The sequence below is a fragment of the Melanotaenia boesemani genome, chromosome 21, assembly GCF_017639745.1.
Source record: "Melanotaenia boesemani isolate fMelBoe1 chromosome 21, fMelBoe1.pri, whole genome shotgun sequence".
Classification (NCBI taxonomy): domain Eukaryota; kingdom Metazoa; phylum Chordata; class Actinopteri; order Atheriniformes; family Melanotaeniidae; genus Melanotaenia; species Melanotaenia boesemani.
The window spans coordinates 6,869,374-6,989,030 of record NC_055702.1 but is presented as its reverse complement, the minus strand read 5'-3'; the positions used below and the strand labels follow the sequence as shown (position 1 = coordinate 6,989,030).

Below are 119,657 nucleotides of genomic sequence, written 5' to 3'. Positions count from 1 at the left end.
ATGCTGAAGAAGTGAATTTATTCTTGAATCTGAAATTCTTACATTTATTTAATGTCTGCACATCCGCTGTAAAAGAAATATTTTCCAAATTTAAAATAGAATAACCATACAATACTTAAATTACACGAATAAAAAAAATAAGTCCATAACATATAAAAAGTCTAGAAAATCTTTAATATGTGTGTGTGTGTGTGTGTGTGTGTGTGTGTGTGTGTGTGTGTGTGTGTGTGTGTGTGTGTGTGTGTGTGTGTGTGACTTGAGGGGCAGACTGGAGGGGCACTCTCTTTTTGTATAATGAGATACTGAGTTGTTATTACAACTCAAGTGGTAACAAGTAAAGAAAAATAGTAAAAGAGAACTGTGCATATATATATATATATATATATATATATATATATATATATATATATATATATATATATATATATATATATATATATTGTGCCAAATCACAAGTTTTCGTATGACAATTTCATTTTCATTTGGTCCTAAAGCATTAAACTCAAAATAAGAAGTAAACATATTCATGTTATTCATGCCACATGAATACTCTTGCATACAAATATGACAAGAAAGTCTTTAGTCGGTTAGTTACAACAGGTCATAGAAGCAAATAAATACATAAATAAATCATGCTGTTTCTTATTCATTAGATGTGTGATGGAAATAGCGCAATCCTCTTTAAAGTTATTGGATTCAGCTGTTTTTGAATAAATTTACTGTCACCGCTTAGGGTGCACTTGGGGGTTGAAGACTGTTGTAGTCTGTTTTGACAATATTAGACAATCAGCCACAGATTATCGTGTCTCTCCCGCCCTCCACTTTTTGTAGCCTAATTAATATAATACATCCTTTTATTTGAATCTGCAATATGTGCATTTAGTGTGTTTAAAAATGAAAAAAGACACTATTATTTTCTCATAGTAGGTATTCAACAATATGTCACTTTTATGATGAAACCTTCTGCACAATGAACACTACATCCACAAGAAGTGCCACAAGGGAAAGTGAAAGAGTGAGACTGGCCGACGTGACGTCACAGTGGCGCACCTTTACGCTCAACCTTTTCAAACTGCAATTTGAAAGTCATCCATGACGTTTCAATAAAAGCAGGTAGGCATGGAAAACCATGGAGGCTTTCATTCTTTACTACTTTAATTTGCACTCATTTCCTTTCTTCATGTCTAAGACTTTCGAAATACGTGGGCAACAAACAAACAGACGCAATGTAATTAGCAGATTTTTGTTTACATTTATATAAAAAAAATAAAATAAAAAAATAATTCATTAGGGTTGGGATCATTTGCAAGTTGAAGAGTGAATGATTGATTTTTTCTAAGACAATATTATGTCAGCCTGTCTAGGTTGGGAACATGAAGTACTCACAAGTCAGCAAGCGGAGCAACAACAACAGACCTCAGTAGATGTGCTGCCTTTATGTAATACTCGTAATTTTTCATTTTCAATGTTATCATCCACTTCTTTATGGGTGTTGTCGCTGTTTTAATTGGCATTAGAGTAGCCAGTGTCGACTCAAACTACTGTTTTTACAGTAAAGCATATGTATGGGAGAAAAGACTATTTATTGTGTTTTCACTAGATTAAACGACAAATCAACAGCGGCATTTATGCATACATTTAGATAATTTTGAAGCGCTACAGGAAATTTTGTTCTCTATATATTTTTTATGGGACAGAAAGTGATCAGAGCAAGTATGTAACTAAAAACGTGGTTAATATTAGAAAAATATCAGTCCTGTAAAGCTATGTGGGTCTTCAACTGCATTTTTAACATAACTTGAACTCACCACGCCTTTATGATTTCCCGTGATGCATCGCTTTTCAGTTGTACAGTGACAAGAGAGCGACTCGTTTAGAGCAAAATTTATTGTTTTTAATTTTGTTTTGGGAGTGTTTAAACAGAGACAATGGAGAGCGACTGTACGGACTGACGCGTAGAAACTAAATATAAACAAAGTCACGGTGAGTACGTCCTTGTTTTGGACAGGAATGACAAGCTAGCAAACCTGTTTCGGTAAGGAAGCTAGCTGTGTACTAAACTAAGATTGTAGTGTGTGGTTGCTGTTAAAACTACACATTGGCTCCAGGATTAGGTTTTAATTTTTAAACGTAATTGTTGTGAAAATTCTGGTTTAAATAACCTGTTTTTATTATCTGTTAGCAATTGGATTTTTGTCTTTGTTGGGGTTGAACGCTCACATTTGGACACAAATCAGTAAAACAGTAGCTACCACCTAAACTGGCCATTTAATATCATTTAATGTAAATCGCGTTAAGAGACTAGACAAGGCGTTTACATGACACTGAGTTATTTAAACTGTAACTTACACGTGTCCGCCACCTTAGTTTTAGCATTCAAGTAGAGATTATCTAATTATAGCTTCGTGCTACTTGATTTAAAATCAGTTTTATCTGTGTGATCGTAAGGGGAACTTGTTTGCTATGTTGTTCTTATATAATTTGTCTCTAGAATTTGATAGCTTTCCCACATGTTCTCATAAGGGAAGTTATTTGCAACTTCTCTGCAGACAGTCTGCTTTAATCTGTGTCTCACATGACTCTGTTACAAAGTGGTTGCTCACTCAAACCCTGAAATTGCAGATACATCAGTGTACAGTCTCGTGATAAGGAAGTGTGTCTTGCTATGCTCGGAACATAAGCTGAAGAAGGGAGAAGCTGCCAATCTTAATTGAAAAGTGGAGCTGTGGGGACTAGTGTTGAGTTGTGCTGCGTTGTTTGTTTATTTACTTTTTTTCTTTTCCAAGTGAACAATTTTCCATGTGCGTGTTTTAGTGTGCCATGTGGGAGTAAATCTTCCCAGGAGGTACCATGCTTGCCACGCAAATGCCCGACACTCCTCTGGAGGCTAAAGATGTCAAACAGGTAAGATGCAAAGGTCTTCTTACATTGGAAACTACAATATATTCTATTAGCTGATGTCCCGCAGATGAAAAGATTATGGCACTTAAGTAGAGCATGTTCTGGTTTTCATGCTGTAATCATATGCATCAGGGTTAAGCAAACCTAGTTTGTATTTGTGCCTTATTCACAGTTTTGTTGCAGTATTATTCAACTTCCTGTCTTTTTCAAAGCATCACAAGGTGCTGATGTGATTGTTAAACAACAGCAGGACACAATAAAGCATGTAAATATAGAGCAGTCCTTGCTTCACACATGATTATTGAAATGTTCTCACATTTCTGTCTACTATCTACAACTTTTATCTGGTTTTTTTTTACTACTCGCAGCGCGGTTGTCTTCTCACTAACTTCTTACTGATAAGTTTAGGAGCACTGCTTTAATTGTCCCAACACATTTATATTTATTGATTTACTAAAACCTCTGTGACAAGTAAGACAAGGCAAGTTTATTTGTATGGCTCATTTCATGTACAAGAGAATTTAAAGTTCTTTATATAAATCATTAAAAGCCTTACAGATGGTGCAAAGAAAGCACTAAAACGTAGTAAAACAGCACAATTTTGTTTCACTTTTGTTTGTTTTTTGTTCATTGATTTAGCTTTAGTCATTATATCCATGTGTATAAAATAAGTTACAGAAGAAAAAAACTGTTTTTGTGGATCCTGATCTAAAATAAAATAAATAAAGATAGGCATTACTAATAATTGTGTAATTAATATTTAGTTAAATCAGCAAATAGCTGAAAAGTAGCAGCTAAGGTTGTACAGGCTGATACGCCACTGTTAAGGACAGGCAGTGAACTGCACACAGACTGCAACATTTATTGGATTTCTTTACTTCTTTTTTTTTTTACAATTCAGTGTGACCTGTTAATTTAATAAATGGAAGCTTTTCTTTTTTCTACTGAGCACTATTCAGTTTTTCTTTTCTTTTTTTTGTTTTTAGTCTTAATTCTTGCTTTCTGCCTTTAAGATACTGCATGCAAATGTGGTGTAATTCCTTCCAGGATTTTTTTTTTTCTTAATATAACAAAATATAGTGATTTTACGTATTTGCAAACTGCAGTGGCGACTCAATTTCCCCAATTTATCACCTGTTTTGAAAAAGTGTCTAGAATGTGACTAAATAGTTGCTGTCTGGATGGCCATAGTTATGTTTTTATGCATATAACCAGGTTTGTATTGGAATTATATTATGATTACATGCTGCAGACTTGTTGCATTAATGAGCTCTTGGTGTATTTGGGAGCTTGAAAGACAAAGTAACGGGTCCTTTTAGATGTTTATTTGTCTTGAAATCCGGACTTGCCACAGCAAAATGTGGTTTCCTCAGAGCTCTGTGTCAGGAACTCTTGAAGACCAAGCTGTTACAACAGATTTTTTTCTGCAAGCCATTGCATAACATTGCTTTGCTTGTTATATATTCATGTTTTCTTCATTGCCATGTCAGCTGACAGCAGGTGACATGTGACAGCAGGTAATCTACAGCCTCTGTTTCTTAACAATGTTGACCCTGATCTCACTCATACCTAGTTCCTATTTCTCATCACATCCATGGTTTGGAATGCAGAAAATGGCCTGGCTGCATTCTTAAAGCCATTTTTTAAATATCCTGTTTGCCAGCTAGCTTTTTTATCAGACATACTTATTATTTGATTTTACTCCAAAACAGGAAGGAAACTAATATTTGCCTTTTTAAACATTGTCATGTAGATCAAAGAGAAGTTGAAACTGTCACTCAAGGCTCTGCAGAAACGATACGTAACCTCAGACGATGTGGTCACCAGTGACGATGGAGACGCTAACCTCCTCTGTTGTGCCCTGGAGGCCATCTTCATCCATGGGATCAAAAACAAGTACATCCGCACTGAAGCTGGAGGCCGGAGCAGAAAGGCGGACCGGGGACCCCTCCCTCAGCCTTTTTTCTGGAGTCTGCTCAAAACTGTCACCCACCGGTAAGTTGGGAAAGATTATAGGACACTGTTACAGCTATGATTTTTACAGGATCAACAGAAAATGACTCATTCATTGTTGGAAAATGACATTCTCTGTTGAATCCACAGGGATATCATCACTGAGCTGGAGAAGATCAGCTTCGTGGGGACAGACGTGGGCCGCTGCCGAGCCTGGCTGCGGCTGGCCCTCAACCACGGCCTTCTGGAGTGCTACCTTGCATCGCTCTTTCGGGAAGACTCCACGCTGCAAGCCCATTACCAGCCCTGTGCCTTGCTCCTGAACACTGAAGAGCGAGAAGTTCTGCTCAGCTACCTCCAGGGTCTAGCCTCGCTCACATTTAACCTGTCTTACAAGTCGGCTGTCCTCAATGAATGGACCACCACGCCTCTGGCTCTTGCTGGACTCTGCCCCCTGTCCCAGGCGGAGACACTAGATCTACCCCTCAATGGTGACCATGCCACTTCCAAGCCCACACGTAAGGAATCCTGGGACACAGCGTCTCAGTCGTCGGGCTCGTCAGATGCATTAGATACGCAGAGAGGATGTCCAGTGTTCCCTACCAGAGGGTCAGGTGTCTTTCAAGGAGAAAGGACTGCGCTTCACTCATCTAATTTAAGCTTGGACACAACAGGGTCATCTCAGCTCTCCTCCAGCTTGAGCTCTGATAGCCTCCTGCAGGGGCAGGACCCCCGCAGCCCGACAGGAGAGCAGTGGTCGTCAGGTGACTTGGACACAGCAATTCAAGTCAGCATCAGCAACAACAGGCCACAGCAAGAGTATGTATGTGTTATAGCTGTGTATTTAGTTATACTGGGTCATGAGATAAAAAAGGGCGTGGCTTTTTTTTTCCTTTACTTTCTAGTTTTTTACTAAAAAAAAAAAACAATGTAGTTTCGGAGAGTTAAAACCTTATCTTTTTTTTTATAATGTAAATTTTATTGATCTCAGGTTTATCAACAGATTGTATAAATATGTAATTTGCTGCATTTCTTAAATGCAGTGACATCAAGTTAAACATACTGATGTCACCAGGAGTAAAAGAGGAAACGTTCAAACAGTTGTTTGGACTAATTGAATTACATTTAAACATGCAAACATCACACCCAATTTCAAAGATTATCTTTGTGGTGATCAGTGATTAATTTATAACTGGAAATAATGGTCCCCAGCAAATACAAGTTCTCCCCTTTTTAACATGCTTTTTTTTTTAACAGCAATGCTGTGTTTTGTTTCCCTGCTGAGCCAGATGTCTGATTATTGTAGTTTGTCTGTTTGTTAGCAAGATAACATAAGAACTACTCAGTTTAATATAAACCTGGTGGTGAGTTGGATAAAGGTATTCAGTTTCGTTATGGATTGAGATTACTTTTGTTAAAACCCCAAAATTTATGCATAGAACTTGGTGGAGGATGCACTCTATAAGTGCTCATGTTTAAAATAATTACATTGATTGTTTTTTGTTAGTATTAGACTACGAAGAATGCACAAGTAACCATGTTTTATCATTTAAATCATATTGAGTTAGCATTTCTGGAAGAAGTGACTGATAACAGTGGATTTCAAGGAATATAAAGTGATAAAGACATCCCTTTAATTGCGAACTAACCGTTAAATATCTGTCCTTACTTGTTTGTATCTTTGCAGCGTGATAACTGATTTCCGGGAGAGTGGACACTGCAGTCAAGACTCAATGCGTGAAGACTCGTTTGTCTCCAGCACAGGAGCCGATCAGTTCTCAGAAAACGCCACATTCAGTGGCTCAGACAGTGAGACCCAAGCCCCTGCTTTGCCATCCCAATATTCTGTGGACCAACTCCTAAATTCCGATTCAGAGCCACCTCCATCATCTCTTGAACTACCATCCTGTGACGAGCAACCTGGTATCCAGGCTCCACTTGAAATCTGCAACAGTACCTCCTCTGAATTACATTCGGAGACAACCATTCTCTCCTTGGTCTGTGAGTCTGTGGAGTCTGTGAAGGAAACACATGCGACTGATATTAAGGAGCGCAGCGTGTCTGTCCAGGAAATGAAGGGAACAGATAATTCAGAGGAACACGACTTGAAATCTCTTGTGAATAAAGTCCCTCAGCGTTCTTCCAGCATCCTCAGCAGGAAAGTGTCCTCAGATTCACTTTTAGTAAGTATTCTGTATTTACAAATAACTCTTTGTTGAATGTCCATCTGAGAAAGTCACATGATGTAAGTCCTTGTCTTGTACATGCTCATCAGTTAACAGAAGCAGTGATTCAAGATTAGGAAGAAGTTCCAAAAGAGTAGTACATGTATGTAATGTGGATTTTATGGATAGGGAACAAGCAGAATGATGCTTGCTCCTGAAATGCTCTTTGGGTATTCCCACTGAGGAAATGACAAATAGGATGTTTGACTCTAAATCCTGGAAATCAGTGTGTCATGGTGGAAAATCAACTCAAGCTTCTCAATAATTTTGGGACAGGGAAGTTGTTGGTTCTGTCTGGCTAAGCCACCTTGTGGTTTTTAAAGGTCATGAAAGCTTGCCAGAACACCTACTCCTGGCAGATCAGAAGTGAAACTGCTCCTGTGGCAGAACGTGGTGGTTAAACTACTGAAAGTTGCTCTGCTTCACTGTCAAATACATTTTAGTTAAAACTGGAATCCCTTTTCTTGTGTTAACATGTGATTTTCAAACAGGAAGAGTCACAGGATGTGTTGTAAGATTTTCCCCAAATGCATGACATTCAGTGTTGCTGGTCAACCTGTAAACAGTAGTCAAGATATACAAATATGTGCTTATATTTACACAAACAAGGGGATCATTAATCAGTGGATTTTTTTTTAAACTACAAAGACACAAGATTTAACAGGAACAAATTCCACAGGACTGTGGTCTGCTCACTGAATGTTTTTACTGTTTGTGAACATTGATATGTAAATATGATCTTAAACCAATCTTTGTTTTTATATAGTATAAAAAGAACTCTGTCACTTTTTGCAGCACTCACATTCTTGGATTTCTGAGGATGATATCTACAAGCCTCATCTGGAAGAGGTGCCAGACAGTGATAACGTGTCTCCATCTGTTCCTACTGATGAGCTCAGGGCCTCGCAGTCGCCTCCCAGTGTTGTCCATCGCAGACAAATGGGTATTCCAGACAATCTCAATGTTTTTAAGTGTAAAACATAAAGTTTTGTATCGTGTCTTTATTTTGTTTTAAGAGATTAATGTTGTCACTACAAAGTATTTTTCAAGTGATGGATCGAAAACACCATATGTATGGTTCAGTCTTTATGCAGATTGTTTCATTGTCTAAAGCTCTAAATTTTAATGTAGTTTCTGCTGACCCCTGTCCATGAGAAGTTGAGCTGACAGAGAAGACCTGTTGGCACAAATGACAAATAGTCACTTCAACTTTACATGTTCACATGTCCTAATTAATAAAACAGATGTTGTTTTTAATTTGAACTATCAAACAGTGTTTACAAAATGTGGATTATATCAGTGCAGAAAGTTTGTTAGCTTAATAGAGGACTGTAAGGGGTCTAATTGGACTAATTCTAGTTGCCAAGGAACAAAAAAAAAATATTTTGTGAATAAGAAAAGCTTTGCTAAAAGTTTGGCTTTACTAAATAACAATGTTTAAGTTAAAAAGCAAAGCAGAGAAATAAACAAATGGAAATTGCAGCAATCACCAGCTTTGGCATTAAGGAAGTAAAACTAGTTTTTGTCAGTGGCATCTGGTGGCTGAGTGAGTGATGCCATTACTTGCTTGTATAAAATGGCTGCCTGACAGAAAAGAGCCTTACACAACCCCAGTTTAGAATAAAAAATAAAATTTTGGTTTGTGTTTGCCTTAGGTCTGACGTAGTCAGACTTGTCACAGAACGTCATGAAAAATTTACAGACACCTTCATGCTCTGTTACCACCGGAACAATGGAAAACGGAGCACTTTGAAATGAGACAGCTCTAAAGAACAGCTTTAGAGCTCATCCAGTGGTTCTGCTAGGTACTTTCAACTATGCTGCTTTAAATGTCAGTCACTAAAGAAAAGTCATGCATAATTACAAACTGTGGAATGAGGCTCCGACTTAACCTAAACTGAGTTATTCCAGCAGGTGATTTTCAGCCGGCCTTTAAAAGGAAAGCACCTGTTGTTCATCATGTTTGGGGTGTGTTCTGATTGCGTTGATGCTACTAAAACGAGTTTTTCTTGCATTGCACCTGAGTGAATCGCACACGTCTTCAACAGTAAGAATAATCTAAAGGAAATCAGAGATGATGAGGTTTATGAGGAACATGAGTGTAGACCATGAGCCCTTTGTTACGGTATTTTTAAAAAGGTTTTATTTCAGGAACAGCTTTGTGTGTACACGCACTCCACAAATACTGAATAAGGTGTGTAGTCTACCTGAATTATCTTCTGTGGTTTCTTTGTTCCCTAAAAGTTGCTTTGCATTTAGAGAGAACAAAAGCTACATGATGTTTACAGGGAACAAATAATTTACATTAACACTGATACTAAAAGCCAGTTTACAATATGTAAAGTAACTATCAACCACCCTCATTAAAGTTGATATACACAAGGTCGTGTGAAATGGTCCGTGCTGATCTTTTGTTTTTCCATCTTTCTGTCAGGGCTGTCCAACCCCTTTCGAGGTTTGCTGAAGCTGGGTCACCTGGAGCGGCGAGGTGCGATGGGAATGTGGCGGGATTACTACTGCGAGCTTTCGCCCTTCGAGTTCCGCCTGTATCTGAATGCAGAGGAGAGAATTTGTTGTGACAACTACTCCCTTTTGCGATGTGAGGATGCTCGCATCACCTCACCAGAGGGCCGCTTTGAGCTGGCCTTTCCCGGGAAACGTTTTCACCTCCGAGCTGCCAATCGCGATGAAGCCGAGGACTGGGTCGACCGCATTGTGGAGGCTGTCAACAAATGCCGACCAGCATCACGTGTTAACGAGCAGTGGGAGGTGCTGCATTCGCTCAGTGAGAATGGCTTGGATGAGCGCCCCGTTTCATCCGCATCCTCTGCTCCCTCCAGTCCTGAGATATGTTCATCATCCTCTGATTCAGCAACAAGTGGAGGACAGGAAGCAACTCCTCCACTGCTAGAATATAATTGGACTCAAACGGCTGATTTAGAAACAGATGCTCTTAAAGAGGCTGTTTTATACTTCTCCACAGATCCTGATGCCCGGGCTTGGGCACCTTTGGTCTTCTCCCTGTCTTTGGAAGCCTTGAAAGGCTTTTGGGTACAAGAGGGAAGGAAGTTATTACGGCTAAACTACCCCATTCAGGACATCCGGGACGTGGTTCCTGATGTCTCTCTGGGAGGACCGGCCTTTTTCAAACTCCTGACTTTGAAGGAGACGCTGAGACTCAGGGCAGAGAACCCAGAGGAAGCTCGCTCTTGGAGGATTTTAATCCGTGGAGCTCTGGACTCATACCTGGAAAGTGGGGAGGATGGGTTTGCAGAGGAGCCTGCTACAGTTTGGCGCACTGGGCTGACTGAAAATTTGCACAGACTGGTGCAACACAGACTGAAAGAAGATGGAGCACTTCTAGTTCATCTTTGCACAGTTCCATCAGAGAAAGGGCTGGATTCTCAAAGCTTCAGATGCGCAGGTCTGTACGTTACTGTGCATGTTCTTCCTGCTGACATAAGTTAATATCTGTATCCCAATTCAGGGTCTGCACACTTCGAAGTGCAGATTCGTCTGCTACATACGTCATTGTGGTGCGCCAAGCACTGTCCCAGTTTGGAGAATATGAAGGAGCCTCTGAATTCACCCTACAAATCTGCACTTTGTTTGGCCTCAAACGAAGGCTGCTGGTGGTGCATCCTTTGTGGCCTCTTTTCTCCCAGAATTCATTGCGCACAAGATGGTGGCGAATGAGCAAAAAGCAGAAGCTTTTGTGTGTTTGAGTGGATGTGAATCAGACTGATGTGTTAATGTTTTCATTTACAGACTGTCCCCAGCAGATCGGCCCATCTCTGGGCAGAGCCAGGTTATGCGGGTTTTCAGGCCTGTACTACTGTGAGTCGTGCCACAACGGTGACACCACCATCATCCCATCGCGCATGGTACACAACTGGGATCTCACGCAGCGAGAGGTACAGATCCCTTTCTAACATACAGCAGTGCACCTCAAATGCTGTTATAAGACGGTGGAATGAAACTTGAGTGAGTTATTGTCAACATTGTCTACATCCAATTAATAATTTGCACTCGTTTCAACCATAACTTTTAGTAACATTTTTGTGATAAATTATTTTAAATGTTTTTTAAGCTCCAGACATGTTGAAATATCTTCTTTGAGGCGTAATTAACCATCACCATTTAAAAGAACCTTAAACTCTAAACAAACTATTGGGAGTTGAATTGATTGAGTGCAGCTCAAAGTTCTGACAGGGATGAAGATTGTTCGCAGTAAAACAACACCTTAGCAGTTCTATTGCAGCAAATGCAAGAGGATACGGTCCAGTAGCATCAGACACTGCTTAACTGATGCACCAGTTATTAAGCCAGATAACGGGATGCATTTCTTCATCACAAGCAAGCCAGTTTGTTAAAAGGAGCAAACATTGTTCACTATCACGATCACTGAAACTCACCTGTTAATACCAGATGCAGATGATCTGAACTTTAACAAATACCTTTGCAAATCTTGCAACTGTCCATCTGCAAAACACAGGCAAACACACATTTCCAACAACAGATGGGACAATTGTGTTAACAAATATCTGTAACTCACAGACAAACCAGTGATATGCCTGCATCCATCATCTTAATGGTTGGATAAGACAGAAACCAGCCCTTGTGCACCTTTTTCTGAATGCTTAATATGTGATTCACCTATTTGTGACCAGTCCATCTTCTACGATGACAGCGTGAGGCCGTCATCTGAGACCATAATTTATCCCAGATTCTTCAACCACTGCCCTCATTGGACTGTTTCATCTGTGTTGATCCAGGTGTCAAAGAGAGCTCTACGTCTACTGGTCAAAGTGGAGCAGGAGCCTCTGTTGAACCTGGAGCAGCTGAACCCTGAGCTGGTGAAACACACAGAGTCCATGGCCCAGGCCCACAACCTGCGGCAGAGGCTCCATCTGCTGGGTAACTACCTGCTCACCTGCCGCAGCGGAGCCTGTAAGAAACTCCAAGCCAGGTTGGTTTGTTTTACACACAGCATCTGCAGGAAGTATTTTTTGATCCTCTCACGTTAATTTCTTATCATATGAATTTTATGTTTCTATCTTTCTCTCCAGAATGGGGCAGCGAACATATGTGTTGGAGTCAAGCCACCTGTACAGCGTCATGGACCTACGTCAGGTATCCTTCCATCTTATTAATGTTACAACAATTACCTACCACTCTGAAACATCTAAATGGGTTTTTTCTTTTTTTTTTTCCTTTTTTCTAGATAGCAGAGGGTGAATATGCAACCTTCCTTATCAGACTGGTGCAGCGCGCCTCTGATCATGTGTTGCACTGTGACCTGTGTACTCAGCGTGGCTTCATTTGCCAGATCTGCCACTCTGATGACATCCTCTTCCCCTTTCAGTTTGACAGTACCACCAGGTATGTTACCCTGAACAATCAGTCTTCATGCCACCTTCTTCCCTCATCTTTATTCTCTGCTCAGAAATATTTTTTTACTCAATTGTTTGAAGTTTGTGAAGTCAAAGATCAACAATTTATGCTCAATTATTGGCTTGTGAATTCTCAAGATTTTTTAGTCAAATAGTCTTGGTCATATCTTACATACACTAGCTTCTGTTTTGTTACCATTATCTTCAGTTTGTCTTGATATGCATTCACATGCAAATATAATATGAAATTAAATTTTTAGAAATTAGAAATCATACTAGTAGTGAAAATATATATATTTTAATGCTCTACTCATGCAGGGCTAATAAGTGTCAGGTGAAAATAGTTCATTTAAAGTTGCATTTTTAGATCAGTTCAAGTACATGAAGTAACCTCAAGTGCAATTATGATTAAGATGACTCTTAAAATGTTTTGAGAACATTTTCTTTTATGTGTTTCTTTTAATGTCTTTTATTTATTTAGCAATTCAAAAGATGTTAAAAACAAAAAAGGGAAATAGAAATTCAGTTCTCCATTTTTCCAGACCACTTCAGTGAAAAATGGATTCCCTGTAGTATTCAGTCAGTTAGTCATGTTTCTTGTTGCTTTGCAGATCATTCTTTCAGAAAAAAAATTAATAATAATTCATCATTTTCATTTATGTGTTAAGTTTTTCCTGTTGGACTCTACCCCAGCTACCCAGCTGGGGGAGACCTCAACCATCCACAGAACCAGAGCAGAACTGTATGTCACATACTACACTGCCTTAAATTAATTATCTAATAAAGTGAGTTAGTTTTAATTCCTCTGCTGCAAACAACATTGATGTTGTTCCTTATGTATAAACTATCCAGCCAGCTCTGATTGTAATCTGTATAAAGCAATGCTTCACAATCTGTATCCTGTTAACAACCACCGGCTTCATGTGCTTAATCTAGACAAGAGTCGTCAACCAAGCCTGTGTCATGGCACCAAGAGTGTTTACTTGTGTATCGTTTAGTGCTGAACATGTACTTCTGTTAAACGTTACTTTATATATTTAAGTGGGTTCCTCAAGTGAGGTCATATGTTTATGTGGAAAATATGGAAAAACATAGTTTGCAATGGACTTTTTGTACATTTACTGCACAGTGGCTACCATCATGTTTATGTTTGTAAAAGGGATCTTCTGTCTCTGCAGTTAGTGCAGTGCTTTATGTGTCTATCATGATTATAGTGTTTTGAGCACAGACACATTGATCTAGATGTTTAATGAGTAAATTATACTGATATACTGAGATACATGATACACTTAGTACTTCTTCAAAAGAATGTAACTGTAGGCTTGCAAAGTGCAGCCTGGTCATTTCAACTATTAAACCCTGAAATCTTTGAAGTCCTCATAAAATGGACTGTTGGTGTCAAAAAGGCAGCTTTTTAAAGTGTCACCTCACAGGTATTAGAGACTTTGAGTCTTTCATGAAAATGTCTACACCCCATATATACTATGCTAGTTTTATACATTTCATGTGCTTTTTTTATGTTTCTGAACCAGGTGTAAAGATTGCAAGGCTGTATTCCACCAGGCCTGCAAGTCTGCTGAAAGCTCCTGTCCTCGCTGTCTGAGAATGAAGAAGTACCTGGAGAGGGTTTTGCAGGACTGAGCACTGCAGCCCACTTAAGATGTCGCCTCTTTTATGAAGCTGGATGACTTCTGGTGAAGAAAAAAGTAACACGAATTCTTGCTTTTACATAAAGTAACCTCAAGTGCAATTATGATTAAGATGGGCCTGCTCTTAAGTGACTTTTAAAAGGAAGAGACAGAGGTAAGCGCCTCAGTGTTCCAGTAGTTCCTTGCACTAATTTAGAGGCAAACATACTGACGAAGTGCAGCAAAATGTTACTGACCAGTGATTTTAATACCTCTGTGACTTCTGGTTCAGCCATGACAGAGCAGGGCAGAGGCTTGGCTGCTGACATGCCTTGTATTCATCACATTTTTACAATATTTTTTTATTCATCTTGTGTCAAATACAACATTCTTAACCATTGCGTATACCAGACATTCTCCATATGTCTTGACACGATATTCAGCAGTGACGTTTGAACATAAAAATGATTAAAACGGTTCTTTAAATAATAAGCAAATTTTGATTGTGCCTTCTTTTTAATTTAAGCTTTACACTATTTTTCATGATGTATCACTATTACTGGGCCAAAATGCATTGCATAGCTGTTTATTTTAATTACACATAACAATCAAATACATGATGCGTTAGATATTTGGATGTAGTATAATTATAAAACGTTGTGGAATGTCCTTTTTTTAAAGCTAACAAACCAGCTCTGAAATGTTTGATTTGAGAGGTTCTGCTCTGTTTTCCTGAACTTGTAAAAAAATGTTTATGCTGCTTGTGTGGTGAGACACACTGACATGATTCATAAATTCACTTAAAGTAATAAATAATACCAAATGAGGCTAAATCTTGTTGCAAATTATAATTGTCGGGTAAATTATTGGATTTCAGTGAATCTGAAGTAAAGATATTTTTTGCTTATTTGCACTTAACTACGACTGTTAAATGGATATTTCGGCTAGAATGACGCTGTGATATCTCCATGCACATGAAGTGATCCCTAAACTAATAAATCCAACTGTGTTCCTGGTATTTTTGTCTTGAAATTTTGAATTAACAAGTTTAGTGAGGAAAATAATCACATTTATTCTTAAATGAAACTGCCAAGAAGAAAAATCATTAAACGTTTACTTGCCGAGGCCAAATTGATATATATGCACAACATATCATGCAAGAGGAACACTGAGTCCTGCAGTACTGTTATTCCTGGTTTGTATTTATTTCATGTCATGTATGATGTATAGATGGACCATACTGAAATAAATATCAGCATGTTGGATTTTGTTCCTTCTTTTTTCCTTTTTGAGTTTGTCTTAAAGTACCTGGCTTATTATCAGACCTGAAATTTGTGCACTTTTAGTTAAAAAGCAGCTTGAAGTAAAGAGTGCAGAGACTCAGAGCTGCAGGGGAGGAATTAAGAGAAAGGTGGAAGGAAAAGTAAAAGAAGAGAGATCATGCTTCTACTAGCCAGGCAGGTGATTATGGTCATCCCTGAGGCTCCTGTGTCAACCACTGTGATCATACTGAAAATATTCACAAGGACCTGTATGGCTATAACTTAAATATTTAGTCAAACCCCCGCCATTGTCACAAAATACAAGCACTGAAGGGGAATCAACTTTTAGACTTGAGTACATGCAACGCTGTTGACTGAGAATGCATACAAAACTTTTACTTTTAGATTTTTCTTTGAGAGATGATGGCGCATGTAAGCATAACTGAATTCACTGCACAGATGGCATCTGTAAGTGGCTCAGGTTAAATAAATCAGGATTTTATTTATACATTTATTTATTATATTTTATTGTCACATTTGGGTGGAAGCATCATGTGACGTGAGTAGCTGGAGTAATACATAAGAGCACACATATGAGCTTTATTATTCAAGCCTGTGATTTTAAAGGGTTGCTAAGCCACAGGTGCTGCAAATCACCAGCTTAGTACCAAACAAATGACGTCATTATTACTGCAACTGATGCCAGCCGTGTTTGACTAATCAAAATGTCACTTTTGTAGTCGGTTAATGCATCTTAAACTGGTCAAATGTACTTTTATAAAGATGTAAGTTGTGGAATTAAGTGTAAATATAAAACAAACATAAAATAAAGTCATAAAGGTCTCTTCATTTTAAGAACATATTTTGGTACTCTTTATCTTAAAGATGTGAGCCTCCTTCCCCTCCTCAGTGCTGCGTGGTTTACAGGCAGAGGTGAAACTTGCATAAAGGGATCGTGTTGATGGGAGGAGTACGAAAAGGATCGCAGCCTGAAAAACACGTTTCGCAAACTTTCCAGTCCAGTCGGCTCTCCTCCACTGAGCCGTAGCGGCAGGTTGGAGTTTATCCGCGAGACATTTCCTGCCACTGATCCGCCCCATCAGTTTTTGTCTGATAGGAGAGCCGCTGCCAGATAGACAGAGAGCCAGACACCGACCGGGGGATGGATGCAGCTCCGGTGAGCCGGCTGGAGAGGAGCAGCCACACGGCTTTCATCTACAACAACACGCTGTATGTGTGGGGAGGTTACCAGGTAAGAGGAGTCGGTGCGCGATTATACCTGTGCAGGTGGATCTACAAGGAAAAACAAGCCAAGCAGGCCTGTGTTTACTGGGAGATATTTGGGGCAGCGGATCAAATAACTTTTTCCCCCAAAATATTTGAGTATTCTCTATAATACTCATTCATTGGAGTCTTCTTAAAAATACGGTCATTCAAAGTACTTCTCAGTAAGCTACATCCTTCAAAGTGACTGTAAGATAACTAAATCAACATCTACTTTATTTAAATAAAACTTAGACTTGGTTGTTTATCTGTAAAATCAAGGGATCTATCCAAGTAAAAAAACTGTCTGCACGGAACACGTTTCAACAAGCTTTCAGATGTTTGCTGTCTACACATTATTCCATAGTTTGTACAGCAGCAAAATAAATACATTGCAGATAATATGAAAGCTTCTTACTAATGTGCATATTTTCAGTCATCAGAATGGCTGAAAACATGCTTATTTTCAAAGAAGTTGATGGTACAAGGAAAAATGTCATGTTTTATCTTCTTTGTTCCATAGGTAGTTGCTGGACAGGATGTCATGCTGCCCTGTGATGAGATATGGCTCTGTGATTTAGAGAGCGGGACGTGGTAAGATAGAGGGCTGTTTATCAGCTGAGATGAACTCTGTGTCAGCAACTAGTTCTTCAAAAATGTGGCAAAGATATGGAGGCTACCCACACAGGCATGAACAATAAAGACCTTGCTTCAGAAGTATAGATATATTGGATAATCTTTAGTGTGCAAAGAGTTGTAGAGTGTTTTTTTTTATTATTATTTTTTAACTGTAATCAGCCGTCATCAGCCTGTACTTTAAACTTGTGTTTTACAAACATTTAACTTGTTCTATTATTGTTTTCCATTTGTCCTTTTTCCCCATAGGAAGCAGAAGGAGATCACTGGAGACGGTCCCTCAGATTTGTCAGGATTTTGTGGCTCTAACATTAACAGCACATTTTACATCTTTGGAGGATGCAATCCGTCTGGATATTCAAACCAGGTGAGATGCTGTAGAAAAGCACAATTTACACCTTTTGATATTCTTTCAAGCAGCAGAAAAATTTAAACAGAAATATGGTTTGAGTTTTGTTCTCTTTCTGGTTCTTTTATGCTTTCACATCCTCAACTTCTTTGTGGAATTGCTTCTTCCTATCTGTCCCACTGTCTCAGGAATGCTTCTGAAATCTGAACAGTCAATCATACCTTTGGGTGAACTGTACTTAATGTTTTGCAAAGGTCTCATTGACCTTATAAAACATTTTTGGCCATTTTTAACTCCACTTGAACCAAAATTAACCTACAAAAATGCTTCTCTGGACAAATTATCATCAATTTTCACGTTGGCTGGATTGCTGATATTGTCTTTTTTATTATTATAAATAATTATATGTATAATCTTTTAAGGCGATCTTAATATAAAAGCTCTCCAGGCTTTCTGAAGGATAATTCAAAGTGTATCTTTGAGCATTGGCTTCTTTTTAACTAATTTTAGTCCAGTCTTTTATACCAGGCACTTTTCAGGAGCATGTTTATGCTGCATAACACTGGCCCATGAGCCATGCATAAAAAGACACCAAATTCAAGGAGTGAGCCAGTGTTTGTTGACATAATAGGCATAGTGTAAATTGTAAATGAACCACGTTTTCCTGGAAATGCATGAAATAAGGGGTGTTTCAAGACTTTTACATCAACCTGCATGTGTAATATTTCACTCAAGACTGACACAAATGTATCTTGACAGAAATATAATGAGTTGCAATCCATGGATTACAGTTTGCTACTCCATGGATAAATGAATGCCTTCCCAGATGGACTCACAGAAAATTCAAGCGGTTATCCTCAAATTTAAACATGCACTTTGCTCCAATTTGTTAAATGAAGCAATTCTTTGTGTAACATTGTTTATCTTGCAGCAGCGGGAATGTGCTTTGGCTTCCCAAGGATGTAAACGGCTGCTAAGGTGTTTCCAAAGATGGACAGATATTTATATTATTGGGCTCACCTCTGTGACTTCTTCATAGTTTTAAGGAAAAGCACAAATTAAAACAACTTTTCCATTCCCCTCCCTGGCATCCTCCATGGATCTGAAGGTTTATCTGTTCACCCAGAACTTGCTGTTACTTGTTTTTTATTAGGATTGATACAAAGTAGTGTTAAGAGAGGCGAGTATAACAAATGGGGAAAAGGCTTCCTGCTGCTTTGCCTCTGCTCATCATTGTTTGCAAGAAGCAAATTTTGATTAAAAGCATATTTTGATGCTGTGTTTGAACAGTGTTTCCAAATGAAGTTTGTCTTGTAAGTTTGTTCAAGCCATGTATGTGTTGTTATGCAGTTTAATTAAGCTCATACCAGACTGTGGGTTCAAAAGATTAACCAGTTTGATTGCCTGAGCTGATTTGAAATGGGCAACCCTTCCAGAAATGAACTGGAAGTTCAAATAAAGCTTTTGAAACATGAATGCAAATAAAATGTATAAATAAAAGTTAAATAGCTACTTTAGTCTGAAATTTTATGGCTTTATTGTAGATGTTTAACGTTGAACTGTCAGAGTGCTCCTGGAAGAGGGTGACTGACGCCAAGGGAAAGACGCCCTCGCCGAGGAACAAACACTCCTGCTGGGTACACAGAGACAGGTCAGTGCTGTCTGTGGGAACATCCACCACATCACGTACACAAGCTGCCCATGAAGAATAGCTGGATCAGCTTATACAAACTGCTGAAAATGAGAGCTCAAGCTGGGCCTTCCAGCAGCTCTTCACACACTGATGTTCACTGTCTTTGTACATTTTAATGACATTTTTTCTTATGTTTTTAAAAACTATAAAACCTCACTCTTGCATACCCTTGTTTTTTCATCTTTGCAGACTGGTCTACTTTGGTGGATATGGATGCAAAACCATTGGGGAGGTACAGAATGGATCATCATCAAGCTTCGTTCTAGATGAAATGTCCTGGGTAAATTCTAAACTTGGATCATTACTTGCTGTTTCAGTTTTCTATAATTCTGCCATTGATTTTGATATTTTGCATCATAGACAACAATCGGAAACACTTTATTTCGATGCTGGGGATGGAACAATGAGGTTAATGTTTTTGACACACACACTGCTACGTGGAGCATTCCGGAGACTCAAGTGAGTAAAGATAATGTAGTAGTCTTAAAGTTTTATTTTGTGCTCTTTTATTCTCCTTTTTATTTCAGACGATGACTGTTCTGCTGTTTATTTTAAGAGTAGGTTCTGGGATTTGTCTTAAAACATTTGTCTGCATTTTGTGCACTGGAAGTTGGTTCCACAGGAGAAGAGTTTAAAAACCAACAGGTCTGCCGCCTTTTTAGATTTTAAGCTTCTTGTTAGGCGACAATCTGGGAACGAAGAGCATCATTGTGGTAATATTAAAGATATTTCAAATAAGATGGGAAAGGGTCTTTAAAGGCTTTATATTAAAAAAATAACAATACTGAAGGCTAAAACAGGAAACAAGTCCTGGTCTAAAATGACTTAACAGGACTTTGAGTAGCACCAGGTCAATTACTCAATTACTCAAGTACTGAAGTACTGGGAGCCAAGGCAATACCCCCAACGGTGACAATATGATTTGGATGAGAATGATGTTCTTCAGACCACAAGCAGTGGCATCAGTTTAAACTGAGTTTAAGAGTAGAAAATAACAGCCCACCCAGGCGTTGTCTTCAACACAAGGCTGAAGCTTCAATAAGTTGACTGCTTTCTTCAGACTTCATGGACAGCTAGAACTCGGTGTCATTGGGAGAATGGTAGAGATAAATGTTATGTTGCCCAGTGGAAGCATGTATAGGAAGAATGAAATGGAACCGAGTCTACCGGTGTAACCAATAATTCTTAACAGTAGCCTTGAATAACTTGAAGATGCAGAAGACTGAACTGATGAAGTCCATGTTTTTTGGGGAAGATGTGATTTAAACTGCTAGCTGTGTGTGTGTGTGTGTGTGTTACTTTAGCATTTCCATCTCTGCTGCTGTGTTAACCTGCGTCAGTTCAGAGGCTAAATCACAACCCCATAAAATAGAGTCAGTGCAAACTAAATACCTAACCTAAATCAAAATGTAGAAAAAAGTGCAGTAATATTTTTATATTTTTTTAATGAAGCCTGTTCCAGACATTTACAGTAAGTACCTCTACTATAAAATACTTAATTCTGCATGATCACAGTTAGTTTTTTTTTTTATGAATAAAACGTGTCCTGAAATTCTTTTACCTATACTGAATGATTTCAATATTAAAATTGCTGGTGAGAACTGCTAAAGGCACAATATTCACCCTCTGAGATCAATCAAATACAGCTATATCTACAGCCATGCTGCTGACATAAAGACACAGTGGAGCTCATTACATCCCAAAACCATGATCTAAAACTAAAAGCCACAACTTTAAAATCACTGACAAATTAAATGAATAAACTGATCTCACTACAGTGACACCTACTGGGAAATGACATTTTAAGCAGGAAATAAACTTCAGTTCTTGAAGCTACTGTTTTGTTAGTAGGAACAATAAGCAGCCCAAGAACTGGGGAGAAAAGATGAGGGGCAAGTGTAGCTTTGTTTCTGGGTTGGAAAAAAGACTGATGAACCAATGGATGCCCAAGACTCCCTGACATACATTGTTTGATCCCACAAAAGTACATTACGCTACGACTTCCTTAATCTTAAATACCGCAGACCAGTCAGAGTGAGCCATGTTGGAAGCTGGTCAGGTATAAATTCTGTTTTGATTCACACCATGTGGACAGTTAAGTGCATTTTATGCCACAGTAATGAAAGCTGGATTCTAAAATCTATGCTTCTGGTATGTGGATGCTACTACCTACAAGAGTTTGTTTCCTGATGGCAATGGCTTTGTTTAGCTAGATATCATGCTTGGCTGCACTGTAAAGGATTGAGAACTGTGACAAGATTTCAAGATATTCATGTAAGAGCTATTTTGATTTGATTAATTGAATTTCCCTTTGGGATTAATAAAGTATTTTTCATTCATTCATTCATTCATTCATTCATTCATTCATTCATTCATTCATTTCATTCATTCATTCATTTTGAGAGTATGCAGGGTTTTTTAAAAAAAAAAAAAAAAAGTCTGACTTCTTTACAGCTTGTACTTTTGTTTTTGCGCAGGGCCCTGCTCCTGTTCCCAGAGACAGCCATGCTAGTGCTCTGCTGGGTAACAAAGGTTACATCACTGGTGGCGTGGTGAGTTCACTGGACATTGCTGAGCTGTTCTAAGTGGCCAAAAGTATGTGTACATTATCGTGCCTGAGATGCTTCCGCCAGTTTACAGAGAAGTCTTGATATTTAAGACAGTGCAGGACTTCCTATACTGTGCTAACAGTTTGGGTAAGGCCCTTTTCCTGTTTCAACATCCCTTTCCTGTTGTGCCCTCATGCACAAAGTTGGATCCAGTGAAAAATGGTTTTCTTTAAACTCATGGAAGACCTCGACTGGCCTGCAAAGACCTTTTATCTTTACCCCCATCACCTCTTGACACCTTTAACATGAGTTGGAGCCAGAAATTATAATCCAGCATCAGATGAGTTCATGTTCAACACTTATCTGGCTGACATGTTCAGGTATCAGGTTGCTATTTTGTTTTTTTTTCATCGATTGTATGAATCCTCTGTATACGTATGGTACTGTAATGACTGTATTGCTAAACCACAGACAAATTTCCTCTGACAACTTTGTTTCCTTGTGTTTTTGTTTGCAGGAAACAGCAGAGTTGGACATTTTCTGCTTGGACCTGGAGACCTGGACTTGGACCCAATTGTAAAACTTCCTAACATTCATCAGCTAAAATGTTTTTTAATATATTTATAAATTTCACAACTATCCAACATCTACTTTCAGTGGTTTATTTCTTTTTTTTCATCAGCAACATCACCTCTTGTGCACCTCTGGGGCGCTCAATGCACACCATGACGTCCATATCGGATCACACGCTCTTTATATACGGCGGCTTTGGCACAGATGGAAAAACTCTGAGTAAGTTCGTACAGAGAATTTAAAATTCTCAGTAAATCCCTACTTTCCATTTCTAAATAGAAGCTCTTTTTTTTTTTTTTTTTTTCTTTTTCTTAAAAAAAAAAATCTTTATGTAAGATGATGCCTGGCAGTTTAACACACAAAAGAGAGAGTGGACCATGATTACGCACAAACACAAGGACAAGCCAAGGTAACAAGTGTACCTTTTTCTATGCATGTTAAATTTCAGTATAACTTGGCAAACTTCAGGTGTAACTGTGCTTATCAGGTAGTTTTAGCCTAAATTTCTACCCTGGCCTTTAAATTGCCATTAAAGTGTTTATTCCTCTGTTGCACAAAACTGATGCCACTTCCTGTTGTCCCAGTAAGACCTTCAGCTCTTTGAGATCATGTGTTTAATGCAAATGTGTGATTTCCATTAGAGTCTGTCATACTGCGTGCCTGGGAAATGACGGCGATGTTGTTGTGTTTGGGGGAAGCAGCAACCTCTGCATCCTTGTGGACTCTGTAAGTGGTAGAAACTGACAAATATTTCTTCAATTAAGATGTTTCATGTTGTGCCACAAGTTGTAGTAAGTACAAAAGTCTTTTGCCTCGCAGGCATGTGCAGGAGACTGCAGCTTTAGAGTTTATCCTTTTAAACATACAACTAAACCTCATTACTTCTCTGAGGTCATTTGTGTGAACTAATTATAGCTCAGTGATTAAAACTGTTACATAATTCTTGAGCTTAAGTGGTTTAAAGACTCAGCATGAGGTGCACCTGCGCTACGTAGAAATCATTTCATAATTCAGCTTAACAGAATGCTTTGAATCTGGTTTCTGATGAGATTGATTTTAAAGGATTTTTTAAAAAACAAATCAAAGTAGTTACCAAAGTTGGGCCTGGTGGTCAGGTGAGGTTTCAAGGCATTCTATCCAGCATGTGCTGATTAGTTTCAGTTCTGATCTTAAATGTCAATAAATCCTCTCATTTCATGCCACTTAATGAGATTAAGGTATCTCACACTGTAATAAGCCTTTACTGAACTATAGAATTTATGCAGCAGGTTGGATTAAAAAGGACAACTAGAACATGGTTCAAAACCAAAATGCCTCTGCTCACGTTTTCATTTTGCAATGTTTCCGCAATTATTTTTAAACCACCTTAGAAAGCAGTCAGTATTCAATTAATGCACATGTATATAGTAATCATTATCATTATCCTCCCTTTATCAGGTGGCTATTCTGAGGGCTCCATCACAGAATCACTGCAAGGATGTTCTCATCTTCCAGAACCAGCCATATTCTCTTTTCAGGTAAGACTTAACTAAGCACCTCTGAGCAACAATGTATATCAGCTCTAAAAGCACGCCGTGGCTTTTGTCCTTTATTTCTGCTCCCATGTTGCGTACATTAGCAGTAGGAGCATGTTTACATTCATCGGATCCATTCACACATGATTAAGGAGTTTTAACAGAGACCTTTTAGACACTCGAAGCTATTTATACTCTCATACTGAGCTGTGCTGCTCCCTGTTGGGCTCATGTGCTGGTTCATGCATAGTTGAGGACACAGTGTCAAGCTAATTAGCTTGTTATTGTGTGTAGATACAGATGAGCTGTGACACAGCTGGATTAAAGAGAGATTTATTCTGTGATGTAAATATGAAGCCATTTTTATGTTAGGAACCCTTAACAAAGAGGGGATCCTGTAAAATGTCGACATGCTAATATGTTTTGTCTCTGCATGGAGCTGTGATGGCTGTTAATGAGCCATTCATTGCAGCCAGGTGTTTCAAAGTGTGTCAGCTATAAAAGTTGATGGAAAGTTTAAAGTTTGATAGTTTTTTTTTCCCCAAATCCAACAAAGTGTCAAACAATGCCATTTGAGCTAACTTTGTTTTTGTGCTGCCAAAATTTATTTGTTGCTTAAATTTGAAAGATTGTTTAGATTGACCTTTGACGTCTGTAAACTTTTAACATCTGAAAAGTGATGAACTTTGAGTGAAAAGTTGAGCGGCACAAAACATTTGACACTGTTTTTGCCCATTTCGAAGAATGTGCAGGCCAACTTCACTCAGGTTTTTCAGAGTATAATGGATGCCAAAGGGTGAAAAGTGGCAGCAATGGCTGACTTCTTTTACATCTGTTAACTACACAATGCAACTGATAAGTGAAAACGCATCTTAAGATTGTAGTTTTTTTTTCCACAGCAAAATGTCTTCACTTTAATTATTTCAGTCATCAATGTCTGAGATAGTCCGATCTACAACTTTTTATTTTCCTCTTTGCTTTATCTTCCTTTTTATTATACGTCAACCTTTTTTCTCCTGACAGTTGTAGTTAGCTGTTTTAGAGGCTGTGATGTTCAATGAATACCTCCCCCAAAGTATCAAGTATTTTCAGCTCTTTAGCTAAGTACGTTTGGTATTTAGAAATGTAGCATGTCAAATTTCATATTTGGGGACTAAATTAAACGTTTTTACATCCTCTGTCACATTAGAAAATAGTCAATCTGCTTGTTCTGTCCAGAACTTTGGTTTAAAACTAGTTGCTAATAAATCCAAAACACACATGGTTTAAGCAGTGGTTCCCAACCGAGGACCCACTTCATGCAAATACTGTAAGCCATGGACCCCCTACCCCAACCTGTGCTGAAACTATGCCTAATTTTATGTTTTCAAAAGTCAGATTCTCACCATAATGCATTGCTGAGTCCTGTCCCTAGCCTAACATTTTTCCCCCTTTTAAAATAGGGACAATTTGTGGACATTAATCACAATGGTTTTGAATGTTCAAAGCCTCTTAGACCCCCTGTGCTCTTTAGGGGAACCCAGGTTGGGAACTACTGGTTTAAAGAGCATGAACAGTGTTTGTCACAGGAAATTCAAATATTGCCAGTTAACCTGTCAGGTTTATGCAAAGTAGGATACATTTTGAGTAGAGGACTGTTTCAGATGTAGCATGCTTGATCAGACCCCCCTCTTCCCCTCTCCAGGCTATGTGAGGATTTTATTGGAGGAAACCCGGAGCTCCTCAGGCAGCAGCTTAGCTGGCTGCCATCGAAGCTACAAAACAAAATCAACAAGAGGGCGGCCTTCTTTTCTTCCACAAGCCCACTGCTTACAACATGAAGGATTGTCTTTACAGCAACAAGCTTCTTGGTGATTCAGTTTGGGGTTCTGAATATTTTCATTATGACTTAAAAAAATGGTGCTGATGCTTTATTGTTTTATCATAAATATAATTTGTAAATAAAGTCTTGTCATTTTTAAAAACTGTTTAGATAACATTAAGTTTTACTCCATGTAGTTATGTGTATTGTATTTTTGTTGAATAAACTTGCTAACAATGTTTTAAAATTCTGTTTATTTCCTCAATCCAAAATACAGCAAGATCATAGAAAGTACAGTTATAGTCCTCCAGGAGAAGAATATTTCACATATAAACTATATCTATAACTATTTATTTAGTCTTAAAGACTTTTTATTTGTGTTACCCAACAAATGCTTAAAAACCAAAAAGAAAATCGTAATAAAACAATAACTTTAAATTTATTTTTATTTTTTTGTAGTTTCCTACCTACCTTACCAAACCCCTAATCAGGTTAATTGTTGGTTGTGACTAAAATTCACATTTGACAAAAGGAAGTGTAGAGTCAGAAATTTATTTATTTTTTTTTAATTTGCATTTTTAATTTTCAAAAAGTGACGTAGAAGCTTGATGACTGTAGCTCCACATGGCTGGAGGAGGACCTCCTAATGTCTGTTTGGCAGGTCTGTTTTTACTGTGTCACACAGGTCGGACGTAGTTTGCAGGGAGCATTCCCCGCTGCCCCGTACGCTGGTTGATTCCGAACACCCATCCCTCATCTATAGGCTCCACGTCTAAGATCAGATCGCCTTCCTGCAGAGAAACTTCATCTGCCTCGGCTGCCGTGTAGCTGTACAAGGCCTGGTAGCACTTCTGAATGAGTGGAAACACATGTCAGGCATGCTGACATAAAATACATGGAGCATGCAAAAGGTGTAACTGGTTTATTTGCATTGAATTTCCCTACTGATGGCAGAACATAGGCAGCAAGTACACCTGTACCCTGTGGGATTTAGCACAAAACATTAAATATTTGTCTGACAGATTGTCTGCAGACCATCTTAACTCTTGCTTCAGTTTGCAGCAAATATCTAATGCAATTTTCTGTATGTAAAGGCTGCTTCACTAAAAGGTTTTTTCCTTAATTTGACCGGCTTCATCAGACATCATCATCACTGATGCTCTTAGGTTCAAATTAAATTAAATTATTGCAGCCATGTTTTGACATCTGAAAGCTCTTCTTGTTGGTAAACACTAACATGGCAGCAGTGCAGTGCTCATGAATTTTAAAGAGCCGTTCTGTCCGAGTGGTGTTGGGAGTTGAATAGTATGTTCTTGTAATTGCCTTACCCCTCCACCAGGTGGTGCTACAGCAGCAGGGCGTATCTGTCCAGCAGGCTGACTGCATCTTTCAGGATTTGGCGGTTGCTCTTCATCGTCAACATGTAAACAGATGCACGCATAAAATTAACTTATATGTTTAAAAAAAAAAACTGTTAACTGCACGAAGTTGGTGTACCTCTATTTTCAGGTGGAGGAGCGTCACTTCGAATCTTGCTCTTCTCAAAATCTTCATGGTACTTTATCTACAAAGAAAGATAAAAAGACAAATGAGACACTGAAATTTCACATTACACTATTAAATTACAAGAATAATTAGGAAAAACTAATAACATTACTTTGCTGTTATATAAATTTTGTTTCATGTTTGTTACCTTTCTTTCTATTCAAATGACATGGATTCAGGCCATGTGTACATGTCTAAAAACATGTATGTTGGTCTTCAGAATAGGTCAGATGTTCACACTTTTATGCCACTGTCTTTTATAAATATCAATTTACAAGTAGGAAAAAGAGTACACATCCTTGATGCGTTTGACCCCCAGGGGACACAAAGAAAAAACAAGAAAGAAGAAAGCCTCATAAAAATAAATTGGTGTGGTGGCTCCAGCTAACCGGATGGAAAGAGGGAGGCCCCCTTGTCCTTGACAAACCTCAGGAGGAGTAAACAAGCAGGATTATGTGGGAAAAAGCTAGTGGGGAGAAAGAGAGAGAGGAGGTGAAAAACAAGAGGAGAGAACCAATGGAAAAATAAGATTTTTGCCCTTTAGCCATGCAGCTTATCACCCATCATTCCTTTCTGCAACTATTGCTCTCATGAGAGGAAAAGAGTTTGTGTGTTTCAGTGTGTGTGTGTGGAAAGCAACTCTGTTTGTGTCCACAGCTGGAAGATTTTGACCATATAGGGCAGCTGCTTGCATGGTGGACGAGGAGAAATGTCAAAAATTTGCCTGTGTGTTTCTGCAGGATCGCACTGTTGACATCCTTTTCCGCTCTACTCTCAGTTTTGTGTTTTTACTAAAACCATCCTGAAATCTGCCATCTTGACCTGAAGTGGTTCCTGTTAGTGCATTGTGATGATTTCCTGCAAATTATGGAGGCTTATTTGATGCAAACTCATTGCTTTGGCCATGGCTGACATCTGGCATTGTCATGTTTTTGTGTAACAAAGGGGGGCTGCTGTTAATGCAAGCAAGTGATTTTGAAATTGGCTCTGCTCTTACATTGCTGATCTGGTCTTGCGTCTTCTTCAGTCTCTGCATCTCTGGAGTGTCGGCTACCACACTGAAACCTTTCCCCTTGTTCTTTTCAAACTCCTCCTTGTAAAGAGCCTGTAAACACAAGAGATTCAGAATATGAACTGAAGTACCATTTCTTTAGAGCGAGGAAATGCCGCCTGGTCTTACATCAGCAAAAACATTAATATAACAATGCATTTTGTTGTAGCATTTACTGACACATTGTTATAAGAATCTTACATATATGCTCTTATATTTACAGTTTTTACTCAGGTCTGAACAAGTTTTTTCAGACCTGGTGAGAAGTGGATTTATTATAATTCAATATTCTCTTATCCACAGAACTTGAAGTTGATTCTGATAAGACTTGTGGACATTTTCTCAAGAAGGAATTAAAACACATACAGCAGACGGAAGTTGTAGCATTAAACCTGAAAATGTTAAAGTAGCTTGACTTTGTCAAAAAGTAACAAAACTCTACTTGCTGGTTTGAATAAAAGATAATAATTGCATTGTTTAAAGGTGCCATAAAGTAATTAAATTATGCTTTAAATGATTTGTGATTATATTACTCCACCTCATGGTGACTGAAAAAAAGGAAAGTTAGTTAAGAAGGACACTTGAAACAGCAGTGATCCTTTCAGTCATATGAAAAATGCCTCAGTTCAAAACCTGAATGAATACAGAAATGCAAATACAGTCCTTTATATTGATAAATATTCAGCAACTGGAATTTGCACAAAACATAAGCGTCCCACATGTCATAGGAATCACAAAATATAGCAGAAGTTTGCTGCATTACTGCCTCCATGTGGGTAACTTCCATCAAGAAAGGTTCAAAGAGAAACTGAAAACTTTGTGGATTTTATTTAGATTTAGAACAAGGTCCAACATTTATGCTTTCTGTAAAATAATCCAAGAAAATAGTCAGAAAGGATTAATCAAATTCAAATAATCAAATAATCAAATTCAAAAACTGTATATATATATATATATATGTATATATATATACAGGGTTTAAATATATGTACATATATATATGCATATATGTATATGTATGTATATATATATATATATATATATATATACATATACATATATATATATGCATATATATATATATATATATATATATATATATGTACATATATTTAAACCCTGTATATATATATATATATATATATATATATATAGGATTCTGGTGCACTGCAGCAGAAAACACCCAAAACTTGCAGCACAGTGGCCCTTCAAGGACTAACTTTGGACACTCCTGTTTTATGGTGACACATTAATTATTCACATATAGACAAGTTTAACTAAAGCTCTTGATGGCAAGAGGGTTTAAATACAGTTAGAGCTTAAAATGGATCATAGTAAAGTAAAATTTCAATAAAGTCTCAAAACAGAGAGAGAAAAGCTTGAATTATAAAAATGTAAAAGATAAGAGCAGTTTGATGGTCTGAAGTCTTTTAAATATACCAGACAAACATACTGATCTGGTCTTTTTCACCCTTTAAACTCCCCCTCATAGACCGCCCACAAATTTCTTCCCTGCATTCAGGAAAACAACTCAATGTTCACTTGAAATAAGGAAAATATTTTTCAATCGCTTGAGGTTAATTTCTTTGTCCCAAAGAGTATTTTAATCATTAAAATGTCCACATCTCCATGACAAGATTAGCTCTTCCATACTCGGTGTGAATTACAAATTCATGTAAACGGAGTCGTGTGTTGATTTAAGAGGCCATTTGTCATGATTCCCAGTATGTTTAGGCCCTTGGGAAGCACATATTAGCTGCATTAAACAAAGCCAGAATGTTTATTTGAAAGTAAATCTGAGATCCCTGCAGTCTGCACACACACAAACATAAGTGAGTCACGTTCTTGCTATGAGGAGTATGCTGCTCCAGCGAGCGAGCTCCACTGCAAAGACTTTTATGGTTATAAACAAAGTGGGTTGGTTGGATGTGAGGAGCGGAGAGTTTGAGAGAAGAGAAAATAGTTTTGGTGTAAATTCAATCATTACCTTATAACAGCCACATGGCATGATGGAACCGCTATGTTGCAAGATTGTTTGGATTACTTTTAACCAAAAATGGTGCCACGCTTGGGCTCTACTTTAGTTTGTGTTGTTCCAGCTGGTGTTGATCTGATTATATATGTGCCTGTGACCACAGTTTTATTTTTACTAGGTGGGCAGATCGATCCAAACTCCTAGTTTAACATGTATAATTTTGTAAGTTGACATATTAACCTTCAGAAAAAAGATGACAGTGATGGACTGCAGAGATAAACAGAAGAATAACAAAGCAGTACATATATACATAAGACATAAAGATGTCAGACATGGTCATTGGAAAGCTAAAAGTGGAGATAAGATGGAAAATTCAGTTTTTTTGCAGTACCAATCCAGTACCACCTTGCTTTACTAATATAATTTAGAATTACAAGGCAAAAGTAAATTGTTGGACTGCTCCTTTATATGAAACATGAGTAAAATAATTAATTTAAGCAAATATTCAGACCCTTTGCTCTGAACTTTTCCCTGTTGTTCACATGCTTTAATGATTTAACTGGAGTCTGTTTGTACCTAATAAAATTCATTGGACAGAATTAGAAGAAACACAAATAGTAAGTCCAAGCAAAAACTGTGCCTCATTGTTTAAAGGATTGTACTGAACTGAGTCGAGACACAAATTGGGGGAAGAAAAAAAAAACGTTTTTCCAGCTTTGAAATGACTAAAAATATAGCTGCTTTATTCTCTTTGTGAGTTAAGAACTATGGAAACAACAGATTTCCTTAATGTGGCCAAAATGAAAACAACCAAGATGTCGGGCCTTTGTTGGACCGTTTGCCAATAAGCTAAAGTCTCCATGAACGAGTTCCTCTGTAAAGATGAAATAACCTTCCAGGAGGACAACCATCAATGTAGCACTTAACCAAACAGGGTCGCTGGCTGCACCCAAGATTTACATTTCAACAAGACAACTAACTGAAGCATGGCTGTGCAGACGGGCTGGAGGCTGGACTGACTCAGCCAGACAACATTTCTGGGTATTGATGTATAGTGATGCTGTTCAACCTGGTTAAACTAGAAACACTCTGCAATGAAAATACATTTACCCAACCTTATAGGATGGATAAATCTTTTAAGATTTCTTGCCCGATAGTAATTGCATTTTCTGCTGATCTCTATTTACAAACTGCCCTATTTATAAGGATTACCACACAGATGTGGAAATATACATATTATATATATATATATATATATATATATATATATATATATATATATATATATATATATATATATATATCAAACAATATAAATAAAAATATGTAAACTGACACCGCTGGTTTAGGGTACTGGGCTGAAAAATAACTCCACAATGTTGAAAAAAGTTTGAGAACCACTGCACTGGAGTTTTAAATGTCAGACTAAAATTAATGGAATGAAAACAGAAACTGAACTTGAAGCTTTTTTTTTTTCTTGCAATAAGAGTTGTTTGTTTCCTGGTCTTGTCTCATTCTCTGTAGGGTGGCCTTTTAAAGCCAAAGAAAGTAGTTTATAAAGTTTAAAACATCAGACTATACTGGAGCAGGTCACATTCTCAGACCAGCTGCCACAACACCGAACGCAGAGGTCTGGTGTAGTCGCTACCTCATCGTCTTGTTCAGTTTGAACAATCACTTATTAATAACCATAAAGCAAACTTACAGAGGGTAAGAGACTGTCTTGCAGATTAAGTCAGTTTAGCTGTTAACTAAATTAACTAATCTGAATCAGTTTGGGTCGAGAGGGTGGTGGTGAGGGGTTCATAACATCATAAACTACCTGAGCTGCCTTTTCTGTGGCTGACATGCTAATAAGACGTAGTTTACAACAGATCCTACCAAGATGAGGAGGTTGATAGTGATTTGGAGGAAGATGTGTCAGAGTGGAGGAAAATTCTGATTACAGAAAATGAATATGAGAGATTGAGAGGAATGTATCTGCAAAGCAGATGTTTATCTAAAAAAACGTGTGGTTTATAGGTCTTCTCTTCACACAAGAAGCCAGCAGAAGGGGACTGAAAAGGACGTGTAACTTGTCCTTCAAACGACTACAGAGGCTAGTTTATAATAAGCATTTCATTATTTAATGTTTTTGTTCTGAATGAGAAATGTTGAATTAAAACAGATAATTATGGGGTGGCGTTTAGCTCAATGGCGGAACAGCCACTTCATACAGAGGCTACAACAGCTCTTTGACAAGAAACAGTCTCATCTCATCTTTGCTGCATGTCTCCCCCTCTTTCTCAGGCACCTCTTTTCTGTCACTGTAAAATAATGACCACTAAAGCCAAGAAAATCTTTTTTTTTTCTTTTTTTAAAATGATAATCATGCTTATTTATGTATTAAATATTGGTAATTTAGGATAATTAAGCTTAATTAATGCTTATAATATAACAATGAAGACAGTGTATAATGGTTACAGTGGCTACACATGGTTATATTATAAATTCTAACAGTTCCTGAATGTTCATGCCGTTTTTAATGTCAATAAAATATATTTAAATTATTCTGGCTTTTATCTTTTCATACATATCAATACTGATCATTGTTAAAACTTAAAAATACATGCTTTCTGCTCTCTGGAACATTTATTAAGGTTTATTAATGCATTCATTAATTGACATTGATTATTTAGGCATTCTAAGGTTTGTAGTTTAAATTTGGTATAAACTATTAATATTTGGGAATTCTTGGTTTGACCATACTATGAAGGCATTAAATATGAACAATTAAGGGTTAAACACACTTTATTGGAATCAGATTTGTGGCTTTGGCAGAAATCATTCATCCTGGAAACACCATACCAATGACATAAACAAATACTTCTATTATTAGAAGATTAAATTGATGAACACTAAGCAGAAAAAAATCACTAGTAGGAGAAAATAATAACTAAACTGTTAAATTTGCCAAAATATATAAATGTTAGTCCAGAGTTTTTTTTTTTTTTTAAATATACAAATCAATATATTTTAGCTTGGTGTTATTTAGGTATTCTTGAACTTTTTTATTTTTAAGAGTATTTTTAAGAGCATTTTAATTCATGGCAAAGGTTGGAAATAGCCAGTCTGGCCTCTTTTTTTTTTTTTTTAGAAAAAGAAAAGACTATAAAAAAGTCTTTTTTTGTAGGCGGTTTTGTGTTTTAAAGTAGATTTTTAGAGAAGGTTCAGGATTAGGCCACATGCAGGTAATCGGGTTGACATCTTTGCAGAAGTGATCTTAAGTCTTCCAAAAATGCAGCCTAAAATGGACATTACTCTTCTCTACTTTTTGGTAGAGAAAAAAAATCCAAATACGACAGGACAGCCCTTAAAGATAAAATGCCAAAGAATCTCTATAATTGTGCGTGACTCTTTTGAACAGGTTAACTTGCTGGCAGGAACAGTGTGATTGGATTAGAGCTTAAAAACACGGGGAGTTTTTTTTTTAAATGTTTTAAAGATAGTATCACTTAAGACAAAGGAATAATTTCCACTTTAGATCATGAACTTGAGATTTGTTGATGCTGTGAATGCCAAGCTTTCAAGCGTTCATCTTTTTTAATTGACTGAAATCCAGTTGTCACAAGCTTAAGACGTTAGGTACATCCTCATCACCTGATCTGGCAAGCAGAGAGGTGAATGAAGGAGACTAATACGAAGTGGCAGATACACTGAGCCCTAATTACAAAATGAGATCAGGAAACAAATCTCTGTCAGCGAGAATAAAACTGAGTCTAAGCAGGAGATGATGGCAGAGCCTGAGTCCTGAGCTCACCTGGCTATTGAGCATGCTCTGTTGTTTGAGACGTAGATTCTCAGGGGTGTCGGCGACGATGGTGAAGGAGGTTTTAGGGTAATGCCTGAAAGTAGAAAATAGGAGAGGGAATCCCATTTATTAACAAGCATGTACTTTTAAATAATCAATTTATGTGTTTTCAACTGTCTTGCAACCAGATTTTGATTCTCTGTAGTATTTTACCTTTCTCATTAATGATCAAGTGCTGCATTAATATATGGAAACTAACTTCTTGTGGTATTCTGACTGTAAAATTTCCAAATTAGGAAGAGCATATCTCAATTTCATTAAATGTTTTACAGGAATAATCTTAAAATTAATTGCAAAAATATGCAAACCAATACAAAAAGTTATTTCTTTGAGTTTTTAGAAAACAGCCTATTTTTCATTCATTTGAATACAGTAAGTTTATTTGAGACCAACCAGCTACCTTAATATGTACACATGAGACATGTAACACTTTTCAATGCATTAACTCTGCCATAAACTCTTCATTCATGAAGCTTTTGAATGTTCAGTTTTTGCTGTAAATTAGAAAAATGAAAAAATCTGTTTTGTGTTCACTGACTGATAACGCCTGTCCAATAAACAGTTACAACACAGCTGTGAAAAGCATATGAAATGTGCTTATGTGTGTTTATGTAGGCGGTTGAACAATGCTAGAGGTTCTGATGCAAGACAGATTTCTACATCAGTGGACAAAACTCCTTTCTGATGTCAAACTAAGATTTAATAATTATTACCTTGTTCATGACAGCCTAGTCATAGGTACATTTGTTCACATGTCCAAAATGTAATTTCATAAGACAGATGCATACATTTTGATAAACTCCTTTTTCTTACTTCTGTTGACCTTGTTAGGGCAGTGTACAGGCAAAATAACACCAACCTCTAACCATGTACATTATCTTTTAATATTCAAGCCCAACCATGTATTTCATAATCACATATTAACTCACATGTACCACTAACCATGTCTTTTTTTTTTTTTTTTGTGAGATACTTTGTCCATCCCTCCTATATCCTAATAAGTCTTCTATAGCAATTAAATACTGGTGCACCTTTACTGTCCTATAATGCAAAACAGAAACATTTGTTGGGACATACTGTTTTTAGAGCTTTAAAATAGATAAACAATTACTATTTCACAACTTAATGCACCTTAAAACTTGGTGCTTCTGACTCATTGATGGTACACTGACATTCATTATGCACATCCCTGAAGATGCTGTCGCTCTACAGAATCCTGAGGCTGAGAAACCCCACTTCACTTCTGTCTGTAACTTCATGTTAGAGCTGTGTTTTGCTTTATGGCACCATGCCACAGGCTAATAACTGAATATCAACACACCGGCCATTTTGAATACACACACATTTGACAAAGTTCATAAGTGCTGCTTTAATGCAAAGCATAGACATGTTATGACTTTAAAAAGGTAAATGTAGGCAAACAGTAGCTTTTTTAAACCTAACATGAAGCTGCAATATATATATATATATATATATATTTTTTTTCTAGCTACTACACCTTACGTGGTGAGGCTGTTTTGTTCTCTGACTGTTCATGGTTTCTAATCTGTAGGTCAAGATAAATGACTCCAAGTAAGGAAAAACATTTAAGATGCATTTCTAAAGTTTCTACGTCTCTCATCTTTGATTTTCTTCTTATAAAATATCAGTCAATGTTATTTTTTCATGATTAGAGTAAGAAAACAATTGTAATGAACTACATCACTTGAGAAAAGAGAAAACCTGCATTTAAGCTACTCATGGATCATTTAATGTAACTTACTGCTTCAAAAATGCTCAATAGTTTTCATTCTATCCAGTAATACTGATAATTATTAATATTTTCAACTTGCTGGAAATGAATTGGCAATGAAGCGAAGCTTTCTGTGTGCTTGTCAGCTTTGTATTTTTAGTATTTTCCTGAGTTTTGTTTTCCTTTTTACTGGTTCGGCTAAATGAAATAAATTGAATAATTATTTTCATTTTTCCGCAGTTAATTTGGCATTTGCGTCATTCTTTGTTAACCTCCGTACATGGACGTCAAACATTCTGCTTAAACAAAACTAAACGAGAAAAAACGTTGCCATGTTAAAATTTGAGGTTACACTCAGAGATGGCAGGAATCACATGATCTCTGTCTGTTCACGCTTCCCTTTTCCATCACTTCCACACACTGCTGCTTCTCCTGCCTTTCTGTGTGTTTTGGAAGTTCATGTCCACTTATAACATGGCAAGGTTTGTCTTTGGTAACATCACCAAAAAAAACCTCCTAATATAGATAAACTTTCAGGTCTCTTGCATGCTGTTTTTGACTCTTAATGATTTTAGAATAATTCAAAAGAGGTTAACAAAGAATCTGATCCTGTCTGCTGTTGAGTGTTGAGTTGTGTTGAGTCATTTTTATCCATCAGAGTGATGTGTGGTGTAAACACTCACATACTGCAGTAAGGTTTCTTCTCAAAGCCTTTGTAGTTTGTCATGCTCAGGGCCATCTTGCAAACCTCACAGCTGAAACAACCTTTGTGCCAATACTGCAGAAAAAAAAAAACAACATAAAAGTTCAGCAGATGTTCTGCTGATCTGGTTCTCCCATCTCTGAACTGAGTGAGTGCCATTAAGAGATGGTGACAGTCCAAAATAAGCATATTGTAATATTTGAAGCGTGTTTAAACCTGAACACCATGTATGGGTGTAGTCCTGCTTCATCTGTAGCTGTTACATGATTTATCTTCAAAAAGATGTCTGTTCAGCTGAAGGACACAGAATGTCTGTATATTTTTAAAATGCCGGTATTGATAGTACTGTAACCACCACTAGGTTTTACATTTTGCTTTCAAGGAGTCAGACTTTCTTGCAATATTTTAAAGCGATCTTGAGCATTATTACTCCAGGCTTTCTAAAGGTCTTTCAAAGTTTTCTTTTGGACATTGGCTGCTTTTTCACTTATTTTCAGTCCAGTCCTTTAACTGAACATTTTAGTGTTGTTCTTTTGTTTGTAAAGCTACTTAATTAACCTAGGATTCATAAAAACATAAAAAAAAATGCACCTAAATCAATGGATGTACCAATATTATGTCTACACATAATAGACAATCTAGCAAAGGATTGATTTTAAACACTATCTTCAGAGACTTTGTTACCAGATCTCAACATTATCGAAGCAGTGTAGGATCATGCTGACAGAAAACAGGAAAAAAAAGGCAGCCAACATCCAAAGAAGAGCTTTGGAAAGTTCTTCATGCAGCTCAAAGAACTATTTCTAAAGACTAGTCAAAGAAATTGCAAGAAGCTTGTTTTAGAGGGTTCAGATTGTGTTGTTTCAATAATTAGCTGCAGCTTTTGCACAGTACTTACATGTAAATGGTCTGATGTAAATGATGCATTATCTGAACAATTAACTACAACCTGTCATTAAAGAAAAAAGAGAGTATCTTGTGGCTCATTTAGAAAACTTAATAGTACTATCAGCTTCTCAGAAGAGAACAGAAATGTTATTAGAAAAAACAAACAAACCAACAAATAAAAACTATACAGAAGTCAAAAATGTGTCCTTAAATTGAATAAAATAATTCTATTTCATTATCTGATTATTCTCACGTGATCAGTTTGCATCTAAACAAGAAGCCACAGGCTCTTGCATAAATCCTGGACTCTATTCCCCTCTCTTCTTTCCTACAAGAGATTTGTAGCCAGAGTTTAGATATAGTACTTGTGTTCTCTTCTCACCATCTCATCATTCCCAGTGTGTTCATGTGTGTAAATGTTTTAGCTTGACTGCAAATACATCACATTTTCTACGTATGCACAAATAAGAAGACTGAGTCACATTGGATAATTTTAAAAAATGAAGTTATTTTTGGATAATTTCAAACTTGGTTAATATAGGTAAATATGCATTACCTTACCTTATCAAGGCAGTTTATCTTCTCTGTTGGATAAACTGGTTTATTGCATCTCCCACAGGGTGGATTCATGATGGAAACTTTGGAGCTAAGAAACTTTTCACACCACCAAACAGAAATGTCAAGAGTCCAGAAAAAAGTGTTGAGAAGTAAAGCATGAGCTAGGGCGAACTACAGGGAGACCTAACGTCCTCCTGTTACAGTTAAGGCATTGGAGTAAATGTACGGACGGAACATCAAGGCGAGGAGGAGTCAAGTTTTCAAGGTACCTTCACTTGTAGTCGTAAATAGGAGCTTTAGCTTATTTCTACGCTGTTTGAATAACCAGATTCATCTTAAACGAGCATCCAGACTATCTAATCATAAACTAACTCATTTCGCATTAGCAGTGATCTTAAAAATAGTATTACAATTTAACTTTTAATTTAGTTTTTGTAACCCTTTTATGTAAATTTATGTTTGAATCCTTAAAATAAACTAAAACTTTGAGTAAAGATTCTGATATTTAGGGTATGTGTTTAATCCATTTTTACGCAGCACGTGAAGGCAGCAGAACACTGAGAGGATCTTTATTAACCTTAAATGGAGTATCTTCATACACAGCTGTTCTACAATAGTTCTTCAAAGGCATGTAGGATAGGACTCTACAAGAATTAAATTACGAAGTACGAAATAAAAAAGGACTCTACGAGCACATATTAGATAGCATATTTGTGATGGTAAGGGGAAAAACAAAACAGCTACTGTAAGGCCAATGTGACCGTGTGAAACTAAAATTTGTGACCCCCTCAGAATCTGTGACCACGAAGACGAGTCTTGGAAAACAATTTGTGACTTTACGGTACCTGCATTATAAATAACTCAGACTTAAATACAAGTGGTTTCAAGACTTCGCTCGTCTTATAAGAGGTACATGCTGAGAAATGTACACTATCGCCCCTTTGTGGTCACAGATTCTGATGTGTCACTGTTTCCTATTTGAACCACATAGCTTTGACACAACTTTCAACATGTACACACAGCTTTGACCGTTAATACGAAACTAAACTAACATGTATACAAAAGCAAAAGCTTTTTCTCTTTTTAAAATGCAAAGTAAGCGGCATTACAAACTACAAAAGGCTTCCTCTTCTGGACAAGCTGTTACATTACAACCTAAAATGCTATCTTGTTTTCCCCTTGAACAGCTGCTAAAACCTTATCTGTACCAGATAATATGTAAAAGTACAAATTATAATAATGAAAACAGAGACGCATCCTCACGGAGGGGTAATTCTTTAAACATGGCAGGTGTGCACTTCAGTATGTCAAGGGGGTATAGCTCAGTGGTAGAGCATTTGACTGCAGATCAAGAGGTCCCCGGTTCAAATCCGGGTGCCCCCTGTTTTTGTGCTATTTATTTATTTTACATAAAAAACACACCAAAAAAGCCGACATTTAATTGGCAAATCCTTCTGTTAATTAGGAACAATGCTAAATCAACACTCCCGAAACGTCTTGTTGGTGCCGCAGGTGTATGTCATTTCCTTTAATCGTGTGCTTGAAAACACCATCCGTCTCCCGAAAGACACAGCTCCAAACTTTATTCCACCTGACCAGGTAATGTTTCTAGCGGAAATCGTTATGTATACAAATATTTGGGATAATATTTGTTTGTTGATAGTTTTTTATTTTATTATTATTCTTTCAAACAATCATTTTTCTTTTCGTGGAAATGTGTTTTGCATTCCATCTACTTGCTATTTAGATGCCAGTTAACTTCCAAACACTGTGGTCGGTTTATATTGTGTGCCCAACATCTTTAAACTTCCATTTGTAATTATTAATGACGTGTAAAGCATTTAATAATGGTTGTTTTTACAGATTTAGCAGTAGATATATAATAATATATATAACGCAGCCAATAACTGTATTTTATTTTAGATTACTTTCAATCGTTTTCATGTTTACCTTTTGAAACTGAGTGGATATTTCTTTGCTGGTTTGTTTGATATGAATTAAGTGTCTTGATGTAATTAGCGCCATCGTGTGGCCATACGCATGTATAACTACAGTATGGGTCACAGATCGTTTAAGTTTTAATGTGCGAATGAGTAAGGGCATTTCTTAAAAATTTGAGTTAATTCAACATTATTAAAATTGAAAGCATGTTTTCTTTAAAACACCTTACAGTAACAGATATGGTTTCCGCTTTGCAAGAGCTATATTTTGATCAAACATAATTAAAAACTATTAGCATGTCAGATTTTCACCCAAGGTGAGATTAATATCCACACTGACCACCAGCTTTTATTAGAAGACATTTAAACAGAAAGATTCAGAGAAAACTTTCATAACTTGATTAATCTAAAATTCATCCATACAATATTTCTCAACAGAAATCAGGATGATCATTATATTCACTATCATTTATAGCTAGATATCTGTAGAGAAGTCCACATAACATTTTTAAGAACCATTCAATGTTTGCGTAAAAGTTTCATGAGACAGAAAAAAACAAAACTAAATGAAATGGATAAAAAACAGAAACACATGGTTAAGTTGAGCTGTACATTGGTTTGCAGTATGAAGGCTTGTTTGATTCATTCCCTGACAGCCTCTTGCATTGATAGGACATGGACAGTTATTCATTCTTTATTTCTGTACTGTCCACTTTCTTTTGACCTTCCAACCATTTGGATACCCTTTGGATAATTTGGCTGTGTAATGACAAGCATCAAAAGACAGAGAGAAAGCTGGGAAGAACTACAAGAGCAGTTACAGTAAACACTCTCCAGCCACAAAGGTTGGAATAAGGGCATCTTGTGTCAATAGTCAACCTGTACGTCTATATTCTTCCTTTTTTTTTTAAACCATTACATTCCTCAAGATGGTGTGCTTTCTTCTTCTTGTTAAGTTCTTTAAGTCCAGGACCCTTAGCAGCACTGTTCAGCTTCAATGAAACCCTCCTTCTCATGACCCCCGAGCTCAACTTCAGCGTAGCTGGAGTGACAGCCCTGGTTGCGGAACTTCATGGAAGGCCAGTAGTTATTAGTGCGTCGCTAAAAAGAGACAGCAGACAAACATGTGGGAACATGCAGCTTATATTTATAGGGGTTAACTCTACAGAATGGGTAAAAAAGGGGTGTGTTGTATTTTTTTCTCACCTGCATGAGGTAGAATGGTGGAGCAACTGTGGGATGGGTGTTGATGTAGTACACAGCCAGTAAAGTCAAAGCTACAAGCAAAGCTAAAGCAGCCACAACACCTGCTATGATGGCTGTGTTCTCTGTTATCCCCTGGTGGTTCGGAGGAACTATCTCTGAACCTGAAAGGAAAACATTATTAACCTAATTTTTAATAATGTTTTTAAAAACTGTTTAAATGAGAGAACAATCTTGATGATACAAAAAAAAAATTAACACTATTTCAAGTTCAGTTCTGTGCAGGAGCAGGTTTGAATTAACAGTGACTAAATGAGAACTTAATTAAATAACAAACATGTTGCTTGGCATGTTGATTTAATGTCTCCGATCTCTGGAAAAGTTTTTAAAAATTAAAGTTAGGACCGAAAGATCTCATCTGGTAATGTGTTGCTCATGAATGAGCTGACGCTAAGATCTGACTCTTTGTAGCAAACAGAAATAGTCAACTCGCACTGGCAAGAGCTGAATCTTCAGCCTCCTCTACTAGATTCTGCAGAGAATCCATGCAGGCAGATGATGGGCCTGCATGGGCACCCCCTATCACCAAAAACATGCAAGGACAAAGTGGGACCATAGCAATATGTAAATTAAGGGGGGGCAGATGCTCTAAAGGCAGCAAGTATAGTGGCACAAGCCAGCCACGCAGTAATAGACGTGAACTGAATGCCAACCTGATAACTGGTTCATTAAAGCGAGCCAAAGAACCGAACCTTTGAAGAGTCTATGCCCCATCACTAATCTCAACACACTCACCTGAAATTATACTACAATTTCACAAACTAAGGCTAAAAAGGTGAGATACAGGTTCTGAAACCTATGGCATCACCTTATGGTAAAAGCTTTGCTCAAAATCTTCTTATACAAGCTGTTTCTTGTCTTCTGCCCCCTGGTGAATATATTTTGCACTACAATTATCCTGAGACATGTAGTTTTAACTCCTAATAAGCATTAACTGGTGGAAGTGAAGCAGATGAGAGCTGCTGGAAGTGCAGTGGAAGAAGAAAAGGGATGTGGAAAAGATTGTGTAGATCACGTTTGTTACTGGAAGTTCACAAAGCCAGAAATGGTTGCAAAGGTGTATATAGTTTTCATCTACCAGACATCTTCTGATATTTTTTTTTTAATTGGAGTGTGACCTCAGTGCCTATTGCTGGACTCTACATGATGAAACCACATCAATTACTAGTCAGTTAAAACATCAGCAAGTGATTAAACTTTGTACAGATGTTGCACCATCTGTATGGCTGAGGAGAAGCTTTGTCAGCAAATCTTTTTTCATCTGTGAAACTCACTTCTAGTGATTGGCTGTTCTTCAGTCTCTGCTAGAGAAGGTGTTGGACCTGGGAATGAGTGGTTGAAGGAGCTCATAGATCCCACAGGAAGCACTGGGTTGTAGTCCTCACATGTGCCTTTAGCCTGTGTGAATACACACAGGAACAAAAGAAACAATGAGATAGCTGCTCAACGATCTGTAGCTGTACTGGCAGTGTATCTCACCTCCTCAGGGCAGTTGTAATCTAGCCAGTCTTGTCTGTGCCGGTCGATGCCATCAGAACATCTGAAACTCAGTTAGAACAAGATGAGAGCAGGCTAACTCTTTGTGCTTCGTAAAGCAGCAGATCAAGTTTTGTCTTACCGTTGGAGTGTGTTGCACCAGCCACAGTTAACTGTCAAGTTGGATGTTAGGCAGAGATCACAGGTTGTGTGCTGAAGACAAGCTGGAAGATTTTTGCATTATTCTGTGCTTAGATGAAGGTAAATAATGAAGCTGGGCTGTCATACAAAGGCGAGTTTGGAACAACACTTACTGGGCAGAGGCGTAAACTCAAAGGCAGATCCACTGACGATCATCGTGGTGTCAATCTCAACACGATGATATTCATAGATTGTACGTCGTTTTGAATCTTCAAGACAAGGGTGAAATATGAGTCAGTAATCAAGTTTTGTGTTTCTGAAATGTTAAAGTTCTTATGCAAATTTAAAAGAAATGGATCAAGTCATAAATGTGACTGAGTTCTACTTAAAGTGACCTGTTTGAGAGAGAGCTATTTTAAACCCTCACAAGTTTAAGTGCTAAACTTTGCAGGTTTAAAAAGTCTCACACTCATGATCAGATAGATGGTGGATGAAGCTGTGCTGGGGAACACTGTACTCTGAAAACTGGCCATATTTAAAGCAAAACTGACCTACGAGCTGTGAGACGGGGTGGAATGCCATGAAAGCATCAGACAAACCCACTTTGACTGGATGCTCTGTGGAATTAATTTTCACCACTGGTACAGGGATCTGAAAAACAGTTGTTTATTCTTACTGGGACAAAACAGGAATACAATCTAAAGCCTAACTTGATTCTACAAATTTAAAAAGATAACTACAACCCCAATACTAGAATAAAAGTTGGAGTAATGTGTAAAATGTAAAAAACTGAACGCAATGATTTACAAATCTTACAAAAACAATCTTTTATTTAGAATAAAGCACTAAAAACTTATCAAATGTTGAAAGTGAGTCTATTTCATGAGAGACATCAACTCATCTTGAATTTGATGGCAGCAACAGATCCAATAAATGTTCAGACAGGAGCAACAAACAGCTGTAAAAGAAAATGCTTCTAAAAAGACAGAGATAAAGGAACATGTGGCAACTAATTAGGTTAAATGGAAGCAGGTCAGTAAAATGCAATAGAGCACCTTAAAGAGGCAGAGTCTCTCAGAAGTAAAGCGAAGCAGGGGTTCATCACTCTGCAAGAAACAGGTTCTGCAAAATGTTACTCAATGTAACATGTATATTTTATCATCTATATAGCTATATTATAATATCAGTGGAGTATGGGAATCACAGATCTCTTTGTCCAAGGGACAAGGCCAAAAATCAGCGTCACATGTGATCTTCAGATAATCCATCCATCCATTCAGCTTGGATGGATGCATTGCATTAAGCACAGGCATGATTCAGTCACGAAAGAACCACATAGGCTCAGGAACATTTCCAGAAATCCTTGTCTGTGAACATATGTCAGTATAGCACATTTCATGTACAAGACAATTTGAAAGTGCTTAGTTTAAAACATTAAAACATTAACATTGGTTCTTTGTTCAGTTCCCTCAATCACTCACAGGACTTACACTTTCCCTCAGCAATAAATTATGAAGTCTCAAAACATAATTTTGTTTTTCAGCCGTTTACCATCTGTGAGGTATCACGTACCCTCAAGGAATTGGATATAACCAAAGCAGCAGGCCCTGATGGTCTAGAACCCTCTTTCTTAAAACTCGCAGCAGATTTTATTGCTCCGTCATTGACATATATTTTTAACTTGTCCCTGGCCACAAATACAATTCCGCGAATCTGGAAATCAGCTCATGTTTTACCTCTGTTTAAGGGAGGTGACCCGACAGATTTGAACAACTACCGTCCAATATCAAAACTGTGTGTCCTGTCTAAAGTCCTGGAATCTTTAATAAGCACGCAGCTTAAGAAATTCCTGACCACTGCAAATATTTTACCCACGTCCCAGTCTGGTTTTAGAAAGCGGCATAGCACAACAACTGCAGCTCTCAAAATTTTAAATGACATTATTGAATCGTTAGACAACAAACACTACTGTGCAGTACTCTTCATTGACCTCTCCAAAGCTTTCGATACAGTAGATCACTCTGTCCTTTTACAAATGCTTCGTAACATTGGTATATCAGATCATACCCTAGGTTGGTTTGAAAATTATCTGTCTGACAGATCGCAGTGTGTCAGGTTCCAGGAACAAAAATCCAATTTCTCAAAAGTAACCTCAGGTGTACCGCAGGGCTCTATCCTTGGACCACTTCTTTTTATTATTTATATTAGCTTTTTAGAAAGAAATATAAAAAATGCTAGTTTACACATGTATGCAGATGACACAGTTTTATACACCTCAGCACCTTCTCCTGAGCAAGCACAATCCCAACTTCAAATAGCTTTTAATCAATTACAAGAAACTTTTTACCACTTAAAACTGGTTTTAAACTCAGAAAAGACCAAATACATGCTTTTTACTAAATCCAGAGCAAGTCTTCCACACTTACATCCCATTAAATCAAATGATGGTTATCAAATTGAACTAGTTACACAATACAAATACCTTGGTATTTTACTCGACAGTTGTTTATCATTTAAACCTCATGTTCAGAAACTAGTCCAAAGATTGAAATTGAAATTGGGCTTTTATTTTCGAATCAAATCTTGCTTATCTTTCGAAGGTAAAAAGAAACTTGTTTCTGCTACTTTTATGTCTGTTCTTGATTATGGGGATGTTATTTATATGAACGCTTCCTTTGATACTTTACATGCCTTGGACTCTGTTTATCATGGGGCATTGCGTTTTATAACGAATTCTAAGTCATTGACCCATCATTGTCTTTTGTACACTCGGGTGGGTTGGTCTTCCTTGTCATTCCGGAGAATGAAGCATTGGTATCTTTTAATTTATAAATCCATCCTTGGGCTACTTCCCCCATACCTCAATAATCTCGTTGAGATGAGGAGTGATAGCAGCTATAGTCTGCGCTCTCAGGACTTACTTCTGTTCTCTGTGCCCCGCGTTCGCACTGATCTGGGGAAAAAGGCTTTCAAGTTTGCTGCACCTTACCATTGGAATGACCTACAGAAAGACCTTAAACTAAAAGACTTAGTGTCACTCAACACTTTTAAGTCGCTCTTAACTGAACTTGAAACTAAATCTTTTGCCTGTAATTGTTTTAGTTAATTTTGTTTGTATTGATCTTGTATTGTATTTATTATGTGTGAATGTGTGGAAGTATGTTGCTGTAACCCATTGTTCTAACTGTGCTGCTCCTGCTTGGCCAGGACACTCTTGCAAAAGAGATTTTTAATCTCAATGAGTTTTTATCCTGGTTAAATAAAGGAATAATAATAATAATAAAAAATAATAAAAAGCATCACAGCAAGGTGCAGAAGAAGCATTAGAAACTATTTAAAGTAATATGAAAAGAAAAAAATCATTAACATATTGCAAAAATCATAACATCATATGAAATAACTAAATTAAATGAAAAATATTTAAACCAAGCAACAGTCTAGATAATTTTAAAGATATGGTGCAGATTTCATGCTTAGGTTTGCAACATAACAGCTAAATGCAGCTTCTCCATGTTTTGTCTGGTCTGGACTGGCTGATCTGAGTCCTTGGATCTATGTAAGAGCTCTGCTAGGTTTATATTCTCTGATCATTTCACAGATGCATTCTGGGCCTAAACCATTCTGGGATTTGCAGACTGTGCTATTCACAAATGCAGGATAAAGCTCTGTCATGCAAAGAAGAATGTTGTTCTCTCTGGGCCATTTGAAGAAGCTCATTGAGTCAAAGTCGAAAACTGATTTGTGCTCAGATGAATAAAAAATTGAAATTCTTTTCTTGCCATCAAGTCTGCTGTATTTACTCCTAAAGAGGAGGGGGACCAACCAGTGCTCAGTTTGAAAGCCTTCATCTCTGATGGTGTGGGGATATATTAGTTTCATGGAACTGGTAACCTGCACATTTTGAATGGCACCATTAATGCAGAAAGCTACATACTGCTTTAAGAGCAACATACCGTCATACAGATTTTTGCATATTGGTGCAGTAACAACAACCTGACTCTGAATGTGGAATGAACCAAGGAACTGGTGATCAACTTCAGGGTTAGGCCTGTGCCCACCCCAATTCACACCAGAGATGCTGCTGTGGAGATCGTCCCACACATTAAGTTCCTGGGAGTTCAAATAGCCCAATAACCTCACCTGGTCCCTGCACACCTCCTCCACTGTCTAAAAGACCCACCAGTGCTTGCACTCCTTGCAGAAATTAATAATTCTCCCCACCTTCTACAGAGGCACCATTGAGAGTGTGCTTATCAGCAACATCTCGCTGTAACAGCATTGTCTTAGATAAAAAGTCACTGAAGAGGGTGGTGAGAGTGGCCGACAGGAGGTCTCGAAGTGGGGTAACCTCCCCCCCCCCCCCCCCCCCCCCCCCCCCGCTCTTTGGGACCTGGCAAAACAGTGCAGCCTGATCAGGGTGGTGAAAATCATCAAGAACCCCACTCATCCCTGCTATGGACTGTTTCTGGCCTGCTCTCAATCAGAAGGTACTGCAGTCTGACATGCAGAACTGGAAGGTTCTGGGACAGTTTTTATCCAACTGCCATCATACTGCACATAGCAACATGAGGCAATACTGGGCACTGGCACTTTAATTCAGCATTTGCACTATATTTATATGAATTTCTCTTAAATTACATTTATATCTTTTATAACTATTGTTGCTTATGTTTAGCTTTTTACTTTTTCTTTTACACAGTGTTTTTATCTATGTTGTATTTATGGGACAGTTGCAACGTAATTTCATTCTTCAGTGCATCTCTGGTGTCCTGTTTTTGAATGACAAGTAATCTTCTGTTTGCCATGAAATCAACAGTATGACTCAGCAAAGTTTTACAATAGGCAAAAATGGAACAACATTCATCTCCCAAAGGTCCAGCTGGTCTCCTCCGTTTCCAGACCTTTACCGACTGATATGAAAAGGGGATGCTGCACAATGGTAAACATGGCCCTGTCACAACTTTGAGATGTTACTATCAAATTCAGGATGCGCTAAAGGTTTTCATGAAACACCCACCTTTAACACAGATTCTATGTTCTGTTTTGAATTTAAAAAAAAAAGTTTAGTGATTTGCAAATCGTTTCATTCTGCTTTTGTTTACATTTTGAACAGTGTCCCAACTTTTTGGGGAATTGTTTTATAGTTAAAAGACAGAACTTACTTCTCTATAGTTGAAAACAATACTCCCATTACTGTGGAGGGCTGCCTGAAAAGTAAAAGGTCCTTCATCCTCTCGGTCTTTTAGCCGCACCTTGTCCCACTGCACTACAAATAGATCACCTGAACAGAGCCGGATAAAGAGGCCGGTTGTTAAAGATTATCAAGAGCTTCCCAATACTACACGTTTCACAGAGGCACTCCTACATACCATTGTCCAAGTACTTCACTGTTGAGTTTTTGGAGAAGCTGGGGTCAAAGTTGGCCATGAGAGGAGCGATGTACTGCGTTGCAGTTAGCATTCGATGTGTAATCTCACCCATGAAGATAAAACCTATTTATGGCAACAGGTAGAGAAAAATATGCTCAAATCTCTTCATTCTGATCATTCGTAAGGACCAACTTATTATCTGGTGAGGACTCATAGTGCAGCACTATAACAATGAATAAATTTCACTTTTGCTGGGATGTTTTATTTAGTTAAAACTAATACAGGACATTTACAGTTAATGTAATTTGCTTCAGCCTGATAAGTATAACCATTTTCCCAGGATGAAGCAATATCTCCCTCAGTATACTTATAAATGTCCAGTTTTAAACCATAAAGAAGCAATTAAGTGCTTCTAAGATATCAAATAACGTAACATGTGACTCACCTCCTGTTGCTACAATGACTTGTCTTAATTTATGTCCATAAAAGGGGAAATCGAAAGAAAGAGCCACTCTCTGTGAAAATAGAATAAATATCACACATGATACTGGTGTAAATGAGATTTATGCTTATATATGAAATCACTCATCTCACCGCTGCCTGTCGGTGTGTATTGGACAGGATGCCATGGATTCTTACTGGACTTCTGTGCAAGTTGTTCAGATCTACCCACAAGCTTCCAGTTTTTCTGTCTGTGGGACCAAAACTCTGCCACCTGTAGTATTTCTGGGAGTCCTCCTGAAAAATAACAGCAGTCATTAAAAAAAAATTATTTTTTTTATTTTGCTGTTAAAGTTGTTAAAAGTGGGTTTAGCCCTCTGAAAAATAATTATAGCTAAAATAGTTGGAGATTTTTTTTCTGGAAATTGAACTTGTATACTTAATATTAATAATGATGATGATGATGATAATATACATTGGATTTTTACTGCCCTTTATATTGCAAAATCTCATGGGGCTGCAGGTTGAATAAGGAAAAACTAAATAAAAAAACTTATTACAAGAAAAGGTAAATGGAAATTGAAGCTCTTTCTATTTTTACTCCTGAATAGGGGTTTATTGTCTATCAAGTAAATATAAAACTATTTAAAATAGCCCAGGTGTGCTGGAGCAGGGAATTTTGGAAAAACTGCAGGATTGTGGCTCTCAAGGACCGACGTTGGCCACCCCTGCCCCAGGGAATGGATCTGACTGATTTGCAAATGTCCTCCGTGAATCGGGGACTTCAGCTCCTTGCATATAACAGCAGACTGAAAGGTCTATTTAAAATAATATCTCTGCCAGCATTTTAGATTAAAATTAAGAATAAGTATGGAGTCATAAAAGCTTTGACATTTTTTTACAACATGTCTCCAAAAAATAGGCTTGAAAACTGAAATTTAAACTGAAACTTAACACCAGAGCTTTAAATTGGTGTTTCCCACCATCTCCTGCTATCCATTGGGGCTGTTGTTAGAGGGAAAAAAGCTCGGAGCTCCCACTGATTCAGTCATATTGTTAAGTTTTAATTGTTTTATTGTGGGACTTCACTCTTTTTCTTCTTTTTTTCTTCAGCCTTGTTGTCATTGTATGTGGTGTGAAGCACAAATCATTGTGAATATGGGCTGTCTGAATAGCTTGAATGGCATCAAGAGGTTAGAAACACAAAATGATACATCAGAAACATCTTTAAATTTCATTCAGAAAAATGTACAAAATAGCGAAAGGAAATATTTGTCTGCTTGGTGGTTATAGCCCACTTTGAGCAAAAACAGGTTTAGGGAAAACCTCACAGAGACGTTGATTTATTACTCCTAGTTCAGCCAATACACTTCCACCTGGGGGAGCTGTTTATACATAATATACTAATCAGGTTTGGCGTCTTTATACTGATCTCCAGTCTTGATTGTATTATTAATGTGTGGTACACTTCAAGGTGACGGAGAGCAATGGTTCTGGGGTTTAGTATGGGCTTGGAAAGTGGAGCAGTTAAATGCAGAGCTCTCACAACCTCTCCAACTGCTCCACATACAGCAAGTGACCCACTTTTTTCTTTCATCTTCACTGCCTGACACCAGCCTTTACTTTCTAGAGGGGTAGGGGGGGTTCTAGTATATTTTCTTCTCACAGCTGACTGATTCATGATAGTGCTATGATTGGTCAAAAGGTGGACAGTCTTGGAAATTAGAATCGGACCTTTCCCTGAAAAACCAAACAGCAGCAGTATTGTAGGGCTTCTTTTAATCTTGTCCAAGTGAGTCATTTATGAGCACACGTGAGCATGCACACAAATACTCGTGCACAGCCATGCTTAAACAAACACTGTAAGTTGGCAGGTTGAGACTTCATCTGTTTTCAATTTAAAATTAAGGGAAAGAAAGGGGGGGGGCAACACAATTTGTTTGAGTTAAATTTTACTGAGGCTGATTCTGGTAAAAAACAAGTGTGAGGCACAAGATACAAATAAAGCCTATGGTGTAGGCTCACTCTTAAACACAAACAAAGTAAATTTAAAACGGTCCTGGATGGTGCTGCTTCAAGCTGTTTGAATGAAGCTTTAGTTTTTCTTGTTCAGCAGAATATAAATGAAGCCTTCAGGACAATGTTATTTATATTAAATATATTCATTTATTTACATATGTTGTTCCCTTAACAGGTGGTCAAGCCATTACAGTTAATTATGCTCTATTTTAGCAGTATAAACATTATTAATATGTTATTTTGAGGATAAACATTTTTCTGCTCCAACATCACTGTCAATTCACAAACAGCCCAAGTTATTAATGTAACTATTAAGTACAACATCCACAACAAAGGAAGGAACTCAGTGTGGCAAATGCTAGGCAGTTGATGGCAATTTTGAGGAGATTAGCAGTGTCTGTCTTTCTTCTGGTAGGTTTATGATTTTATATAAAAAAAAAAAATTAATCAACCTTTAGCGGATGACTCAGGAATACTTGCCCTGTGGCAAGTACTTTTTCTTTTAATAACCAGACTATAAGAGGTCCTTTTAAGGCTTTTCTTTGCAATGACTCTTTACAATAAACCCATGTCAAGAACAAGTGGTAAATGTTGCTGACACCGGGTCTCTTTGGACCAGTATTGTTACAACAAAAACAGCACTCAAACACACAGCAAAGACCACATCCAACTATTAGCTTGATTGTATCTGCTCATGCAAAAGAGAATATAACCCTCTTTCCCAGAAGGGTACAGTAGTCTGTTTGGTGTGCAGCAAAGGAATCCAGCAGACCACACAGATTTAAAATATTTTAAAATATTTATCGTCACACCACTATATTTTTTCACAAAGTAAGTTTGAATTTAGTGTGAGGATATGGTTAACTGTGCTGCAGGAGTGGTGTTTGCAACACTTGCTCTGTTGGTTGTGGAAGAAAACTGAAAGAATGAAATCATGGACTTTCCAAACCAACATCGATTCACAATGTCAAATATTTGGCCAAAATAAAAATAAAATAGAACGGCATTACACAGAGAAAAGAAAAGTTGAATATTGTGGGTTTTGTGTATCAGGATCTAAAAATTATCCCATTTTTCTAAGCAGGTACTTTATATCAGGATCAATCGACAACTGGAAAAAAGAAAAATAAAATAAAAATAAATAGAGTTAAGCTGAGTAACTTTGGTGAATTGAAAACTGCCAACAGAAGGATCAACTTGAAGCTAAATGTCAGTGGTTTTCATCTCACCACAACACGGGTCATGTTGTCCGGCAGGGGACTGATATCAACTCCTCCTCCTTCAGCCTGTGGGTTGCGGGCTTCTCTGTTCTGGGTTTGGTGGTCCCTCCTGGTTCTGTGAAAACTGGATGGGTCCCCATCTGTCCGTAGAGCAGTCCCAGTCTGTGAATCTAGGGTGAGGACATTATGGTATTATGACATTAAGGTAAATGAAAAGACTCAACCCACATGGGTAGTGGGTTCAGCAACTAAAGCATCCAAGTCTCAGATTTTAACTAATAATTATTTTAGGTGATTTTGGGAAATATGTGGTCATTTAATTGAATAATCTTTAAAAGGAACAGAAACAGTTTTGCCTTTTATATCCTGTGGTCAGATCTGATCTTTGTTAGTTACCACAATTTTAGATGAGTTACAGGCATAGATATACCAAGTTAAATCCACATTTGGAAATCTTTAAGCAAAAACTCAACTCAAAGAAATACCAGGACAAAACGTGGGAGTGGATTTTCTTTACATTTGTCTGGCAGGAATTGTCATGATTCCTTTTTAATTTCTGCATTTGAAGCCAATGATGTGGCATGTGTGTTTTGGCTGGTTCTAAACTATTTGTAAGGCTTGATCTAATCTTCATGTGGTGCCAGCAGTGCACTCGGGTAAAATAAACTGTCTGTAGAAAATGAATATGGTGTTTTGTCTGCGAGAGAATCTTTGGAGTATTCACATCTGTACTGACCTCCTACAGTAATATGGGCTTTCATGACATCTGCTCAACAGATTGTAGATGGATGTTTATGTTTTTTAAACTGATCCATGACTAACTATCCACGCTTCCGGTCAGCAGTTGCGAAATCAGCAGTTCTCAGTCAGCAGCAAAATCAGCAAATTGTTCAGCAAACAGTTTCTGCTTTAATCCTAAAATTGAGAGATTTAGTCCAGTTCCCTTGGATTTCCTGAGAACTATTTACTCACATTATTAAGAGAAGTGATGACAAGAACCAGCTTAGAGTTCACTCTCCCTTTTATTTCTCCACAGAATTTGACCAAAAGTATGTGTGTCTGGATACTTTTCTTTGTAGGTTTTTTCTGTAATTGTATTATCGGTTTGGCTACACAAGTTTGTTCCAAATAAAATCTTACTGCCATAGCATTCAATGACACATCATGTTATAGCATGGCAGTGCCTATGTTTACAGAGCCAAGGCCAGAAAATTTATGTTCTCCCAGTTTGTTGTTGAAGAAAGTAACAGGCCTACAGAGGAGGTTGGCTCATCTGCAGATGGACTTATGCAGCGCTTGGTCAGAGAGCAGTGTCTGACTGGCGATCAACACAGCTGCCATAGTTGTTTTCTCTCCCCTTATTTTATCTCAACTAGCATGCTGAAAAAAAGATTAAAGGCAGCCAGCCAGTGTCTGTGGGTTGTTAATGTTTCTCTTAATACTGTTGTATGGTTGAACATGAACAACTATAGAACAACTGAACAACTATTGAACATGAATGTTGTGCATCTGATATGTTGAGATCCCACAAACAGTATAAGTACTGTTAGGGTTATCTAACTTGTATGTTGGATGAAGTGGAGCCTGGCTTCAGAGTAAAATCTTTGCAATTAAAGTTACCCCTCTTTGTCAGCTTCGAAAAGCTTATTAAGAACCTTAAGGGTAGTACAGGCTCTTATTATAAGATCTATGATTCTCCTCCAAGGAGTGTTTTTTAGTTAATTTCTTTTCAATTGTTGGTACATTTCTAAACATCCAACATGTCCAATATCTAGTGTGAGTTCATGTCTTTATAATGATGGTGCATCAGCTTTTATTTAAGACTGAAAAAAGAGGAAGAACACTCTATCATGGCTCTGTCCACTAATTTAAAAAAAAAAAAAAAAAAAAAAAAAAGCTTTCTGCAGAAATCATGCCTTAGTCTAGCAAAGAAAACCAAACATCTGGGGTCCTATGCAGTGTGTCCTGCTACTATTGTTTAATGCTGTACATGTGATCTAATCAACCCCACCTTTATTGTTTGCAACAGTAAACTACTCAGAAAATCTGATTTTCTTGAGTGTAAGATTTTTTCCTTTGGGAAAATATGTAGTCATGCAAACTATTTGCAAAGTTATGAATTCACTCCACACAGTTATTTTCTCTCCCTCAGCCCAAAAAAAAAAAAACTGTTTCTTAATACCTTGATTCTCATCCAGGCATTTCTTTCCCCACTTTGCCTGTTTAGTTTCTAGCCTGGCATATTTCAAACCAAGAATGAGTGGCTGTCAATTTTTGACCAAACAGCAAACCAGGCCTTTTAAGTGAGTTCCTTAAAGAGAAAACAACTGAAATTGAGCATTTCAGACATAAGACTGAATAGTATAAGAAATAAATTGTGTTTCTTTTACATTAAAGAAGGCAAACCTCATCTAATCAAATCTAAAATGAAATGGTCAACCTCTAAATAAATGTAATAGGGGCTCATTTTGAGGGTAAAAAAATGGGACGAGAATAAAATTTAGAGAGGTTATCACACTCGAGGGAGCTCAGTCTAATGAGGAGTCTTATCATTACGATGCAGTGGAAGCTTTTTTTCATAGCTTTAAAGCGAGAGGCTCCTAATTGGGTCAGATTGGCACTCATCATCTAAACTGAACAGCTGAGGAGGTGGGAGAAGGGGAGGGTATGAGGAACAGCTTTGAGGCAAAGTAGCACCGGAAGTGGTCGATTGAGGACGATATAGTTATGACAGAGAAAATATTGCATTCTTTAAAAGACCGTGGAAGCATATAATGCTCATATTTTTGCAGCTCAAATGCTTGATTAGTCACTTCCAGATTTTGTTTAGCAAATTTTCAGTGATCAGCTTTCTTTGCTTTAAACATATCCAACCGCATCCAAGAATCTGCACGTGGACCTGCATGAACTACTGACAAAAAGCGTCTAAAAACAGATCAAGAAAACAGCTGGGCTTTGAAGTGAGTAGCTTCAGGTCTGGAAGGCACATGTGCATATGGAACCTACACAGGAAACTGGTGCAGAAAAAAGCATCCTGGTATATTTGAAACAAGGCCAAAAACTCAAAGGGATCAAGTGACAGATGTGACAAATCCACTGGTGAATAACGAGTGGCTTCACTTTAAATATGTGCTCAGAGGGTTCTACAATTAGATTAAATGCATAAAAAGGATTCTGACATTCCTCTAAATTTGGAATATCTCTGTTAACTGCCAAAATGGCATCAGTTTATATTTATGGATCTGCACAATGCCAGATTTCCTGCTCTTCAATCCAACAAATCTTGCTGTGCCAGGACTGCTGACCTGAGTGGGAATCAAACCTCTAATCCTGCAGGCGTTTGCCGTATGATTACACATCCACATTAGCTATTTTGAGTAACCTGCATGCCAGTGGTGTCCATTGTATCAGCCTCCTCAGATGTGTCTGCATTGCAGCAACCACCTTGCTAATCTAGTGGGTGCTGGGAGTCGCATCAAACTAGGACACAGCATGTTGAGCCATATACACTGTGCCATGGAACTAAATATATTGCATTCATTCATCTTATTCTGATTTATTTCTCTCTCTGTTTCCAGAAAGTTAGCAATAGCTTTGTGATCTGTCTGTTCCTATGTATTTTTTATGTTTATCATTTCCCTTATCGTTTTCTCTTGATGACAGATGTCTAAGAAACTCAGGAGACCAGCAAACAGCAGTTGAACATTGACAAAATAAAATCCAGAGCCACATTGTTAACTGTGACAAAAACTAAATGGCCTTACAATCTGTTCAACTGGATGAAGTCCATGAATTAAAAAAAGAAAATCATTAAAACAATCTTGTTATGGGTAAATGCACAACACATTGAGGTCAAAGTACTGGATAAAGTAAAGGCATTCACCTCATTGTGGAAGGGAAGTGGGATTTATCTGCAGGCACATCGATGGAGAACAAAAGGCTTGTGTCTTTGCTCCAGAGACAGACACAGTTAAAAGACAGTGAACTATTATGTACCGTCACAGTAGTGGAGAAAGTGTTGACCCTGTAGCTTCACTGGTTGGTGTGCTATTGGAAACCAGTGTCACTATGTGGAATCAGTGATTAGTGCTGCACTTTTTAAGTGATGAGAAGCATTAAAATCAGCTTGAAGTTTATGTTGTGGGTGAAAGCCATTTGGCATCTTATCCTACAGAACAGCAGTAACCATAACACACAATCACAAACACTAGCAGATGGAGTGATAAGAAGTGAGAAGAAAAGGAAAAAATGTGCAAATCATTGGGGCTTAGAGCTTCGAAGCTGATTTAAATGATGGACTGTCATACATGGAGTTGTTTTCTATTTACATTTGGATCTGATCTTTCATTCTTAGCACAGATGACATGTGATTCTAGTTTAGAAATGGGCTTGAGCCAGTCATAGTTAACCATCTGTTTTTTCAGTAATCTGAATATTTATAGTTTTTTAAATCGAAGATGATTGTAAGAAGATATGTGCAGGGGCAGCTAATCTAACCAAAATCAAGATACACTGAAGTTTTTGTTGGTTTATTTTATTATTAGCCAAATTTCTCCATGACTTTACCACTTCAAACACTCTGCTTTCCACTTAAATCACATTGATCAAAACATCAAACTATAGATATTTTTTTCTAGCTTTAAATTTCACAGCTCTGGTGATACTGTAGGTCCCAAGAGCTTCATTACAGTTATTTAGATTAATTTGGTGGAAATTTTGTCATGGTGACTTATCTTAAATAATGGCAACCCAGAAGATTTTTTAAAAGGACACTGTGATGTGATGGAGTTATTACTCTGCAACTTTAGTCCCACTTTGCCTACGGCAGCCTGTTAGACAAGCATTCTCTCTTGTTTAACACAGCTCGTGTCTCTCTATTTGAATGTGACAGCAGGAACTTTCCTCTGGACTGGGAACCTTTGGAGGATCTTAGTGACTGACCAATTACATTTTTCATAAAAAGAACCAAGGACAAAACAAAGTATTAAAGATATTTTATCTTATCCCTGAAAAGGGCCCCTGTGTAGTTATTCTGAAAATACTGGTACTTTTGGGGATTTGTGGCACAGAAGTGTCTCCTGTCTAATATCGCTCTACTGCTTTTTACACTAGAGCTTAGGATTATCTCTCCACTGTGTCTTTGAAACCAAAATTGCTAGGTGCTTTTGGTAAATGCCTCTCTGTCATTTTTAAGATTCTAACAGTATGAAAAACATCTGCCCAGTGGGCACTGATATCAAACCAGTAAGGAGAGCAGCTTCAAGCAGCATTTGAACACGTCAGTGTGGAAAATGCCAAAATGAAAATGACTCTTTAATTAGAAGCAGTGGAACAAGGGGGATTAAATAAAAGCTGCAGTAAGCACATAATATAACAAAGACACAGGAACCTAACAAACCAGTCTGAATATGAACCAGTTAACAGCTCAATAATTAGTCTCACCTGGAACAGGAAGTGTACCTGTGCATATAGTTAATTAGCATGTTACCAGAGTCGGATGAAAACACAGAGTACAACTTGCATGCTGGGTTTCCATCGCTAGCTCTGCTTTTGATTTAGAATATGTAAATAAAAGGTAAATGGAAACAGTAATAATAAAAAGTTGAGTTTTCCTTGTTTTGAACAAGACTTGATATGAATCAAGCGGAATGGAAACAGCTTTGTAAATTATTTCTGACCTGGTAAGGAGCAAAATAATGCTCCTAACCAGCTGGTTTTTGGTCTGACCTTGAAAACAACGAACTCACATGATTCACCAGCATCTTCCCAGAAATGAATTTTATTCCCGAAACAGAACTCTCTTAATGGATGTCCACCACAGCAGTTGTTATATTTCCTTCCTTGAGGTTTGTTTCCTTTCCAGACCACAACAAAGCCCATGCTGCCACTTCCTTGCTACACTACTCTACTATGGAATAGAAACCAAGCCAGTGTATAACCATTAGCGTTAAACTGATCTTTTCAGAAAAGCATTCAAGAAATATTGACTATTAAAAACTTCTAGTTACACCTAAAAGCAGCATATGAATGATGATTTTATTTAAGTATATTGATGGTATGAAAAGTGATGATTGAATGCTCAGTTTTTGATGAAATATAATTCATTTTGTCATCCAGTGTGACTGTCAACGATAATTAGGGAATGGCAGAAGATGCATTAACTTTCTGTTATTTAAATGTGTACATAAATATAAATCACCCCTTTGCCAGTCACAGAAGCAGTCAGATGTACTATCAAAGGGATCCTTATGATCAGAATCAGTATTTGATTGATTGATTGGTTGATTGATCTTGACTGAAATACCCAATAAAGCTTCTGCTGCTCTGTCATGATGTTTGGTAAATACAGAGGATGAATGTTTAGTGATTCATTTTTCTCACTGTCAGAAATCTTGGTTAAGGACTAAACATCTGCAAAACAAATGCCATTTCAGTTTCTGATGCATTGTGTTTAGTGCTGATAACCACATGGTAGCATGCTACATTATAAGGCTGCAGCATATAATATTGCAGATGTTACCTTCTAGCTAAAAGCACTGCAGCATCAAATTTACAAGTGTGACTACATTCACTTACTTGCAACCAAACTTTGCACGAGTTGCATGTAAAATAAGCGCTTCCAGTGATAGATTTTATTGTACAACTTGATAGCTCTCTTAACGCACAAAAATGTTAGGGCTTGGTCAAACCAGCATTAATGAAAACTTAATTTTATGGCAAAAACCTGTTTGTTTCAGTTAAAACATGATGTTTGGTGGATGCAGGTGAATTAAGGACGTTTTTGTGTGAAGTTCAACTTTGGTGAACTTCGACACTGAAATTTGTACTGCTGATCAGATTCAGATGTGCACACAGTCTTGATGGTGCTGACCTAAGAAAACGGGGACAGCCTTGCAACCAAATTTATATAACCCTGCTGGAGCATTAACTGCTCTGTAAAAGAGATTTAGCACAATCTGCAGTTGGTTGTGAGGGACTGAAGGGCTGTTCCCACTTAATAACCAAACCTTTAGCAATAGTTTTATGGTGTAGAGTTGTTCCACCTTCTGTTGTCAGAAAATATTTATCTGAAGTCATCAAAGAGAGGGAAAAGGGTCCAACATACAGGGGTGAAGTGGACAGCTAGACTAGCATAGACACTGACCTCGAGTGGTTTTTATGTTCAGAGAGATCTCTGTGGTGTCTATATGTCGGGATGTCCTCTGCAGTGCTAGGCCCTTGATCAGAGGAACTGGGACCACAAGAGATGCCAGAGAAACTGGAGCACCTCTGATTGTTGGAGGAGGAGCAGCAACAGAAGAACAGGGGCTGGCTAAAAATAATGTATCTCTGAGGAGAACAGGAATACATACACGCACATTCACACATACAGGCACACACAAACAGGTTGAGATAGTTTAGATTATGTAGAAAATGCACAGACTCAGATACTTTCAGATACTTCTTTTCAGATACTTTCTATGATGAAATCAAAGTGACATGAAAAGGAAAAACTTTCCAAATATAAGAAATCTCAGCTCAACACCTGTGGCAATGAACAAGTTATTGTTGGAAGTAGTGGTTAACCTCAAACATTTATTTGCTGAAATGCAGAATTTCCTTCAACACCAGACGCTTTTTCACATTGCAGAGTTTTTGGAATGGCACCCTCCAACAAACCGAAAAGACAGGGAAGAAAAATAGATCTGCATACAGACTTTCATGTGCTTCTTATGACCGACAAAAACGAATGTCAGGGGACCTGTTAGCCCATGCACACATGGATATGCAGATACATTTGCAATTCCAGCTTAAAAGGTGCCAAAAGCAGTATTTTAAAGCATCCCTGCTGCCAGAGTTTGTGGCAAAAAATTCAGGTCATCTCTATCAACCTTCGCAGAGATTTCTAGAAGCTGTTCTGTGCAGCACTTGTCAGTTTGTTTTATAGAAAGATTACAGTTAGAGCAGTGTTGTGGTTTTTTCATGTTGGCATCAAAGTAATAGGCTTACCTTTATGCTCTTGAGCCCAGACTCTCCCCAGCTCAGACTGGGAGAGACAGATGAGGAGAACAGCACAAAGCCCCATGTCCAGACAACTCTTCTCCCTCCTTCCCCTACTTTTATCACTCCTCTTCCCTCTTTTTTTTTCTTCTTTTCCCGTTTTCCCTCTCACTAAGAAAAGGGTGCCTCACTCCTTCTCTCCTCCACCTTTCGTCGCTGTCTGTTTGCCTCCGCTCACGCACCCAAGTGCTTTTTCTTCACTTAAGCCAAGGTTTACAGCTTTTCTCCCTCCTTTGTCTGTCTCCCCTCTCTGCTCTGCGTCCTTGTTGGGCCCTCAGAGTAATTCCTGAAGTAATGAATCCATGGCAGGAAAAGAGATGACAAGCAACTGAAGTGCTGCAGAATGAGGTGTCTCCTCTTTACTATTTTAGTTTTCACTCCTCAGTGACTTCCCTCCACTCCCCCTCCTCTGTATGCATGTGTTTGTTTCCTTATAATTATCATTGATTCTCTAAAAAGATGCTCTGGATTTTGTTATACTTATCAATGAGAAAATATGTGTGCATTTCTACATTTTTTTTTCCCTTTCCATCAAAATAAAATAAGGTTGTTAGAGATGGAAGGAGCATGTCTCCCCCATGTGGAAGCATGGAGGACATGACAAGTGTGATGACTAAATAGTCACGTTTAGTGAGCAATTAGAATATAAAAGTGATTAACGGTTTGTTTGCTACTATATTTTATAGTATAGCAAATATTATATAATACATGTTATAAACAAACTTAAAAAAAACAAAAGAATTCACTTCAAGCTTTCCCTTTGTTCCAGTTTTTTCATGTTTTTCAAGGATTTGAACATGGGAAATCTACCTATCTGTCTATCTGTCTATCTGTCTATCTGTCTATCTGTCTGTCTGTCTGTCTGTCGTGTGCCCTATTTTAGGCACCGTCTCCTCAAATATCAGCACTGAGCTGATTCAGGTTGGTAAAACACGTGTGAGCAAGATCTGTGAGAAGCATTCATGTGTTTGATTTGTAGCTTCTCTATTGAAACACCCACCTTTCATTGCCTCAAAGACAGCAGTGGTTTTCAAACTAGAGGTTGGGACTCCTAAAGGCGGTTGTGAGATAATTTCAGGGGTCGCCAGATAATTTTGAAAAATATATAGTTTACCTTTATCTAATAAATTAGAGATTTTACCAGGGATGTGAAAATAAACCATTAATGAAGAGATAAATCTTTGAAATTTGCACCTTAATTGTTTAAAACATTAACTCATGAACAACAACATGTCATATTAAAAATCTGGATTTGACATTATCGCTGCGAGAGAAGCTGATTTTGGGAATGCAAGTACTTTCATAGCGGTAAATCACAAAAAGACACAAAAGTGTGTTTGCCGGGGTCTTTCTTTTTTTTTTTTTTTTTTTTAACCATAAATGCATTCATATTGATGCTTTAGTGAGCATTTCTGGCAGCAGCGGAGTGTAAGAGGGACTGATTGTCTGTGTTTGTTGCAACATGTCACCCACAACAACAGTATGACTCATTTTCTGTTATAATTTTTTGTGACAACAATAGAGCAGCGTGGTTTAGAGAAATAAAACCTGTTATTGTTTTGGTCTTTTCATGTGATTTGTTGGCAATATGGAAAATACAGAAAACCACTTTGTCCCTTCATGTGTGAATCGGCATTCTGATGTGATTATCGTTACACATCTATCAGTAGGTTGGGATGATGAAATATCAGTGTATCCTGTTTTGATAGATAGCAAGCCTAAATAGAATTTATAGGTTTTGCACTGCCAGCAAAACATGGAGAAATTTGTGAAAGTACCAATGAGCAAACAGTGATGTCAGCTACCAAGAAAATATGATGAGGCTTACCTTGCCATAAACTTGACCAGGTAATGTTCAAGTAATGGTCAGTGGTGGGGTAATGAAGAGGGGCCACATTGTGTTGTACGCCTTAAAGTATTCTTTCGATGAGATGGATGCTGCTTTAGTAAAACAACTCTGCTATAAGACAGTTGAGTAGTTTATTTCTAAAGTCTCACCTCACCTGGAGTAGGTTGCTGAGTTTCCTGGTTTCAAACGCCTCACACTATAGCAGAGGAGTTGGTTCCTTCTGCCACTGACATGGTTTTAACTATAGTTAACGAAGTAGCAACCAATAAACTGAAGACTATTTAGTGGCATATTTCTTCAAACGTTTCTTTGTAAGCATCAAAGTAGGATCATGGGGGGCTTGACATTGTTGTCAATTAATACAGGGCCCTGCAGAAAAAGTTTGAGAATTACTGGTCTAAAGCCAGTGCAGAGCTGCATTAGAGCTTCACTAGAAAGGTAGAAATGTAGTAACTGTAGTCAGATAGCAAATGACTGCTTCTGATGTTTTAAGATATAAAATCCCCAATCAAAATATGTTTTCACCTAAGAAAAAACCTACTGTTTTGTATCTCCACGTAAAGTTAAAATTTGGCTTTACTTAAAATATATAAATATGCAAATTCGTTGCCTAAGATAAATTATGTTTTTGTTCATTTGAGTGACTGAATACAATTGATTAAAATTATTTTAGTTTGTCTTTTGCAAACTTGATCAACTTGATTTTGCTGTAAGTTCATGAGGTTGTGAAAGAACTTTGACAAACTTGATAAATGTCACATTAATTAAGAGACTCTTCACAAAATGTTGGTTTTATTTTCAACACACATGGTAATTTTAAGTCCATCTTACTTAAAGTAATTTATGCACTCAAAATTGTTCTTGCTTTGCAACAGGAACCTGGTGTTGGCAGGATTTCTGCTAAAACTAATGTCTTTGTCTGCAGCTGCCTGGATAACTGGTTTTAAACAAAGGAAAGACCAGAACGCAAACTGGAGAGCAGTCACATGACACTATCAACATTATTTATTTTTTTCCATCATCATTCATCATTCAGGTAAACTGTATTTGTTTATGTCCTTTTCATGAGGTCAATAAAGAGACCAGAACATGTTTTCCTGCCTATCTGAGAGTTGGTTTCCTACACCAGGAGATTTGGAGGTAGAGATTAACAAGGGTGACATGGGATGAAGTTTGGTTTACTTTTACTATCATTTTGTAATACAAAACAAAAAGATAAAAGAAAACTAAACAAGAAAATTTGAGACATTTTAGCTTGGATGATGGAAATGGACATGGCAGTTTATTTTAGATTTTTTTTTTCTTCGCATCTTTTAGAAATCAATCTAAAGCTTTTTATATCAATTGAATTACTGATAAACCAAATGTGTAAAACATAAAAGCAAAAAAGTATTTTCAGAAAGTATTGTGTAATTTTAACTATGACTAATCTGCCAAAGTAAAAGTGTAGTGAATTATCTCATATTTGTTGACGACAGAAGTGAACTGCATTGTGGGAAACTCCAGCGTCACTATTCCTCATGTACTTATCCTAATTACACTGATTCAACTTAAGCATGTTAAATTTTCAACATTTTGCCCTCCAAAGTTCATCTATCTTATTTAAGATTAGTATTACTAACAGCTAGATTGAATTCAAGTTATATGCACTAAATATAGTCTATCAAAGGCAATACTACATACATACATACATACATATGAAGTTTGTTTGTTATATCTAATATTGTACTTGGCAATAACAACAGAGTTTGAGTCAAAATATAAATGAGAACAGAGTCTGACTTTGAAGTTTACCTTGACCGGTTTCAATGCTCTAATATATTATAATATATATTTTTGTTTTTATTACATTTAAACTGATACCGTGCAGTTATATGGGTCTTTTGCAGTAAATGGTTCAAATAACTATTTTTGAGCTTTTTTGAAAATATATTAAATATTTTGTTCCCTTTTTTTTTTTTATTATTATTTTTTTGTTTTAGTAGAATCATGTATCATTTATATTAGTAGAGACTTGTAGAATGAACCCAACTGGGCCCGGATATTACTGGAAAAGAATAAGAAGCATTCAGAGTTGTCATCACTGACTTATCTGTGGTTCTGGGATGTTGACTAGACTAATCTGGCCATTTGGTTTTAATATGACAGTTAATATCAGGGTTTCCCAGTTTCATTGGAGCTACAAAAGGGCAACAAACAATCCTCCAAACTGTACTCTGATCCAGTATTTGGGATCGGTGCTTACTGGATATTTGTAGGGATTTAAACCAGTAACAGTGATAGATGTGGTTATTCAGTACCAGTGACCCTTGTTCCAGATTCTCTACTTGCATTTTTCTTCTTTTCTCCACTTTTTCTTTTCTTTAAAGACCTAGCACAAAGAAGGGGCTGTTTCTCATTATAGAGGGAGTCATACTCATCTGTCCTGTTCCAGTTGGAAACAGGTTATAAAAAAATGCAATACGAGCATCTGAAACCAAAATGAATGGAGCCATGATTTATTTAGGGTTATTTTGAATGACAAGGTAGGTGTCATAAGGACCCAAAGGAGGAATAATGCTTTGTTTTTATACTTAATTTAAGTATTAGCCCTTTTTTAAAGTGTGTCTTTAAAGGATTACTGTCACCGTAGATGATTAATCATAAAAGGCAGATGTGGTTATGAGTCAGTGAGGTGGGCTTGTGACTTCTTTTGGAAACTGACAACAGGTTTAATGATCTTCTAGTCAAATTGTGAACCTTTTGTTGGAGGTCACCCATTACAATTTCAATGTTCTGCCTTAAATTAAGGCATATAAATGTTTTTGCCTCAAACATTTTGGCAGTATTTTAGCTATCTAAAGCAACAACATCTAATTTCCCAATAGCCTGACACTGAGCATGTAGTTATTAACTTCATCAGCACTAACATCTGTTTCACTACCAATAAAGTCACCGCACTTTTAAAAAAGTACATCTAATGACTATACTTCATACAGACAAAGAAATCTAAATGACTTTTATCAGATAACAAGATTACATTCCCTGCTATTTTCAGTCTGTAATGTAATTTGCCACACAGATTTAAAAGTGGTATAAATCGTCTTATCTCAGATATATTAAACTTTTCTTGCTCTTAACAATAATAATCATTTCACTGCTCATCTGGCTTCATGAGCACAGACTGAAAGAGCCAAGTCTCACCAGAAAATATGTAATTTGTGATATGGAAACGTAACTTTAGGCAGTCTTTATGTGTAGGAAGAGGTCTCTGTGGCATGACATGAACACCAAACCATTCAAAGTAAAATGTATAACTCAAGAAGAATTTTCTGATAGCTGTAACATATAAACCAATCCATATACATTAATTCTAACCCTAATCTTGTCTGCAAACCCTAAGCATTTACAAAGGAGAAGGAAGTAGAAAACTGAAAAGATGTGGAAAATGTCTGGGGTGAGTCTTGAATTTGGAGTCTTGCACAGGAGTCATCAGACTAAAGCTAAATTTATACTCGGGCAACGTCTGTGTGCAGTCGGTTACGACATAGCTGACGCTGGTGAGTATGCTCTTGCACTTGAGCGTAGGAGGTACACGTCGTTTTGGTGTTGTGTTGCAGTTTCTCCTCCTAATCTGAAGGTAGCAGCAGGGGTGGTATGGGCTACGGTTATGCAGCAGCTACGGCTATGCAGCAGCTACGGCTATGTAGCAGCTACGGCTATGCAGCGGCTACGGCTATGCAGCGGCTACGGCGGTGACGCAGATGCAACGCAAATATAAATCCACCTTAAAAGCCCATTTGTACTCCCTTACGTACAATAATTCAACTGTTGTCAGATGGCGCCTTCCATATAGCTTTTATGTTGCCATGGTTGTTAGGTCAGTTCACCCACTAGTGGGCAGAGCTGAGTACAGAGTTCACTCCAGCATAATGCACCATTATAGAGTTGTTTATAACCGCTCAACATACCCAAAAGTATGTGTGAATAAAAACTGGAGAGGCTGGACCTAATTCTCTACATATTTTTACATAATTCTCTATAAATCAGCCACAGAAATCTCTTAAACTTTACATGATGTACAAAAATGTTATGATCTGCTTTATTTATTATGAAACATGGAAGTTGAATAATGGTTCCCCTGGTTTGTCATTTGATAAAAACATTGGTTAGAGGAGATATGAAAGAGGTATAACTTGGTAAGTTACCGTTTAAGAAACTCTAATTCTTTGTTTCAGACCTCACCCATTATTTGTGATTATAGTTACAACATCCACTGATTTCAGCTGAATTTCTTCCCAAAATTTGTGAAAGCTTTTTTTCTGCCATAACTAAAGATACTAAAATCATTTCTGACAAATGTATTGACACACATGGATAAATAACTTATTTAACAGGACACTGCAGCTATACATCTGTATTACTGACAATGGGCCGTCCTGTAACAGATTTTGTTGTGTATTTCTTTAAAGGGGTTATGGTCATACAACAGTTATCTTCTTATTTGAATACCCTTGCTCTGTGCTATAGGGTGTAGTGTGTAAAGTAGTTTCATCTATGCTTTCTCTGTGAAAGGAGGCAGACTCCTCAAACCCTCCAGCATTCATAGCTGCCTGTTGGGGGTCTAGGTCCATTACAATGGACAGAAATCAGCCTGCCTATTGTTTGTGTTGGTCCTTAATTGCGAGACCCACATCTATGTTGATTGTGAGAGTTCGCACATTCATTACGAACGTCATTAGCAGAGTCATTATCACTAGGAGAACATGTTGAGGACTGTTTGGAGACAATTATCTGCTGTTGGCCCGAGTAAATAATAGGGGGACATCTTGCTGTAAATACGGACGTAGAACAACAATAAGTGTTTGTGAGAATGTGATAATGGGTTGCAGTGGGAGTTGTTTACACTGCGATTTGGATGCTGTTCAATCCAGAGCTGCTAACTGCAGGGATATACATTGCAGGAAGAAGATAAAAGTTTCTGACTTGAAATATCATCTTTTTTTTTAACATCCCAGTCTTTCTGCTCATTATCATAAATACCACTTATAGTACTGTAAAGTAAATGAGTCAGAATAATTAAATCATTCTAGACCATGACACTTTCTTATTTGCATACACTAATTGCTGCTATTGTTCGTACTAACTGACCACTAATTATGTCATTAGTCTATGTTAGCCTGTTTTGATAAGGAATACCTGGCAAAGAGATACAGTAGCTGCAATATCAGTGTGTCCGATCTGTGCTGTCTGCCATTAGGAACATGTAAATTACTAATAATAGTTTAGCCAACTTAGTCTAAATGTTAATGAAGTAGTGAATGTTAATGTTAGGAATGCTAGGTGGAGATTATAGTAGTTATAATTACTGACTGTTAAGTTTCTCTAATCCACATTTTCTTACATTACAGCCTGAATCTGCAGCACAATTAATCAACAGAACTCTCTAAATAGGCCAGAAGTTGTTGAGAAGTAAAAATAAGGATTGGATTATAAAAAGAATCTGAAGGTTTGATAGTCTATAATAATAATCATTACAAATAATATGGCACCACACAGCTCCACCAAAGTTCATTGATCAGGAAAGGAGGAAATTAATCATAGATACACAAAAAACAACAGCCCTGCTTCTACCAAGGGGTTGGACTCGGGGTAGAATGGCACTTTTTTTTTATTGCATTTCCACAGGCAAAAAACTGGGAAGGGTGCAAAAATATCTGATCCGAGCTGTCCTACTTCTTTAGGACTCTTCCGTTGGGGTCCCAATCTTACCGAGCTGACCCTAAAGGGTGGAGCTTGACAAACTGGTTGAAAGATTAAAAAAAAAAAAAAAAAAAAAAAAAGGGAATGATGGTGCTAAATCTAAGGAAATTCTTGAGAGAAACATGGTTTTAGTCTTCCAGAGATTTGAGATGGGTCGGACATTGACTCCAAGCAACACCTGCATGATTTAAGGAGAAACATTAAATGTGTTGGAATGACATAGTCAAAGACCAGATGTCAGTCCAACTGGTAATCTGTGACAAGACTTAAATTGTTTTGTTGTATACTTCAGAACCAGTCTAACTTAAAGGAGCTGGACCAGTTTTGCTTTGAAGAATAGGACAAAATACCACTGGGTAGATGTGTCAAGCTCATGGAGACCACCAAGAATATCCATTTTCTCTCCAGGTTTTGATGCTGTGACATTTACAGGGAGGTGAATACTGAATGATGAATTATAAAATCATAAGGGTTTATTGTTATGGCTAGATATTGTGTTTACATTTTGTATAGATATCTTTCCATACAGTGAAGGTTTATGGGAATGTAACCAATACAGAGACAAAAATAATCTGATGCACAATGCTCTGAAAAGGCAACAATGTGTTGCCCATGACAGATGCTGATTTGCACAGTTTGAATGTTTATTGGCTGCCTATAGCCTGGACAATGTTTGTATTATATATATTTTTATTTCAATCAAATATAAATAACAGTTACATCAGATATAGTCTCTATAAAATCACAAATACTATAACAGGAGGGGTGTGGAACAAAAGAAACCAAATGGTTGGCATTAAACCTTTGGCTGTTTATTTATGCAAATTTTTTTTTTTTAAATTGAGCCTTAAGTTTGGCTTTTTTCCTGTGTCAAATTAAATAAACTACAGATGGCCTTGGCCATGCTGCAGCATGCTGTGCATGTTCATATAAAAAAAAGAGAGAATTTCCAGTTTAAACAACAGCATGTCAGTGAAAAGAAGCTTAAATGTGATCCATGTGTGATAGCAGCAGCAGTTTAGGTTGGCCAGCTTCATCCAGGAAGGACCAGAGAATACCTGAATATTTTCATTACTTGTATTAAATGACAGAAATGACATAAGCACGCAGAGTTGATGATAAAATCAAATTTAAATTATTATAACATTTTATGACAAAAAAACAAATAATAAATAATTTTACATATGTTTGACTTAACGTATAATAAGATAAAGATAAAAGATCTTATACTTTTGGGTTGGACTGTCACTGAATGCATTGTTAGTCGTGTCTATAACTGCTCTCCACTCTCAGGAACTTTGTTTGCTACATGGCTAAGAGCTTCGTTCAACTTGCACCATTTGTTCTGTTTTCTGCTCCAGATTTGTTCTTTGTCCTGCATGTAGAATCAAAACCTCACAAATCGCTTTGGTTTTGTGTTTTTTTTTTTTTTTTTTTTTTTTTGTTTGTTGTTGCTGTTTTAAACAGTAGCTGAAACATAAACATTATACCCTGTTTCACCATGAGAAGGATTTTCTTATTTTCTGTTTGGTATTAAATACAATTTATTAAACATCACAGATAAGGAAATATAAGGTATTTTTAATGATATGAGAGGAGCTCCAGAAATACTTAACAAGATAACAAGAAGATGCTTGTTGTTTGGAAGTATAAAGCAAAGGAAGGAAAGGGCAGAAGGCTTTTATTTTTCCTTGGCAATTATATTTGTCATAGATTTTGCTTCAGCTGATTTTTATATTTTATTTGTGGCCCAACTGCCAGAAAGAAAGCAACATACAAAAATGAGTCTTTGTTTTTACCCAGAGAACTTTACTCCCCTGGAATCACGGCTTGTTTTCCCCGTGAGAACTAATGGCTGATGGTAATTACATTTAATGAGATCATGGGGTCGTCCGTGGGGTGCACTTCTGCAAATTGCTCACAGCATGAGATCTGAAGTAGGATAGGGTCAGGGGGGGGCAACACAACAGTTGAGGTCGGGGCCAGGAGTGTTTGCCCAGTGTTTGGGGGCCAGGACCTTCCATGTCAGCGCCTGTCACTCAGTGAGAAATGAAACATGTCAGGCATTTGTCTGCTTTTGTCCTCCTCATTTGTTTGTCTGGCAGAGATAACCACACAGAGGTGGTGCTTTTCTTGGCTCCATTGTGTCAAACTGTTGTCACTCCATCCATCTCCGCCCTGCCCCATCTCCCCTCCATTCCCTGCTCTATGACTGGTCATTTTGCCACTATTTTCTAGCTGTGGGGGGTAACTCAGGCAATTTAGTTAATCCATTAACAACTAATTGTCTCCTCCTACCCTGTTGCTTGGACAAACAAGCTGGTGGGGGGAAGTCAAGCTCAGCTGACCTATAAAAGTCATGCTGGAAGAGGAGCCAATCAGTGTCACTGCATTCGTCCCATGAATCCTGAATTTCTATACTTTTTACTGGAACTTTTAAACCTTTCTTGGGACAAAATTATTTCTTCTCTCTGTAAATCACTCCTGGTTTTCCATCGGGCCTAAAAGATGTTGGGGAACCTGAAGCTGGTCTGCTTGTTTCTCTGCGTCTCCTGGACTGAAGCTCGTATTTGGGCCTGGATGCTCAACATGCCTCACAGCCCTCCCAAAGAAGGAGCTAAAGCACATCGAGACAGTGCCCCTGTTGCCAAAGCACTCACGGTAAGAATCTGGGTACTCTGCATGACACATATACTTGTTTTGAGTTAACTGAAACATTTTTCATAATCTGTAAAGAAAACATTGTTGTGTTGATATATTCACCAGTTAGGCTTTTGTACATGACATTTTACTTTCACATAATAAGAAACCCGTACATATTCCTCAATTTTCTTCAGGCTGTTTGTGACCACGACAGAGCTTGCGGACGTGGTTTCTCATGCGATCGACACTTTGGTCGTTGTGTGCCTCTGCGTGGAGAGGGCCATTACTGTCGGAGGGATGCACAGTGTGTCCGCGGACTCAGCTGCATGTTTGGAAAGTGCCACCGCAGCATCCCAAATGGACAAGAGGGTAAGAGTGAACCAGTCATTTCTTCAGTCTCTTTTTTCCTACTTTTTCTTTTTTTTTTTTTTTTTAAATATATATATATATATATATATATATATCTCAAAAGACTTTCTCTTTATCATTTTGCCTCATTTTTAGGGTCAAGGTGTAAAGTTGATAGGGACTGTGGGGCTTCCATGTGTTGTGCCCGGCATCATGGCGAGCAGGTGTGTAAGAGACGACTTATGCATGGTGAGAGTTGTTATGTGCCAGACGGCGGCTTGGCATTCAGCATCAACCAGATTTGCCCGTGTGATGAGGGGCTGCTGTGTCGTGAAAACAGTGGACCACTACGGGGAGAGTAAGTACTGTAATCATATTTAAGCCTTTTATGCATAATGTCCACTATGTATGTATATATATATATATATATATATATATATATATATATATATATTATATATATATATTTTTATATATTTCTGTAAAAGTTAGATATTGCATGTGGTACTGTTTTTAATTTTAAAAAAATGTCATGAACCTTGCAGGAGTATATAAACATCAGCAGTAAAATGCCAATGCAAAACTTGAGGTAGTATAAAGAAATCTCACTGCAGCTTCTTTTTGATTTGGGGTCCTCATTAAGGAATGGAGCTTCCCAAAAGTTTCTTTTTCTTGGTGAATTAAGGAAAGTTTTGTGAACATTGTCTGATTATTCAGGTGAAATATCCTCAGAGCACCCACCATCCAAAGACTTTTATTCCACCGTGCAAACCACACAGGACATGAAGATGTTTTTGAAAGTTGAAAAAGAATTGTGCATGCTATTGGTTCACTTCAGGGACAAATAAGAAACTGACAAGTGCTCATTAAATTCCAATAAACCATCAAGGATTATTTGTATAATCAACCAAATGCTTAAATCCTCACTCCTTTCATTCATCATGACAAATGGTTCCATGTCACCATGCCCTCTATGTCTCAGTATTATGTTTTCAGTTTTAGCATTTCAAATTGGCAGATGTACTGATATTTTTTAATCTATTAATAAAAGCTGACTTCTGTTTCTTTGCCTTTCAGGAGGGATTTTATTAACCAGCCAGAACGAACAAGCTGGACCTGCCAAGTGCCCAAACTTTAACATCAGGCAAAATGTTAAAGCTATTTATTATGTATATATGATGTGTATAAAGAAATGTATGTTTCCAAATTTGCTATCTCATAATATTAGAGTTCAATAGCAAAATTTCATTGTGTAAATTTTGACAAAAGCACTGCTTTGTGTACCTTGGCTCAACAAAGCTTATACAAAAGCTTCCTTGTGTGTTTGACTGTGCCTATAAATGTCTGTATAAAGAATAAAAAGAAATGTTTTCCACAGGGAAAAGCTCTCTCATTTGTGTTTCAGAAAATGAATAGTTTTTTATTATAAAAAAAAGATTGAGAGCCATGGTGTGAGGTATATAAGGCAAAATAGTACATTTTAAATAGATTTAACAGGAAAAATGTAAATGGTTAAAAACTCTAATTTGAAATATTTTTTCAAACATATTTTCGATAAGTATGTCACATACAATGAAGCATTTACCTGCACAGAACTGCAGATAAAAAATGTAAGAGGCAACAAAAAAAAATGTTTCAAGAATTTATTGCAACTTTTAAAATATTTATCCCAGTCTAACTCTAAACAAAGTCATTTGTTGGATGTCCGTTTGTTCACAAAACAACTATAAAACTCTCATGTTTAGAGTTTGTTACTGAGAAAAAAATTGGGTGTTGTATCCCTTTAAAGCTCCAACTGGATCACATGAACACAGACAGTATTTCTCTTGGAGCTCTTTTCTTGGATCGCAGACAGCAGTTACACAATACGGAGGAATCTTTCAACTCCTAATTGTTAGCATCAGCAGATGCTGTAATGCTAGCTACCTCTATACCCGTTTTTAGATCTGTATCTTCTTCAGTCTAACCATCATGAATTCCCCCGTCGCTCCATTTAGATGCAAATTGTCTGCAGTTTGCCCCATCATCTGCAGGTCGACTTGACTCATTCTGTGAAGGACATTAGATTAGTGTCTAATCTCTTTTATTCTCCTTTTACAGAGCATATAATTAAACCATTTGCAAGAAGGTTTTTGATGCTGTGAGAAAAACTGCACTTCAGCAGCATTAAGATTTTAAAATGTTACATAACAAGGCTGAGTCATGTTTTTGGCCTGGGACAAATCTGAGCATTAATGTAATTTTCTAAACAAATGTGATACAATAAAAATGAAGTTATAAGACTTAATCAACTAATGGCACCAGAAAAGACAAACACACTCACACACACAAGTAAGAAAACTGAATTAACAAGGAGTAGAGATACAAACCGGAATAGCTGCTATAAACAGGCCTGTAAGAACGCACGTTTCACACGCATTAGAAAGGCAGACAAGACAAAAGTGATATCTAAAAGCACAAGACTGTGAGGAACCTGATATTACCAGGTGCTACAAACCAGAGGCCTACCACCTCCTCTTTAGAACACTAGTGACTGTGTATACTGGCTCTTATCTGTGCAACCATCACATTTTAAGGTACCTATACATGCCTGTTTGTTCTGTTTAGGATCCTCAACGGTTTACAGTTTCCCAAAGGTCCATGCTTTTTGGTCAAGAGAACAAGATGGAAACACAAGTGCCTATATTTGGCTTTTTACCTTAAATACTGCAAACATCTGTCTGTGATGTATAAATGTATGGTTGTACTGTTATGTGTATCTCTTATAATAGTGATTATATATTAATTATTGCACATAAATGAAAAACATGGACATGCACTTCAAACATGTTTCTTTCTTTGGCTGAAAGATGTTCTGGAAAGCTTGCAGAGGCACATTTTAAACAAATAAAAATAGAAACAATCAGCACAATTTGGGATTTTGACGGTTGTATTGGATCAAGTTAATTTGACTGATATGCACTGGTAATTTGTACTGTGAGGTGTGAAGCTGGCATTGTTTAATTGACATGGTGTTACAGCGGTAGATGTGTTACTTACTGTAAGAGGCAACATCCTTCTGATCTCTTTAGTCATTTTTCTCTCTTCCTGCAACTTTTGATTATGTATTCTAACCTCCTAAAAATCTCTTTGTCACACTGCCAGGACTGCTTATGTTGAAGACTGGTTTTAAAGATTTTATTTATTTATTTAATTTTATAACCCAAGCCCTTACTTCTGCATGAGCTGTGAGAATAAAACGGCACTGGTGATTAGGCTTTTTGGCTTTTTACACACTAGGTTTCTGGAATCCATAAAAAATTTCCCTATGAGGACAAGGCACATCTTTGTATTGTATCGTATTGTATAGTGTCATGCCGTATCATATCGTATCGTATTGTATCGTATTGTATCGTATTGTATCGTATTGTATCATATCTTGCATGACTAATAACATGGCATTGTGTTCCTTAATATTTTAAGAATGTAATGACAGAAGAACAATATTTATCTAAATGGTAAAGAACATTTATTACACTTTTTATTTTTTCAAAATGCAAAATTATGGTTTTGTCTAAAGATATTCACACCATTATATTTTAAAACAATGAAAGGATGAATAACATGTTTAACACAGTAACAGAGGCCCTTCTTGAATGGCCTTTTCTCAGCTTTATCAGTAAAGTTAGTCTTTTTTTACAATATTGAGTGAAAGATAACTTACTGTATATCTTGCTTTCTACTGCCACATGATAATGCTTATTAACTTTAAAAAGACTGACATTTATTAGACATGTAAAATTCAAAACTTCCTGGTATTTGGCTAAAAAAAAAATTAATTTCTTTTCACCAATCTCAAGCAGACTCTGGCAGCCTAAGTGCTACTTCCATGAGACAGTGGTCATTTAAAAGTCAATGTCTGAGCAGCACAGAGACCTTTTGTGAAAGGTCCCACAATAGAGCTCTTAAACCAGTCCTGCCAGGGGAAAAGCAGATACAGGAGAATGGTCGAAAGCCATTTAGACTTACCTGTGATAGTATAAATTCCTCCCTGGAGTTGTCTTAGAAGGGTTAGTTGATCAGTCAGACAGCAGTAACCTGTTAAAGAGCCATGAAGATCCTCTGACAACCAGGAAATCAAAGGTGTTTACCCATCAGGTGAGTCTTATTTTAGATATACATAATTACATATTAACTTGCTATATTTTCTAATCTATTCCATTTAAAATTTCTCTGCAGCATTACACTATGGCTTCATTTGGTGCACTTTTAATAATGTTGCCAGTTGCATTTGCATGCACACCACAGAAAGCAGGTAAGAACATCGAAATTAAAAGATTTGTCTCATCAGTATAAAAAAACACCCAGAAAATTTAACTCAATCATTAACTGGATTTATGAGAGACAGTTTCTATACAACTCAAGACATCCTGTATCAGTTCAGTTTAGGAAAATTTGAGTAATTGAGGAAATAGATTTAAAAAAAGAAAATAACTTTTCCCACAAATACTACCGTTGAAGTATTAAAGCTTGACAAATAATAATTACAACATTCAGCATTTAAGTATAAAATTAAAAGCAGAAAAAAATAATCAAGTTTGGGCTAAAATGCAAAAAATAAAATAATATATGTATATCTGAAGTTTATGTTTCATGTTTGTATCTTTCAGATTATGTTGTAGTGTCCTGTTTTCCCAACACCATCATTGCCAACGTCCCAGAGTGTCCTTACGGCTGGGAGATAGAACAGCTTTCTCTGGGTGGGGTCTGTTATACGGGAATACACAGCCCAGGTTACTACCGCTTCATCATCCCAGACCTAACTCCCAAAAACCACTCGTACTGTGGCACGCAATCTGAGGTGAGCCATAAAAAATCCATTAGCATCTAGCCATGAAGAAGCAATATCCTTGTTCCTGTCATACCAAAGCAGGAGTTTAAAACTACTAAAACATCAAATGCTTTAATTAGTGCATTCACTTTTAGGACATAGAGATACAAACATGTCTAGAAAATTTAGGCTCAGTAAATCTGCAGGTTTAAAACTGTTAAATGTCTAAATATCCGTTTTGTGTTCATCTGTTTAGCTGAAAGTGTTACCCAAGATTTTAATGTTTCTGCTACTTTACACTCTTTGTGACTCTTTGGAGTGGTGGCGAGTGGTGGGGGCAGGGGCTCTTGTTTCTTGGTTCTTGGTTCTTCCCGGTAGTTTGGTGTATAAAAGCCTTTAGATAATAGCAGGGAGATCTGTCACTGACAGTTCTTTTTTTATGCCAGGGAGCCAGAAACACTATATCCTCCTGAGACTTAGAATTCATTCTTATCCCCTGTGGGAAACATGAGTCCGTAACCTCTTAGCCAAACATAATTAATGCAAATTTTCCAAGTCCAGCATGTACAGTAAACTGCAGAAACTTGCAAACCCTTTCAAAACACAAATTTTATTCAAGATTCTTTTGTGAACATCAGGATGTACTATTTCTCATTTTCAACCAATTTCCACACTTCAAGAAGCAAAGAACGTGTTAGAAGAAAATAAAGTTCATAGTTTCAGTAAAGTTCATGGTTTATAGTTATAATTATTTTCTTCTTAAGACTATTGCAAGCATATTCTGAGAATTAGAATATTCTGTGAAGCATATTATATGAATCATTTTATGTGAATCTTATACTGTAACTGACTGTGTGCATATATTATCATATATTTCTCATGGGAAAGCTTAACATGACCTTGCTGAGAAGATATCGCAGCTTTAACACTTGGACTGAATAATTGCACCTTCAATTTGCATTCGCTCTCTTTCGGTTTACAACTGGCTGTACAATGCTCACAACTTTTTGTGTCTGTTTGTGCGCTAAATTGAACTCCTTGCAAGTAAAGTTGACTCTACCAAGGTTCTGTTGGTCTGTCGTTCCTGATTTAAAGTCTGAGATTATTATCCAACAGAACTGTATAAGATAGAAAGGATTTTACTTTAAATGATGCAGGAGGGCCAGACAGGGTTAGTAATTAAAACTACATTGAGCTCATTTGTTTAGATTAATGTTGTTTTGGAGGACATAACTGGAATATTCTGGCCAAAACTACCAGGCAAGCCTCTGATATGAAGCAGTTTGTCTCAAGACAGATGAAGACATCTTAAAACTAGGAAACATGAAATTACATTAATCTTTGTTAGTTTATATCTTAATGTAATCATTTTTGGAGTTTTTTTTATGAACATTTTATTCAAATTCATTGTCTTTATTTTCTGCAGTACATGCCAGGCAAAGACCCCAAGTACATCTTCTATAACTCCATTGTGTCCAACGATACTTCGCTGACGGTCAGAAACCAGCCGGTCAACTACACCTTCAGCTGCATGTACCGAGCAGCCTACCTGGTAAATAACGCTGTGTTCAGCCAGAGGTAAGCACCAGTTCAGCACACGAGGCGACCACAGCGACTGTGTGAAGAATCTGTGCATGCTGACCCAATGGCTTGCAGCGTTTTTACTAAACCCTTTGCTTTTTCCAGAGTGGCTACAGTTTATGTCAACAATGGGAGTTTAGGCACTTTTAGATCACAGTTGTCTATGAACGTGTTCACGGTGAGTGGCTGCTCACAGGTTCACCTTATCCAGTGGAAGCGACTTGTTTCATGTATCTTAAAGTAGTCATTAACTGAAACTGATTGGAAGATAAGAAGCAAGAAACCGCTTCTGTTTTGTAGAATTCAAAGTTCCTGTATGCTAAGGATGCTCCCTACGTGATTGACATGTCTGAGATCGGCTCTGAAGTTTTTATTGGCATTGAGGCAAAAGGTTTAAGTAACAGGTATATCATCAAATTTTTCAAATGATCATATTTACATTTAACTATACTCAGATGGTCAGATAATTTCCCATGGATATCTTTCACTTCTCAGGTTTAAAGTTGTGATAAACAACTGCTGGGCCACTCCAACTCCTTACTCAACAGACAGGAAGAGGTGGAGTCTCATTATCAACAGGTACTCACACATACAGTAATGTTGATAACAGATAAATTAAATCTAAAGAACAGCTAGAATATAAGGTATTATATTCCATTACGTATTTGTAAAAGTTTTTAATTAGCTGTTTTCCTCAAGCTGCTCTGCTGACAACACTGTGACCATTTTTGAGAATGCCAAAGATAGCCGCTCCATGTTCAAGTTCAACTCTTTCCGCTTCCAACGGCTGGAGAAAGTTTCCACTGTCTGGCTTCACTGTGAGGTCCAGATCTGTGATGGAGAGCGGCTCAACTGTCAGCCGGTGAGTAAAGCATCGATATATGATTCTGTAATTGTCTTTTTTTCCATTTATTCCTGTCACAGCAGGCTTTTGAAACTTTTCACAAAAGTCTGCTGTTTCTAAACCCGGGCCATGTTTTCTCATCTTTTTGAGTCTAAATGGAACAAAAATGTTAAAATCAGATGAAACTGAGAGTTAGTTCCAACCTGCCTGCAGTAGGTCTTCTTGTTCTTGAAGCTGATTTTTTTTCTTTAGGAATAAATGTTTTGCTGAAGGCTTTTCCCTCCTGTTTGACATGTGAGAATGATCACTGCAAAGACAAGGTCCACTGTATGAACAGCTGTGTTTCATGCATTTCCACCACAGCTGGCTGCAATTTTAGCCATGATGTAGACTCCCAAAGATAGTTTGTGTGAAGCATAGTTGTTTTTGTTTCTTTCAAAAGAAGCTAGAATCTGCATCATGATTTATCTCCTAAAATTACACATAAAAATGGATATAAAGGATCATAAAGTACTCTTCTGTAATGTCTACGCTAAGGCTGTATTTGTGACGGTGCAGGACAGAAGCTGGAACTGATTACTGAGACAAAATTTTGCTATACTTCATATAGAGATAGTAAAGCTGTAAAATCACGAGATCTTGTCTAGTCCTGACAACAAATGGTGTCAGATGTCTCTTACTGCAGTATATGTACAGAAGGTGTCGTTCCTGATGAATGTGTCCTGATTTCTGTTCGACAAACTATGTCTCTATGCTGGCTGTGTCAAAAATGATTGCATGGTCTCAAGTGTATTAATAAAACACCAAGTTGTGTCACATCTTAGAAGGATGCATCCTTTTTTCTTTTTTCAAGATTTTGTGGCTCTAGTGGCCTACATTGAGCAGTGGCTGGACAGGAAAGAGAGTCAGAGAGAGAGAGAGATGAAAGAGACATGCAGCAAAGAGCTTCAGGCAGGGATTCAAACTTGAGTCACTTTTTCCAGCTGCTATCAGATGAGAGGCAGGGTACAACCCTGGACAGGTTGCCTCCAATCACAGGGCCATGGCAAGAAAACTACATGCAAATTAAATAAGTAATATAAAATAAACATGCTCTTTGTGGCATGCTAGTCATACTCATACCAGGTGCATCTTCTGATGGTGGGGCAGGTATGGCAGCTCTGGTTGCAGGTTATGAAATCCTCATATGATAATGAAACAATTCGCCTTTGGCCCTATTTGTAATTTTAATTCTAAAAACTGAGAAAAATAGACACAGGATAAAACATTACAGTGAATCAGCCCTTTTAACAGAAAGGTTCATTTCAGTTTTATTTTTTTGTCTTTTCAAAGAGCCCGTGCTCTGTGAGGAGTTTGTCATCAGAGGTAGATCCAGATGGAGGAATCCTTACAGCTGAGTTCCAGATTAAAGGTAGACAACATGTTTCCAGTTTATTCTTTGATAATGTGATACTTCTAAGTCAACAACATATAGACGACTCACGTCGCTTGTTGGCTCTCTGGTATTATTTAGACTATAGCCTTCATATTTTCACAGGCAGCGGGTCGTCTAATCATGGACACATAACAGGTAAGCAAATGAGATAAGCAACAGTAATTGAGTTAAAAATGTTTTACTTCAACTCCAATATTCTGGGCTGTGGTCTGAATTTTAGAAATGTTCACTTCAAACACTGATATTCAAATTTAACTGTAAAACTTTTCAAAAAATTATTTAATTACAGTTTCAAAGCCCTCTGCTCTAAATTCAGTTGAGATAACAGTTTTATTTTTTATTTTATTAAAGAATTTGTAGATAGACAAATCAGCCAATCAATAAAAACTAGATATGTGAAACAAATAAAAAAAAAGTATTGATCAAAATAAAACAATCAGAATGATTTACTGTTAATTAAAATATTGAAATTTTGATTTCCACAAATGTTCTTGTCCCATTTCTTTTTCAAACATAGAAAACCTTTTTAAAGTTGAAACAAAAAAGTTTTTTGCATTATATTATTTTTTTGTGAAAGCTACCAAAATAGCTCAAACCGCACGTCTGTGTATTCTGTAACATGTGAGATGCTGTTTCCTTTTTGTTAGGTTGTACTTTGCTTTCCTAACATAAGAGAAATATTGACTCAAATTGTTGAGCCTCCAGTTTCAGTGTAAATAAATAAAACCGACATAATCTCAGTTCTCATTTAAAAAACCTAAAGGCAAAAATACAGATTTAATTATTAACAGAACTGCAAACTATGAAGAGAAACTTACTTTAATTTGCAGGTAATACAAATTATTCTTACAAAACCATCCTGTCCTTAACCAACTTGTCTAGTTTTTCTTCCTCATGTTCTTTTTGCTGCATCAGACAGACATAATCAAGTAATTATTAACAATATAAATAAAATAGAATTACACATTTTACTCAGAAATCTTCTACGCTGATTCATAGTAACTTCATTGTAATTTGATTCTGTAATCATGATCACATAGCTACCCAACACAGATCCTTGAACTAATCTTGTTCAGAGATGTTTTGTCTTTCCTGTAATTTGATTGATTGTATTTTCTTTCCACTGCAGGCGCCTCACTACTCATCCTTCTGCTAGTCCTCATGAACACATGTTGCGAATTGATCGGTGGATCAAAAATATAGAACGGAAAAACAAACAAACACATGTTGCGAATTGATCGGTGGATCAAAAATATAGAACGGAAAAACAAACAAACAAACGAAAAAAAAAAAAAGAAAAAAAAAAAAAAAAAATATATATATATATATATATATATATATATATATATATATATATATATATATAAAATAATGTAATTTCCTGCAAACACTGAAGGAGTTGTCACCGGAAACTCGGGGAGTGTTTAAATACTTTCCTTCCTGTCAATAAAATGGCTGATTTTATCAAACACAATTTGTATCCAACACATGTATCTAGCAATATTTTACTTGTTTCTTTAATAAAGATTAATTGATAATATTAAAAGACAGTCAGTATTATTCTTTGGTTTTAAACTTTATTCTGGGTATTGATGAATTTAATATTTAAAATTGGACTTACAGCAAGACATACATCAGTTGTGTAAACATAATTTTTCAGTTTTAAAAATGAGATCAGGAACAGAAGCAGGGATTTGGGGAATTACAGTTGCTTAATGGAAAAAATACATTTAATTTATCTGTTAAAAAAAAAAAGTTAACTTCAGCTTGAACAAAAAGGCATGTCCTCTTTACGGTAACCCAAACACATCAAAAATATAATTTAAATCCTTCTCATAATTCAATCTTCCGTTTTCACCCAGACATCATTGTAAACTGGTGGATGAATCTTGTCACTACCTTTTGATAAAGTTTAAAGGATTAAAACCTGCGATTCTAAATTTTAGGAAAGTCATGGTGTGAAACATGAACTCTCTTCCCTTCGCATGATGGTTGAAGACAGCATTCTCCAAGTGTCTTTTCAGGTGTTTTGTTTTTAGTGTGATATAAGATCAGTGGTATTTTATTAATAACTGCTGATGAAGAAAGATTCTGATGAGTGGATCGTCAAAAAGTGGAATAAAAAGTTAAAGTAGAACAATTATGAGAAACTTTTTTATGTCTGGGATGTTCATAAATGAGTGTCTGAGGTTACTACCAATTCAAAAACTCAGACAGACAAACATATAGACAGTTAGATAAGCTTTGTTAATCCCTCACAGGGGAAATTTATTTGCCACCACAGAGCACATACATACCAGAATACCAATTTAGAAAAAGAAAAAAAACAACATTAAAATACAAACTATCAACCTAGAAACTAAAAGTATTTGTTAAAAAAAGAAAACATCTGACAGCAGTTATGACAAATCTGCAGTTACATTTCATTTTGGTTCCTTACATCTAAAAATATGTGATTTTATGAGCCTTTCAGATTTGCAGGTCCATAATTTTATGAAGTTATCCCTCTATATCTCCACCTAACTTCAACTCCAGATAACGCTGCATTTGCTGTTCCTCAATAGAATGAAGCTGAATCTCTTTTCCTTGCTATTAACATGAAAATGCATTATTTACATGGTTCACTTAACTGTGAATATGATTTGAAATGCTCCACCAGTATTTTGCTTAATGTTTCATGTCATTGGAAATTCCAATGTCCAGTTTGTCTTAGAACAAATACAATATAGCACCAGTAACTACTGTCACAAAAACAACAGGTGAAATGTTGGATATAAAAGGAACAGTTCTTAATGTTAGCTGCTGAAAACATAAAACACAGATGATGGACTGAGGTTCAGAGATCATAGAACTAATATGTGATGGAGAAATTGTAGTGTAAGTAGTCAGTGGTATTATCAGCAAGCAGGCACAGCACTCTGCGTTGCATGTTTGAACAACTTGGCCCACTTCAGTATATGAATCAGGAAATTGTGGCTAAAAGAGGAATCTGTACATTAATGATTGAACTGCAGACAATGGCAAATGGAAGTATCTGAGAATAAAATTGTATGCAGTCACGGACTGTTTACTTCTGTTTCTTATTTTGACAAAAGCATATAACAACTATCTCATAAAGACCTTAGAAATGGTCAGTTTATTAAAATATGTTATCAAATTCAAATAAATGTTTATCCTATTTAAATTTTGTTGTAGGTATTATTGTAAAATTGTCTAAAACATTTCTTATGTTCATCCGTCCGTCCATCCGTTGTTGTTTGTCTAAAAATACAAACCAACATGACAGGCGTAAAATTACATTTTAATTGCTTGATGAGTGTTTTTGCTGTTGGAGTCAAGTCATGGCAGATAAAAACTCTTCAAAGAACTGCATGAATTTGCATTAAATCACATTGTCCTGCATGACATAGCAGACGTTGAGCTAGTTTTTACTTTCATTTAACAGTTCACACACAATGTGCTGAAGTTAAAGCACTGATGATCTATTTGGTCCTTGTGAAGTCAGTGTCTTGTCTTGTCTATGTGCAGATTTTTTACCTTCTTATCTTTATTTAAATATTTACTGAAGTCATCGTTGAATTGATTTGGATTTTCTGGGCCTTTGTTTCTGCAGCTCTGACGCCTCGTGGTTTCTATAGCAGAAATATGCACAAAAACAGATACAAATATTACATAAGTTTACATCAGGGGTGTCCAGCTCTGGTCCTCGAGGGCTGCAGTCCTGAAGGTTTAAGATGTCTCCCTGCTCCAATACGCCTGATTCAAATTAAATGGCTCTCCTCAACAGCATGTTGTCTAGTTCTGCCCAATTCTGTTGACCTATTAATCTAACAGTTGTGCTGCAAAAGGAAACATACAAGACCTGCAGGACAGCAGTCCTCGAGGACTCACGGTGGCCACACCCTGGTTTACATTAAACACAGCATGCAGTGTTTTGATGGTGCTTGGATGTACAAACCTGTTCTAAAAAGAGACTGGTAAAATGTAAATGACAACAATTTGCAACAGGTAAGAAACTAATTGAATAGGCAGCCTTTAAGTGGTGAAAATGGGGAGAGGTCCATCTTTCATGTATGATTTTTACACTATTTGGAAATCATTGCATTGTGATTTTATTTACATTTTACAAATATCCCAATTACTTTCTGAAACAGCTGTAGAGTGCTTATTTTATCAGAGACTGTGATATGAAGTTTTATTATTATTATTATTGTACCTCTGTTTGTGTTTTGAGACTGTCAGCTTGTGAAGAGCTGTGAGCAATAAGAGGATTAAATCCAGTTTTGTTTAGCAACCAGTAGGTCTTCTGGAGTCCTTTACCCTGTTAAGAAATAAAAATACAAAAAACATTCTTGTTACAATACATCAAAAACATAACTTTTACAAGTTGATAAAAATGTTAGCAAAAAAAAACAAATGATAACAAAACATGAAGACAAATACCTTCATTTCAATTTCCCCTCTTTCTTCCATCTCAAACGATCCAGCCTGGACAAGAATGTCAGCCGTGGATTGAGATATGTGAATCTTCATGGCTGTGTAACATAGAAACAAGTGTTTAGAATTTTTATTCACTTTTTTTCCAACTTTAAGATCCCCATTTTAAAAAAAGGGCTTTCAGCAAACACTGGTGACTCTACATTTGAAGATCCAAATAATTATATATCCTTAATGAACCATGAATGTCTGTAGAGATTTGCAGAAGGTGCCATCCAGAAGATCTGAATTATGAAATATTAAAACTAATGGTCCATCTAAACTATCAACCATTTCTGCTATTTATCTACATCAGCAATGCTGCTACAGCTGTTGAAGCAGAGTAGCTTGGATATTTCTTTTCCTGGTCACGCTGTCCAGCTATTCCAGAGGGACACCAAGGCATTCCCAAGCCAACTGAGACACGATCTCTCCAGCATGTCCTGGGTGTGCCACATGGTCTCCTCCTGGTCAGACATGTCCAAAAAGCATCATCTCAAGGAGGCATCTAAACCAGAAGCCTGAACCACCTTCGGCTCTTTCCATGCCAAGGTGGAGAATTATATATATATATTTTTTAATTTGGCATTTGGGTGTTTTTTTCATTTATCTCCTGAAGTTGTTTGGACTACTTGCATTGCATTGTCTCAGAAATTAACACTTAATTGTAACCAAAACGCAGCATGCAGTGACTGCTAGGCAGTGCATGATGCAAATGTTACCAGATGGTCTTAACACAGACCAAATACAAACTTCCTGTGCCATTACCATGTTCTTTGTTTACATCCTGATCTGAGTTCTCAGGGGGCTCTTTAGTGGAAACTGGCAGTAACAGGTATAGTGCTCAAGCAAATTTATAAACAATAAAACCAACAGTAGAGCCACATGCTTGAATGTGCACAAGGCTAAAGGACATCCCTCATAAGAAGCTGACTGCTTAGTTATCCAATGAGGGAATACAGACTGACCACTACATCACTTCCCCCTTTGGCTCAGTCTCTGCCTTACCACAACAGACTACAACATCTGCCTCTATAGTCATTTAATAAACTAAACCTTTTATACTGATAATGGTGTTCCCACAGAATACCTTCTGCTAAAGTTTACTTACGTAAGCTGTTACTTTCCATGCGAGAGGATGTGTTCACTGTGTCACCAAAAAGGCAGTAGCGAGGCATGGTGGTGCCCACTACTCCAGCAACCACTGGACCTAAAAAAAACATTCAACTGTGGTTTGACTATTTGGTAATCTGTCCATTAATTTTCCATCTTAATTCAATTTCGATTCTATCTCTTATATGCATAAAAAGGATTTAAATAAAGTAATTCTCTACAATGATGTCCTGAGGCCAAATTTATAGAACCAGAACCAGAAATCTTTCATTGTCTTATCTTGTTTATTTATTTTATTTAATCACTTTAATATATAACCATAAGATCCAAAATAAGTCCAAACTGACCATGGTTGCTCAGGATTTCTGGCTCCTTCTAAAAGAAAAGACTACAACTAACCAAAAGCTTAACTCTTAATGAAAAAGTCAGGTCTTTGAATCTTAAGATTGTTGGTACAGTCTGTTACCAGAGTGTATGCCAACGCGGATTTGAAGGCTCTTATTTGGCATGTGAGGGATTTTGAAGACCTGGATAGCACTGAGGAAATGTAAAGCCATCATGGATATCTCTATTGCATGCTTGTTTCCATTGCTGATTGGCAGGCCACTGGCTACCATGTATGCATCACCGATGGTTTCCACCTTATGGAGACAAAAGGATGACAGTTTCTTATAGACTTAAACAGACAATGAAGTAGTTTTAAAAATGTCTTTTACACTTTTTTGTTGGGACTTGTATGAAAGGACTGATGCCACTTTTGTGTTTTTATATGTGTAGAAAATATCAAGCTACTAATTAGCTTAGATAGCACGAAGTCAGGAAACAAAAGCTTGGCTGTTTCAGCAGTCTATGTTTTTGGTGAAATAAAACTTAAAGAGAATATCAAGAAATCCGGAAACTTGAAATCCTAAATTGACCAATCATAAGAGAGTACATACGCTTAACCATCTGCGTGTCGGACCTTAGCGGAGCTAGGCAGAGCCTACAGCAGTGACGCAGACGCCGCATGACTATAAATCCACCTTTAGAGCCCAGATATTTGTCGGTATTCATTCTTAATACTAAGCTAAGCTAATCAAATGCTAGCTTGTTTTATTATTCCATTAACTAGATGTAGGCTCCATAACTGGATATAATATGAAAACTTGTTTAGTTAATTAAGTAAATAAAAATGTAAACCAAAGTATCAAAAATAATTGTCTTAAAAGAACAACGTACATTAACTTTACTAATACTAACAGCTTCTTATCTGCAACAAAATTCTCATAATCAGTGCTTCTTACTTTGTAGACATCATATATCCTTATGATGTCGTCAAACAGACTGTAGAGGTCATTGAGGAACGCTACAACCTCCATTGCAGAGCTGACGGAGCACATGGAGGTGAATCCAACAATGTCTGAGAAGAATATGGTCACCATGTCAAAACTTTGTGGCTCCACAGATTTTCCTGCCATCAGCTGATCTGCAATGTACCTACATCCATAAAAAAAACAGCACGAGCGTAATAAGGCTGAGGAAGTCCACTAATAATAAAATTATAGCTTGTTTGGATGCAGACCGTACCGCGGTAACATGCTGGAGAGAAGTTTGTCTGACCGGGCTTTCTCCATTGTGAGCTGGTTGGTTCGTTCCTCCACCACCTCCTCCAGGTGATTTGCATACTTCTCCAACTTATCCACCATATTGTCCAGGATATTTGCATGGCTAAATAACAGAAAATCATAATTATCTTAATTAGGTTACTAGTTCTTAAGGAAGATATTTAAAAAACAGATTTGACCAACAGTGATTGGAAAATTCATCTGCTTGCCAAGATGTGGACGATACATTTAAAACATCTATGAAACTGGCTCTTGCACTAGTTTGACCCATTCATGAGCTCTGCACCTTTTCATTCAAATCTAAAGGAAACAAAACAGTTCTTATGAAGACGGGAACTTAAAGGTCCCATACAGTGTTGTTTTTGGCAGGCATCTCAGTTTTAGTGTTAGTCTTCAGCACGAAAATGCTTTTTAATTTTAGTCACATTTTAGTCATTTCTAAGAGCCTGCCCTCTAAAATCTCCAAGCAGGCACCAGCGAAAGCCAGATCCTCTCCCAGAGGAGCGTGGATAGGCACCACTCATGAACATTTAAAAGTTCAGACACATAGACAGACCATTCTCATTAGAGCTCAAAGAGACACATTTTGAATGGCTGAAATTGTTGACCAAGGCTGAATTTGGGGTAACACACTTTGAAAACAATGTTATTGGACCTCTGACACCTATGTGAAATAGTTGAAAAAATGTATAATAGGAGACCTTTAATATTTTAGTTTATGGTATATGTAGGCAAATAAAAGCACTCATACCTGTCTGGACTGATGTCCTTCAGTCGCCTCCGTATGGATCCAAATGGTGGTCGGTGTTCAGGGTTTTCACTCCAGCAGGCACTGAGGAGTGCATTGACATTATCATCACACATTTGCTCTGACAGCACTGGTCGGAGAGGTTCCCCGTGGAAAGGTGTTCTCAATTGCATGATGATCTCTGAAGGAAACATACAGCAAGACTTAAACGTGCTGGGGTGCAATTTAGTTTGATTCTTTTGCTGGACAAAGAGCTAAAACATGACCATTCTGTATAGGAATATAACATTTTTATTTGTAGAGTGTGCTGCAGAAAGCTCCAGCATCCAACAACTCAAAAATAATTGAGTTGCTAAGAGTAAAAGAAGGAATCATAACAACCTTTGGGGTCCAGATTGAAGTCTTGGTACGGGCTAGCCTTGGAGTTGTACATAAGTTCCCACATTATAATTCCAAAGCTGTAGACATCTCCCTTGGGAGTTCCTTTAACTGAACAACCAACTTGTCTCAGAAGTTCAGGGGCTGTCCAGTACATCTCTGCAACAAATTCAGATCAGCTGATATATGTTACTCTCTTCCTCCTGATCTGTACTGAATACTTTGATTTTAATTGACTCACCTTCATATTTGGGGGTTTCCGCTGGGATGATCTTGTTTTTGCTTCCATATTTAAACTCCCATAATCCAAAGCCAGAAAGTTTGACCTGGAGCCGGCTATCTACTAGACATGTGCTGGGCTTCAGGTTCCCATGAAATTTAAGGGTGCTTTTGTGAATGAACTCCATTCCCTATATCATGATTAACACATTTAAATCATGAAAGGTTCATAATTATAACAGGTTAAAGCATGTTCAGAGGTTTTCGGGGAAATTTTTTTCTGAACTAAGGGTGTTTCACACATGGTATGAAGTGGTGTATCGCGTGATTCTGAGTGTCATAGTGATATAAAAACTGTTAAATGATTTAGCACTGGTTTGAATTTTACTGTCATCTATCTGTTTAGATGTTACAGAAATTTCTCTCAACTGAAAGTATCTGTTTGGTTAATTCTAAAATCTTTGCGATAGAGATGAACACAATTAGAAAACAGTTGTTATAAGTGACTTTCTGAGCACCTTCATTTCTAAACACACTCACATTGACAATGTCATATGCAAATGAAAGCTTGAACATCCCATCAAGATCAATATCCGGAGCCTTCAGAATGTCCTGCAGAAAAGTAACAGAAAAAAAAAGATTAAAAACACTTTCCAGTTAAATGTCTGACCATGTGTGGTTGTAACTCCACTTAACATGCAAAAATTTAGTTTGCTTTTTTGTTTATTTGCTTTTTAAACTCACCTTCAGACTGCCTTTCTTGCAGTACTGGATTACCAAACAAATGTTTGGTGGTTCAATGCACACACCAAAGAACTGCACCAAGTTCTCATGTTTCATCTCCTTCATCTATCTTAAAGAGTTTAACATGGTTAACAACACAGTGTATATTTTAATGGAAGTAGAAATTTGCAGTTTTAAGCTAAATTATTGTTTCCACTGTGGCATCACCTGAAAACCACAGTATTTAGGGATTTTGAAAGGTTACTTTACGTGTACTTAATTAATAAAATCTAATAGACTGCAAAAATGATAAATGATCTTTGATGTTCAACAAAATAAGGAACTTTACCACATTGAACTCTGCGATGATCGAAGGTTTCTGTAAATTGCAGCTTTCATGGTTCCTCAGGTACTTTATCGCCACTTGATTTCCCTGCATCAAAGTAAAACATATCGTCAGTCAGAAAATATTTAGGATGTGATCTTCTTAAAGAGATATTTGTAATTACAAAATAGATAAATTTCACTTTTCTCTGCTTAGAAAAAAAAAACAAATTTCATAAGCAAGATCTTTTTCCCAATTCAGCACATCCATGGGTTTTAATGCTGTAGTGTGATGTGCTCATCGTCCAGCTTTTGGATCAAGCTGGTCATGATCAGAACTTGTTGGAGGACCTCAAGGTTTTTGATCCTGCTTTTCACAGTTTTTTACTCATTAAGAACATGTTTTGTATTGATTTGTAGGTACTGCTTATTGTTTAATAAAATACAGTCTATACAAACTGCACAACAATCAGTAAATTGCTGATTCTGCAGCCATGGTGATGCAAACAGGTGCAAGTATGCTGTTTGTTTTAAGGTTTAAACTAAGAACTACTCAAAAAATGTCTTATACTGTACCAAAAAATTATGTCTTATGTCTTAGATAAATGCAGGATATCCTTTGGTTTAAGAGATCTGTAACCGAGAGCAAATATTTCTGTCATTCCAGAGTATTTATTAATAATAAACGTAAGTCAACAAGGAAGCTAGATGGTGATTGATGCAATCTCACACATTTAAATGATAAGACTTCCTTATTTTCAGCTCGCACCTTGCTTTCACTTTTGGGTTGCAGTTAGTTTAGGTTAAGGAACTACTTGGTAAGAATAAGGAAAAGGTCATTCAGAACGTTGCAGAGTTAAAGCAGTGTTGCAGTAAAAACATCAAAAATAAAAAATCAGTTCAGGAGCTGCACCCCTTAATCCTTTGTTGATCACAGAGGTTGAACCAAGCATTGAGGAAATGAGATAATCTGAGTTCATGCTGTGCCAGAAAAAGTGAGTATATTCTTGTTTCTGTCTACCTTTTTAAGGAACATGACCAGCAAAAGATAAACAAGTTCATCTTTATTTATTTATGTAGCTCATTCTAAATAAGGACATCTTTATTAACAGCACTCAAGAAATATTCCAATGGCCACATGATGTTTTATTATTTGAGGAAAATTAAAAGATTAGATAAGTCGCAGGTCCCTACTCTGTAGATTAACACCAACTCTCACCAATCACCATAACTCATGCCTGCACCAAGTTATCCAGTGAAAGCAATAACTACTAGTAAGATGGAGTCAAGAAAAAGTAGGTCATACATTCATCCTGTGGTAAGAAAAAAAATGTTTATAGCTCACTTGGGGATTTATGAGTAGGTTACTCCCGGCTGGAAGAAAAATAAGTTCTTTTTTTCCTGTAGATATAAATATATAACTTGTAATACACCAGTAGAGACGACTTAATTCAAACATTATATTTGCATCAGTGACATCACCCAGTGACGAAACAAAGAAATTAAACGAATAATTGATGAATAAATGAATAAAGTGGAACTTTGTCACAGCATGTTTTTTTTAATCAAACCTTAATAATCATGCACTGCAAAAAAAGTAAATCAAATCATAAAAATATAGATTTACTTGCCAATTTTATTAAAATATGGCCTTTATTGTCTCCAGTGTATGACAAGTTCCAAAGCATCTGTTGGTTTCTTGCTCCTGAGACTTCCTGATCTTGGATTTAGATTTGTTTGGCTTCATAGTATAAACAAACTCTGACAGTGCTATTGAAACAAGCAGAAGTTTTAACAGTAGTCTTTTTTTTTAACGCTTTTACCTGGTAGAGACCTATGGTGGTGTAGATGTGCTCTTTGCCTGTCTTGTCCTGCAGGTCATAGCTGTTGCTGGAAAAATTGGTCTGACAGCTACCGCTCCCGCTCTGACTACCTGTAGAGCTAAGGGATACACCGTGGTTTCCCTAAGGAGATTCAACACAAAATTTGGTAAGTAAACACACAACTCAGTGCAAAGATTCTTCACAGGCATGCCATTTTTATTCTCTACTTCATCTTGATTGCTCTCACCGTGGGCTCTCTGATGATGGCGATGTCACTGTAGTTGATCATCCACCAACAGGAGTCATCCAGCTTATTCTGGAGTCTAAACTTCTGCAGCAGGAGGACCCCGATGCACAAAACTGCCAACATACCGATGATGGGAAAGGTCACAAGCACAGCCAGCAGGGCGATGTCTGTGAGGAAATGGTAGATTATAAGTGTGATTAGGTAAAAAAGGAGGGAGAATATTTACTTTTGTACAAGGCTTTTCAGCTTTGTTGTATTTTACCGTTATTCAGCCATTCACAGAGTTCGTTGTTGAAGCCACATTCTGGCATACCGGAGGGAGGTCTTCCTTTTGGCCAAACCACAGACCCAAACATAGCCGTTGGTCTAAATATTTGTCATTATGAGATAGAAAGATTGGTTTGGGTTATGCCAAACTTGTAGACTGATCCATGTGCTCATGTAATATGTGTGATGTATAAAATTCGTTACCTGATAGATTTGGTTTGACTTTCGAAATGGAGAATGGGCGCAAACTTGGTGTCGCCCCCTACATGCTGCAGGTCATAAATGGAATAGTCCAGATTTCGCTCCCCCTCTTCGTCAAAATGAACTAGCCCGGAGGCACCTGCGAATTATAAGTCATACTGCTTTGAGCCGAATTACTGATTTATAGTGTATTTACTTACAGTTGTCTTCTTTTTCAAAATCTGATGCCTACAATACTCATGTTTTACCAGGAGTCTCCTTAAAATTTGCAACTCTAATCCTAACCCTTTGGACTTTTCTATTAAGATGCTCTCCTTAAATGATACAAACCACCCCCACTGTGAATATTAATGACATAAAGACGCGTGTGATGTTGAGTTTCACTGTATAACTTCATAGTTCTGGTTTAAGACCTCATAGCTCATAGCTACCATAAAATCGAATGTTGTCTTTGTTTTTCAGTCTCTGCAGAAGCTCCCGGCCATCATGTGGGTCTTTGCCATCTTTCAGAACTTCTTTCATTCCCATTGCATAAAGAAGCACAGCATCATGTAGATAGGCAGAGTAGGGGCTGACCTACAGATTGAAAACAAGCATATTATCAAGCTCCAATAAACACGCTTTAAACTTGTGATTTTACATCCTGTCATCAATGTCTACTTGCCTCACTTTTAGATGTGAGGTTGCTCCGAAAAGGATCTCCTTTTAGTCTTTGAAAAACTTGCTTGAAGAAGTCATAATATTCGTATCCTTCGTAGGTTTTCTGGCCTATGATAAATGTCATATCGAAAGCTCGGATGGCAGCCTTGTTGGTCCTACTCTTCAGGGCATGGTTCCACAAATTATCCTGATTAGGAAAATAAAGTTCAGCACAAACCAGTCAGGTTTTGTCTAACATTTAAATTTTTCAGGACATAATTGCATTTTGTGTTGGTCCATCATAAAAAAGGTAAATGTCAGAAAATGTCTCTCATTTATTAACCTTTGAAAAGTGTAGCATGACACAGGAAAATGAACCAACAGTTAAGTCGGAGCTTATAAACAAACGAGCTGTTATACCAGTTCAACATTTAGAGCAGTTTTCTTTTTTTTTATTCCACATGTAAAATATACTGTAGAGAGATTTCTTTTTACACATGGCTTTATCAACTTTTCAAGTTCCCTAACTTTAAGGTCACGATTGCTTCCTACCATTTCATGAGGACGTATTTAGGCAGAGATATACTGCACAAATATATGAAGATATGCAACGTGAAGGGCATCACATGAACATTAATGATGCAAAGGATCAGATAATAACATTTTTGGCTAAATAAAAATGTGTAAATCAAGATAAAATGTCAGTATTTTACTTACTTCTGCTTGTATTATCTATTATGATTTGCACCACGTTAATAAAATGTGAACAAATACATAGCAGAAGTTAAAATTAATAATAATAATAGACATTTGGCCTAAATGGAACAATCATTTTAGTTTAGAACGGGTTTTCGTCGTGCTCATAGTATCATGAGACAACTAGTCATCAATTCAACCACCTCAAACTTCATTGATATTTTACTATTTTACATTCTTACAATCAGCACACTGTTATTTATTCCTGCTGGGGCCTCTTGGCCAGGTCATGTTTGCAAATGAGAACTGGTTCTCAAAGATTTTTTTACCTGGTTAAATAAAGGTTAAATAAAATAAAATAAATTGTCTGTCAAAAAGTAGTCCCAGCTTTGTTCTGTTAGCTTTCAAATAATCAGTCAGTCTTTATTTAAATAACACTTTTCTCACTTTTCACAGCTCAAAATGCACTACAAAGAAAAGGTTGTTATGCCAACAAGTCAGCCAAACCCACACACAACAGAGAAAGGGCTATCATGAGAAAAATCCAGAGACCTAGAAATGATTTCTTCCATTGTCCCATCTTTTAAGTATGTATGTTAGTGTTATGTTTTTGAAAGTTTACTCACCACGCCTGCACTGACCTCAAAATGCTGTACCAGGAAGAACACGTAGTCGCCATTCATCAGACCCTGACGCTCGGCCTCCAGCAGCAGAGCCAAGGCATCCTCACTGTTTGTCAGCACCACAATAACTGGAGGGCAGAGGGTCACACGTTTGAAACCGATAAGTGGCACTAAAGTGGCTTTATTAGAAACACTTCTCTTACCTCTGGCGACTGTTGAGATGTACTTGACGTTTTGATGAAGCAACTGAGTGTTGCTGGTGTCAAACTTCACCTCCGCTGTCAGTTTAAATCTGGATCTCAGCGGGTCCTCCACTGTTTTCCACAAAGCATCAACTTTATCCCAAGTGTTCGTTTCCAGTCCACCCCCAATCATCGCCACATGGCTCCACCCAAAGAACTCTAAGGTCTTCACCAGGACTTCTGCACTTCTTTTAAGGGGAGGTATGATTTTGATGTAAGAATCGTAGATCTCACTGTTGTCCATTTTAGAAGACTGTCCCACAAAGGCAAACATCGGGATCTGCCACGTTGATGCAATGAGACCCGTGACCTGGAATCCAAGCTCAGTTTGTCAAAGGATGAAAGAAGTTTAAGACTTATTTTTACTCTAAAAATAATTACCAGTTCAATTCTGCATGATTTATTGCCTATTACATGGATATCAAAGAAATTATTAATAGCATTTGTTATGATAAAACACTTCATTACAGGTAAAGTAAAAAAAAACAAAAACAAAACAGCACTGGGCTCCTTAAGGTCATCCATATGTTATGTAGTTATGGTTGTCCAAACACTGTTCTTAAGAAGTTAAATTAAAAATTATATTCACATATATTCACATTTTGATTAAAATCACTCAAATTAAATTGATTGTCAAGTAAAAAAAAAAAAACCTTTATTATAAAAAATATCAAATAAGTAAATTAAAATGGCATTATTGGTATTACACATCATAAAACCCTTTTAATCCTGTGTGATGAATACAAATGTTTAATGGTTATAAAACAAATATTATATTGATGCTGTTGAACGAATAAATCCCTTTTTTACATCCCCCTACACATAATTTGAAGTGGTGTCTTTCAGGAGAACTTCTGGTTAATGTGTCAAGCTTCGTGGCCTCAGCAGCAGGTGATCCAGGAAACGGATGTTTTAAAGCGGTGCAACATTACAGTGTCTCTTTTAATGTAAGTCGCAATGATTCCCTAACTTTAACTGCATCATTTTTAATGTTGAACCCTAGCCATGATATGAAGAGTGATGAAACAACGGTTGAATGTGTTCGAAAACAGTGACTGGATCGTCAAATGACATTTAAAAGCATCAATGGTTGGGAGAGATTTAAACCCAGTAGTCTGGCTTGACAACCATAAGAGCTGCTCCATCCTTCAACCTGTTTAACTTCCAGATGTGGACTCGCTTGCTAAATGTGCAGCAGGAGCTGTTTTATGATTTATCAATGCAGTGCAGTGATGATAGAAAAAAAATATAAATAAAAAAACAAACAAAACAATGGAAATCAGCGAGTGTCTGTATGTTTTTTTTATGACTTTAATATTTTAATATGAGGCCTGATGTTTATTTTAACCATCTAAAACCTGAGATCCCTAGATTTGAGTACAAATGGCCAAACTGTGCCAAAACAGCCATTTTGGAGACTTCATCTGAACTATCTTTATTAAAACTGCTCTAATTTAGTTCTACTTCACTTTATCAGAGTTGTAATGTTCACATCTTATGCTACAATTTTTAGAAACCCTGAAATTTGTTTTTCGTTTGTGCTATGTGCCGTCTTCATTTATTCCTCACCTGTAACATACTGATGTGTACACTTCTTAACAAATCTCGCGTATTCCTGGTAGTATGCGAATACACGGTCGCTGCATAGATCTACTCACTTAATTATGGGTTCACAATTTTCTAGGCTAACTTTCAAGGGGCCTAAACAAAATGGCACATGGTTTAAATACCTGAAGTTATACCCTGACTCTGTAGAGGTCATGAAATGAAGCGATGTGGGCAGAGCATATTAAATTAAATGTGTCACTTGTTTTCTGTGTAATATCCTAATTAATCCTAAAATGCACAAAGCTTTGTGTGTTGCACATGTAGCTTTATTTATTTCATTAAGTGACAATGATACAGTTGATCATATGTTGTGGAACATGGCAGCCATTTTTTTAAATGAAACTATGTTTTGTTTTGTGTTTTTCTCTTTTTTTCATCTGTTGTGAAGTTTTATTGCCAATTTACCTTTTTCCTTTCATTGAAACATTTTTGGTGTAAATTGGTGCTTTATAAAAATGAGCAGAATCGAGTATAAGCACAGTTAACTCTAGTAAAGTTCCTGTATAAATACAGCACATAAAGTCATAAAGGAAATGTTTTTATTTATTGTACTATGTTTACTGTGTTATCATATATATTTTTTTTAACTGGAAATATCATTATTTAACTTTTTCTTCTTCAGTTATTAAAATATTTTTTATATAATTTCATTTGATATATAGAAAGATAATTCAAATAATGATATTTTTCTCATTATCACTCATCTGCTGTTCAGTATTCAGATGGGGATTGGAAATGTATTGTCAGAGTTAGTGATTTGGTGTTTATATAGCAGGTGCTGTAACATTACCAACAAAATAGGGATGCACCTGCGGAATGACCCAAATACAGTTTGTCATTTTTCACAGATTAAACAACACATTTATAGCAACTTCACATAATATCGAACATCATAACATTTTAATTTAATCCTTTATTGTTTTCAGGACTGTATAAATAAACAAACAACAAAACAAAATTGAAAACATAAAATGCCACATGAGTCATACCTCCGCTTCCTCAGGGCACGCTGGACCAAAGAGAGCCGTCACATTGTCCCTCCACACCTGGCTGATGAATTCTCCCAGGGACACTTTAGGACTACAGTCTGTATCCTTGTACACAAAGTCCAGCCTGTAGCTCCCCAGGAAGGAGGAGTCGGAGTTCACCTTGTCCACGGCTATCTGTATGGCCGAGCCCAGCCGCTGGGCACTGAAGGGGTAGAACATGCTCCAGGGAGCCTGGAAGCCAATCAGCAGCTTGTGGCTTTGGGACCCATTGCTGGTGTTATTGATGACAGAGGCAGCAGCTAACACCAGTGTGAAGTGAAACACCAGTATGTGCCTCATATCAGAGCAATATGCCGCGCTGGAGTTCACTCTCATTCTACTAGTTGCTTGGTGCTACAGGGCTTAAATAGTCAACTTGCCTGGTGATGCTGAATAGTTGGTTTGGGAGGAGGAGATGTAAATGTGTGGAGAAGAATGGGTGGTACAAAGAGAAAGAATCCCACATTTTTATATTTATTTGTTTTTTAAATTCAGTTCAGTGGAAAAATAGTGGAACATCAATAAGAATTAATAAAAGACTTTTATTTAATAATTAGATTTATTTGCAAATCAGTTTTATGTTAATGATTATTATGTTTGTTTAGATGCCTGGAATGAAATGCTGATGTTCTTTTTCTTTTGTTTTTTATTGTTTGTTTGTATTTTGCTTAGTATTTTAGAAATGATTCATGACTGAGCAACACAAATAAGACATTGTGGTTTTTACCATCTTGATTAAGTTTAACACATACCATACCCTACCACAGCACACGGTGGGGGGGTCCAACTTGGGCCACTAGATGTAGCTACAACCCACACACTGGGCCTTTAAAATCAACTTCATTTCATTATTTTCAAAATTATTTCAATTCACAACAAAACTACAAGAGCTGTTGGTGGTGTGGTGGTTAGTACGGCAACAAGGTTCCCGTGTGGAGTTTGCTTGTTTATGCATGTGTGTGTTCTTTCAGTCCAAAAACATGCAGGTTAATTGATTATTATAAATCCTACCTGGGAGTGATTGTAAGTGGTTTTGTCTCCCTGTGATTGTAAATGGTTTTGTAGTCACAAGAAACATGTTGCAACATTTTTTTTTCAAAAACAATGTTTATTATGTCTTGCTTAATACACATTGTTATGGTGCAGTTATAATAGTGTATCATTATTTGTATGGATTTTTAAAAACATCCTTTCATTTAATGACCACTTAACAAGATTAAGACAGTAAACGAAGAAACATGAAAAACATGAAAATTGAAATTCCCTCCATTTTGAAAAGACACTGCATGTGCTGTGTTGGCCACACCCCCACAACAGGGGCATCAGAAAAGAGTTCAAGATGTTTTCTTAAAGGAAAAGTATTAATCACATACATACTATAAACAATGCTTGACTTAGAGGTCTGAGACTCATGTTCTTCACAGAGGACAAAAATGAATTGTCGGGTCTCAGGAGGATAAACATGTGTAAATCTGTGAACATGCATATAAGCACATACATACATGCATATAAAGTATTTTAGTTATCCCTTTCTGTCTCAATGGTGTAGTCACCAGGGTGAAAAGATAACAAGAATAATAGTCAAGACTGTAATGATCAAACTACAAAAAATAAAAAAAGAAACAAACAGCAGTACAAAATGTAAAAAGAAAGACAAAAAACAAGGCAGAAAGAAAAAATTAATTAATGGATATGTTATATTTTTAAATGCTATCTAAAAACTAAGAGAAATAACAAATGATTATGTAAAAAAAAAAAGTTAAATATGGCATCAGGGTCTAAATATATCTAACACATGTATCATGAAGTAATGTTAAGAATGGCTTCCACATTTTCAGAAAAGAAAAGGCTGTTCCCTCTGCAACAGATCTGTAAGCATTTTGTTTAACCACATCTTACAGAATGGAGACGATGGAGATTTCCAATTTAAGAACGTGATTATTTTAAACCACATTTATTTAATCTGTAAAACAATCGTTGCTTTATTCTTTTTTATTGAGGTAATTTTCACTTTGTTCTTTTGATTTATTGTACTAAGAAGATTGTAGTCAGTGACTTTATCAATTTTTATAACTTGATATGTGGTCAAAGATAATTATAATTCATACTGCTAAGTATAATTATTTTACAGGTTATAGTTGTTAAAAGATTTATGACTTAAAAATACAGGGCTGTCTTCATTGTGGTTTTTATTAGTCTAGATTTCATCAGCTCAGAGGTCAATGGAGTCATGATGAAATATGATTAAAAAAGATGGTGACGGCTTCTATTGTCTTCTAAGAGAAAAGAAAAGGATTTCTGGGAACCTTTAACATTGATGCAATGCACTGGGAATTATATGCAAATAGCTTAGAAACTGTGAAAGAAAGTTATTTAGTCAACTGAACTAAAGATTTATAATAAATTAAAAATATTCCGTTATATTAGTTTTAATTTATTTATTATATTTTGAATATGAATATAAACAAGATGGATTTCCCCCCAGTATTTCCTTGTCAAAGAGTTTAGCCTTTTTATGATTTGTTTCTTAAATACTCATCATTTCAATTTCTAATCTCAAAAGGCTGATTTATGAAAATTGTTTACTATGTTTGATTCCAAAGGTGCTGCATTTATATCCTTAGTATTGCTCGCATCTCTAAATCTAGCATCAAAGTTCATTATTATCTCATTTGCTTTTAAAAGAGGCAAACTTCACTCCATGCTAACAAAAACATAAGGAGCAAACACACAAGGCAAGTTTATTTAAGCAACATTAGGTAATCTAATTAGGAAAACTCTACCCATGATAATATAAAGGCTATGCAGCAAAAAACCAAGCAAAAACAGCAAAAAATCAGAGGAGGCAGGTTGAACCTTGATGGTCACACCTGAGTGCAGCTTTAGGTGCTAATGGCCACAGGTGAGCAGATTGTACATTAGTGGTGTTGCTGTCTTCAGCTGCTTCTCCTCATGGGATCCTAGTTCAGCTTGAGCCCAAACTACTGCTGCTAATCCCACCAGGTAACCTCCCAAAGCTTCTCCTAATGAACCTTTTTCTTCCATCTTATTGTTCGGCAAAGTCAACTAGTTCACACAAGAAAGCTCAGTCATTTTACCAATAAAATCTAATTATTCTCTAAAAGCACACAATATTAAACTAGCCTGCGGGGATCTGTGGCTTTGGTCTTGTGATTGCTAAGCAGTTCTTTGCTCTTTTAGATATTTTACCTGCATTTCAGAAATGACTCGTGTTTGCGCTCTAGCAGCTGTCTGGCAAACTTTTCACTGAATGTCTCATGTTAATGTAATCAAATATGCTGTTTCACACTTTCAAACAAGTAGCTGAAACTAATAGTAATGCAGATGATTTGAAATAACAGGTTTGTGACCCCACAGTGGCTAACCTTAAGAGTCAAAACGTCAGCGTTTTTACATCTTGTGTTTTTGTTCCTTAAGTTTGTTTGAAATGTCTGAACTTTGAACAAACTGCAGATAAGAATACTGACCTTTCATCAAGTGCAAAATGTTGTTTTTCTCCGTCACTGCCACAGATAAAGGTGTTAGGTTTATCATTCTGAGCTGGTTGTTAAAGGGGGGGAAAAGCTATAAAGCGGTTTGATAAATTGCAAAAGACTCATTGATAAAATGACCTACAACTGAGGGCAGTTTGATGCCTGTGTTGTCTTATCTGTAAAAAATGATGGTGGCCAAAGTTCAAAGGTTTTAAGTCGCTCAGCTGATTTTATGAGATCTTGTTCCTCAGAGCAGAGGAAGAGGATCTGCTGTGTACACACACCTGAGAGGACGAGCAGCAGGTAGGTAGAAAAGCTGGCGTTTTTCTTTGGCAGTCAGTAGTCCTTTAAACCCCGCTGTGCTGGCTCTGTTTGCTCTTTTTGTTTGTGCAATGTAACAATGGATCTGAGAGATGAGTGTTGCACAGCAGCTAAGATATGCCTTTTGGATACTCTGAAATATATTCAATTTGTTGAGTAAAGTCATGAGTTGCAGCAGCAAAAAGGATTAATTTTGAATGTTGTCAGTAGGCTTTTGTTTCCTGTAAGGGTGGTCGTATATTTCCTAGTCATAATATACCTTGGTATCAGTGTAAGAATTAAATGAGACATAAATCAACCTCAGTGTGTTAAAAAGAGTGCTAATTATTTGAGAAGACGTGTTTGTCTTGTGCAAAATGTGTTTATATTCTTCCAGTGTATGTAAACATCATTCAAAGCCTACTATAGACATGCACTGTAATGTTTCTGAGCTTTCATGGGCTGGACTCTTATCTTTGAGTGATTAGGAGTAACTGTTACACAATTCTTTTTGACTTTGAACCCAAGTAATTGTTGCTCAAAGGAGCTCAAAATTGCATAATGGGGATGCATAACATCTCCTTTATGCTTGGTGTGGTATGTGAGAGTCCTTGTTGTAGATCTGGATAAATCCCAACATTTTTCTGGATTCCAGTTGGCCCTGCACCATGGACTTCATCTTCCAGTTGCTGTTTTCCCCTCTCCCGACCCCGGCCATCATCTCACTGTTTGCGGTCGGTGCAGCAACCTTATTCTATCTCAACTTAAGGCCCAGTCCCCTCCGAAGCCCAGCTGATCTCAACTGCCAGACTGTGGGCATCAAGGTAAATTTAAAGATGTAAAATGGATCCATACATCCATTTGGTGAATTCTTGTATTTGTTCTGCAGAACCATGAATATAATTCTGTTTTTGTTTTTCAGGGTGGTGCAAGAAAGGTTGCCTTGTTGGAGGATAACAACAACCTGACGTCATTTTTCTATAGTGATGCCAAGACCCTGTATGAGGTTTTTCAAAAGGGTCTGAAGGTGTCAGGTGATCACGTTATTGTTTACATTCATTTACTGGTTGTGTGGGTGTGTGTGTTTTGTTTTTTGTTTTGTTTTGGTTTTTCTTTTTTTTAATAGAACATATATTTTGCCAGTATGGCAGTATATATGCAGGATTTGATGTCTGAAATTTTTTGCATTTTATTGAAAAGGTGTTTTTAATTAATATGAATGACTATCACATACTATGAAATAATTTTAAAAGCTGTCACATACCTTCCTTGTTTTAAACTAAGCAAAAAAGGCAGTGAAGGGAAGGATATCTCAGCTCATGACTACGAAATCTTCAAGAATTGATGTGTTAATTCATAAACTAATCTGTAACACAGAATCACATTTAAACCCTTTTTAACTTAAAGCATTCCTATTTTTCAATTATTTTAGGGCCAAAATACTGCTGTGGAGCTTCATATTACCTGAAATTGTTCAAATACATCACAATATGTAAAATTCTGGCTCATTTCTGACTTTCAGGTAATGGACCATGCTTGGGCCACAGAAAACCAGGAAAACCGTACCAGTGGCTGAAGTACAAACAGGTAAAATAATGTAGCAACATGAAGACGAGGTGTTTTGTGAACTTCAGCTGATACTTCCTCCTCTTCCTCTTCGAAGGTGTCTGACAGAGCGGAGCACCTGGGGTCAGGGCTCCTTCATAGAGGTCTGAAGCCAAACTCAAACACATTTATTGGCATCTTTGCTCAGAACAGACCTGAGGTAAGTACACTCATGGCGTCTGTTTAGAAAAACAAATCTCTGGTCTGACAAGCATGCCATAGCTTTTCTGTCCCGCTGTTTTATGGGTCACTTGCAGTGGATTATTGGTGAACTGGCATGTTACACCTACTCCATGGTAGCAGTTCCCCTGTACGACACGCTGGGTCCTGAGGCTCTTGTGTTCATTATCGACCGAGGTAATTGATGCTTCCCTTGCACTCTGATGCTGCTAATTACAGAGGTTGTAGAAGTCCAGTAACTCCTTAGTTCCCTCAGGGAGCTGTTGAGTGTGCTTTAATCTCTTGTCATTGCACTATGATTTTTTTTCTCTTTATCCATGAGTACTATTCCATCAAATTGAACTGCTATTAAGTCACTGTTTTCTTAATCTTTCAGCTGAGATCTCAACAGTGCTCTGTGACAATCAGAAGAAAGCAGAAATTTTGCTGCAGAACCGAGAGAAAGGCCAGACTTCAGTCCTAAAAACCATCATCATCATGGACTCTTTTGACCCTGAGCTGCTTGAGCGGGGAGCAAAGTGCAGGGTGGACATTGTGTCCATGCAGGACGCTGAGGTAATGCAAGTCAAACACAAAAGTGTTTAGTGCTGAAGATCCATACTTGCAACTGACACTCGACACCATTGAAAACATGTTTTGTTTTCCATATTCCAGGCAGTGGGGAAAAGTAATCTTCAAAAGCCAATTGTAAGTCTACAATAATGGATTTCTGGTCCTTGTTTTGATGCAATTAACTCCATGCTGTTCTGATGCAATGTTTTCATGTCAAACAGCCACCGAAGCCGGAGGACCTCAGCATTGTCTGCTTCACCAGTGGCACTACAGGTGATCCTTCTGCAGTTTAAGCTGATTTCATCTTCAGGATATGAATGGATAACTTACCAGGCCCAAGACATTTTTATTTCAGAACAAGAAGCAAAACTATTCCCTCAAATGTCTGATTTTCTAAACTGCTGTCTCTTTGTTACCAAAGGAAATCCCAAGGGAGCAATGTTGACCCATGAGAATGTGGTCTCCGATGCTGCTGGTGTCCTCAGAATCTTTGAGGTACAAATGATAAAATTGAATCATTTCTATTTATTGGACCTTTTGAGTGCAAATCTTTTAACGGGGCTTCTGTCTCTCAGACATCAGTTGTTCCATGCACCCAGGACATCAGCATTTCTTTCTTGCCTTTAGCCCACATGTTTGAGAGAGTTGTTCAGGTAAGACTGGATCTTAGTTTATAACTCCCGTGAGGATGTTTGAGCTTTAATGTCTTTCTGTCTGCATCTCATAGACAGTTGTTTACGGTACCGGTGCCAGGGTGGGCTTCTTCCAGGGCGACATCCGACTGCTGCCAGACGACATGAAAACCCTACAGCCCACCATTTTTCCAGTGGTGCCTCGCCTTCTTAATCGTGTCTATGACAGAGTTAGTCATTTTTGTTGGAAAGGAGCTGCCTCGTAACTCTGAACCTGCTTAAGACATTAGTTAAGTACAACAATCTACCTCTTTGTCGCCAGGTTCAGAGCGGAGCCAAGTCTCCTTTCAAGAAATGGCTGCTGAACTTTGCTGTAGAGAGCAAGTATGCTGAGGTGAAGGAGGGCATCGTCCGGAAGAACAGCATATGGGACAAACTCATCTTTAACAAAATCCAGGTACCGCCTCTGCTTGAACAAAAGCAGCTCATGTTTTAAATAAAAATGTAAACATGCGATTCTTGTCTCAGGAGTCCCTCGGGGGGCGTGTGCGGATCATGGTGACAGGAGCAGCACCCATATCTCCATCTGTTCTCAACTTCCTAAGGGCTGCTCTGGGCTGCCAGGTAATAAACCTTTTAATCCTCTCTGTCTTTCCATGTGGGCCTCTTCTTAAACTGCTTAGATGAGGTTCTGTGGGACCTCATCTTGAAGTTCTGGGTTAAGAGACTGAGTTTACTACAGTAGTAAAGAAGTTTAAACTTTCATCAGCTCTGAGGTGTTTGCAAAAAATTTACAGTGGGGTAATTCTTTGGGGGAGTAGAATGAACATGTAAAAGTGTCTTATGCTGTCATGGTAACCTGATTACGCTGCTCTGGTTTGATGGGTTCTCTCAGATCTTTGAAGGATATGGTCAGACAGAGTGTGCAGCTGCCTGCACCTTCACCATGCCAGGAGATGCAACTTCTGGTATGTACTCATGCTTTTGACGTTGGTTGAACCTCAGCGTGCTACAACAGAAAAATCTGCAATATATGTTGCAGGACATGTTGGTGTGCCTCTGCCTTGTAACATTGTGAAGTTGGTTGATGTTGAAGAAATGAACTACTTTGCCTCAAATGGTGAAGGGGAGGTAAGTTGAAGAGAATTTGGTGAGTGAAGTTTGGGACGATTAAACACTGCAACAGAGACTCGGACACTTGGCTAGCTAATGCCAAAGCTAATAAGTAAAATCCTAACTTAATTTGTCATGATGTGCCACGGTGCACCTGATTTAGGACTTCTGTTATGATGTTGTTGTTCTCTGTGGTTTTCTCAGGTCTGTATGAAGGGTAAAAATGTGTTTAAGGGCTATTTAAAAGACCCAGAGAAGACTGCAGAGGCCTTGGATAAAGATGGCTGGCTACACACTGGAGATATAGGAAAATGGCTTCCGGTAAGATGTAAAAGTACTTTTTCTTTTTAAGGTTAAAAACGTAATGGAGACTTTAAAAGTCAGTTTGCCTTTAGCTGTTTTAACTGGAGAAGTAACATCATTTTCTTTTAACCCTTGTAATTATTTATCTAAAAAAATGTGCTAAAAATAAGAGAATTGTCCATTTTTTCTTCATGACGTGGACATTTAAATCAACTCATCTTGCATCAGCGTTCACTAAAGACGTTGTGCATCGTTTCTCCTGTTTGACTTGTTTTGTTTGTGACAGAGTGGAGTCTTGAAGATTATCGACCGCAAGAAAAATATCTTCAAGCTGGCTCAAGGGGAGTACATAGCACCAGAGAAGATTGAAAATGTTTATGTACGCAGTGGACCAGTGGCTCAGGTGTTTGTGCATGGAGACAGTCTACAGGTAAACCCTGCATATCTGCTGTGAGTGTGTGTGTTTACAGAGCATACTGGCTTTGATAACAATCCTTTCCTCTGCCTGTAGTCCTGCCTGGTTGCCATTGTGGTCCCTGACGCTGAGATTCTGCCAGGTTTTGCAAAAAATCTGGGCTACCAAGGCTCCATTGAAGAACTCTGCAAAAACACAGTAATGTTTTATTTCTCTCTGAAATGTGTGTAGGAGGACCTTTCTGCTCCTAAGCAGGAAACGTGGTCATTAACGCTAGAGGCAGCCAGTTGGAGTAGTTTTGCATCCTTGCTGTAAAACTCATGAAGCCCATGTCTGTAGATCACATTTAATGAAACCAGAGCCTTGCTGAATTGTGTGCTTAAAGACATATTTGAAATGATTTGACCAGATTTTTCTTTTCTTTCCTTTTCAGGAAATTAAGAAAGCCATCATTTCAGACATGACCAAACTTGGAAAAGAAGCAGGTCTTAAGTCCTTTGAGCAGGTACTGATCTTTCTGGGTTAGCAGGCACCTATCAAGGCATTTTGAAGGTGTTTTTGTAACTTTGCAGCAGTGCTCAGTTCCAGCTGAAAGAAATGCATTAAAATAACTAGTTTAGGGGTCATACATGGTTTCAGTAACTCAAGACAAACACTGATTTGTGAAGTCATTTTTCAAACTTCAGGTGCTACAAACTTCATTAAATCTGCCTCTACTCATCATCTACTGATGCACTGAGCCCAAAGTTCAGTAACATTGAGACCATGCAGATTTCAGGCCCTCGATTAATTTCTTCTCTTCAAAAGGAACAAAATGTGCATTTTCTCTCCTTTTAAGAGACACATTTATAATTCATAGTGTTTCAATAAGCATATTGGTTAAACAGGTGCTGAGACTTCCAGATGATGGATAAAAATGCAGGTTTTATTTCATTTTCCAATACCCATTTGACCTTTTTTGTCTTCTACAGGTAAAAGATGTGCACCTCCATCCTGAGCTTTTCACCATCGAGAATGGCCTTTTAACTCCCACCCTCAAGGCCAAAAGGGCCGAGCTCAAAGCTCTGTTCCAACCACAGATTGCTAAACTTTATGCCAGCATCCAATAAATGGAATAAAACCCTCCAACTCGTTTCTTTTAGTCTTGACTATTTAATTTAATTAGTCTATGATGAGCCTTACTAACACTCCATGGATGGATAAATAAGTAATAACTTAAATCCACGCATTTTAGCTTTCTTTTAAGACCATCTTCCTACGGTCTGGGATTGTGTCCTTGATAATAAACTGAAAATAATACTGAAGGCTGGAAACACCATTTGATATGCTGTATGTGCTTAGGGTTAACTTCCTTAAAATTCTGAATGTTTAAACTTAACAGAATCTTACAAACAATAAAATACTGTACAACAACTCTATATAATTGCACTTTAGACTTTCAACGTTTGCATGAGATTTTTAGTTCTGTATGGTTTAGGCTTCAAAATATTTTATCTTTCATTAGTGAGGATTTAATGGCAAAGCTGATCATCATTTAGGTCAGTCTAATAAATGAGCCTGTGTTTGGATTTCACTTCGTTCGGCTGAGGACTACTTCCTCTCACAAATTAAACAAACTCAACCTGGTCAAAGTTTGAATCTGCAACATGTTTTATTAAGTTTGATAAAGGAATACTTTGCCTTTAGTGGAGCAATGCTGCCCTCATGTGTTCAATTTTAAGCATGACAACTATTGACATTTATACTGTAAAGTTAAAGTGTAAAGTGACGACTTGTTGCCGCGTTTTAACCTCAAGTGCACAAATCTATTTCTATTACTCAAAATTAAGGAAAAGTGTTTTTTTCTGAGCCATGAGATGTCTGTATTGATGGTTGATCAAATGTAACCAGAGTATTTGGAAGTTATAATAATACAGCAGGTAACAGAGTGTAGACCGTGTAGAAAATAACTTACTAAAAGTATGTATTTGTTAACAGAATTACATTTAAATACGTGACATAGTAAGATGTTTTAAAGCTTGTGATTTTTGGGATTTGCAGCATGCAATTCTCTGCAAATGTCTTCTCAACGTCACATTTTTTTATACAAGAAATGGCAAATATTTGCAGTGATGTATTGAAGTTTGCAAATAGAAATACAGAATGAAAGGCAAAATTAGAGGTTGCCATTCAGTGACTTTCCAAAGCTATTCATTGGATGCTGTTCCTCTGTCAAGATGTCATTCTGCTTTAATGATGTTGAGCTCACCATCATGATTTGTCAAAGGATGTTTGTTTTTATTGTATCTGCATCTGACAGTACTTTTGCACTTCCATAATTCAGTCAATTTAGATTGGCTTAAATTCTACAGATGCTGCCAAAAACTAAGACAGAGCCTCCACAGAAGACCATAAAGAGACACATTTTCATCTCTTTCCAGTGAATAATTTGAATCAAACATTTTAAATTGGGCTGCTCCTTTCAATTAGACCTGTTGCCACTGATTTTCAGTTAAGTTCTTGTATCATTTGGCATTCCTCAGCCTTTTCTTGTTTCCTTTTCTTAATTAAATTTACTGTAGATGGATCAACTGAAAGTCCAGATGCATCTCTCAGGTCCTGTTTCAGGTATTTGCTAGATTTTTATCCTGTTTCTTAAGGACATTACTTTCATGTGCTATAAATAGTGTTTTTAAAGCCTTGTCCAGTTTCCTCAATTTTTCAAGGACACACTGCTCACCAGATATACCAAGTCTGCAGGGTGCAAAGGTCAAACTGTGTAATCTTTAAAGTTTTTTTCTTACATGCAAATAAAGAAAAGCTATTTGTTATTTGTCTGAAATTGCCTAAAGGTTCAATTTAAAATTGGTTCCTTGTTTAGCTTTCTGTTATTTGTGACAAAACACTGGCTCATCCTCTAAGTTGTGTTCCTTGTTTTTAACCTTGAATGAGTCTTATGTCACTGTTAAGTGACGGCACAAGGACTGGAATGGAAATTAGACAAATACTAGCCAATGTACAAAGAAAAACTTTGAAAGCCTATTTTTCAACATAAAATATTACAATAAAGTCTGGCTCATTGATAAAGCATAAATAAATTTGGGCATATGAAGATGTTTGCATAATGTTAGTAAAAACTATGAATGTCAAATAACTTGTAGTGGGCTAAAGATGACACAATTTCCTTTAAAAAGTTATGGATAATACTTGACTAAACATGTTTACAAAATATGAAACATTTTACAAATTGTAGAACTTTTGAAGAATATATCCAAATCAGCCCAAACCTCTGTTAAATCCTTAAAATCAAGATATGAAATTTTGAACGCTTATAGTGAATCATTATTAATATCTCAATTTGTATTTTACTTTCATTTTCCCTCCATTAAAATAACAGTGAAGCGGGAAATACTGCCCCCTAGTGTTTGCCGCCCTCTTAACGTCAGCTGAGAGTTGCTCCTCCAGCTGCAGCTGTTGCACACGCCTCCGCTTCACCTGGAGTTTCAACCGGGCCACAGCTCCTCTTTTCCGGGACCGCTGAAGGCACAAGTGCCTTATTTAGTCAGAGAACGAGGCTTTGTCTAAATATCGTTTCCTCTCATGCGTTCACAGTGCGGTGATTTTTACAGTCCGTTTATCCTCTGGGACCAAACTTACCTGTGAGCAGCCGCACCGCACACTTCTTCAACATGGCTTCTTCCGCCACAGGTGACCACGAAGAGCAGGTAAGCGGACTTAAAGTTGCCCTGCTGTTGAAAGTGACAACTTTGTGGCTTAATAGGATTTATCTCCCATTTAGTCTTCTTGTCGTTTGCATTGTGGAATATAGACACAAGGGAGTGAGTTAGTTCACCACACTAAGCGTCATAAATTTAACCTGCTGGTACACATAGCTCCAAATTATATAAGAGCTCAGGCCGAGAACTGTTAATGTTAAAGTAAACGGTATCATAAGAAAACGTTGTTTGTTGAATGGAGTAATGCCCCAAGCTTACAGTTTTTAGGTGCATTAATTCATGAGTTAATTACTGTGTCTTTGGGAGCTTCAATTGCACACACAAATATCTAAAACATTCATAAAAACATAACAGACGTATCATTGATGAATGTGTTGCAGATGTTAAAAAATTAATAAAACATAGTATTGTTAGCAAATGACACTGAGAATTAAAGAACATGTGAGGTGTTAAAACATGCAAAACCACCAGTGTGCTTACTTTAATGACATGTGATCAACTAGTATGACGATTAGCTAATTCCAAGATGCACTCATCTGTCATTAGGGTGTGTTTTTAAATTGAACTCAACATTGCTCTGGTATGTTGTGTGATGTTATGAACTTGACCAATGTCTTAACCTGCCACAGTTATTACACACTTGCTTGAATGCAGTTGCAGCTGGCTGCAATCAGATCACTTCCATTCTCTCAAACATGAGATTAACAGAATAGTCATTTACTATCACTTGTGTTTTTTATGTATCTATTTGAAATAATTTGCATCCCTTTATTCTGACATGGCTTAATGCACCAGCTGATTGAGTAGTGATATTGGTGTGATTGGCCAGTGGATTTTTTGCAAAATGTGTCAGTTGTTCTTAAATCCCAATAAAAAAAAAAAGCTGTAAAAGGGGCTAATACCTCTAATTTAAGATTAATAGTGCCATAAAACAAACAAAAAAAAAAGAACATTTTACCACAGCTTCATGAGCGACCATTAATTGTCAACTAAAACTGTTGGTTAAAGCCCTTCTGATGTCTGCAACTCACAACCATAAATCACCTGTGTTCAACATCTCCATTGCCTCAGACCTCAGCCCTAACCCAGTGACGTACATTTTACAGCAGGCAGTCTGAATGAGCAGGCTTCTATGTGTTGACATTACTCTATCAGTCTGAAAGCTCTTGCTGCATTTGCTGGTCTGGAGCATTCAGCTGTGTTTTGATGCAATGCTATGGAGGAAAGACGTGTCTACAGTAAGAAAGATTATTCACAAGTAGGAAATCATTCAAAACTCTTGTCAGTCCTTTCAGAAGATGACATCACAACATGTTTACCCCAAACTTAGCTGCATCTGAGACTCGAACAACCTCAGTTCATGACAGTCAAATTAGGAAAAAGCCTACACATTTAAAAGTGCTACCAGGAAAAGAAAACATCTTCTTTCTAAGCATGGGATCACAGCCTGGGTTTGCAAAGTTTCATCTGAACAAACCTCAAGCCTTCTCAAGTAAAGTCCTTTTGTTAAAAAACAAATGCAGCATACCAAATGTAAAGCATGGTGGTCATAAAGGAAGGATGCTGCAGCAGGTGAACATATATAAGATCCTATCTGACATCTAAAGCTTGGCTGAAATGGATCCATGCAAGAATACCACATCGCTAAGCACAGCAGCAAATCTCCAACAATGATTGAAAAAGAAGAATCAGAGTGCTGCAGTGTTCAAGTTAAAGTCCACACTTCTGCACAGTTCAAATGACTGCAAAGCTCAATGAACTGACGCAGAGCCTTTAAAGAAGGGTGAACCAGACTGAACAGACAACAATGCCAATGACTGATAGCATCATACAGAAAACTATTCAAGATGTTTTCTCTAAATGTGCTTCTAGAAGATACTGAATCATGGATTGTAGGTTTTCACTCACTGCTTTTGCATTTTGGCTTAATTTTCTAAAAATCATAGCATAGCATGTTCATTTTCATGTTGCATGTACTAATTGTAAGACCTAGTAAGAACCAGATGATAGGTTGTATTTCAGTTTTTTGCATGGATGTATGTGTTTGTGTGCTCAGGCGTCTGTGGTTCAGTCTTCCAGCTTTGTGTGTGTTTTACAGAGACTGTCAGTCTGAGTGCTGTGATCTGTTCTGTCTTCTTTTGTCAGCCCGAGACTAACAGACCACCCAAGATTCTGGTTAATCTTTACTTTTATAGGCAGTTAATGTCCAGATACTCATATATCCACTTGCCTTCTTTTTTGTTTTTAACTTGTGCTGATAGTTGCTCATATGAAAAGTGAAAATCACATTATGTTCTCCTATTAAACACCCATTAACAATGTGCAGATATCTATGCATAACTTTGGCTGCTGTCATACAATAACTCGATAGACTGGATTGCTTTGTTCTCCAGGTATTTATATGTGCAGCTCAGGGGCTAGGTCTAGTAAATTTAAACAGGTCATGATAACGAGCAAAGAAGAATGATATTGTGAGGAACTTGCACAACTGAAAGTGGTCAGTTGAACTGAAGCATCAAAAAGCATTTACTTGCATACCTTAAATGTAAATGTGCATTTTTTTAGATTTTAGTTATGTTAGTTATTTTGCTGTTATGATGCTGCTTTACTGTGGAAACTTACTTTCAAACTAGAGTTTGTAGATGTTGATTTGTCTGTTTGTCAGCCTGTTTGTGTGCCTCGATCTTTGTAGTGACTCCCAGCTGTCCGTTAATGGTTGACCACACATTGTTACAGGAAATGGAAAGCTGTTCGCTTCATAAGTATCGGGATAGCTGCCTCTTGCCAAGATAGTGTGGTGGGGGTGTATTAAAGCAGAGCAAACAATGTGAGACTCCACCTACGTCCTGGTTAAAAGCAAATGGACAACACAGTGATTACACCTGTTGTCTGTGGAGCTGTGTGTGTTCAGGGTGGTATAACAGGATCAAAGGGAACAGTGCTGGAACAGTGCAGGGAATGTATGGGATGAAATTCCCAGGTGAAAATTCAGCTCTTGTCATGGGGATGTAATTTCTATAATCAAACTCAACTTTGTCTTGTCTTCACAGCAGTTTATTCACAGCTGAAGCAAATGCAATTGCCCACAGAGTATGTCACAAGGTTTTTGTATTGCAGTGTGGGGATTCAATTTTGTTTATCCCAAGAGAGTTGGGATGTTGTGTAAACTGTACATCAAGATGGAATGCAGATTTTCAAATCTAATTAATATTTTACATTATGGAGCATTAAAAAATATATCATATTATTAAATGTTGAGTTTGATATTAGCAACACGTGTCAAAAAAGTTAGGATGGGAGCTACAAAAGTCTGGAAAAGTAAGTGATACTAGAAGGTAATAGCTGGAGAAACATGTAGTAGAGTTCGATGACATGATTGGGTATGAAAAGAGCACCTCACAGAAGCAGAGTGTCTCAGAAGTAAAGATGGACAGAGGTTCATCTTTCTCCAAAAAATGGTGACTAATGGAGCAATTTCAGAATAATGTTGGAAATTAAATGAAGTTAAAGAGTAAAAGATCTATTATGCAAAGAAGATGTCATTTTCAGAAATATCACTCTCTTCTTTTGCCCAAAGCTAATCTGAAAATGTGCAGAGGCAATGTGAAAAACTGTTCTTCCATAAGACAAATACGAATTTGAAATTCTTTTTGGATATCATGGACCCCCACATCCCCTGAACTAAAGAGGAGAGGGCCCGTCTGTCTGCTTAGTTTTCCCTGCTTGTCTGATGGTATGAGGGTGCATTAGTGCCAAGCAGCAACTAGGGCTGCACCGATTAGTCGACGTTGTCGCCAATAGTGTTGTTGGCAAAAAAAAAAAAAAAAAACTACAGAGTGAGACATTGTCTTCTTTTCTTATCTCTGCGAGAGTTACACAACGCACATGCACAGAGAAAAAAAAAAAAAAAACTAGAGTGAGATATCGTCTTCTTTTCTTATCTCTGCTGAGAGTTGCACATGCGCAATAAAATCCGCCAGGGGAAAAATATGGCGGCCGACCAGGAAATAGAATGGTGGCAGAAGACGTCAAAAGTCTGAAATAACTTCACGTTAAACTTACAAAACTTAAAAAAAAATTAAATACATGTGAGGTTTGTAAAGCGGACCATGTGTACCACGGAAGTACATCTGCAATGCTTGAACATTTACAGATGAGGCATGTCGGACTTACATAACAACCTCATGCAAGATTTCAAAGCTGAAAGTGAAATAAGATCCATTTAATAATTATGAGATACATAATCCGATTGGTCGACTAGACGTTTTAATAGGCGGTGACTAATCCACTCAGAGTAGTCATTAGTTGCAGCCCTAGCGGCAACCTCCAGCGGTAAAATGTGAAGCCTATGCGGAATTGCAAAAAATTGCAGTTCACCCTTCATCCGCTAAGGGCTGGCTCCAAAACAGCGCAAATCCTCATAGACTCTCAAGTTAAAAAGACCAACTTCACAGCAGTAATAAACAGGATTAAAGCCTGGTACAAAAATTCCATTTTAGAATAAATAGGTCAAGTCAAGTTTACCTTCATGACAACTGTGAGGGGAGTGCATTTTTTTCTAACTCATTCATTTGGATGTTATTTAATCTTGAAATTTGGCATAATTAGGGGCGTGTTCTTTTGATTGACAGGTATCCAATATCCGCGGCAAGGAGGGAGAGTGCTGCACTACCGCGGTTTTTAGCTGGCTAACAGCGCGCCTTAGCTTTAGCCCACCTACCTTCATTAGCAGGTTAGCTCACGTTAGATCCGAGTTGGCATAGTTAGCTCTTAGCTACAGATTTGATAGACGTCAATCATCCACCCCCACCTTCACAGTCCCCCTCTCAGCTCCACCTCTTTGCCCATTTTTTTATTTGCCGAGAGCAACAGCAGGTGTGACGCTTCTAAGATGGCGATGGTAGGAACCGCCCAACACGCTTCACTTTTGCTCTTCAGAAACCTACGGGGTGATGTCACAGAGGCTCCATCCATCTTCTATATACAATCTATGATTAGTGCCTTTGGAACTGGCAACCTGCACATCTGGAAAGGCACCATCACTGCTGAATGATTGAAACAGGTTTTAGTGCAACATATGATGTGTTTTTCAGGGAAGGCTTTGCATATTTCAGGAAGACAATGCTAAACTGCGTACTGCATGTATTACAACAGCATGGCTTTGTAGCCGAGGAGTCTGGGAGCTGGACTGGCCTGCCTGGAGTTCAGACTTTTTACCAAATGAAAAACATTTAACTCATCATGGAACAAAAATATTCACCTTCAAAAGACCCTGAACAGTTGTGCAACTAGAAATGTATATCAGGCAAGAATGGGAAAACATTAAAATATTGTTTTATGAGATTAATAAATAATTATAGTCTGTTTTTATCTAAAGTGCACATCATGTCCCAATTTCTTTTTGAGCTTTTTGAGTTTTTGAGTGTTTTGTGAACCTCCAGCGTCCAGTGTTTTGGACCAATGTAGTTATTTCTGTTATGTCATGAAATCGGGGTTGTGTGTATTTTAGAATGCTGTTAGGGGTGTAAGGGCAAAGATTACCTTAGTTATTTCAATCATTGTAGTTTCTTGATTAATTTATTCTACATGAGCCTCTTCATTGTCCTGCTGGTTGTAGCGAGAAATGTCGAGTTCAGCTGACTCAGTGTGTTTCAGAGGAGGACTTAGTTTACTGATTCACACACTCTGGCTGCATTTCAGAGCTGCTTATTGTAGTTTAATGAGTAAACATGACCTCAGTTGGGATGAGGTAATGTCAAGTCACTGAATTACCATGTGTTTGTGGAGAAGGCGCCCTGGTATCATACCAAGCAGCAGTTATAAAACATGTGTACCATGAGCCTCAAGCAAACTTGAAGTTGGACCAGTGGATTTATGTTGACTTAGTTGTATTAGTTTTGTTTGCTCTTAAGTGTGAATGTGTATCTGTGTTTACATATTGTATGTGGGTGTATTCTGAGCTTCCTTTTATGAGGACACTAGGGTTTGTGCACAAGCCTGTGACTCGCTGAGCCAGACACACAGCAGGCCATGACAATATGAGACAGACAGAGCCTGTGAAAACTGAATGCTAGCTATTGATGGGGGGGTCGCTGATGGAAAGATGTAAATATATACCAGGTTAACCATGTTACATTTAATTTAAAGCAAGGCTGTCATTCTGCTGGTAGAAAAAAAAGAAAATGCTAAATGGCTGTGTAACAAAACTAGGCTGCAGCTCTTTGACCTACTTGTATACACAATTAAACCATAGTGATACTTGAGGAAGTATCTGAAGTCACTCACTACAAAAACATTCCTCACATCTTACAGATTTTGTGTTTTGATAAGGATTTCTTTGGGTTAATACAATAATAGATTTAAAACTGTATTCAAATCTTTAAGTCATTCTACAGATTTTCTATTGGATTATTTCATTTGGAGGTCTGGGCTTTCACTAGCCAATTCTAAGACATTTAATTGAATTATTCCTTTCATCTGAGTGTTGTTTTAGCAGGATCTTTAGGGTCATTAAACAGTTTTGTTTTTTTAATTAGCACTTTTTGGAAGGCAAAAAAAAACAGCTTTCCTTTAAACATGCCTCAATTTTTAGCAATTTACCAATAAAAAAACATCCCCAGAGCATCATGCTGCCACCACCGTGCTTCACTGTGGTGATGATGATTTGGAGTGATGAAAGCATATTATATGGTGGCTAGAAAGTTTAATTTTAGTCTCTTCTGACCTGGGTACTTTCTTCCACTTGTTAGGGAGTCCTCATAATGAATGTTGGACATAGAGAGGGTAGAGCTAAATCTGAGTTTTTCATGTACATGTTTCATGTTATGTGTTAGAAAGTTGTTGCTTTACTCTTTAACTGCCTGACCCAAGAAATAATAAACAGATTTTTTTTTTACTTAAGTCTTTATTGGAAACTTTAAAAATGTGTAACAAACTAAATAAATAAATAAATAAACATAAAAGTAATTTAATATTTTTAGGGTGTGATACATCAGAGTTCTTGTAAATTACACATGCATGATGCAGGGGGAGTTGGTCTGTAAGGCGAGCACAGGAACCCCACATTGTAATGGTAGATAGTATTGCACACTGCGTTAGCTTCAGGTTAGCTACTAGCTAGCTAGCTGTTCTCCATTCATCGTGGAATTGTGTCTTTGCATTTGCAGTATTTGTGCTGTCAACTTAAACTTTAGGAGAAAAAGAACAAGCTGGATTAATTTTGGTCTTAGGTTTTTTTACAGTGGGTATGGTATTTAAAATCACATGACACTTAGATTTACACACTGTCAGACTTAACTGAACTAAATTATTTTTTTGAAGGTCACTGGCAGTACCAGATCATAATTTTAGGTTTCATTTGAGGTGAACACCACATACCTTTCTTCAAGAATCCATTTTTGAGATTATTTTTTTTAAAAAAAGTCTTGATCTATTCTTTTTTATTTATTTATTTTTGCATGGGGCATTGTATTAATTCAAAAAGGCAAAACAGGCACTTTGTAAGGCACTGCGTGACCTTACAAAGTGCATAGTAAAATCAGATTAATAATTAACTTGGTCTACCCATTTAGTTGATTACAAATCCTATCTTAAACGGTTAACATTAATTTAAATAAAGAATATTTTAATTTTAAACAAGTACATTTATTACACTAACAAAAATGATGAAATTCTCAGGGAGTTTTATGCTTTCATCGACTTGTGAATGAGGACAAAGCTACAGGTCGATTGTTAAGAGCATTTTAAAATGACTCGAAGATTATTTTAAATTAAATTATTAAAATGGTGTTTCTCAAATGTTTCTCAAAGCTCGAAAGTGTATTTTACAGATTAAAAATGACGATTGAGAGGTTGAAAAAAGGAAATGCATTTATTATGTGAAAAATAATTAAGTGCATATCTATTTTGAGATGAAAATGATATCAAAACCAGACTTTAACAAGAGGTTGTGGGTCAGCGATGCAAGGACAGACAAAAGATCAGTTACTGTGTGAACATCTGCATGTTGAAAGAAAGGATGGATGAATAAATGAATGAGTACCAGTGTGTAAGCACTCATGAATGAGATGGAGGGAGTAACACTGCATTGCAGGGTCATAGCACTGACTGACACCAGGGTCTTACAAGAACACAGGCTGGTGTTTTTACATTTAGTCATTCGTCAGAGACTTTTATCCAACTTATATGTGACAAAAATGAGAAAACAAGTGCAGTCTGAAACCCACATTAAGCCCTTTCCTTTTGCCTGGACTACATGCTTCAGTGGATTGTTTCATTATTACAGGAGGTGTTTCCATCCAGTGGTGTGAAATTATTTAATGAGACTTAAAAGTCAAGAGACAAACTAAAAACTGACAATATACCGTTTTAATACTTGATAAGAAAAATGTACTGACAAAATCAAAGTTAAAACACAATCATTTTATTATTAATCAACCATTTGTGTAGTTTCAACTAAAATGTTTGCCTTTTTTTATTTGCAATAAGGCTGACATTCTATATAAACTGACTTAAATTATGCCAATTTAAATGTCTTTTTAATGTTTGTCAAAAACTGTCAGTTTATTTTAGCTATAACTTTCCATCATTAGGTCATTTATATACATGATATAATATTAAAAGCTCTTCATGATTGTGGATTCTTTGCAAAATCCTGATTGGAAAATGAGACAGAGGCATCACTTTCACCGTAAAACACAACAAGCCAACCAGGAGGATAATTGTCTCTGAAGTTTATATACATGGTTTTAAATGGCACTCTAGGCTCATAAAACCAGAGCAGGGTTTTGCAACGTAAACATAAAACATTGGATCTGTGAGAGGACAAATAAAATCTATTTTTTTTTTAATTTCCTGTGCTTCTTGTGTATATTTCACACTTTTCTTTTTTACCTCTCAACTCTTGTCAGCTTGCTAGTCATCTCTCCAGCATCATCACATCTGCTTTTAGTTGCAGCAGGCTCAAAATCATAATTTTTCTTAGTTGGTGCAGCGCTTTGTGTCCCTCCATCTAGTCTTTTTCTTTTTTTAATTAGAAATCAATCCATTTTGAAGCATATTACAAGTAGGCAAGCAAGCATTGGTGCTGTAGTGGCCAAATGCTGCAGCAACAGAACTAATCAGTGTTGCCAGGTTCATAACAGTTTACACCCTTTAGCAAATAAACATGCTTTACTTCAGACCTCCACTGCAGTGTGCTATGTTGGATATCTACATTACATATTTTTTCTACACTCAACCCCTTATTTACCCTGTTTATTCAGGAAATATTCTTGAATTGTGCCACAGGGGAGATGGGCATATTTCAATGTAATACTGTGGCTCAGCTGGTAAGGTATAAATAATAAACAATTTAAGGCTTCAATAATCTCCAGACTCCTTCACTGTTTCATCTCTCCGTATAGATGATGAAATAATGGGTGTCTTATTGGGTCTGAGTTAAAACTGAGTTGGAGGCAGCTTAGCGACAGAAAGTGAGCAAGGAGCAGACTTTCCAGCTGAGCTCCTATCACCATGCAGCTCACTGGTCTTGGCGATGAGACCATTTTAGGCGTGGAACCGTGTCCTTTTCGCAGCTATGAGCATTGTGTGAGTGTGTCTGTCCCGAAACAAAGACAGATTGTAAATTAAATGGAGGCCGGAAAGTGTGTCTCTTTGTGCATGTTGTTGGTGTGTCTGCTCTTTCTCAGTAGCCGTGTGTGTGTGTGTGTGTGTGTGTGTGTGTGTGTGTGTGTGTGTGTGTGTGTGTGTGAGAGAGAGAGAATGAGGGATTCCTTTTCTTCTGTGTAAATGAGCCTCTTTTGCTTTAAGACTGTTTAACCTTTTCATCTGACACTTTGTTTATTTGGGTGTTGCATAAGAAGACGTTTCTTAGTAAAAAAGGAGATACAATCTTATTTAAATGCACAATACTTGCTATATGTTTATTGCTGTCTTTGTTGCCTTAAAGACAAATTCTTAGTACCAATGGTGAAAATAAGCCTCTGATTTCTCCTAATATCTGCAGACATTGCACAGCTGGACATAGCTCCATAGTTCTAATATTTTTTTTTTATTTTATGGTACAATTCAATATTGTTTGTGATTTTATTGAATTTCTGGTGATTGATTAGTGACTCTGCCACTGTGGGCATATTTTAAAGACTATTAAAGGGACCTTATTGAATCAGTTAAAGGTGGCATTACATAAAATGTTTTGTGCCTATTTACTCCTAATTTACCCATCCCCATGTTTGCCAAGATTATCTGGTGTTGGCCTTTGCCAATATAATCTTAATAATTCCCCTTTTTGTTGAAAAAAACAAAACAAAACTAAACAGAAAACTAGAAACAATAGAAAAAAATAACAGCAATTCCAATACATTCAAAAGGCCAAACAGTAAAAGTAACTCTCTGAGATGGGTTTGAAATCAATGATGGGAGGCTCGAACAGCAAGGCTTCAGTATTATTTGGTTAATTTTCCATGATTAAGAAGCCACATGTCCAAGTGTTGTGTGCTTAGGAATACACACAGAACATATATTCCTCATATGAAGAAAAAAATAATAACAATACTGCAACTTACCTATATCTCTGTATCAGTGGGAGCTCTGACCTTGTTCATGATGTTTGTAGCAAACCTTTTAGCCTGCTGTTGTTTGCTCACTGTTGACATTGTTGATTTGCAAATAGGTCTCAGCAGTCAAATCCTGTGGACGGTGAAGGAGGTAACTGTTTCACATTGCTATCTGCATATTGTTAACCAGGGTATTGAAATTCTCCCTCTCAGTGTTTTTTAATTTCTTTTTATACAATTACCACTTGTGCAAGGTACGAAATGTTTTGCAGCCCAGTCTTCAGTCCCGTGGAGGAGTCTGCTGTGGGATGGTGTTTGCTAAGTGTTTGACTATACACTTACCAGCCACTTTAAGTCCACCTGTTCGATAACTTGTTGTTAATCAGCAGCAACTCAGTGAAAGTAGGCATGTATGAGATTTTAGTGACTTTGAACTTGGCACGATTGTTGGTGCCAGACAGACTGGTCTGAATATTTTAGAAACTGCTGATCTACTGCAAGTTTAGACGTTTTTTACACACAACCATCTCTAAGTTTTATGGAGAACAGCCCGATAAAGAGAAAATATGCAGTGAGCAGCAGTTGTCTGGACAAAAACACCTTGATGTCGGGGTTCAGAGGAGAATGTA

The 119,657-nt window shown here is 37.2% G+C and overlaps 8 protein-coding genes and 1 non-coding gene across 12 annotated transcripts; 6 read left to right on the top strand and 3 right to left on the bottom strand.

Annotated features, from left to right (window-relative positions):
- Nucleotides 1-1,094: 1,094 nt before the first annotated feature.
- plekhm1 (pleckstrin homology domain containing, family M (with RUN domain) member 1) lies at nucleotides 1,095-15,365 on the top strand. Of its 3 annotated transcripts, none has more exons than XM_041974174.1 (12): nucleotides 1,095-1,113; nucleotides 2,815-2,904; nucleotides 4,655-4,896; nucleotides 5,005-5,673; nucleotides 6,542-7,037; nucleotides 7,875-8,022; nucleotides 9,514-10,503; nucleotides 10,848-10,993; nucleotides 11,855-12,048; nucleotides 12,149-12,212; nucleotides 12,304-12,461; nucleotides 14,005-15,365. In XM_041974174.1, exons 2-12 carry the CDS (start codon nucleotides 2,851-2,853, stop codon nucleotides 14,111-14,113), a joined length of 3,270 nt encoding a protein of 1,089 aa, XP_041830108.1. In that variant the 5' UTR covers nucleotides 1,095-1,113; nucleotides 2,815-2,850; the 3' UTR covers nucleotides 14,114-15,365. The 3 variants fall into 3 exon arrangements, with proteins under 3 accessions (XP_041830108.1, XP_041830107.1, XP_041830106.1); XM_041974173.1 differs by lacking the exon at nucleotides 1,095-1,113 and adding an exon at nucleotides 1,828-1,983; XM_041974172.1 differs by lacking the exon at nucleotides 1,095-1,113 and adding an exon at nucleotides 1,828-1,983 and having other exon boundaries at nucleotides 2,787-2,904.
- Nucleotides 15,366-16,084: 719 nt separating this feature from the next.
- Nucleotides 16,085-25,979, top strand: LOC121632714 (kelch domain-containing protein 1-like). The gene is made up of 14 exons (XM_041974402.1): nucleotides 16,085-16,147; nucleotides 16,273-16,614; nucleotides 17,149-17,219; nucleotides 17,511-17,628; nucleotides 19,155-19,261; nucleotides 19,493-19,583; nucleotides 19,664-19,762; nucleotides 21,781-21,855; nucleotides 22,370-22,428; nucleotides 22,535-22,644; nucleotides 22,762-22,834; nucleotides 23,067-23,151; nucleotides 23,863-23,942; nucleotides 25,624-25,979. The coding sequence occupies exons 2-14, from the start codon at nucleotides 16,525-16,527 to the stop codon at nucleotides 25,757-25,759; spliced, it is 1,194 nt and encodes a 397-aa protein (XP_041830336.1). The 5' UTR covers nucleotides 16,085-16,147; nucleotides 16,273-16,524; the 3' UTR covers nucleotides 25,760-25,979.
- On the bottom strand, nucleotides 25,977-38,271 carry LOC121632715 (LIM and SH3 domain protein 1-like). The gene is made up of 7 exons (XM_041974403.1): nucleotides 38,046-38,271; nucleotides 36,577-36,671; nucleotides 34,111-34,195; nucleotides 28,283-28,390; nucleotides 27,238-27,304; nucleotides 27,069-27,148; nucleotides 25,977-26,591 (listed from the first exon to the last, which is right to left on the bottom strand). The coding sequence occupies exons 1-7, from the start codon at nucleotides 38,112-38,114 to the stop codon at nucleotides 26,418-26,420; spliced, it is 678 nt and encodes a 225-aa protein (XP_041830337.1). The 5' UTR covers nucleotides 38,115-38,271; the 3' UTR covers nucleotides 25,977-26,417.
- Nucleotides 38,272-39,353: 1,082 nt separating this feature from the next.
- On the top strand, nucleotides 39,354-39,425 carry trnac-gca. Its single transcript has one exon. It is a non-coding gene; the product is annotated as a tRNA-Cys (tRNA).
- An 886-nt stretch (nucleotides 39,426-40,311) lies between these two features.
- Nucleotides 40,312-60,322, bottom strand: LOC121632713 (plexin domain-containing protein 1-like). The gene is made up of 13 exons (XM_041974401.1): nucleotides 59,901-60,322; nucleotides 51,921-52,081; nucleotides 48,826-48,969; nucleotides 48,677-48,746; nucleotides 48,232-48,354; nucleotides 48,025-48,143; nucleotides 43,414-43,513; nucleotides 43,036-43,131; nucleotides 42,864-42,945; nucleotides 42,725-42,785; nucleotides 42,520-42,643; nucleotides 41,189-41,349; nucleotides 40,312-41,083 (listed from the first exon to the last, which is right to left on the bottom strand). Exons 1-13 carry the CDS (start codon nucleotides 59,974-59,976, stop codon nucleotides 40,958-40,960), a joined length of 1,443 nt encoding a protein of 480 aa, XP_041830335.1. The 5' UTR covers nucleotides 59,977-60,322; the 3' UTR covers nucleotides 40,312-40,957.
- A 9,728-nt stretch (nucleotides 60,323-70,050) lies between these two features.
- LOC121632841 (dickkopf-related protein 3-like) lies at nucleotides 70,051-71,875 on the top strand. The gene is made up of 4 exons (XM_041974592.1): nucleotides 70,051-70,203; nucleotides 70,380-70,554; nucleotides 70,690-70,891; nucleotides 71,611-71,875. The coding sequence occupies exons 1-4, from the start codon at nucleotides 70,051-70,053 to the stop codon at nucleotides 71,669-71,671; spliced, it is 591 nt and encodes a 196-aa protein (XP_041830526.1). The 3' UTR covers nucleotides 71,672-71,875.
- Nucleotides 71,876-74,760: 2,885 nt separating this feature from the next.
- Nucleotides 74,761-80,414, top strand: tectb (tectorin beta). Its single transcript, XM_041974614.1, has 10 exons — nucleotides 74,761-74,827; nucleotides 75,183-75,373; nucleotides 76,770-76,921; nucleotides 77,030-77,102; nucleotides 77,225-77,328; nucleotides 77,420-77,503; nucleotides 77,624-77,786; nucleotides 79,101-79,179; nucleotides 79,306-79,338; nucleotides 80,333-80,414. The coding sequence occupies exons 1-10, from the start codon at nucleotides 74,761-74,763 to the stop codon at nucleotides 80,404-80,406; spliced, it is 1,020 nt and encodes a 339-aa protein (XP_041830548.1). The 3' UTR covers nucleotides 80,407-80,414.
- Nucleotides 80,415-83,410: 2,996 nt separating this feature from the next.
- On the bottom strand, nucleotides 83,411-96,462 carry gucy2g (guanylate cyclase 2g). The gene is made up of 21 exons (XM_041974397.1): nucleotides 96,124-96,462; nucleotides 93,488-93,836; nucleotides 93,303-93,412; nucleotides 91,991-92,173; nucleotides 91,758-91,902; nucleotides 91,330-91,465; nucleotides 91,121-91,224; nucleotides 90,859-91,025; nucleotides 90,612-90,752; nucleotides 88,814-88,897; nucleotides 88,486-88,590; nucleotides 88,282-88,353; nucleotides 87,764-87,932; nucleotides 87,526-87,681; nucleotides 87,148-87,325; nucleotides 86,359-86,499; nucleotides 86,076-86,268; nucleotides 85,259-85,433; nucleotides 84,791-84,889; nucleotides 83,647-83,738; nucleotides 83,411-83,524 (listed from the first exon to the last, which is right to left on the bottom strand). The coding sequence occupies exons 1-21, from the start codon at nucleotides 96,460-96,462 to the stop codon at nucleotides 83,411-83,413; spliced, it is 3,252 nt and encodes a 1,083-aa protein (XP_041830331.1).
- A 2,598-nt stretch (nucleotides 96,463-99,060) lies between these two features.
- On the top strand, nucleotides 99,061-105,878 carry acsl5 (acyl-CoA synthetase long chain family member 5). Of its 2 annotated transcripts, XM_041972978.1 has the most exons (22): nucleotides 99,061-99,165; nucleotides 99,908-99,959; nucleotides 100,612-100,780; nucleotides 100,879-100,990; nucleotides 101,479-101,543; nucleotides 101,620-101,721; nucleotides 101,819-101,918; nucleotides 102,118-102,296; nucleotides 102,396-102,428; nucleotides 102,515-102,566; nucleotides 102,715-102,788; nucleotides 102,869-102,946; nucleotides 103,021-103,155; nucleotides 103,248-103,382; nucleotides 103,454-103,549; nucleotides 103,821-103,893; nucleotides 103,968-104,056; nucleotides 104,243-104,359; nucleotides 104,628-104,771; nucleotides 104,853-104,954; nucleotides 105,190-105,261; nucleotides 105,728-105,878. In XM_041972978.1, the coding sequence occupies exons 3-22, from the start codon at nucleotides 100,625-100,627 to the stop codon at nucleotides 105,863-105,865; spliced, it is 2,052 nt and encodes a 683-aa protein (XP_041828912.1). In that variant the 5' UTR covers nucleotides 99,061-99,165; nucleotides 99,908-99,959; nucleotides 100,612-100,624; the 3' UTR covers nucleotides 105,866-105,878. The 2 variants fall into 2 exon arrangements, with proteins under 2 accessions (XP_041828912.1, XP_041828913.1); XM_041972979.1 differs by lacking the exon at nucleotides 99,908-99,959.
- The last annotated feature ends 13,779 nt before the right edge of the window (nucleotides 105,879-119,657 follow it).

What these genes read in the sequence shown, in the direction of transcription:
- acsl5 (XM_041972979.1), top strand. Translation starts at nt 100,625, where the DNA reads ATGGACTTCATCTTCCAGTTGCTGTTTTCCCCTCTCCCGACCCCGGCC. An exon ending in AGTGGCTGAAGTACAAACAG is followed by an intron (nt 101,544 to 101,619) that starts GTAAAATAATGT and finishes TCCTCTTCGAAG; the next exon opens with GTGTCTGACAGAGCGGAGCA. An exon ending in CTTCACCAGTGGCACTACAG is followed by an intron (nt 102,567 to 102,714) that starts GTGATCCTTCTG and finishes TTGTTACCAAAG; the next exon opens with GAAATCCCAAGGGAGCAATG.
- tectb (XM_041974614.1), top strand. Translation starts at nt 74,761, where the DNA reads ATGGCTTCATTTGGTGCACTTTTAATAATGTTGCCAGTTGCATTTGCA. An exon ending in TGTCTATGAACGTGTTCACG is followed by an intron (nt 77,103 to 77,224) that starts GTGAGTGGCTGC and finishes TCTGTTTTGTAG; the next exon opens with AATTCAAAGTTCCTGTATGC. An exon ending in GCAAAAGGTTTAAGTAACAG is followed by an intron (nt 77,329 to 77,419) that starts GTATATCATCAA and finishes TTCACTTCTCAG; the next exon opens with GTTTAAAGTTGTGATAAACA.
- LOC121632715 (XM_041974403.1), bottom strand. Translation starts at nt 38,114, where the DNA reads ATGAATCCACCCTGTGGGAGATGCAATAAACCAGTTTATCCAACAGAG. An exon ending in AGAGCATGCTCAATAGCCAG is followed by an intron (nt 28,391 to 34,110) that starts GTGAGCTCAGGA and finishes TTGTGTTTACAG; the next exon opens with GCTCTTTACAAGGAGGAGTT. An exon ending in TCCTCCACCTGAAAATAGAG is followed by an intron (nt 27,149 to 27,237) that starts GTACACCAACTT and finishes TTGACGATGAAG; the next exon opens with AGCAACCGCCAAATCCTGAA.
- plekhm1 (XM_041974174.1), top strand. Translation starts at nt 2,851, where the DNA reads ATGCTTGCCACGCAAATGCCCGACACTCCTCTGGAGGCTAAAGATGTC. An exon ending in TGTCCTCAGATTCACTTTTA is followed by an intron (nt 7,038 to 7,874) that starts GTAAGTATTCTG and finishes CACTTTTTGCAG; the next exon opens with CACTCACATTCTTGGATTTC. An exon ending in GGGATCTCACGCAGCGAGAG is followed by an intron (nt 10,994 to 11,854) that starts GTACAGATCCCT and finishes GTGTTGATCCAG; the next exon opens with GTGTCAAAGAGAGCTCTACG.
- LOC121632841 (XM_041974592.1), top strand. Translation starts at nt 70,051, where the DNA reads ATGTTGGGGAACCTGAAGCTGGTCTGCTTGTTTCTCTGCGTCTCCTGG. An exon ending in CTGTTGCCAAAGCACTCACG is followed by an intron (nt 70,204 to 70,379) that starts GTAAGAATCTGG and finishes AATTTTCTTCAG; the next exon opens with GCTGTTTGTGACCACGACAG. An exon ending in AGTGGACCACTACGGGGAGA is followed by an intron (nt 70,892 to 71,610) that starts GTAAGTACTGTA and finishes TTTGCCTTTCAG; the next exon opens with GAGGGATTTTATTAACCAGC.
- LOC121632714 (XM_041974402.1), top strand. Translation starts at nt 16,525, where the DNA reads ATGGATGCAGCTCCGGTGAGCCGGCTGGAGAGGAGCAGCCACACGGCT. An exon ending in GATTTAGAGAGCGGGACGTG is followed by an intron (nt 17,220 to 17,510) that starts GTAAGATAGAGG and finishes TTTTCCCCATAG; the next exon opens with GAAGCAGAAGGAGATCACTG. An exon ending in TGCTGGGTACACAGAGACAG is followed by an intron (nt 19,262 to 19,492) that starts GTCAGTGCTGTC and finishes TCATCTTTGCAG; the next exon opens with ACTGGTCTACTTTGGTGGAT.
- LOC121632713 (XM_041974401.1), bottom strand. Translation starts at nt 59,976, where the DNA reads ATGGGGCTTTGTGCTGTTCTCCTCATCTGTCTCTCCCAGTCTGAGCTG. An exon ending in AGTCATTGTAGCAACAGGAG is followed by an intron (nt 48,355 to 48,676) that starts GTGAGTCACATG and finishes TGCCATAAATAG; the next exon opens with GTTTTATCTTCATGGGTGAG. An exon ending in TGAGTTTACGCCTCTGCCCA is followed by an intron (nt 42,946 to 43,035) that starts GTAAGTGTTGTT and finishes AAAATCTTCCAG; the next exon opens with CTTGTCTTCAGCACACAACC.
- gucy2g (XM_041974397.1), bottom strand. Translation starts at nt 96,462, where the DNA reads ATGAGGCACATACTGGTGTTTCACTTCACACTGGTGTTAGCTGCTGCC. An exon ending in ACCTCACATCTAAAAGTGAG is followed by an intron (nt 91,903 to 91,990) that starts GCAAGTAGACAT and finishes TTCAATCTGTAG; the next exon opens with GTCAGCCCCTACTCTGCCTA. An exon ending in AAGGACATCAGTCCAGACAG is followed by an intron (nt 86,500 to 87,147) that starts GTATGAGTGCTT and finishes TCTGTTATTTAG; the next exon opens with CCATGCAAATATCCTGGACA.